We start from the raw sequence: 144,179 nt of genomic DNA, 5'->3' as shown, positions 1-144,179 counted from the left end.
TTGGTCTCACTAGGAGCTGCAGACCAGAGCTGTTCCTATTTGGCCATCTTGCCTGAACTCTGATGATTTTATTCTTAAGTACACAAAATACCATCATTACAATCACTGGGATAATACTGTAATTACTGTATCAATAATCTTGCATATTAAATTTTTATATTTATAATTTAGAATACAATAGTCAATAAATAAATTTTTGAAAACGTTATTATCATTCATTGTTCCAAAAGGATATGTGTTAAGAATTCCTAATGATAGCATCCTTTGAAACCTTAAGATCTGCTACAGTCTATAAAGCCAGGGATGTGAGAACCTAGGACTCTTCTGACATTTTCATAGTGCTTTCAGTTTTTGTAAGTAGTCATTTATGACAAAAGGTAATAAACCATAAAAGCTGTGCTGTGGTGGCAGTGGTTTCATAAAACTGCCTCAACAATGAAATTAGTAATATACTGCACTGTTTGATAGCATGTCTTTTTCAGATGTTATCTAAATGCAACTTTCAAAACCCTGGGGAAAAAGACATTACATTTTAATTTTATGGGTGAACTACAGTAGGTTCAGTGTACATTAATTGAAATTCCTTTGTGCTTGGTCAACATGATAGCCAATGATTATCCAAACTTAAATTTTTTTAAGCTTGTCTTTTTTTTTCTTTGTAAACCAAGGGAAGAAAAAATGAAAATATTATGTGAACAAAAACTTAGTTTTAAGGATGATCATCAGATATTGCTTACACAGGAAAAAATGGAAAATATCATACATGCCTCATAACGGGACATGAGTTACATGAACTATGGTACAGCCATATATAGAAATATACTATGCATCCATAAAACAAATGCTATAAAATATGTTTATCATCTCAAAAGGATGTAATTATTTACTGCTCAGTTTTAAAGGCCAGGTTAAGAAAATATTTGTGCTTATATATATAATAGGTTTATACGTTATAAGCCTTAAAAATATTTAAAAAAATTAATATGACTAACAAAAATAGTACAAAGGTGGTTCATAGGAATTGGGAAAATATATATGCACCGACTTCCTAATCTTTCATAGCAGTATTTAACAGATACTTTTCAGAGTTAAAGTTTTCTGACTCGCACTGTTTTAAAAATATTTCACTTTTATTTTAGAAGCTTTTGGCAAAATTTGCTGAAATAAATTGCATAAAAACTCTTTTTATTAATCCCTCTCTGAAATATTGCTTACTTTTATACTCAAATCTTTTAAATTCATGTTTTCTTCTGATGTTTGTAATTCAACTCAAGGTAGTACTGTACTGATATGCTGACATACAATCCCTGCTAAAGCATTGGTCATAAAGCAATGAAAAAGACCAAAGACAAAAGATAAATAAATGGACTGTAACTACATGCAGAAGTAGAGCTTCAAACTAGCATGAATGTACAGTTTAACAAGGAGATGATGGCTGAAGTCCTGAAAGGTGTATAGACTGAGGACAGAGAAGATTGAAGGTTGCTTAGTTAATAGGTGGAGGAACCCAGAAATAACTCTGCTAGCAGGAGCCAAATGTTTCTGTATTTCACCGAAATGAGAAATGCCTTGATTAATTGATTATCCCCTGGTTTGGGCTAGAGGATAAAAAATAGTTTGCATAGTACCAATGAGAGAGCAGAAATAAAGGGAAGGCAAATTCAGGAAATAAACAATAAATGCTTAGAAACAAAACTCCATATCACTTGCAATTCAAGGAAAAGTGAATGAAACAGCTTGGCTAAAGCTAAGCATGACTGCAAATCTGTAGGGAAGACAGGGGGTCTATTATGGAAGAAACTGAAAGCTAAGTAGAGTAGTAGACTTTAACAAATATGAATAATCATGGCTGATTTCTAAGTTAGATTTTGAAAATATTTAAATGGTATAAAATAAATCGGAAGTCTAAAAGAGGAAGTGAAGAAACAACCTTTCCAAACAGCCTACTATAGTCCAGGCACAGTGCTCAGTAATTTCTCATTTAATATTTATAACAACTCCATGAGGCATATATGACAATTTTCATTTTACAGATGAGGAAATTAGAGCTCAGAGATGTTATTAAAAAATAACATACCTGCTCCAAGTCGGGAAGAATAGACACTATTAAGGGACTGTTTAGGATGCAGGCTTTTAGAATGATAGTGTAAGGAGATCCAAAAATTTGCTTCTCCATAACAGTAATTAAAACATTGACAAAATTGTCAAAATCAACTTTGTCAGAACCCTGGAAATGAACTAAAGGCTTGTAAGAATTTAAGGAGTGTTTACTCAAGGAAAATGCCTAAATTTTGGTAAGGACAGCAAGCTTCTGTGGTGTTTTAGCTTCCCCTATTTCCATTCCTTACTTCCCAATTCTATAAGAGTCATGAAAATCAGCAGCATTATAACCATGGCAACTGTGAAAACCATCAGCCTAGCAGCAACTTGAGGAAGCCGACTAGGTTTGGAGCTCCTTAAAAAGCACTATCCTTTGAGAATTGCTTCTAGTTTCTCTGTCTGCCAGCTCTCTGGAAAATCTCCATTCACAGGGCTTTTCATTATTTGACTTGACTCAAAACTCCTTCAGTAGGAAAATCCCTATTCATGGAATCTTTGTCAAAAATAATTAGCCACAATTGCTAGCAGTGCAACTGCCTTAACTAGTGATACCAGTTGAAGAAAAGAAGAGGCAGACCAAAAACACTTAAAAAGAGTATCTGAGTAATTAAATGTCCATAAGGGTCTTGGAAGACCTCCAACATATTTCTGGGAATCTAGAAGGCCATATTTATGTACGGGGATTGATACATATCAAGGAAAAACACAGGTTCACCCCTGGCTGAACCTGAGATCCTGAACAAAAAGGAAATGAAGACTAAGGCAGAGTTGTAAACTGCCAAGGCACAGATAGCCCCTCAGCAGAGAGGAAACTTATTGGATAAAGGCATTTAAGGAAATAACTGTGTAATCATTAGCTGATCATTAAGCTAACTTATCAATGACTTCAGTGGCTTATGATAGAGAATAGAGAGTAAGTCCAAGAAGGACATTCAACAAAAAAATAAGAACAACGATGATAAGAAACAGCAACAATGATCCAGCAAATGACCAATGACAGCAACAATAATTGTGTACAGTAATTTAGTTTCCAAAGATATCAAAGTATATTATTTAAAATATTTATTTTCCAACAAAAATTACAGGACACACAAAGAAACAGAAAAGTTTGGGTGTAGTAGTACACTTCTGTAGTCTCAGCTACGTGACAGGCTGAAGCAGCAGGATTGTTTGAACTCAGGAGTTGAAGGCTGCAGAGAGCCATGATCATGCCACTACACTCTGGCCTGGGTGGCAAAGTGAGACCCTGTCAAAAAAAGAAAGAAGGAAGGAAGGAAAGAAAGGAAGGAAGGAAGGAAGGAAAGAAAGGAAGGAAGGAAGAAAAGGAAGGAAGAAAGAGGAAAGTATGCCTATAAATAGAGAAAAAGCAGTCAGTAGAAACTATCCATAACAAAGCATAGATGTTAGACTTATTAGACAAAGCTTTTAAATAAGCTATTATAAAAATGCATAAAATCTAAAGGAAGCCATATCTAAGGAACTGAAAAAAAAGAACTGTAAACAATGTATCACCAAACAGAGAATATCAATAAAGAGATAGTAATTATTAAAAAGAACCAAAGATAAATTCTAGAGTTGAATAATACAACAACTAAAATTAAAAAATCATTAAAGGGACTTAACATTAGATTTGAGTTGGCAGAAGGAAGAATCAATGAACTGAAGATATGTCAATTGAGATTATTTAGTCAGAGGAACAGAAAAAAAAATGAAGAAAAATTAGTAGAGCCTCAGAGAACTGTGAAACATCATCTACCATAACCACATTTTAAGAATGGGAGTTCAAAAGAAAAAGAGAGAGAGAGAAAGGGGCAAAAGGAATATTTGAAGAAATAATGGCCAAATATTTTATGGTCATATGTTAGATTGTAAAACAAATTTGATGAGAAACGTTAATCAAAATGTCCAGGAAGTTCGGCAAACTCTAGTAGGATAAACTCAAAAATGGCCATGATAATAGTCAAACTATCAAAAAACCAAAGATAAGAGAATATTTAGAGCAACTAAAGGAAAATTAATTGTCACCTACTAGGGATTTAAAATAAGTTTAACAACTGAATTCTCATCAGGAACCACAGAGATGAGAAGTAAGATGACATAGTCAAAGGGCTGAAAGAAAAAAAACGGTCAGCCAACAATCCCATATCCCTTAAAACTGACAAGGAAATTAGGATGTCCCTAGACAAACCAGAACTGAGAGAACTGTCACCAACATTCATGTCCTGTAAGAAATAATATGCTGGGCGCAGTGCCTCACGCCTGTAATCCCAAAACTTTGGGAGGCTGAGGCGAGTGGATCACTTGAGGTCAAGAGTTCGAGACCATCCTGGCCAACATTGTGAAACCCCAACTCTACTAAAAATACAAAAAATTAGTTGGGCGTGGTGGCAGACACCTCTAATCCCAGCTACTTGGGAGGCTGAGGCAGCACTGGAAGTTGCAATGAGCCGAAATCATGCCACTGCACTCCAGCCTGAGCAACAAGAGAGAGACTCTGTCTCAAAACAAAAAAAGAAAGAAAGAAAGAAAGAAATAATAAAGGGAGTCCTTCACATAACAATGACAGGATACCAGATGGAAATTCAAATCCACATAAAAAAATAAAAAGATTAAGTAAAGGTAACTACATAAGTAAATATAAAGATAATGTGAATGTATTTTTGTTTTTAACTCTCTCCTCCTATATGAGTTAAAAGATAACTGAATAAAGCAATAATCATAAAGCTATGTTGATAAGCTTATAATTCATAAAGATGCAATTTGTATAACGTAGCGAAAAGGATTGGAGAGAGTGAATCTATTTTGGAGCAAAGTTTTTTATACTATCCAAATTAATTTGACAGGGATCTAAACTAGATTGTTTTCAGTAAAGGTGTTAATTTGTAACTCTCTAGGCAAACATTAAGGAAATAACTAAAATGACATAAAGACTCAACAAGGAAAAGAAAATGGTACACTAGAAAACATCTATTTAAAACAAAGGAAGGAAGAAATAAAAGGGTAGAGAAACAAAACTAAGACACATAGAATGCAAATAACAAAAATGGCCAGCATAAATCCTACCTTATCAGTAATTGTATTATGCACAAATAGGTTAAACACCCCAATCAAAAGGTAGAAATTAGAAGGATAGATAAATGGCCTACCTATATGGAATACCTACAGAAGCACACTTTATATTTAAATATACAAATAGATTGAAGTGAATTGATGTAAAAAATATATATACCATGCAAATGGTAACTAAAAGAGAACTGATGTGGCTATGCCAATATCAGACAAAATAGATTTTAAAACAAAATTTGTTACTAGAGAACAGGAGGGACATTTTATAATGTCAAAGAGTCAATTGATAAGAAACACATAACAATTATAAATTTATAAGCACCTAAAAACTGTGTCCCAAAATAAATGAAGCAAAACTGACAAAATTAGAGGGAGAAACAGACAATTCAACAATAAAACAGATGCAGACTTCAAGATATTACTTTCAAAGCATAGAATATCTAGCAGAAGTTCAACAAGGAAATAGAAAACTTTAATAACCATAAGCTAACCAGACCTAACAGACATCTATAAAACACTCCCCTAAGCAACGCATTCTTTTCAAATGCACATTCTCCAGAATAGACCATATGCTGGACCATGAAACAAACCCCAGAACATTTGCTGGAATTAAAATTTTAAAATCATATTTTTTTAGGCATAATAGAATTAAATTAGAAATCAATAATAATGAAATTTAAGATATTCAAAAATGTGAAAATTCAACAACACAGTACTAAATAAGCAATGGGTCACAGATGAAATCACAAGGAAAATTTCATTGAAGAGGCATAAAGAAAAACACCTACACTACAGCTTATGTGATTCAGCTAATGCAGTGCTTAGAGAGAAATTCTATGCTGTGAACACGTGTTAAAAAAATAAATCATGGGAGGCCGAGACGGGCGGATCACGAGGTCAGGAGATCGAGACCATCCCGGCTAAAACGGTGAAACCCCGTCTCTACTAAAAAATACAAAAAATTAGCCGGGCGACGTGGCGGGCGCCTGTAGTCCCAGCTACTCGGGAGGCTGAACGGCGTGAACCCAGGGGGCGGGGTCTGCAGTGAGCCGAGATCACGTCACTGCACTCCAGCTTGGGTGACAGGGAGACTCCGTCTCAAAAATAAATAAATAAATAACTAAATAACCAAGCTTTCACCTTAAGAAATTACAAAATGACTTTCCCAAGCGGCTGCCGAAGATGGCAGAGGTGCAGGTCCTGGTGCTTGATGGTTGAGGCCATCTCCTGGGCCGCCCGGCGGCCATCGTGGCTCAACAGGTACTGCTGGGCCGGAAGGCGTTGGTCGTAAGCTGCGAAGGCATCAACATTTCTGGCAGTTTCTACAGAAACAAGTTGAAGTATCTGGCTTTCCTCCACAAGCGGATGAACACCAACCCTTCCCGAGGCCCCTGCCACTTCCGGGCCCCCGCCACTTCCGGGCCCCCAGCCGCATCTTCTGGCGGACTGTGCAAGGCATGCTGCCCCACAAGACCAAGTGAGGCCAGGCTGCTCTGGACCACCTCAAGGTGTTTGACGGCATCCCACCGCCCTAGGACAAGAAAAAGCGGATGGTGGTTCTTGCTGCCCTCAAGGTCGTGCGTCTGAAGCCTACAAGAAAGTTTGCCTATCTGGGGCGCCTGGCTCACGAGGTTGGCTGGAAGTACCAGGCAGTGACAGCCACCCTGGAGGAGAAGACGAAAGAGAAAGCCGAGATCCACTACCGGAAGAAGGAACAGCTCATGAGGCTACAGAAACAGGCCGAGAAGAACGTGGAGAAGAAAACTGACAAATACACAGTGGTCCTCAAGACCCAGGGGCTCCTGGTCTGAGCCCAATAAAGACTGTTAATTCTTTGGGAGATATACCTAATGCTAGATGACGAGTTGGTGGGTGCAGCGCACCAGCATGGCACATGTATACATATGTAACTTACCTGCACGTTGCGCACATGTACCATAGAGCCTAAAGTATAATAATAATAATAATAATAATAAAAAGAAAAAAACATAAAAAAACAATAAATAAATAAATAAATAAAAGGGTTAGCTATATGGAAAACTAGAAGAACTGAATCGAGTTTCTTAGGAAACATTTATAAAATAGTCACTGCTCACCTTTTAAAATGTAATCAGGTTATTTCATAATGGTTATCTATTAGACATTGCTTCACATTATAGAACTGTAATAGTCTTTAGGCTAAGAATTCACATAATAGTTTAAAATGAACCATCAAATTCTTTCCTTTTATTAGAATAACAATGTCTACATCCTGAAGGTCATATTAAAATAGTGTTATTAGTAAAAAAAAAAAAAAAAAAAAAAAAAAAAAGACTGTTAATTCCTCAAAAAAAAAAAAAATTACAAAAAGAACTGTAAACTCGAACTAAACAAAATAAAGAAAATAATAGAGGATAAAAATAAATGAAATAAATGATAGAAAACATTAAAGAAAATCTAGATAATCAAAAGTTATTTGAAAAGATCAACAAAATTGATCAACTTTTAGCTAGAATGACTAGTATGAAAAGGAAGAAGATTCAAACGATTAAATTCAGTATGAGAGAATATAATTACTAGCCTTACAGAAATAAAAGGAATTATGAAAGAATACTGACTAATATGGCAACAACTTAGATAATTTAAGTGGATAAATTCCTGGTAAGACAAAAATTACTGAAACTTATTCAAGAAGTAGGAGATCAGACTCAATCTATAAGTAAAGAATTTAAATGACTAATTTTAACACTTTCCACAAAGAAAATCATAAGCCTGGATGGCCTCACTGGCAAATTCCTCCAAACATGTAAAGAAGAATTAATAAAAATCAAACCCTCTTCCAAAAAATAGAAGAGGAGGAAACACTTTCAAATTCATTCTAAGGCCTGTATTATTATCATACTGAAACCACATAAAGACCTCATAAGAAAAGAAACTACATGACAATGCCTGTTATAAAGATAGGCATAAAAATTCTCAACATAATACACGCAAACTGAATCCAACAACATATAAAACGGATCTTGCACTGTGATCAAGTGGGATTTATCCTAGGAATGAAAGGTAGCCTTAACACCAAAAAGCAATTAATGTAACCTAACATATCAATAGATTAAACAAAGAAACTATATGATCATTTCAATCAATTCAGAAAAATCATTTGACAAATTCCAATGCCCTTTTTCTATAAAACAAACTCTCAACATGATAAAAGAAACACTCAAAAAACTAGGAATAGAAGGGAACTTCCTCAATCCGATAAAGAGCATCTACAGAAATCCCAAAGCTAACCTCAGATTTAATGGTGAAAGACTAAAAAATTTCCCCTTAAGTTCAGGAAGAAGACAAGTATGTCCACTCTTGTCACCTCTACTCAACATTGTACTAGAGGGTCTAGTCAGGGAAATTAGGCAAGGAAAAGAAATAAGACACATTCAAATTGGAAAGGAAAAAGTATAACTATCTCGACTAGCAGATGGCATAATATTGTATTTAAAGAACAGTTGCCAAGCTCATTCTTGTTGTTGGCATAATATAGTTCCTGGCAGTTGTAGAGAGGTTCCTGTTTTCTTGCAGGATTTCATCCAGAGGCTGTTTTTACCTTCTAGAGGCCTCCCTCATTTCTTGCCGTGGGGCCCCTTCCGTTTTCAAGGCAACAACAGCACATCAGATCTTTTTCATGCTTTGAATTTCTTGACTTCCTCTTCCATGACAAGCTGGGAGAAACCTTCTGCTTCAAAAAAGGCTCATGTGATTAGGTCAGGCCTAACAAGATAATTTCTCAATTTTAAGGTCAACTGATTTGGAACTGTAATAACATCTGCAAAATTCCTTCACAGCATGGAAGGAATTTTAGACCATGAGACAAACCCCAGTACATTTGCTGGAACTGAAATGTATGGCAGTACCTAGATTCATGGTTGCTTGACTAACTGGGAGAAGGTATGTGTACGCCAAGGACCAGGAATCTGAGGAGGTGACCATCTTAAAATTCTTCCTGGCACATTACACTTTCAACAAACTGTCTAAAGTGTTAGAGCATTTGTAAATGTGTGTTTGAAAAATTTATCAGTACAAGAACAGAGAAAATGAATGCCAAGCTGCATCGTGGATATGCAAAGATGATCATTGCTATAGTACAGTACATAATGTGTAATGTTAGAGTATGGTACAAACAGAAGGTGGCTAGAATATAGTGTGAAGTGGAAAACAAGTGAAGGAGCACAGAAAGGTAAAGACCAGACTTTTATGCCATATTAAAGAGAGTAAGCTTTATTCTGCTGGCAATGGGCAGCCGAGAAACAACACAGATCATTTCCTTGTACACAGATTACTCTGATAAGAAGAATCCACCTGGTGCGGCGGCTCACACCTGTAATCCCAGCACTTTAGGAAGCCTGGGGGGGGGGGATCACGAGGTCAGGAGTTCGAGACCAGCCTGGCCAATATGGTGAAACCCCATCTCACTAAAAATACAAAATTAGCTGGGTGTGGTGGTGTATGCCTGTAGTTCCAGCTACTCAGGAGGCTGATGTGGAAGAATTGCTTGAACCCGGGAGGCAGAGTTTGTAGTGAGCCAAGATCGTACCACTGCACTCCAGCCTGGGCCACAGAGTGAGACTCCGTCTCAAAAAAAAAAAAAAAAAAGAGTAAGGAAGAATGGATGCTGAAGCCTGGCTGCCTGGGTTTACATCATGCCTCTGTTCATTACTAGCTCTGTGATCTTAAGTAACGAGTAGTTACTTAACCTCTCTGTACCACAAAGTCTTATCTATAAAAAGCATATAATAAGATTACCTACTTTATGGGGTTGTCTTGGGGATTAAATGAGTTTATAAGTAAAGCGCTTAGAACAGAGGCCCATATAGAAATGCTACTTAAGGGTCTGCTATCATCATCATCATTGAAAGAGTAAGACTGGAAAATTGAGAGCATTTAGAAAGCTTTTGAAATAATAAATACATGATGAAGGCAACAGCAGTAAAGACTGTAGCACCTAGCACAGATTGAGAAATACTAGGAAATAAATTTGACTGGACTTCGATATGGGGATGATGCAACAGCAGTTGAAAATGATTCTTAGGCTTTCTGGTTGAAGTGAGTGGGCAGATGGTGATTTCATAAGCCAAAGCAGAAAAAAAGAAGAGCACATTTGTGATGGCGGTGGTTTGGGTGAAGATGTCCTCCTTGGACATATGGTCAGATAGATGTCTGAAAATATGGCTGAAATCTGGAGATCCAGCTTTAGGAGTGATTGACATATAGATGGTAGATAAATGAGATCATCCAAAAAGAGTATGGAAAAAGCAAAGAGAAACAGACCAAGGATCAAACCTTAGAAAGCATTAAAGGGATGGCAGAAGAGGGAAAACCTGCAAAAGAGACGAAGAAACAGCAGTCAGAGATTTATAACAAGGAGAGAATATCCTCATGAAAGCAAATAGAATAAATAATTTTAAAAACATATAATGTGATCCTTAGTACCAAAGGCTACAAATATGGACTGAAGAGTACCCATTGGTTTAGAGTTGACACTATAGACGCCATTAATATCCCCCATGAGAACAGTAAAGTGGATGAGGCAGCAGCCAGGCTGCAGTGGCTGAACATTAAAAGGGTACTGCTGAATGAAAGAAGCTACTGTAAGATTCTAGAGCAATATCTGGGAACGGTGATAGAGTTTGGACCAAAAAACATAAAAAGAAAGAGGTCTGTCTTAATGTGCAAGAAGGAAGCTCAAACGCTGGGTATTTAGTTCTGCCCAGCATAGCTTGTCTGTTAAGTAAATTATCTGGCATGTAGTACTTAAAATTCTCCACAATTATAGTTCAAAGAATTTCTCTAATAACTTAGCGTTAACTTCATGTGAAACATAAACTACTTATGATTCAAATCTTCTAGGAGAGAAATAGCCTCAATAAAATGTCACTTTTGTTATAGATCAAAGGTTTCCTTTTATAACATATTTGTGCCAGTGAGACAGATATCTCTTACTGCAATTGGGAGCCCTCAGGGATTTTGCTTTTGTATAATTACCCATAGTTTAACACCTAGAAGGGTGTTAAACTGGTGTCTCCAAAGACATCTTAAGAATTTCTGGGTCATCATTAACTCTAAGATCATTCCTGCTTGATCAAGCTTTTGGGGAGGAAAGGGGTGTTTCCCTGATGAATAACGGCTGACATTTATTGAGCAGTTTGTCAACATGGTATGGGTTATGCTCTCTTCATGCATTAGTTCATTTAACCCTCACATAACCCAGCAGTCAGGAGCCATTATTGACTTCATTTTTATAACGGATTACATTTCAATTTAGAGAGGTTAAATAACCTGCCTGAGGATACAACTAGGGATGGGGAGTGCCCAGGTTTGAATAGAAATAGCCACAATCTGTACACTATGGTTTGTTCACCCTGGATTCTCCTCCACATGCACACCATTTATCCATTCAGTGGAGGAAATGTTTGGTTAAGAAAACAAACAGATGGTGATGGTCAAAGGGTACAAAGTTTCAGTTACACTGGATAAATAAGTTCTGGAGAACTACAATAGAGCAAATGCCTATAGCTAACAATATTGCATTGTAAGTACTTAAAAGTTGCTAAGGGGGTAAATCTTAATAAAAATAACAGAAATTGACTCAAGTTCTAAATGACTCAAGAGCCTGAATACTTATTATGGGAATAACTCAAGTCTATTATTTTATTTTCTTCTTTCCTGGTTGTGCCTTCTAGCCACTGCAGAACACATTTTCACCTTTGCCAAAGAGGAAACGGAAAATAGAAAAGGTGAACTCAAAATAAGGAAGTCAACTGTAAGTAAAATTATGAAACAAGTGAAATCTGTGCCACTCCCAGCTCCATTTTCCTTTGCTTCCTGGCTTAGGTAAATGAGCAGATGGTGATCCCATAAGCCAAAGCATCTCTTCTGATAAGGTCTCACTGCTTTGGCGGCCTTTGGGTTGCTAAGCAACTCTCCTTCCTCAACCGTATGTCTGTCCCACACATCACTGCTCATCAAATTCTAGCCCTGTCATCATATTCATTCTATAATCAAAAAACATAGAATATATTAATTTTCCATGTTCCGTGGGATCTTCTGTATTTCAGGGATGTTTCCTTTTTTCTTTTCTTTTTCTTAAACTTTGCACATTTATTCTAATCACTGATACTGTTTATTACCCTACTCTCTTACTCTCCCTAAAAAAGTACCTCCTAATCCTTACCTGAAGCTAAACAAATCTTCTTACAGGTTTATAAGTTTTTTCTCTTTCAAATAGACCATCCTGGCTAACATGGTGAAACCCCTTCTCTAGTAAAAATACAAAAAATTAGCCGGGAATGGTGGCAGGCGCCTGTAATCCCAGCTACTTGGGAGGCTGAGGCAGGAGAATTGCTTGAACCCGAGAGGCGGAGGTTGCAGTGAGCCGAGATCGCGCCACGGCACTCTAGCCTGGGCAACAGAGTGAGACTCCGTCTCAGTAAAACAAAACAAAACACACACAAAAAAAACTCTGCCTATTCAACAAAAATAATAGCACATTGTACGTTATTTTACTAATGAAAAGGTTATCTTTCATATGGTAACCCCTAATTGCAAGTACTGCCCCATAAAGGGTAAGTCATTTTCTTTTTACAACTACCAAAATAAGTACACTTAAAATGCTCCCCTACCCCCGAGTCACATTTAACAACAACAACAACAAAACAGCTCCAGTGATGGGCATTTAAAATACTGTGGTAGCTAGGTGGGAGCTATTTTTGAACAGGCGGATCTCTTTCGGTTCCTCAAATTATACACTAATGTTGCCTCCTATTCTGTTTATAAGTAGGATCATCCCAGTACAAACTAACTGAATACAATTTCTTATTGATAGATTTGAAAGGATATTTGTGAGAAGTGTGGAGAAAATGAAAACTCTTCTTTCTCAAGTTTCAATGCCATTCAAAGTTTCAATTAAGGATATTCTGGACAGAAATTCAATTTTAATGATGGAGTTTTACCTTTTAGATTATTTTTGGACTTTTAAAGTAAAACTTTATTTTTTAAACAATTGCCAAATATCGTCAACAACTTATCATGCCTCAAGCACCAAAGACAAAGCAGTGAATTAAAATGGATTTACTAGCTTAAGCTCTACCAGAGAAGACAAATATCAAAGCAACAGTAAAAATATGCCATGCACAGTGGCTCACGCCTGTAATCTCAACACTTTGGGAAGCTGAGGTGGGCAGATCACTTGAGGCCAGGAGTTCTATACCAGCCTTGCCAACATGGCAAAACGCCATCTCTACTAAAAATACAAAAATTAGCCAGGTGTAGTGGCGCACGCCTGTAATCCCAGCTACTGGGAAGCTGAGGTACAAGAATCATTTGAACCTGGGAGGCGGAGGTTGCAGTGAGCTGAGATCGTGCCACTGCACTCCAGCCTGGGCAACAGAGCAAGACTCTGTCTCAAAAAAAAAAAAAGAAAGAAATATATCTTCAGTTTTTCTGTCATATACTCCCTAAACATTTTGAACTTCTTGACATTGTATTTGTATTCATTCCTTTTTTCTTTTTTTTTTTTTTTTTTTTTTTGAGATAGAGTCTTGCTCTGTTGCCCAGGCTGGAGTGCAGTGGTGCGATCTTGGCTCACTGCAACCTCCACCTCCCAGGTTCAAGCGATTCTTCTGCCTCAGCCTCCCAAGTAGCTGGGACTACAGGCGTACACCACCACACCCAGCTAATTTTTTTTATTTTTAGTAGAGATAGGGTTTCACCATATTCATCAGGCTGGTCTCGAACTCCTGACCTGGTGATCCACCCACTTCGTCCTCCCAAAGTGCTGGGATTACAGGCATGAGCCATCACGCCAGGCCAAAGCTATATTTCTTAAGAGGAAAAATTTAGTTATCATTACCTCAAAATCTATTACAGTTTCCACAGTGTATTATTTCTCATATGAAAAATACTATAAGAAAATAACGGAGTAAAAGATAATTGAGGATCTTTTCTGGTTCCTGTTTATCCCTAACTGTACTCCTAATTATAAAAAAAGTGACTAGAATGAGGTAGGTAGTGATCTTATATATTACAAATATAATAGCTTAATTCAGTTTAAAATATAATTTTGTAGAGACTGAAATTCAGAGACAGCATAAGCAAAAGTTTTTTACTATCTTGATAGGTTAAGTGGATGATTTTTCCCAAAAGCTAGTTCTTTAGTGCAAATAAAACCAGAAATGATTACACTTCTTTTTGCCTATGTGCTGGTAAGCACTTCTTAGGAGGACAGAATCAAATGATGTCTGAGAAAAATAAAAAGAAAAATTTATCTGGCAAGGCAATTAGGATTCTAAAATTACTGCCGCATTGTAACTTTTCCTAGCATCTATGATTCATGGATATAAAACTTTCCTTGAAAGGACATGTGTTGTATTGAAAAGGAAGATATAAAGACTTCTATAGTGAATGATTTTACCAATATATAAAAGAATACACACACACACACGTTTCAAGTTTAATTATTAACTTTGTCTCCAATGCATGACAAAGAATGAATAAAGCAAATAAGCCCATATTTTTTTATGAATATTTTGATACAGGAATATAAGCTAAATTGACTTAAAACATTAAGAGATTATTGTTTATTTTATTGATCCATTAATTGTGGCTACCCAATTCATGGTTTGAGGTAAAATTAACTTTCATTTTGGAATGGAAACAACAAAAACCTTACCCAAAACAGTCCTCTCATCAAAACATTAAACAGAAACAAAGCTTTAGTCTATCAAAGGATCAGGTATATACTCCTAATGCACCAAATTATTTTACTTCAAAACTTTTATTTATACCCTCTCTTTCTGCTGGCTATATAGAAGCTAGGGAATATATTAAAATATATTTTTAATGAAATAGCATGTATTAAAAGCTCAAAATTTGTGCTTTTCTGTGTTTTCTTAGTGGTTGTTAAGACTATGAATGTTCGTTTGGGATGAGATATCATGGAAGCTTACTACTAGCTTCTTAAATTATCCGGTGGCATTAAAAGTGAAAACTCCGTAAGGCAATGGACACATTTAGGGTTTTTTTAATATAAGATACTCCAGTTGAGGGAAGGGGCTTCTAATTTCTCTGTACACTAATAATAATATCCAAATGATAAAAAATACTCAAATAACACTAAACCTAATAGCTGCAAGAAGATCCACAGTCATCAAACCATAATACAGAAGTTTCGAGTATATTTTATACTCTGCAAATATTTGTCTATCATTTTATAATTTTAGATATACAGAAATGAAGCAGAGTGACTGTCTGTGAAATTGGAGTACAACATTCCATTCAGCAGAGGCCTATTTACTTAAGAAAGTTTTATGCGTAGTAATTTAGGTAATCAAAAAATGTATTTTAGGAGTTGCCAGAGCCTGATGAACAACTATATTCAATCAAGTTGATCTAAAGGTAGTTTCTCCTGCCTCCAAACAACTTAATTAATTCAAAGAGCAAAGAATGCTATTCTCAGATCAAATATAGTAAAGCAGTGTAGATTTTAATATCTAGGTCACAAAATCAAATACACATCTTGGGTTTTTTGAGCTCAGCTCTCCAGAAAGCCTTGTCAAAAAAGTTTTTGATAAAGGAAATGCTATATTCAGAGCTAAGACAGAATGAAATAGTCTTATGGGCATGTGGAAGTAGACCCCCGCAAAGGGGAGGAAGGGTCAGGGAAGGCAACCAAGATGCTACTACAAAAGAGTGAGATTCAAGTAAGAACAGAATATTTAAAATGAAAAAAAAAAAAGAAGACACAGGTGTGAGAAACATTCTAGATATCCTTCTGGAGACAGGATTCTGGCACAGCAATTCCTAAGTAATAGGATAGGTTAAGCATTTGCATGGTGAAGCATGAAGATGTTGAAAGGAGAAATTAAGAGGAAAGAAGGAAGGACTAAAGGTCATAAAATGAGTCAAGTTGAGTCCCAAATCAAAACATATAGCGATTTCTTATAGAAGATAAACCTGACTTTTTAATGATCGCCATTCTCGGGTTGCTGGAGAGGATATGGAGAAATAGGAACAGTTTTACACTATTGGTGGGACTGTAAACTACTTCAACCATTGTGGAAGACAGTGTGGCGATTTCTCAGGGATCTAGAACTAGAAATACCATTTGACCCAGCCATCCCATTACTGGGTATATACCCAAAGGAATATAAATCATGCTGCTATAAAGACACATGCACACGTATGTTAATTGTGGCACTACTCACAATAGCAAAAACTTGGAACCAACCCAAATGTCCAACAATGATAGACTGGATTAAGAAAATATGGCACATATACACCATGGAATACTAGGCAGCCATAGAAAATGATGAGTTCATGTCCTTTGTAGGGACATAGATGAAGCTGGAAACCATCATTCTCAGCAAACTATCGCAAGGACAAAAAACCAAACACCACATGTTCTCACTCATAGGTGGGGATTGAACAATGAGAACACATGGACACAGGAAGGGGAACATCACACACTGGGGCCCATTGTGGGGTGGGGGGTTGGGGGAGGGGGGAGGGATAGCATTAGGAGACATACCTAATGTAAATGACAAGTTAATGGGTGCAGCACACCAACATGGCACATGTATACATATGTAACAAACCTGCATGTTGTGCACATGTACCCTAGAACTTAAAGTATTTATATATATATATATATATATATATATATATATATATATATATGATAAACCTGGACATCTGACTTGAAGTCACTTCCCAATTTTTTCATGCTAACATATATACTCTATGGTTTTAACATGATTCAGCTCGACAAATTTGTTTCTACCCCTACTTGAATAAAGCACTGTGCTTGGGATGAGTTGGGAAGCAGTGTTGGAAGATCTAAGAATGAATTAGATATGAACAAGCAATATGCTCCTAGTATAATGAAAGAGACCAATAAATACCTAGCTAATCAATTGAACTATACTAAGTTCCATAATCTAGATATAATGATCGCTTAGGTAAAAGAATTAACTCCTAGCTACATTCTAGAAGACACACATCAACTGAAACTGCATTCTAAGTTTTCCAACATGAAGAAATGGGTGGCTGGGAAACTTCATAGACCTGTCAGGATACCAGAGTGACTTTGGAACAATTCTTTAATCTCACTAGACTCAGTTACTTTATTAATCCTTTCTCATGCTGCTAATAAAGACATACCCAAGACTGGGTAATTTATAAAGGAATAAGGTTTGTTTGACTCACAGTTTCACATGGCTGGGGAGGCCTCACAATCATGGTGGAAGGAGAATGAGAAGCAAAGTGACATCTTACATTGTGGCAGGCAAGAGAGCATATGCAGGGGACTTCCCCCTCATAAAACCATCAGATCTCATGAGACTTATTCACTACTGCAAGAACAGTATGGGGGAAACCACTCCCTTGATTCAATTATCTCTACCTGGTCCTACCCTTGACACATGGGAATTATTACAATTCAAGGTGAGATTTGGATGGGGACAGAGCCAAACCATATCATTCCTCCCCTGGCCCTTTTCAAATCTCATGTCCTCACATTTCAAAAGAAATCATGCTGTCTCAACAGTCCCCCAAAGTCTTAACTCATTTCAGCATTAGCTCAAAAGTCCACAGTCCAAAGTCTCATCTGAGACAAGCAAATCCCTTCCACCAAGAAGCCTGTAAAATCAAAAGCAAGTTAGTTACTTCCTAGATACAACACGGGTACAGGCATTGGGTAAATACACCCATTCCAAATGGGAGAAATTGCCCAAAATGAAGGAGTTACAGGCCTCATGCAAGTCTGAAATCCAGGGGGGCAGCCAAATCTTAAAGCTCTGAAATGATCTCCTTTGACTCCATGTCCCACATGAAGGTCACACTGATGCAAGAGGTGGGATCCCATGGCCTTGGGCAGCTCTGTCCCTATGGCTTTGCAGGGTACAGCCTCTGTCCTGGCTGCTTTCATGGGCTAATGTTGAATGTCTGCGGGTTTTCTAGGTCCACAGTGAAAGCCATCAGTAGATCTACCATTCTGGGGTCTGGAGGTCAGAAGCCATCTTCTCACAGCTCCACTAGGCAGTGCACCAGTGGTGACTCTGTGGGGGTGCTCCAATTCCACATTTCCCTTCTGCACTGCCTTAGCAGAGGTTCTCCATGAGGGCCCCGCCCCTGCAGCAAAATACTACCTGGACATCCAGGTGTTTCCATACGTTCTCTGAAATCTAGGTGGAGGTTCCCAAACCTGAATTATTGACTTCCGTGCACCCACAGGCTCAATACCACATGGTAGCTGCCAAGACTTGGGGCTTGCACCCTCTGAAGCCAAAGCCTGAGCTGTACCTTGGCCCCTTTTAGCCACAGTTGGAGCTGCTGGAAAGCAGGGAACCAAGTCCCTAGGCTGCACACAGAAGGGGCGGCCTAGATCTGGCCCAGGAAACTATTTTTTTCCCTCCTAGGCCTGTGATACAAGGGGCTGCCTTGAAGGTCTCTGACGTGCTCTGGAGACATTTTCCCCATTGTCTTGGAGATCAACATTAGGCTCCTTGTTATCTATGCAAATTTCTTCAGCAGGCATGAATTTCTCCCCAGAAAATGGGTTTTTCTTTTCTATTGCATCAACAGGCTGCAAATTTCCCAAACTTTTATGTTCTGCTTCCTCTTCAATACTTTGCCACTTAGAAATATTTTCCGCTAGATACCCTGAATTATCTCTCTCAAGTTCAAAGTTCCACAGATCTCTCAGTTCCACAGACTGGGGCAAAATGCTGCCGGTCTCTTTGCATAGCAAGAGTGACCTTTACTCCAGTTCCCAACAAGTTCCTCATCTCCATCTGAGACCACCTCAGCCTGGACTTCATCATTCATTTCACTATCAGCATTTTGGTCAAAGTCATTCAATAAGTCTCTAGGAAGTTCCAAACTTTCCCACATCTTCCTGTCTTCCAAGTCCTCCAAGTCTCTAGGAAGTCCCAAACTTTCCCACATTTTCCTTCTTCTAAGCCCTCCAAACTCTTCCAACCTCTGCCTGCTACCCAGTTCCAAAGTCACTTCTACATTTTCAGGTATCTTTAGAGCACTGTCCCACTCTACTGGTACCAATTTACTGTATTAGTCTGTTCTCATGCTGCTCATAAAGACATACCTGAGACTGGGTAATTTATAAAGGAAAGAGGTTTAATTGACTCACAGTTCCATATGGCTGGAGAGGCCTCACACTCATGGCAGAAGGAGAATAACAAGGAAAGTCACATCTTACATGGTGGCAGGCAAGAGAGCTTGTGCAGGGGAACTCCCATTTATATAACCATCAGATTGGGGGTGGGGCCAAGATGGCTGACTATAAGCCGCAGTGATGGCAGGCTCCCATTGAAGAAAACCATAATAAGCATGTGAATCCTTCACCGGCAACCAAGGTATCCAGGTTCTTTCATCAAAATTGACTAGGAGGCTGGCATGATCCACGGAGAGAAGGAAGAGCAGTGTGGTGTAGCGGCCCACCTGAGAGCCACACGGGGGAGGGGAACCCCCTATGCCAGCCAAGGGAGGTGGTGAGTGAGCACACTACCCAACCAGGGAAACTGTGCTTTTTCCACAGAACTGTGCAACCCACAGATCAGAAGATCCCACTCGTGAACCTACACCACTGGGGCCTAGTGTCCCAACCCCAGAATGCACAGATTCTTACAGCCTCTCCTTAAGCCTACTGAACACTCTGGGGAGGCGCCACCAGCACAGGCTGCGGCTAGCTGCTGTCTAAGCCCTTTGAGCTCCTTGTGGGAGGGGCACCAGCCAGCACTGGGACTCACAGCTACCTAACATGCTAAGCTCCCTGGGCAGGGGAAGGGTGGCACCCATTTCTATAGCTCCAGGCTGTGCTTTTCCCCTGCTTGGAGCCAGGGAGACTGAATGGCTTGGTCCTAAGTCTTGTCCCCACAGCCCAATACACCAGCAGTGGCAGTCTGCAGCCACAGTGCCTCTTCAGGCCCAACACCAGCCCATCCCTCCTCAGTGGATGGGGCTTCCCTGCAGGATCTCCAATAACTCCAGCCAGAGGCTCAGGGACAGAATTCGGATCTCCCTGGGCCTGAGCCCCTAGGGGGAGGAGAGGCCACAGTCTCTACAGACCAGCAGACTTAGCCACTCTTCATAGTTCTGAGGAATCTGGGAAGCCCAGATGAGTGGGTTTCCTCCAGCAAAACACACCTTCTCCACCAAGGGACAAAGTGCTTTTTTAAATGGGTCCTGCTCCGTGTGCCACCCATCTGGGTGAGACCCTCCAACTGGGGTTGTCAGACACCTTATACAGAAGCAATCCTACTGGCATCACGTTGGTGCCCCTCGAGGTCAGAGGTCCCATAAGAAGGAGCAGACACCCATCTTTGCTGCTCTCCAGCCTCCCTGAGTAACATCTCCAGGCACAGAGCGAGGTCAGTCAGAATGGCAATTATTAAAAAGTCAGGAAACAATAAATGCTAGCAATGCTGTGGAGAAATAAGAACACTTTTACATTGTTGGTGGGAGTGTAAATTAGTTCAACCATTGTGGAAGACAGTGTGGCAATTCCTCAAGGATCTAGAACCAGAAATACCATTTGACCCAGCAATCCCATTACTAGGTATATAACCAAAGGAGTATAAATCATTCTACTATAAAGACACATGCACAGGCATGTTTATTGCAGCACTATTTACATATTTTTTGCAGCAAAGACATGGAACCAACCCAAATGCCAATCAATGATAGACTGGATGAAGAAAATGTGGTACATATACAGCGTGGAATACTATGCAGCCATAAAAAGGAATGAGATCATGTCCTTTGCAGAGTCATGGATGAAGCTGGAAGCCATCATCCTCAGCAAATTAACACAGGAACAGAAAACCAAACACCACATGTTCTCACTCATAAGTGGGAGCTGAACATGAAGAACACATGAACACAGAGAGGGGAACAACACACACCAGGGCCTGTTGGGGGTAGGGGGTGAGGGGAGGGAACTTAGAGGACAGGTCAGTGGGGGCAGCAGACCACCATGGCACACGTATACCTGTGTAGCAAACCTGCGTGTTCTGCACATATATCCCGTTTTTATTTTTAGAAGAAATAAAGAAAAAAATAAAAAATAAAACCATCAGATCTCATGAGACTTATTCACTACCACAAGAATAGCTATTTATCAAAATACTAAGCATTTACTTAGATCATTTTAACTTTTTTTAAATTTTTGTTTATTCATTTATTTATTTTTGATACAGAGTCTCACTCTGTCACCAGGCAGGAGTGCAGTGGCATGCTCAGCTCACTGCAACCTCCGCCTCCTAGGTTCAAGCGATTCTCCTGCCTTAGCCCCTCAAGTAGCTGGGATTACAGGCTCCTGCCACCACACCCAGCTAATTTTTGTATTTTAGTGGAGATGAGGTTTCACCATGTTGGCTAGGCCAATCGCCAACTTCTGACCTCAAGTGATTTGCCCACCTCGGCCTCCCAAATTGCTGGGATTACGGGTGTGAGCCACTGGGCCCGGCAATTTATTTTTGATTCTAAAAAAATTATCCTTCTTTTTATTTGTTAGGAAAGAGATGAGGGGAGATAAGGAGAGCTTAGAGTAGAGGACATCAATAGGGAAAAACTTCATAAAGGTCACAGATTCTAAAGTTACCAACAATTGTTTTCCTGAATGAGCTGAGAGACAGTCACTCCAACTTTGCATCATTTCAGTAGTTTTCATGTACCCAAATTACCTGCTTTAAACTTACAAGAGATTCAGCATTCTCTAGCTGACATTTAGGTCAGTGTTAGGGAAGAATTACTGTGTATTCAGCCATGAGGGTAGCGGTCATTAGGCACGAATGGAGAAATACTTCCTCTTCTTTTCTTCTGTTGCTCTTAGAGTCTTCCTTCCAGCTCAGCCTTTCATGTCTTAATTTAGCTATATGTTGGAACAGCTAGATCGTGGGAAAAAAAAAAGAAAAAAAAGAAAAACACACAGATTTCCAATTTACAGTATAAGCAATTGGCTGGACAAGTCTGTGAAACGAACTGTTCAAGATAAATGTGTGTAAGGCTATTTCTACATCCACTATTGAAAGGCTCCTTCCAAAGTCCTTCTACTTTGTCAGTACTTAAAATAAACCAAAAGTGAGCCTTCTGGTGACCTCAATGCAAGAAAGATACGCATATATGTACGTATATAGAGATGTAGATATGTACCTTAGCTATTCTTTTAAAAAAAACTACGTAGCCGCTGCCTAAAACTTGGATATAAAGAGAGAATTGTGTATTTATGGAGATCTTCAGAAAAATTAGATATTACCTATAAAGTTTAGCATAGATTTATATGTGAAATGTCAAAACCTTCTAGATATTTATTCCAAACCACTTAATTCAAAGTTTACTAAGAGGTATGTTCTTTTAAGTATTTATGTTAATATTTTCTTCTAGTAGAACTGTTCATAAACTTGGAACTTTACTAATGTCTCCCTTTCAAAATTCTTCGTCACAGACTTCTGATACATATATTTCTGTCTTTCTCTCTGCCTTTCTAACAACTCTGGACTATTTTCTATTACTTCCAAATAATCAAAGCCCTATCCTTCAGGCTTTCTGAGCAGTCTTGCCCTATGTCAACCTTGATGCATTAGCTAATTCGCCCATTTTACCGTAAGAAGATCTATATATAAATCACTCTAGCCCAATTAGACTTGGTAAACTTTTCTCTGAAGTAAATAAGAAAAAAGAGCAAAAAGAAAATGCAATGAGGACTAAATTTACTGATAGTTAGAACTAGTTTAAATTTAGAAGAACTTTATAAATATAAGTGAAAAAAGTCAATATTCAAGTGGCTGATATTGTAATCCTAAGACAATAACCCAATTTTGTTGCTAACCTCAACCTAGCTTTTTAAAAGAATAAACATTTTACTTTTGTTGATTAACATTTATACAATCATATTTATCAGCCAAGCATGGAAGAAAAATATGCATTATATTTCTTTTAATTCTATGTGATCAATAACAATAATAAAATTATTAATCACCTTTTGATGATTTATTATTTATGCCTTTGGCTGTTAGATGCAAAACACTCTGAACTAGTTTGTTCAATAACTAGCTTTCTTCATTTATTTTTCTTTTCTCTCCTGAATATAAAGAATCTTATTATCATCTTCAAAGATAGGAATAAACATTTTTTGATCAGCTTTTAACCACAAGGCTGTGTGCTACAAACTGCAGATGTAAAGACATAATATCTGCCCTCAGAGACTTTATGGTGCACCCGATAAAATAACTAAATACATGAAAATACAAGGCAGTATAAAAGTAGCAAATGGTGTTCTAGATAGTAATGTGAAATTGTGAGGGAGAAAGAAGTTTCTTTTCTTTTTTTTTTTTTTTTTTGAGACAGAGTCTCACACTGTTGCCTGGGCTGGAGTGCAATGGTGCGATCTCGGCTTACTGCAACCTCCACCTCCCAGGTTCAAGCGATTCTCCTGCCTCAGCCTCCCAAGTAGCTGGGATTACAGGCACCTGCCACCATGCCCAGCTAATTTATTTTTATTTTTATTTCTAGTAGAGACAGGGTTTCACTATGTTGGTCAGGCTGTTCTCGAATGCTTGACTTTGTGATCCACCCACCTTGGCCTCCCAAAGTGCTGGGATTACAGGCTTGAGCCACCATGCCCAGCCAAGAAGTTTCTTAATATTAGGACAATCAAAGACAGCATGACATAAGCAAGTGGATTAGAAAAAAGATGCTTCTGTGAGATAACCTGTGTATTCACTGGCTCAATTTAGCCCTTCTACATTGTAGACATATGTGAGGACATCATATTGTACACTACAAATAAGTACAATTTTTATCCACTAAAAAATAGATGTTTAAAATAAAAAACCTTTAGAAAGCAATGCACAATTAATATAGATTCAAATATTTAATACTCTATCTTATTCAAAGGTTGAATCTCCTGCAACATGAAGTGGGTTTCATGGCAATCTTATAGGTGCTTAATACTTGTAAAGACAATAGTTCTTTCCTATCCAAAGGTCTCACTGGTGAAAGTAATCAGGAAGAGCAATAAACCAGCAATGGCTGAATGGAAAATAACTTATGAAACACTAGTTCAGAAATCACAGAAAGTCATTTCACAAAACACAAAAATGCATAGACCAAAGCCACCATTAGCTCTTCTAAATCAGCCAGTAACTGACTCTATGACACAATCCAACCAAGGGAGGATACAAGATAAAGACTCAGGCTGCGCACAGTGGCTCACGCCTGTAATCCCAGCACTTTGGGAGGCTGAGGCAGGAGTTCAAGACCAGCCTGACTAACATGGTGAAACTCTGTCTCTACTAAAAATACAAAAATTAACTGGGCATGGTGATGCACAACTGTAATCCCAGCTGCTTAGGAGGGTGAGGCAGGAGAATTACTTGAACCGGGAGGCAGAGGTTGCAGTGAGCCGAGATTGCGCCACTGCATTCCAGCCTGGGCGACAGAGCGAGACTCCTTCTCAAAAAAAAAAATAAATAAATAAGATAAGATAAGATAAAGACTTGGGCAGGAATGGGGAAAGATAGGTAAACGTGTTTTTAAAAAAACTACATGAGTTTTCAGGAATGAATACATATGGTGATGAAGGAAAAACGTTTATGTAAATTTTAGAAATTCCTTCAGTTAAATTGTATACTTCTTAAAATAGAAATAGTACTAAGCAAGACCAAGAGATTGAAGATTACTGTGGCATCACTAAGAACAAGGAGACTGTCCAAAGGAAGACAGTTATGCCCAACATTTACTAAAAGTGGGCCATTTCTAATTCTGAATCCTCAAAATGCAAGAGCCAAAGAGGTTGCCAAATTCTCAGGATTCTTCCTAACACAAATATAATTTGCCCCACTGACAGCATGAATTTTAAAATTTAGATCCTAAGACATTTCAAATTTCATCGAAGTTTAAAATGTGCCAGTCTGAATAGTCACCACTGAGAAAGCTCTTCAGATTCAGTGACTACAGTTTATCCTAAGCACTTTTTTGGCATATCTCATTTTTTGTTCTGGCTGCTCCTATGCATTAATCTGTATGAGTGTGTCAATAAGAAACACTGGATTTTATTGAATGAAACACCAAAAGTAACAGGAATAAGTCTGTGAAAATAATTTGGAGTCCCTCCCTAATGAGTAGACATTTGCCCCAGATCTTCCCATAATAGTCCCAATTTTGTTAAGGGTTTCTTTTTTTCTTTTTATTATTATACTTTAAGTTCCGGGATACATGTGCAGAATGTGCAGGTTTGTTACATAGGTATACACGTACCATGGTGGTTTGCTGCACCCACCAACCCATCATCTACATTAGGCATTTCTCCTAATGTTATCCCTCCCCTAAACCCCCACCCCCTGACAGGCCCCGGTGTGTGATGCTTCCCTCCCTGTGTCCATGTGTTCTCATTGTTCAGCTGCCACTTATGAGTGAGAACACGCGGTGTTTGGTTTTCTATTCCTGTGTTAGTTTGCTAAGAATGATGGTTTCCAGCTTCATCCATGTCCCTGCAAAGGACTGTAACTCATCCTTTTTTATGGCTGCGTAGTATTCCATGGTGTATATGTGCCACATTTTCTTTATCCAGTCTGTCATTTATAGGCATTTGGGTTGGTTTCAAGTCTTTGCTATTGTGAACAGTGCTGCAATAAACATATGTGTGCATGTGTCTTTAAAGTAGAATGATTTATAATCCTTTGGGTATATACCCAGCAATGGGATTGCTGGGTCAAATGATATTTCTGGTTCTAGATCTTTGAGGAATTGCTATACTGTCTTCCACAACAGTTGAACTAATTTACACGCCCGCCAATGGTGTAAAAGCCTTCTTATTTCTCCACAGCCTTGCCAGTATCTGTTGTTTCCTGACTTTTTAATGATTGCCGTTCTAACTGGCATGAGATGGTATCTCATTGCAATTTTGATTTGCATTGCTCTAATGACCAGTGATGGTGAGCTTTTTTTCATATGTTTGTTGACCCCATTAATGTCTTCTTTAGAGCAGTGTCTGTTCATATCCTTCGCCCACATTTTCATGGGGTTTTTTCTCATAAATTTGTTTCAGTTCTTTGTAGATTCTGGGTATTAGCCCTTTGTCAGATAGATAGATTGCAAAAATTTTCTCACATTCTGTAGGTTGCCTGTTTACTCTGATGTTAGTTTCTTTTGCTGTGTAGAAGCTCTTTAGTTTAATTAGATCCCATTTATCAATTTTGGCTTTTGTTGCCATTGCTTTTGGTTTCTTATCAATCTGCTCCCAAACAGACAGAAATGCATGTAAGGATCACTTACTTGGATTGATTGTCATCAATAAGGGAACCAATATTTGATGTTGTGAAAGAAAGATATTCATCTCCAGTGATGATTCACATTCCTAGAACCACTTTAAAAACTCTAAGTTAAGCAGAATTGGATTATTCTGCAAACACACAGGAGAAGGGTTAATCATTTGACAAATCACTCAAACTCTGCTACAGATGGCCACAAAAATGAGGACAGTTCACTTTGCGCACTAAACTGTGCTGGGCACTAGAAACGAGATAAGTAGGGAATTGAACATTGAGAACACATGGACACAGAAAGGGGAACAACACACACCAGGGCCTGTTGTGGGGTGGAAGATGAGGGTGATGGGAGGGAACTTAGAGGATGGATCAATAGGTGCAGCAAACCACCTTGGCACATGCATACCTGTGTAACAAACCTGCACATTCTGCACATGTGTCTTGTTTTCATTTTTAGAAGAAAGAACTAAAAAAAAGTAAGAAATGAGGTAAGTATTAAAAGTTTGGCCCTTGAGAAGTTCATACACACAGAGGAAGTTTTACCTTCAAATCTCTACCATTTCTGAGATTTGGAAGAATTTACGTAGTATTTGGTATATATAAGTTTTCATTGTCAACAATGCAAAGAAGCATGGATAGATCTATGTTTTAAAAATACCAAAGGAATCGCTGGTCACGGTGGCTCATGCCTGTAATCCCAGCACTTTGGAAGGCCAAGGTGGGCAGATCACGAGGTCAAGAGATCAAGACCATCTGACAAATATGGTGAAACCCGGTCTCTACTAAAAATACAAACATTAGCTGGGCGTGGTGGCATGCGCCTGTAGTTCCAGCTACTGGGGAGGCTGAGGCAGGAGAATCGCTTGAACCCGGGAGGTGGAAGTCGTGGTGAGCCGAGATTGCACCACTGCACTCTAGCCTGGTGACACAGCAAGACTCCGTCTCAAAAAAAAAAAAAAACACTGAAGGATCTAGACTTTCTAGGCAACATGGGACAAGGAAAGTATTCCAGACTTTAGGTTTGATCGCAGCTTTTTCACTCCCTACTTGTGTGACCTTGCATCTCAACTTCTAAATAGTGACATGAGTGCCATAAGCCTTCAAATCATATCTATGGGAGTACCTACTGAGTGCCAGGTACTGTTCTCAGTGCTTGTGATAGACCAGTAAAACCAAACCAACCAAAGATGTCTGCCCTATAGAGCTGACATTCTGGTGACCCTTACTTATTTTTTTCTTCTTTTTTCCTATATCTTTTTGATTTATATATTTTTTCAGTTGTAATTCAAACAGAAAATAGAAAAAAAAACTGAGACCAATGTTTTCAATCCTCAGATTTGAAAAATGTAAATATTTTATCATTGTGTCAGATATTTTAAAAGAAATAAAGTATTACAAAGTTATGTTTTAAAATTCATTGTAGCTACAAACAGAAACAAAAAGCTGACAAAGGAGATGGGACTGAATCTGGGTCCTATTGCAAAATTATTAAAATCAGGACAATAATGAAATACTCATCAATTCATTGAAGAAATGAAGGAAGAGTTTGGATGTTCTGGACAAAAGAAACACGCTGAGAGAACAATAAATTACAAGAAAGATAATGGATGATGCTGTGAACCCAGAACCAATTCAATAGACAAACATAGGGACAAGCAGGCGCTTACTTCTTAGGAGCCAAGGATATTTATTACTTGGTATGGTACTCATTTGGCCTCAGTAGCTTCTGGAACAGCTCTGCTCTTAACATTTGAACAATTTATTGCCTAATTATTTAGCGTGCCCTTTTGAAGAGTCTGTCTGCTGGACACTTTCTGAGAGTGAGCACAAAAAGTGGGCTCTTGGAAAGTCATCCCTCCCCCTCACTGCATTTAAAGCAAAATAACCTTTTATCAAATGCTTTGTGACCATTTAGAATATTGAATTTGTATTTTAATCATCGAGTTCAACAGCAATATAGCCAGTGGGAAGGACTTAATTACAAATGATGTCTTTCTCATGGCTATGCCCACAATCCCAGGAGGTGCTTTAATGAAGTTCTGAGCCCTCAGACAGGAAAGGTCAAATGGCTTTCCTCCCCCCAGTACCTCCAAAGTGCACAAAGCTGAACCTTTATCCTAGCAGATGTTCAATCAGGTATAATATTAGCCTGAGGCAAAAATTCCAGGAAACAAGTGCTCAGAGGGAAGCAATTCTCTGGAATTTAGTGGATAACAGCAGCCTCTTTTGGAGTTTGAAGAGGAGATGAATTTAGATAATCTCCTTTTGAATATAAATGTATATTTTGTTACGAGTGTAATATGCCAGCAGGGATACCATTCTGCTTGGGAATTTATTACATATTAAATATTTATGATATTGCAGATCAATATTTTTTTAAATGTTGAAAATGTTCCTGCTACACTTATGCTATGCAGATATTCAAATTTGTATAAGGTGAAACCAGCTGAAATTGCTTTTTGGTAGGTCAAAAAAGGTTGAATATTCCATTTTATCTGGTTCAACCTAATTGCACAAATTGTCTTACAATTAGCAAAAGAATGCAAAGTTACATTTTATAACACTATTTTTAACCTGTTTTTCATTCTTATAAAATACTCTTGTATTGTGTTAAACAACATCATTTCAAAATATGCTGTATATATTATATATAGAATATTTTGATATATAATTATATATAATATAAATATATCAGCATATTTTGAAATAATATTGTTTAACATGAGATTATTTAATAAGAATGAGAAATAGTTCAAAATATATTATTGAAAAATCAAAAAAAGTTTGGTTTTTCTTGAAACTTAAAAAAAATGGCTTATTTGCCTTCTCCAAATCAAAAAAGCAAATAAAACAAAACAAACCTCAATACACTATGTGTTAGGGAAAAAAAAAAAAACTTTAGCTAAACTAAATTTAAAAGAGTTTGATTAAGCAAAGAACAATTCCAAAAGTCTCCAGAGGTAGAGTAGGCTCAGAGACTCCAGCACAGCCACGTGGTAGAAGGTTTATGGGCAGAAAAAGGAAAGTGAGGTACAGAAACCCCCAGACTGGTTATAGCTTCACCTTTGCCTTATTTGAACAGGGTTTGAACAGTTGGCCACATGTGATTGGCCAAAGCTCAGTGTTGGCACAAGAGTAGGCTACAGTCTGTTTACAATTCCATTTAGGTTATAGTTCACAATGTACAGACAAATCTTTAGGCCAAACTTAAAATATGTAAGAAGACAGCTTTAGGCTAAACTTGATTTAACAAAGGAAAGATTTGAATTTCTACATGACTTACTAATGTTAATAAATACAGGAAATCTTCAAATACAGAATACTTTTTTGATACGGTTTTCTTTGAGAAGATATTTTGGTCTTCAAAAATTATTTTTACAATTTATGTCTTTGTAAAATATTTAGTCATGAAAATAGAGTTGTATTTATTGCTGCATTTACTTGATTTGATTTTTTACTATGGCTTCTTATAATGCCTGTGCCCTGATGAAAAATTATAAGGGCTAATCAAAGTAATGTATGCCTCCATAAAGCACAATTTGGCTGAACATTAATTAACTGAACATAAAAATCTTTTTTAAAGACTCTTAAAGCTAATTCCAATGTAAATTTTAAATAACTGGAAAACCATGTGAACCCCAAAACAAATGGAAAAATGTATATAACGTCAATTAAATTAAGCCTGAATAACACTTCAAACACACACTATTGATAGGTTAAATATTTGTGATTAAAAAGACTGGGGATCTTTAACAAAGACTAGTAAGGAGGCAATGGGGAAGGGAAGGCTGGAAATAGGGGAGGACCAGGAGGCACAGGATGACTCAGAGGTAAGTACCTGTCATTATTTCTGGAAGTCTATCTCAATGGTTGTGGCTATACCTGAAATTGAAAAAAAATCTAGTGCAGCTCACCATGGTGTGACTAAGTTGCAAAATAGATTGTCTTGGGTTGTTAATAAACAATTTTAGAAGAGAATACATTAAATTCTCTTAATGCTGTGCCGGAATAAGTGTATAGAGCAGACCACAAAATAGGGGAACAAGTGCCAGCCATGAGCCAGCTGATTTGATTTACGCTCCAGGCAATCGCCAGAAATTAGGTTGTTAAGCTGAGGGAACAAGATCGGTATTTAAACTGTCTTTATATGATATCATAGCCACACACCACCAGCCTCACTACCTTTATGGTGCTTTAATATAAAAATTGGATATTTGTTTATAAGTCTAATTCGTTTATGTTCTTTAAAATACACACCACCCTGAACGTTTACAAGAAATATGAATAGCATAAAAACCCTTCGCATAGTTGAAAAGTCGAGATGTATCTTATTTTTATTGGCAGTTAATGTAGAGGCCTATATAATGCTGCCTCAATAGCCACTAGATTAGGGACATAAAACTGCAAAACCTGTTCTCTGTGCGGGAGGGGAAACAGAAAAATAAGAGAAGCGCCCTCACCCAGGTTTTGGAATTCCAAGAAAGGTGTTGAACGCCTGATGAAGAATTCATTTTGAATATAACTATCTTCATTTAGGGAGGGTGTGTGAGTGTTCGGTTTGTCTTTGAAATGAAACCTTTCCAAGAGGCACGTGTTGATTTACCAAAGACAGAATGGCAAGGGGGAGCCCAGAGGCAAGAACTGGTGAAATCTCTCAGAAGACGCAAGAAGCAGCCTTTTTTTCCCCTGCAATCTCTCCCGCCTCTCTCCAGAGTCCAGGAGGAGGCAGTCTCCGTGGCTTAGGCTTTATCTTTAAGACAATAGCGCCGCTCGCCGCCACCCGCGCGACTCGGATCCGGCATCCCGGCGGCCGCACCCCGCGCGCTGGCTCATCTGCCCACCGGCCACCTGCACTGCCGGCCAGAGCCCCTGTCCCGGCGGCTTCCGCAGCAGCTTGGCTGCCTCTCAGGTCCTCCCGTCCCACCGGCACCTCCAGGACGCCCTGGACCCGCCCATCCTCCTGCCCCACTAGCTCATCGACTAACGACTCCCTCAGTCCCTACGGCCCACGGAACCCTCTCCCCTACCGGCGCCACAGCCCGAGCGGCGGCGGCGGCCCTGAGAAGCCCGCAGTCCCGCCCGCGCCGCGCCGCCGGGGCCGGAGGTTGGAGCGGGGAGCACGGCCGCGAATCCCCGCACGTCCCCAGCGCCCCGCGCCACCGGGCCCAGCTCGCTGCAACTCGGGGACGGCCTGCGTCTCGCCTCCACCCTGGCCGCGGGCCCCTCGGGCTTGTTTGCTTGTCCTCAGTCCCAGGGCCAGCCCTGCTCCCTCCTCCCGGCTGCTCCAACAGCCGTTTGCTTCCTGCGGTGTGTTTCTTTTTTCCCCTTCCTAGACTCCATCAAAAGTGGCTCTGTTATTGAAATATGAAGCCATTTCCTCTCCAAAACCCTTGGTTACTCAAGGCGGGAATCAATGGACCTATATACTCTCCCAGAAGTTATAAATAAATGTCTATTTGTTCAGGAGGCGTTTTCCCGCGTGTCCCAGCATCTTCCCCAGTGGTTATTTCAGGGGTGTGTGTGTGTGTGTGTGTGCGCGCGCGCGCGCCCTGTGCCCATCTGGTTCTAATCCTGGGTATGGATCCACAACCCAACCCCACCCATCCCGTCTCCCCCTCGCATTCCTCATTCTATAAATAAATCCAGGTTCTTTGAGCTCTGTCATCCAAGGATACAATAGCAGTTGTTTGTTAAGAGAAATTTAAACTCAACACCAATACTGAGTCCAGTAAACCAGAAAATATGCTTCTGGTGATTTGGGTGGAAGGCCATCTCCAGTTTAGGAAGCTTTATGTACCGCTATCATCATTGTCTGTTATCTTGATCTTCTTTGGGGAGGGGAAGGCGGGAAAGAGAGGACCTCTCTGACCCTTGGATTTTTCTTTTAAGGAGAGGGTAATGAAACAAAGCGCAAACTGACTGTCCTGAGGAGTCTGCTCACACCGCTGCCCCGCAGATCATTCCACAGACCCCTTGTCCCATCCCCTCTGGACATACCCAGGAGTGATGAGGGTTCGGGTTCGGGAGGTGTGGTGTGGTGGGGGCTTGTGTGCTGTAGCGGCCGGCTTTCCTAAACCCCAGAGCGGGATACTCGGGATCTGAGCAGAGGGGAAAGTCATCTAAGAGGCTGCTGCTTTACAAGGTCTGGGCACAGAGCTGCCCCTCCCTTCCTCCCTGAAGTTTGCATGAAGTGCACGTTAGGCTGTAATTAGGGGATTTGGGAGGAGAACTTTCCTGGTGACGCTTTGCTTTTCTTCTGCTCTTGGTGAGAAAGTGCCTCCTTCTTCCCAGGATCAGGACCTCTGCCATCCAGCGCCACAAAGAGACATTCTGCACACACACTCACACACACACACACACACTTTCACACTCGCCCAGAGACAAACTTAAGGTGAGGAGAAAGAGCGCTAGCTTCACTTCATCTCCAGCTTCCAGCTTAAGCAGAACTTGAGAGCGTCCGAACTCCTGGATTTCAGGACAAGGTAAAACTTGCACACTGTTTCCCCCTCTTTTGGTTATACCTTTGTGCCTTTAAGATTTCAGAGGGCAATACACATGTAATGTATATATACATTAAACAAATTTTATTCTTTTCTTTTGAATTTAGTTTTCATTTGAATTTAACATGACACCTCAACTTTTAAAAAAGTTTCATATTGTCGGATAAAATATTTCACTACAATAAACAGGCTCAGTCTAGAATTGGAGGAAGAATTAACTCTAGTATCCTAGCTTCTGCTAGTGCTACTGTAAATCTGGTAGGGTCACGGTTTCCAAGTGGTGACTTTTCTATCTGTATTTCAACAACCATTTTTATAGCACCTGAGATGAAAAAAGGATAGTATAGGCTGAAGGGAAAGGTGAGGAATGGGAATGTCCAGCCAGGCTTATGAATTTTGTTTTAGAGAATATATAGGGTTATGTGAAAAAGAAAGTTACTTTAGGCATAGGTAATACCTGTTAGATTAATAATCTTAGACATGTTGCCATTGTTGGCCCAGGCTTCCTTCTCCAGCTAATTATGAAATTAAGATCATAGAATGATGATGCATTTCATATACACAATGATGTTGATGGATAATTTGAATGCACTGAAGAGAATTTATAGTCATAATTAAGATTACTGTTAAAAGTTGCTTAAAGAAATTATTTGTATGTTGAGACTGTTCACCACCAAAAACAAACCTAAACTTGTTTGGGCTTCGATTAAGTAGTTTTCTTCCATTGAATGTGACTATTGTGTTCAAAATAAGATGGCTTATTAATTTGAGAATAAGTTGCTTTATTTTCATTTATCACTGGAAAAATACACACAGTGGCCAGTACATTTGGGAATTTTTAGGGTGGAAAGTGTTCCTGTACATGTTCCAGTGTGATGTCATAAAATCAAACATACTGGCTGGCTTCTTGGAAGCTAATAGTTCTTAAGAAATTAAGGCTGTGGATTAATTTCTAAATGAATGTAATATTTATTCATTACAATTGTAGTTTCTGTTAACTATTTCTATGTGATTATTTCTGTGTACTAAATTTGCAGAGATTTTATACACATTTCAGTCATTTCAGTATTTTAATGGAATGGGAATATTTTTCTATCAAAAGTATATCATAGTAGTTATCTTTGGAGAATTTTTAATGTGATATGATTCATAATTCTTATATCAGTTAACAAATTCCATTTACTTACAAAAATGAAAGTTTCCCTTCCATTCAGTAAAATATAATGTATACCAAAGGACTCTTCAGATATTAGCTTTAGTCTTTAGTCACTCTTATACCACCCATTTTAAAAAATTTAATTGTTTCAGCTAAGAAATGAATTTATATTTTTGTTGATGACCTCTTCCACTAAATTGGAAACAGCTTAAAAACAGAACTAGATAAGAAGTAATTTTGCTTAAGGCTAATTAAATGAACAAGAGATAACCAACAACCTCAACACACCACTGGTCTACAGGAGGAATGTACCCAGAGGCCAGTATTCTCGACAGGAATGCCTGATGGGCCTGGGCTTTCTATGAGAAACAAGAAGGTGGGGAAACATTATGTTCTTATTTATAAAATGAGCCATTTATTTTCAGCAAGGCCCTGTCTCTCAGAGGAATGACTGACACTGTAATTTAGAAGTACTGAAGAGACTTTCACAGAGAAGAATCAATTCATTATATCCCTAGTGGTTTCACTTCCTTTTCCTTCCTTTGGGAGCAAGTAACACATCCAGGATAAATACATTCAGAGTACGCAGAAAGATACTTTATGAGTAAACGGTCTACTAAACAATCCTGCCTTTTTAGCATCTTAGGTGTGGAATATTGATATTTTCTGAACAGTTGAAGAAGTCCTTTGAATCTTAAGGTAGCAATGCACTTCATCTTTGTAAAGACGAACAAAAGTTTTATTCAGAAAATGACTCTCTTCCTTAGAAAATACTAGTTTTCTTTTTGACTTCTTTTTGCCCCATGCACATTTTATTTTTCAGATTGCATTTTTAAGATAATGATATCTCACCAGTTAAAATTCTGACGAAATACCAGGCAAATTTGAAAATAATTTTGATAGTGCTTCAAATTAATTTTCTGACATCCTGCAGCCATGATTAGTAACCATAGTACTTAGTCTATGTCATTTAAGTGTACTTAGCCTGTCATTTAAAGGTAACAAAATGCTGTTGGAAGAAGTAGGAAAGGATGGAAACCTGAATATACTTAGGATTTTAATCAATAGTGTTTAAGGAGGATTAGAGGAAACAGCTGGTTAAACAATTATTAGGAGTAGAGAGGACGAGGCGGTATAAATTAATAATGCATCTCTTTATTTACACTATGAATGGGAGGGTCTGTGGCGGTTAACTGTGTGAAGCATGGTCCCTGTGTGCCACCTAGTGGATAAGTCAAAGAAGGCTTTCTTACCGGCTTCTTAAAATACTCTGACTCCCTTGGTTGACGTTTGTTGAACATTAACTACACGCCAGACATTGGGATAGGTGCTCAGGGTAGAAAATAAAGCAAGTGATGTTTATATAAGTTAAAAATTAAGGTACAACTAAACAGTTTATGAAATCCCTAGTGGTTGTATATAAGATCACTTTACTCTTTATTGGATACTTTACCATTAACTTTCTGCCTCCACAAGGGTATAGCTTAATAACTGCAACTCACTTCTAATATAGGATTTGTTTTAGACAGACAGATCATGAAATTGTTCAAGGACTGTTGGAAAGAGTTTGACCATCTTAAATCACTGTTCCTCAAATAGAAATAAATTTCTGTAAGGTTTAATGTTACTGAATTTAGTTGGGTAAATAACTACTAGCTTAAAAGGTTACCACACAGCTGCACATTTTGTTTCATATTCTTTGATTTTTTTATTAAATTGGAAAGGATAGTAGTACAAGTTGTTTTTGAGTAATGAGGTCTATTTTATAAAATATTGCTCTCAAACACTAATAATTAGCATGTAAAACAGCTTCATCTATACTTGTTGTTCACTTGGAGTTTTGAAGCGGGAACCTGGCTTCCATGAAGTTGATCTAATAGAAAAAAAATTCTAGACAAAAACAATTACATGGAAAACCACCACTTGAAGGAAGCATTAAGATACCATAGAAGATTAGTCCATTTGAGTATTGCACTGAGAGCTTTAAAAACCTTTTCTTTAAAAGATATACGAATTATTACCCCAATTGGCTCTTTGCAAGTTATGTGACAATTACAACAGTGATCAGGACAGTCAGCATTAATCAATACAAGTTGTGAAATTCATCTAGGAAGGCAAAATGCCTCAGTAGAAAAATGATGAATTTGTTACTTGGGGAACTTTGTAGGTGTAATCCAAAAATAGAGTTAGGCCTGCTGTTGTAGAATGGAAGTTTCCTCTTTAGAAGAGTTTGGTTTTTGTATGGCAGGGAAACCTACACAGTGAAAGAAGGAGACCCGCTCATTAAGTTGTTTTTCATTAATATCACAAAATTATAACCTGTGTTGATTGGAGGTACTGTTTGGAATTAGCACCATCAATTATATAAAATAAAGCAGATTATCTTAATTTTTATTTCCAATAGATCATTATCTACCAGGAAAAAAACACATTCTGTTAATAATTTCATTGGATCATCCTTGTGATTTAGAATGAATTGCATACTCATTCTAGTGAGAGAGCTAGTGAGAGACTGCCTAAAAGTCAGAGGTCCTTAAAGTAGAAGTTTAATCATAACTTTTCTAGTATTTTTTTTTTTTCTTGAGATGGAGTCTTGCTGTCACCCAGGCTGGAGTACAATGGTGTGATCTTGGCTCACTGCAACCACCACTCCCCAGGTTCAAGCGATTCCCCTGCCTCAGCCTCTCGAGTAGCTGGGACTACAAGCATGTGTCACCATGCCCGGCTAATTTCTGTATTTTTAGTAGAGACAAGGTTTCACCATGTTGGCCAGGTTGGTCTCGAACTCCTGACCTCAAGTGATCCACCCGCCTCGGCCTTCCAAAGTACTGGGATTACAAGCATGAGCCACCATGCTTAGCCTTCTTTTAAAGTTTTCTGCCATGTTACAAGAAGTTTTAATGATTTCGGATGACTTAAGGATACTAGACAAGAACAAACTCTACAAGAGAAAACCAGCCAGGCTCTCTGAAATGGTCTGATGCTTATAGTTATATTGCCTTTGCTCCACATAATAACTTCTCCCACTGATAGAGACAGGGAAGGAGATAGCTGGTATTAATAGTTTTTAGCTATATGTCTCAGAGATAGCCAGAATTTAAGTATCAAATGTTGCTGACTATTTTGAGACTTCACTGATTGTTTTACGGCTTAACAAGGGTGACACCTGAGATCAGGGTATTGCTACAAGACCAGGAGACTATTTACAAAACAAAAAGAAAAATTCAGAGTAAAACTAACTTGCAAAACTTACTAAAGTTAAAGGGCTGGTTCTCAATCTGTTCAAGACAACAGAAATTTTCCCTTCTGTCCAATCTAACATCCAAAAAGAACACAATTTACTCTATTGGTTACTACGTTCCAATTACTATAATATCCAATTAAATTAAATAATATTCAAATTATGTTTATGGTAAGTCTAGATTTCCCTAAGCCTTTCACAAAGTCTTATGGATAATCCTTGGTTTTGTCTTCATTCATACTCTGTGAATTTTTTTTTTCAATTTTACTCTGCTTTGAATTTGGAGGATCACCTCATTTGATCATTCATTTGTTCATTTGTTTATTCAACAAAAATGTATTGAGCACTGGCTATTTACCAGGCACTGTGCTAGTCCCATGTGATCCCCCTCACTTTACACTATGAAAATCCATTCTAAAATAATCAGAAAGTCAAAACTGTTGTCATAAACCCAAAATGTTACAAGGTCCTGAAGTGTACTTTGAGTAACAAAAATAACCAAAAAGTTCTGGCCTCATAGTTTTGGTATTAAGAAAATTTTGAGCATGCATTTTTAAAAATTATTTTTCCTTGTGTGCAAATGCTGAGCTGAGTGGATAACAGCTTTGTTTCTTGGCTGTGTGGACACAGATGGGCCTGGAATGGCAGCTCTGACACTCCAAAACCCCAGGAGGCCTAGGGATCCAATAATATGTCTGCTTGGATGGACAGGAAACACAAAAATGCATTTGCACAGAATTGTTGTCCACCAGTTTGAAACTAAAATTCAGATTAAGCAAGAATGATTTAGTGCTTACCATTTGCACCAGGCAGGCACCACTCTAGGTGTTGCACAGTAATTGGCTCAAAGAGTTCACAAACCAGTGGAGGAGACAGATGGATACGCATCATGAATCACTAGTAAAATTTGCCAAGTAGGTGAAATTTGCCTTCCTAATTTCCTGGCTCCCTTTCTTTGCATTTACCCAAGCCTTCTAACCCCTCTATCTCATACACCGAGACTCCTGCTCTCTACCCCTGCATCCCAGAGGATCTGATAGTTCTCTGGTTTATTGATTTCTTGACTACACTTAATTGTGAATGAGGTTCACTCATGCATTACACTTAAGTGTGAATGAGTTTCACTCATGCATTTACAATTTAAGTCCTTTATTTCTTTAAAGTAAACGTTTTGTTTTCTGTGAAAAGAATTTAAAACATCTGGGAGCCTTCCCATCCTTACACCAAAGGGTGTAATTAAGCCTGATTCAATCCCCCAAGGTCTTCAATCTCTCAGTTATCCCCACTCCCTGTGTGAGAACAGACGGATTCCCTCAAGGCCTGTTTCCAGAAATTTGAAGGACCATGTTAACTACTGGCTCCTTTCAGCTGAGCCTGATCAACCTGTTCTTCCACCTCCCCTAGCACTTTAGCAAGACAGATCTTTCTTCCCTTTGCCCCAAGGGGCATCCAACATCCATCCTGTTTTAACATTCCTGTTCACTTTGCCTTAATATCTGCTCTAGATCCCCTCAGCCCTTCATGACAGTGCTTCAACTGTGGCCCATGGACAGGTAGCGCATCCATAGCTTCTTAAGTTCTACAGTTTCGAGCCCTTATTCCACCCCAAATATCCAGGTTTAGTCGGGGGGAGCAGTGAGAATCCACATACTTGGTCCAAAAATTCCTCAAAGTCATGGAGATGAAAAAGGAATATGCATAGGAGAAGCATAGGAATCAGCCATCACGTTGAAAGTATGGGTCAAAGCCAACATCTTCTAAATATATTTGCTCAGGTATCTAAGTACAGCAAAATTGGTTTCAGAGACATTTCAGCGTTGATGCCGTTCATAGCTTCTGGAAAGCTATGAAAAAAAGAAAATAGTGAAAATCTGATTTGGCTTTATAAAAGTGACATGAATCAGAGTCATTTGTTTAAATATCTTCTCAGTGTATGTTTAATTAGCATACAGCATAATCATAGCCATATTTTGTTAAGTATTTCATTAATTCATGTAGGTTTTTTTTATTATACCCCATTAGATTATGCTACCATCGTTTGGTGCTCTTGTAAGCTATTCTTCTGGTCTTACAACATAAAGATGTGCTCACAGCTTATTAAATTTCTAGGACTGATGACCCCGATTTAGAGAGGTGATTTCCTTTACTGTCTTTCCAGTAGCCTAGAGGAGAGGGGTCATTAGCCTGCATTATTCACCTGGCTTGGAGATACGAATGCCTGACATCCTGTTGCCGCTGTTGGTGTCCAGCACAGTGCTGAACATGGGGCTTCAGCGGTGTCCTGACTTTCTATCCCAAGTGCCTATATTTCAGATGTCTGAATATCTCCAAACCCAAACCATTCCCCAGCTCTGTTTCTGTTTCCTTATCTCTTCTTACCCATCAATGTTGTTAAATTTATAAACTCTTTTAAGATGTAAATGATAATCACTACAGTATAAAATTAATCATGTAAATAAAATTAATTGTTAATCTCAGTAAATCTCTAAGGAAAGCAAGACTGGAGGTGGAAAACCCATTTAGAGGTCATCGAAACAGTGTAGGCATGACTGAATGGGATGCATTGACTGGATGTGGACGAGAAGTCTGAGATAGTGTGACTGTTTTAAGGATGGATGATTACATGAGGAGGGATGCAATTGACTAAGATTAGGAATATAGGAAGAATAGAAGTTTCTGGGAGAAAATGATTAGTCTAATTTAGGAAGAAGTGCCAACAGGACAGCCAAAAACTCATAGGAGTTGAATGCACATTTCTTAAGTACATGGGAGAAGTCATGGCTGGAAATGGAGATTTGGAAGACTCTGGCATTAAAATGGTAGTTGAAAATCATCTGGAAGAGAGAAGGGATTGATCATCCCAGGGATATACTAAGGGAGAAGCAGTTAACCAAGAACTGAAACCCAGGGAAGAATTAGTAAGAATGAGTTTTGACATGATTTATGCATGAATTTAACTTTTTATTTTATTAACTATAAATATCCACTGAGTTGGATAACAGCAATGCTTATTAATCCTTACATCTCACAGTCCTAGTCAGTCCTCTGCATATAGAAGGTGCCAGACATGTTTGTTGAATTAAAGGAAATTAAAATGGTATTTCCGTGCCTTGATGCTCTAATGACAGATTTTCATAATGATAACCCTGAGTAAGACCCCAAAATGTCTAGATTATAGTTGTTTATTACATTTTGTCCAATACGGAACTAACTTTAAATATATGTTGCTGCATTTTGTTGTTTAAAAATCAGTAATCAATGTGTGGTGTAGATGGTAATTCACCAGAGTACTTGATTAACCGTAGCCCATGTTGTTTAGCTTACCATATAAATGAGCTTGCAACAGAATGCAGACTAATTCAAGTCTATTTATAGTTCGTTTTCTAGTTCCTTGATTCTGAGACTTCTAAATCTTAGGTCAGATTTGTAGTCCATAATCCTGGATTTCTCTGGACTTCTCAGCAACTTCCTTTTTTTTTTTTTTTTGGTCCAGCTTCTTCTCCCACCCCTTATAGGACTGCTAGATAAAATACAAAAAAAAAAAAGAAAAAAAAAAATTCAATCATTGAATAACTTTAAGTATGCCCCCAATATTTCATGGGACATATTTAAACCAAAAAAAATTCTTGTTTTTCTAAAGTTCAATTTTAACTGGGTATTCTGTATTTTTTTTTAAACTAAACCTGGCAACCCTATCCCCTACTTAAAGTTACTGTAACTAGAATATGCCAAATAAAAATTTTTTCATGAAATTTCTGAACATTCTCCTTCTACAGGTCAATGAAAAAAGTCACAGATTTTATTTTACTAGCGAGATAAATATATTAAAAAGATGATCTAAATAAAATTTTTGATCTAAAATATACTAATCAAGATGCAAACTTACAAAGCATTTATAACTATGACATTATATACATTATGTGCTAATAATTATCCTGAGAATGCCATCAATGTGTATTCATGATCATGTTTTTTATTCTAGCTAAAATATTTTAAAATAATGTACATATTAGAAAATTAAACTTTTTATATGCTCCATTTTCAAGTCAGCAATAACAATAAAACAGAATAATCATTTTTAAATTAAGGACCATACATTCAGAAAAATATATATATAATGTACAACAGGTATAAATTCTAACTGCAGAATACCTGAAAGGATCTTGACCCTTGTTAATTACGTGTTATATTGTGCTTGTGCTGCCACCTTGTGACACTTTGAGGTATTACCCAATGTAAAAGTCCAGCTTGTCATTTGGCCAATGTTAACATGATTCCTCATCCTTACATGACTAATATTTTCACTTTACCTAAATTGCTGTATAATTTAATACAGAGAAAGTAACTTCAAGTATGTAATGCAAATATTTTCTGAGTCTGTATGCAAATTAGTATATCATTCTTGAGTCAATCACTAAATTATAATTTATTCAGTACTGTCTGAATTTATGTTTTATGGATAAATTTAGTTGTGTCTGTATGTATGTTCAGTTTACTTGACCTTTCAATCTGAATTTCCCATAGCTTCATGAACTTAACATTTCCAGAATTGAACTCATTATTTTCCTTTCACCAAGCCTAGTTCGTGTCATCTCTCTTTATATATATCAATACAATAAAATGTGTTAGTCAAACCAGAACACTTTTAAGAGTCAAAGGGGATGGCTTACTAATCATGATAACAAAAAAGGCATAAACAAAGACCGTCCCAAGGAAACTAGTCACTTACGTATAATTTCAAAATAATTATAGTACCAATCACCCAAACTAGAAAATTTGTTGTTCTCAACTACAGGTCCAGGGCAGTGAACTGGAATCTGTATCTCAGATTTTCTTCATTCCTCCTACCTATTCATTCCCTTTCATCTTCACTTCTTTCTTTGTTGTCCATCATGCTTGCCAGCATTCTCCATGTCCTTGTTCTGTTGTTTGCAAAGGGATCCAAAAAACAAAATCTTTTTTCATGATGAATCTAACTGCCGCCGTCCTCCACACTTGCTGCAATTTTCTGGGAACTGCTAAGAAAAGTAAATATCACCCTGCATAATGGGACAACTTTAGAACTTTATGGTATTTGATGTCAGCTGTATCTTTCATGCTTTATGGCAGTTCTACCATATTTCTTAAAAGTCCATTGTTTCTTGAGCTCCCTGTAGCAGATGCGCAAGCCTGTCTAATTCACATGGAAAATAGAAGCCACCTGTCTTGCCTAAAACTAGCCTCTGGTCTGTACCCCCAATACATTATCTCTTTTTTCCTTTTTGTAGAATAATATTTTTTTAAATCTCCTTTACCTCGAAGAGCCCAGTGTGGATGTTGCCCCCGAGCTCTGGATCTCATTTCCTCCAGTTTTCTTGGATACATCTCTGTTTATTAGATCTATTCTCTCGTATTATCAACCTCTCCCACTCTGGTTATTTTTCTTTCTTTTCTTTTTTGAGACGCAACCTCTCTCTGTCGCCCAGGCTGGAGTGCCATGGCATGATCAAGGTTCATTGAAACCTCTGCCTCGTGGGCTCGAGCAGTTTTCCTGTCTCACCCTCCAGAGTAGCTGGGACTACAGGCGCCTGCCACCACACCTGGCTAATTTTTGTATTTTTAGTAGAGACAGGGTTTTGCCATGTTGGTCAGGCTGGTCTCGAAATCCTGACCTCAGGCCATCCACCCGCCTCTGCTTCCCGAAATGCTGGGATTACAGACATGAGGCACCGCCCTCAGCCTATTTTTCTTATTGGCATTTCATCACAGTCAAATCTTCTTTGTCTTAAAAACATAAACCTTTTCTAATGTCACGTATCTTCTATCAATCTTTCTCCTTTTCATGAGAGCCACTTTTTTTTCCTGAACTACCTATGTTCACTGTCTATCCCCTCACCCCCATCCTCTCCTCAACTTACTGTAATGAGCTTTCTCCCACAGCTACTCCATTGAAATGCTCCTCAGCAGGGTCAACAATTACTTTTTTTCAGTGCTTTCTTCGTGGCATTTTAATACTGGTGACCATGTTCCTTTCACAACAATACCCCGGGCTTTGTGATGTCATTCTTTCCTAGATTTCAGGCTTCTATGGTTAATCTATCTCAGTCTCCATTTCAGGCTTCTAAAGAGAAGTCTACCGGCCTCTTGGCTGTTTGTATTCCAATGACTTCTGCCCAAGATGCTTGTCCCCACCCTACATATTCTCCTTATACATTTCCATCTACGTCCATGCATCACGCTGCACTCAGCTATGTGCTGGCGACTCCCACATCTTTAGATCTATCCAGTGAGTGTCTAAACCACCTCCACTAGCACATCTCACAAACATGTCAAATTCCACAAGTCCATAATGAACTCTTTTTCTTTCTCCTGAATTTGAACCACCCCAATTTTATCTAGTTCAGTAAATAGCACCATTTTCTCTCCACTCAGTTTTCAAAAACAGGAACATAGGAGTCATCCTATGGATTCTGTCTCATAAATATCTATCTCCATTAGTATAAATCCTGCCCTTCATTATCATCCTCTCTTACTGAATTCTTGCAAACCTCACCTATCAGTCTCTATGTCTCCCATCTTGTTAGTTTTTAATTTATTCCCTCACACTGAAGCTAGAGTCACTGTTCTAAAGTGTAAATATGAAAATATTTCCCCACTTAAAGCACTTCAATGTCTTTTCATTGCTGTGACAATTAGGTCCAAATTATTTTAAGTGATTTGCAAGGTTCTTAGTGACCTGGCTTGAGCTCTTAGCTGGAAAGCAGCCTCATCTAAACTTACCCAATACAGTATGTTCACTATCTGGGCGATGGGATCAATGGAAGCCCAAACCTCAGCATCATGCAGCGTACCCTTGCAACAAACCTGCACATGCACTCCCTGAATCTAAAATAAAAATGAAAATTTTGTAAAATAAATAAATTAATTAAATAAAATTACCCAATATACTAGCTGACAGGATTCAATGACCGAAAAAGCCAAGATAGTAAAACAGAAAATAGAAATAGACCAATAGGAGATGTAAATATTAGACTTCTCAGACACAGGCTTTATGTGATTAATATGCTTAAGAAATTAGATTGTTTTTAGGAAAGCATTTTGTCTTTTATTTACTGTGTAAAAAGAACATTTGCCCAATATGAAAATAAGTTAGGCAATACAGAAAAATACAAGCACACTACTTACACATTTAGTTAGTTGAATTCCAGATATCTCTGTGAGTTTAGAGAAATACATGGCTAGAAAAATAAACTGGGCTGAGCACGGTGGCTCACACCTATAATCCCAGCACTTTGGGAGGTCTGGAGTTCAAGACCAGCCTGACCAACATGGTGAAAACCCGTCTCTGCTAAAAATACAAAATAAAAAATTATCAGGGCATGGTGGCACATGCCTGTAGTCCCAGCTACTCAGGAGACTGAGGCAGGAAAACAGCTTGAACCTTGGAGGGAAGGTTGCAGTGAGCTGAGATCACGCCACTGCACTCCAGCCTGGGTGACAGAGACTGTGTCTCAAAAAAAAAGAAAACAAAAAGAAAAGAAAAGACAAAAGATAAACTGATAATTTTAGATATTTTATAGAAATATTTTCATACTCCTCCTGCTGTTTCAAAGTATAAATATTTTTAATGTAGCAGAAGGAAGAGTATCTACTATGTAAGTAAAATACTTATTCTAATTTAGAATTCTTTTTTTTTTAACTTTTAGGTTAGGGGATACATGCAAAAGTTTGTGATATAGGTACTGGTGTCATGGGGGTTAGTTGTACAGATTATTTCATCATCCACATATTAAGCCTAGTACCTAATAGTTACTTTTTCTGCTCTTTTCCCTCTTCCCAACCTCTACCCTCAACTAGACACCATTGTCTATTGTTCCCTTCTTATAGTTCATGAGTTCTCACCATTTAGCTCCTACTTATAAGTGAGAACATATAGTATTTGGTTTTCTTTTCCTGTGTTAGTTTGCTAAGGATGATGGCCTCCAGCTCCATCCATATTCCCACAGAAGACATGATCTTGTTCTTTTTTATGGCTGCATAGTATTCCATGGTGTATATGTATCCCATTTTCTTTATTTAGTCTGTCATTAATGGACATTTAGGTTGATTTCATGTCTTTGCTATTGTCAATAGAGCTGCAATGAATATACGTGTGCATGTATCTTTATGGTAGAATGATTTATATTCCTCTGAGTATATACCCAGTACTGGGATTGCTGGATGGAATGGTAGTTCTTCTTTAGCTCTCTGAGGAGTCATCATACTGCTTTCCACAATGTTTGAACTAACTTACATTCCCGCCAACAGTGTATAAGTGTTCCCTTTCCTCCACAACCACACCAGCATCTGTTATTTTCTGACTTCTTAATTATAGACATTCTGACTGTGTGAGATGGTGTCTCATCGTAGTTTTGATTTGCATTTCTGTAATGACCAGTGATATTAAGCTTTTATAACATGTGTTTGTTGGCCACATGTATGACTTCTTCGGAAAAGTCTGTTGACGTCCTTTGCCCACTTTTAAATGGGATTGTTTTTCTCTTTTTTCTCTTGTAAATTTGCTTAAGTTCTTACAGATGTATAGTTTGCAAACATTTTCTCCCATTCTGTAGGTTGTTTACTCTGTTGACAGTTTATTTTGCTGTGCAGAAGCTCTTAAGTTTAATTGGATCCCATTTGTCAAATTTTGCTTTTGTTGTGATTGCTTTTGGTGTCTTTGTCATGATATCTTTGCCCGTTCCTGTTTCCAGGATGATATTGCCTCGATTATCTTCCAGGGTTTTTACAGTTTTTAGTTTTACATTAAAGTCTTTAATTAATCTTGAGTTGATTTTTGTATATGGCTTAAGGAAGAGATCCAGCTTCAATCTTCTGCATATCGCTAGCCAGTAATCCCAGCACCACTTATTGTATAGGGAGTCTTTTCCCCATTGCTTGTTTTTATCAGTTTTGTCAAAGATCAGATGGTCATAGGTGAGTGGTCTTGTTTGGGGACTTTCTATTCTGTTCCACTGGGCTATGTGCCTGTTTTTGTACCAATACTATGCTGTTTTGGTTACTGCAGCCCTGTAGTATAGTTTGAAGGTGGGCAGTGTGATGCTTCCAGCTTTCTTCCTTTTCCTTAGGACTGCCTTGGCTATTTGGGCTCTTTTGTGGTTCCATATGAATTTTAAAATAGTTTTTTCTAGTTCTGTGAAGAATGTCACTGGTAGTTTGATAGGAATAGCACTGAATTTATAAATTGCTTTGGGCAGTATGGTCATTTTAATGATACTGATCCTTCGTATCCATAAGCATGTGAGGGATATTTTTCCATTTGTTTGTGTATTCTCTGATTTCTTTGAGCAGTGTCTTGTAATTCTCACTGTAGAAATCTTTCACCTCCCTGGTTAGCCATATTCCTAGGTACTTTATTCTTTCTGTTGCAATTTTGAATGGGATTGTGTTCCTGATTTGGCTCTTGGCTTGGCTCCTTGTGGTGTATAGGAATGCTAGTGATTTTTGTATGTTTACTTTGCATCCCGAAACTTTGCTGAAGTTATCAGCTCAAGGAGCTTTTGAGCCAGGATTATAGGGTTTTCTAGATATAGAATCATGTCGTCTGCAAACAGAGATAATTTGACTTCCTCTCTTCCTATTTGGATTCCCTGTATTTCTTTCTCCTGCCTGATTGCTATGGCTAGGACGTCCAATACTATGTTAAATAAAAGTGGTGAGAGAGGGCATCCTTGTTTTGTGCTGGTTTTCAAAGGGAATGCTTCCAGCTTTTGCCCATTCAATATAATGTTGGCTGTGGGTTTGTTATAGATGATTCTTACTATTTTGAGGTATGTTCCCTCAATACCTAGTTTATTGAGAGTTTTTAACATGAAGCGATGTTGACATTTATTGAAAGCCTTTTCTGCATCTATTGAGATGCAGATGTCTTTAGTTCTGTTTATATGATGAATCACATTTATTGATTTGTGTATGTTGAACCAACCTTAAATGGTGGGGATAAAGCCTACTTGAACATGATGGATTAGCTTTTCATGTGCTGCTAGATTCAGTTTTCAAGTATTTTGTTAGGGATTATTGCATCAATGTTCACCGAGGATATTGGCTTGAAGTTTTTTGATGTTGTTGTTGTGTCTGTCATGTTTTGATATCAGGATGATGCTGGCATCATAGAATGAGTTGGGGAGGAGTCCCTCCTTCTTGATTTTTTGGAATGGTACAAGCTCTTTCTTGTACATCTGGTGGAATTTTGCTGTGAATCCATTTGGCCCTGGGCTTTTTTTTTTTTTTTTCTTTCTGGTTGGTAGGCTATTTATTACTGATTCAATTTCAGTGCTTATTTTTGGTCTTTTTCAGGGAATCAGTTTCTTCCAGGTTTAGTTCTAGCAGGGTGCATGTTTCCAGAAATTTATCCATCTTTTCTAGGTTTCCTAGTTTGTGTGCATAGAGGTGTTCACAGTAATTTCTGATGGTTGTTTTTATTAATATTTCTATGGGGTCAGTGGTAACATCCTCTTTGTCATTTCTAATTATGTTTATTTGGATATTCTCTCCTTTCTTTTTTATTACCCTAGCTAGCAGTCTATCTATCTTATTAATTTTTTCGAAAAACCAACTCCTGGATTTGTTGATCTTTTGAGTGTTTTTCTGTGTTTCAGTTTCCTTCCATTTAGCTCTCATTTTGATTGTTTTTTGCCTTCTGCTAGCTTTGGGGTTAATTTATTCTTGCTTCCCTAATTCTTTCAGTTGTGATGTTAGTCATTAATCTGGAATCTTTCTGACTTTTTGATGTGAGAAATTAGTACTATGACTTTCCCCCTTAACACTGCCTTAGCTGTGTCCCAGAAATTCTGGTATGTTATGTCTTTGTTGTCATTAGTTTCAAAGAACTTAATGATTTCTGCCTTTTATGCATTATTTACCCAAAAGTCATTCAGGAGCATGTTGTTTAATTTCCATGTAATTGCATGGTTTTGAGCAATTTTCTTTCTTTCTTTCTTTCTTTTTTCTTTTTTTGTGACATTTCACTCTTGTCACCCAGGCTGGAGTGTAATGGTGCGATCTTGGCTCACTGCAATCTCCACCTCCCAGGTTCAAGTGATTCTCCTGCTTCAGCCTCTCGAGTAGCTGGGATTACAGGCACGTGCCACCATGCCCAGCTAATTTTTGTATTTTTAGCAGAGACAGGGTTTTACCATGTTGGCCAGGCTGGTCTCAAACTCCTGACCTCACGTAATCCACCTGCCTCAGCCTCCCAAAGTGCTGGGATTACAGACGTGAGCCACTGTGCCTGGCCAAACAATTTTCTTAGTCTTGACTTCTTTATTTATTACAGTATTGTCTGAGAGTGTGTTTGGTATGATTTTGGTTCTTTTGCATTTGCTGAGCATTGTTTTATGTCTAATTATTGGCTGAGTTTTAGAATGTGCCATCTGTTGATGAGAAAAAAATGTATATTCTGTTGTTTTTGGATGGACAGTTCTGTAGAGGTCTGTCAGATCCATTTGGTCCAATGTTGAGTTCAGGTCCAAAATATCTTTGTTAATTTTCTGCCTTGATGATCTGTCTAACACTGTCAGTGGAATGTTGAACTGTCCCACTATTACTATGTTGGTGTCTTATGTCTCTTTGCAGGTCTCTAAGAATTTGCTTTATGAATCTGGGTGCTCCTATGTTGGGTGCATATAAATTTAGGATAGTCAGGTCTTCTTGGTGAATTGAACACCTTATTATTATGTAATGCCCTTCTTTTTTAGTTTCTGATCTTTGTTAGTTTAAAGTCTGTTGGTCCGAAATTACGATTGCAGCTCCTGCTTTTTTCTGTTTTCCATTTGCTTGGTAGATTTTCTTCCATCCCCTTATTTTGAGCTTATGGGTGTCATTACGTGTGAGGTATCTCTCTTGAAGGCAGCATACCACTGGGTCTTGCTTTTTAATCTAGTTTGCCACTCTGTGCATTTTAAGTGAGAAATTTATCCCATTTACATTCAAGGTTTGTATTGACACATGTGGATTTGATCCTGTCATGTTGTTAGCTGGTTATTATCCTGACTTGTTTGTGTGGTTGCTTTATAGTGTCACTTGCCTGTGACACTATATTTAAGTGTGCTTTTGTATTAGCTAGCAGCAGTCTTTCCTTGCCATACTTAGTGCTCCATTCAAGATCTCTTGTAAGACAGGTCTGGTGGTAATGAACTCCCTAAACATTTGCATATCTGAAAAGGATCTTATTTCTTCTTCACTTAGGAAGCTTAGTTCGGCTGGACATAAAATTCTTGGTTGAAGATTTTTTTTTGAGACTGTTGAATATAGGCCCCCAATCTCTTCTGGCTTGTAAGGTTTCTGCTGAGAGGTCTGCTGTTAGTATGATGGGCTTCCCTTTTCTAGGTGACCTGCCGTTTCTCTCTAGTTGCCTTTAACATTCTTTTTTTTATTTTAATCTTCCAAAATCTGATGATTATGTGTCTTTAGGATGTTCTTTTTGTGTAGAAACTTGCTGGTGTTCTCTGTATTTCCTGAAGTCAACTATGGCCTCTCTGGGCCTTTCCCAAAACTTGCCAGAGAGGCCAACAGTCAACTTCAGGAAATACAGAGAACCCCTGCTAGATTCTAGGAAGATATCCTGAAATCTGCTTTCCAAGTTGTTGGCTTTCTCCCTGTCCCTTTCAGGAATGCCAATGATTTGTAGATTTAGTTTTTTTACATAATCTCATACTTCTTGGAAGTTTTCTTCATTCTTCTTCATTCTTTTTTCTTTTTAAGTCCTTATAAGTCTGACTGTCTTATTTCAGAGAGCCAGTATTCAAGTTCTAAGATTTTTCCCTCAGCTTGGTCTATCATGCTGATAATACTTATGAAAAATATGGAACACTTTACTAATTTGTGTGTCATCCTTGTGCAGGGGCCATGCTAATCATTCCAATTTTAGTGTGTGTGCTACTTAAGCAAGCACAGAAATTAGACATTAAAGTAGAGAATTTTAAAAAAGAACTGGAAACTACAAAAAATTCATTCAAATGGAAATCCTAGAACTAAAAACAATGTAATAACTAAAATTAAAAACTCAATACATGAGTTTAGGACAGTTTAGAAACATTGAGGAGATGTTTAGTAAACTGGAAAATAGGTCTGACAAAAGTAACCAGGCTAAAATCGGAGAGAAAAATGAAACTTCCAGGAGCAGGGAGCAGTGGTCGTAAATGGCATGTGAGATATAGAAATAGACATCTCAGAAGGAGTAAACGCAAATGGGGCAGAAAAAATATTTTAGAAATAATGTCTGTGGCTGTCCAACAAGTCACAAATTCAGGAAGCACTATAATGCCCCAACAGGATAAACACCAAAAAGTAAAACACCCACACCCAGGCATGGCATAAGAAAATTGCTGGAGGCCAGATATGGTGGCTCACACCTGTAATCCCAGCACTTTGAAAGGCTGAAGCAGGCATATCTCTTGAGGTCAAGAGTTCAAGACCAGCCTGGCCAACATGGCAAAACCCCATCTCTACTAAAAATGCAAAAATTAGCCAAGTGTGGTGCATGCCTGTAGTCCCAGCTATTTGGGAGGCTGAGGTGGAGTCTTCAGTGAGTTGAAATTTCTCCACTGCACTCCAGCCTGGGCAACAGGGTGAGATTGTCTCAAAAAAAAAAAAAAAAGAAAACTGTTGGGGAAAAAAAAAGAGGGCATATTGAAAGCTTCCAGAAACAAAAGGCTAACGAGTAAGAAAATCAGCTAGTTGGAAAATTTCCTTTTCTTTCCACTTTAAGAAATGCCAAAAATCAGTGGGTTGGCTTGACTATGTTCTGGGTAACCCTTATCTTCATGGCCTGCTTTCTCTGAGAGACCAAACCCTTCAAGCCTAGAGGGATTATCAGCGTGCCTACCTCCCTGAAGATGCTGCGCTGAGATAAATTTTGGTGGGGACTCAGTTCCTGCAGTCTTTTGTAGATGCTCTACAGTCTTATTGCTAACAAGACAAAATTCTGGAAGCAGTTTGAGATGTTCATATCCATCTTTATCACTATCTAATGTAATTTTAAATTATAAAAAGAAAAATGATGACTGAAAAGTTTATAATTTATACAGGATATTTGACAATGTTATATCTATTTTTTTAAGCCATGAAAGGCAGGCCAAAGTAAAAGCCAAATTTATCACAAAGATTCCAGTCATTAAAATCTCTCAGGATATCTAACTTCTCTTCCCAAACATTTATGCAGTTCTACTCCTCTAATTCTGAGCTCACACAGTTCTCTCAAGCAGGAATCCCTTATCATTTCATCCCACCCACCTGAAACATGGCTCATGCTCGCATCATTCATGTAACACTTCCTCCCGGTAACCTTGCATTGTGCCACTAGCTGGAATTAGTCACTCCTTTCTCATTTCTCTCTTAATATTTTATTTGTACCTCAATTACTTCATATAGGTGTTTTGTTTTGTTTTGTTTTGTTTTGTCGAAGTTTCACTCTGTCCGCCCAAGGTGGAGAGCAGTGGAGCGATCTCGGCTCACCGCAACCTCTGTCTCCCGGGTTCAAGCAATTCTCCTGCCTCAGCCTCCCAAGCAGCTGGGACCACTGCATCTGGCTAATTTTTTGTATTTTTAGTAGAGACGGGGTTTCATCGTGTTGGCCAGGCTGGTCTTGATCTCCCGACCTCGAGTGCTCCACCCGCCTCCCAAAGTGCTGGAATTACTGGCGTGAGCCACCGTGCCCCGCCTCATATACTTTTTCATGTGTTGAATATAATCAACTGTTGAAATGTCTTTTATTTATTTGTAGTCTCTTTGTTAATGGGTTGTTTTATCCATCTTTACATCCTTCAAAATTCTGAGCTGAAAGGTCAGATTTAAAACTGTAGAGATCAAAGGACCAAATGTGTTCCAAATACCCCACCTACTCTCAAATCCCCTGTGTAATACAATAGGCAGATGTTTGTTGATCTGCCTAAACACCTGCGGTAGAGAAAGCACTGTGTATTTCACAGGGCAATTCATTTCACTTTTAGATGACTTATTAGGAAATTCTTCCTGACAGTGTGAAAAATTTGATTTCTAAACTTCCACCCACTTGGTCCAGTTTTGCCTTGTGAAGCTACACGAAATAAGTTTAATAGCTTTTCCATATTTGGGCCGTTTATTTCTAAATGCAAAGCATTATGTTTTTCCTGCAAAATTTTGTTATTTTGGTCACATCGTTCCAAATTTTGCAGATGGTTCTATTCTAGCTCTCAAGTCACATTGCAATTAGTCTAGTATTAGCTTTACAACCCATATACAGGCTTTGAGCCTTGAAACTATAAGACTAAAAGGAAAACTTTCATTTATATTAACATCACTTGAAAGTAAACCTCTTGACTGATAGTGTAACAGAATTACAGAAATTAATAAGATAATGTCTGGAAAGGTCTCCTTTTATTAAACTAATAGCTAGTGCACCAGAGATATGGAAAATAAATGTTAATGCAGAGTTGAAAAACTTTATTTTGAAAATAGAAGGCATTAATCATCTGCACTCTTTTATTGTGTCCTTATTTCATTACATATGGTTACTCTTTCAAATTAATTTTCAGAGAGCAGAATGAGAGGAGCTTTGCACCGTCATTGACTATCTGCACCCTTAAACTGATAGATCATAGCAAAAATTGAAACCTAGTTTAGTCTAATAGTCATTATGAATGGTAGTGCATTAGCTGCCCAAAAGTTAAAAAAAAAAATAGTTTGAAAAGAGAGTTTGAGACATAAACATTTAAAGGAAAATACCAATTTACTGTAATTGGTATAAAGCAAAATGTGACCTTAATTTATATTACTATATATTCTTGGCAAATTTTTCTCCTCGTTTGCAAAATTTTCTCCTTTCTCTATTCCTCCTTGCCTGCACCAGGATGACAGTGTCCATGGTGAGGATGAGAGGTGAACAGTATGTGACTTCTGCATAATAATATTCTAAATTTTGAATGGTGATGGATATTGCTATATGTCAGTAACTGTCACCTCGAACTGATGGGTGGGAAAAGGGTCCTTCAGGCATGACACGTTGGCAATAATTGGAAATCCATGCTTTTCTCTTTAAAAAAAAAATCTTTATTTGTATGCAGTATCAGAGTAGATACATGTAATTTTTGCTGTGGTGGTGGTGGTGGTTGTCTTTTTTTTTTTTTTTTTTTTTGAGACGGAGTCTCACTCTGTCACCCAGGCTGGAGTGCAGTGGTGCAATCTCAGCTCACTGCAACCTCCACCTCCCGGGTTAAAGCGATTCTCTTGCCTCAGTCTCCTGAGTAACTGGGACTACAGGCATGAGCCACCATGCCCAGCTGATTTTTGTATTTTTAGTAGAGACGGGTTTTCACCATGTTGGCCAGGATGGTCTCCATCTCCCGACCTCGTGATCTGCCCGCCTCGGCCTCCCACAGTGCTGAGATTACAGGTGTGAAGGTGTAGTTTTTAAATAAAACAATTGTTTCAGTTTACCAGCAGGAAGCATTTTGGTACTCTGCTTTTAATGTTAAAGTAGAAGTGTAGTTTGCTTCATGCTCCTATTGTTATCAATAGTATAATTGGTTGTTAAGCTTATTATCAGAAACTATGGAACAGGATTGATTTAATATTCAATATATCAGAAATCAGGTATTTATTTGTTTACACATTTCATTTATGTAGCAGAATGCTTCCATGAATCACAAATCTGAATTTTTGGCATATTGGTGAACAGGACAGGAAAATTAGATCTGAATGGGTGGTAAAACATTTTTTATCATCTGGGCTCTGATACACAATTGGAAAAACATGTAAGCATACATAAAATGCCTTATAGTATATTGACTATGGAGCTTAGATCTTAACATAATTATATTCATGCTCTGGGGAACATTTACACCTTTTGATTAAAGACCTCTCAATAGCAGAGCAGCTTTCTAACTAGCCTGCAAGATTTCTGCTAGAAGCAAAACAGTAGCATCCTGGGCCTTGGTGATTTACAATCTGAACTGTACATTTCCTTCTTAAGGACACCTTTGCTGGAAGGCGTCATTCAGAGTGAGCAGCCACTATGTACATTGCCCTAACAAAGTAGAGTCACTGTATAGTTTTAACAAACATTTTGGACACATTTGAGAAAAATAATCTCCTTCAATAGTTGTTTGATGGTAAAGTACACTGAATTTAATATTTTATGTTTGGCTATTTACATTTTCAAATCCTCTTCATTTCATGTACCCTTTGAATGACAAAGCTCACTTTTTATGGCCTTAGCACCTTTTTTTCACCAGTGGTTAATAATTTATACACAACAGTGAATTTGATGTTAAATATCTTATATACTAAATGGGAATTAAAAACATATTTAACAAGTTTTATAAAAATTTAAAATAGCATAGTCTCTGCTAAAAATATTGTATTTCTACCTAATCGAGAGATGCTGCTCTTTAAATAGAATTGAGTATCATGTATAAGATACTATATCAGAAAAATTTTGGAGAAACCAAATTTTGAACTGCTGATGAAGTTCAAATTCATTTCACTTATTTTAGAGATTGTACTATGGGGTCAAGTAGACCTGAATTTAAATTCCAATTAAGATTTTTACTGTGTATCAGTTCTGCACCTTGTGCAAATTACTTAAGCCCTGAGTTTTATTATCCATTATAAAATAGAATTTTTGATAATATTTGCCTCATAGTGTTTGTAGTCAAGATACTACCAAGATAATATATGTAAAGCACCATAGAAAGTAATGAACAATTGGTAGCTACTTACATTATTTTCATAAACTACTACTAGGGGAACTATAGGTGGATTTCTTATAATAATAATGGCAGAAGAGTTCATTAAAGAAAACACTGATAGATTTAGTTCCATAAATGCTCATTAATTCTAGACATAAAAACTATAAATCAAAATACAGGGAAATGTTTTAACATATGCCACAGAAAAAGAAGCAGTATCTTTAATATGCAAAAGAATTTTTAAAAATCGATAGCAGATTTTTTACAAGAGTACCAAGAAAATTCAAAGAGGAAAGTATACTCCTTACAAAGCAGGAAAAGAAAAGAAACAAATAACATACAATGGAGCTCCAGTATGTCTGGCAGCAGACTTCTCAGTGGAAACCTGAGATGCTGCGAGAAGTAGATAGCCACAGACATAGAATGAAGTTGGACCCTCCCTCACATCATAAACAAAAATTCATTCAAAATAGATTGAAGACTAAATATAAGAACTAAAACTACAAAACTTTTGAAGACAACACAGGTGTAAATATTAATGACCTTTGATTAAGCAGTGGTTTCCTAGATGTGATACCAAAAGCCAAGCAACCAAAGTGATATTAATGAATGAGGCCTCATTAATACTTTAAAGGACAATATCAAGAAAATAAAAAGACATCCCAAAAGATTGGAAGAAAAATATTTGCAAATCATATGCTAGTATATATCCAGAATATATAAAAAATTCTAATTCAACAATTAAAAAATAAACAGCCCAATTAAAAAATGGACAAAAGATCGGAATAGACATTTCTCCCAAAGAGATGTACAAATGGCCAATTAGCACATCAAAAGACAGTCAACATCATTAATCGTTACGGAAATACAAGTCATACCCCAAATGAGATATCACTTCATACCCACTAGGATGGCTATAATGAAAAAGGCAGACAATAATAAGTGTCAATGAGGACGTGGAGAGTGGAGAAATTGGAACCCTCATGCATGGTTGCATGAACGTAAAACAGTGCAGTGCTTTGGAAAACAGTTTAGGAGTTTCTCAAAGAGTTCAACATATAGTTACCATATTCCATTGCTAGGTAGATAATGCCCAGAATTCAAAAAATATGTTCATACAAAAACTTGTGCATGGATGTTAATAGCAGCACTATTCATTAAAGCCCAAAAGTGGAAATAACCCAATTGTCCATCAACTAATGAATGGATAAATAAAACATGGTACCTATATAGATGAAATGGAATAGTATTCACTCATAAAAAGAATGAAGTACTGATACTGGCTACAGAATGAACACTGAAAACATTATGCTAAGTGAAAGAAGCCAGGCATAAAAGGACTGCAAATTATATGATCTCGGGAGGCTGATGCGGAAGAATCGCTTGAACCCGGGAGGCAGAGGTTGCAGTGAGCCGAGATCGCGCCATTGCACTCCAGCCTGGGTGACAAGAGTGAGACTCCATCTCAAAAATATATATATAATGAATTACATTGATTTTCTAATGTAAAGAAAACCTTAAATTTCTGGGATAAACCCCATTTTGTATTAATCCATTTTATATCTTTTTGGATTAGATTTGCAATTTTGTTAAATTTTTTAAAATTTATGTTTGTGAAGGGTAATTGATTTGTAATCTACTTTTCTTGAAATGTTTTTGTCAGATTTTGGTACTGAAATAATGCTAGCCTCAAAATAAATTGGGAAATATTCTCTCCTCTTCAATTTAATCTAAGAGTTTGTATAAAGTTGATATTATTTCTTCTTTAAATGTTTGGCGAAATTCCCTGGTGAAGTCACCCAGGCCTGGAATTGGTTCTGTTTATTTGTTTGTTCATTTTTGTTGTTTTTCATGGGAATTTTTTAACTAAAAATTTGACTTTTTTAAAATAGATATAGGGCATTTGGTCTATTTGTTTCTTGTGTGAGTATTGGCAATTTTTATCTTTCAAAGAATTTCACCATTTCATTTAATTCACTGAATTTATTAAAACAAAGTTTCATAATATTTTCTTATTTATTTCTATAGAATTGATAGAGATATTATCTCTTTCATTCATTATATTGATAATTCATGTCTTTTATATTTTATCGGATCAGCTTGTATAGAGATTTATGAATTATATTGATCTTTTCAAAGAACCATCTTTTGTTTTTACTTATTTTACTCTGATATTATTATTTTTTTCTTCTGCTTACATTGGGTTTCATATGCTCTTCTTTTTCTAGTTTCTTAATGTGGAATCTGAAGTCATTGATTTGAAACTTTTCTTCTCTAATGTGCTTAGGGGAATACTTTTTAAACTAAGTACTGCTTCACTGCATCCCAGAGATTTTGATATGCTGTTTTAATTTTTATTCAGTTTAAAATAATTTTAATAGCCCTTTTGATTTTTTCACTGACCCTTGGGTTATTTAAAATTTTTGTGCTTTAGTTTCCAAATAGACAGAAGTATTCTGCATATCTTTTTGTTATTGATTTCTACCTTAATTCTATACTTAGGGAATATATTTTGCCTCACGTAAATCCTTTTACATTTATTGAAAATTGTCTTATGACCCAGAATATAGTTTATCTTAGTAAGTGGTTGGTATGCATTTGAAAAGAATGTGTATTTGCTCTTGTTGAGTAGAACATTCTATAAATATCTATTAGGTGAGGTTGGTTTACAGTATTCAAGTCTTCTATGTATTTTCTGATTTTTCTGCCTACTTGTTCCATCAATTGTTGATAAAGAGATGCTCTAATCTTTTACAATTCTATCTTATTTTGCTTCAAGTATTTTGAACCTCTGTTATTAGAAGAATACATTTTTAATGTTGTAATGTTCTCCTGATAATTGGACACTTTATCATTATGAAATTGCTCTCATTTCCCCTGCTGATATTTTTTATTCTGAAATCTATTTTGTCTGATTTTAATACAGTGTCTCTATCTCCCTTTTGGTTAGTGTTAGCATATTATGTATTTTCCCATCCTTTTACTTGTCATATATTCTTGTCTTTCTTATTTAGATTGAGTATCTTAAAAACATATAGTGGTTCTTTTAAATCCAATCTGACAATCTCTGCCTTTCAATGGAGGTTTATAGATGATTTACCCTTAATTAAAATATTGATACGCTTGGCTCCGAATCCACTATCTTGTTAATTTTTCTATTTGTCTCTTCTGTTCTTCATTCTCTTCTCTCCTCCTATCTTCTTTTGAAATAATTTGAATATTTTCCAAAAATTCCACTCTGTCTCCTTTGTTGGTTTATTAGCTATGAGTCTTTGTTTACATTTTTACTGGCTGCTTTAGGTTTTACAGTATATACCTTAACTTTTCACAGTCTACTTTCAGGTGATATTTTACTACAGTAGTCCTGCTCATATCTGCAATTTTATTTTCTTTGGCTTCAGTTACCAACAGTCAATGACAGTCAGAAAAGAGGTGAGTATAGTAAAACAAAATATTTTGAGAGAGAGAGGCCATACTCATATAACTTTTATGATAGTATATAGTTATAATTGTTCTATTTTATTATTGTTAATTTCTTACTGTGCCTAATTTATAAATTAAATTTTATCATAGATATGTGTGTAAAGGAAAAAACACAGTATATGTAAGATTTGGTACTATCCACAGTTTCAAACATCCACTGGGTGTCTTAGAATGTATCCCTTGAAGATAAGGGGGACTACTATACTTCATGTAAAGTATTAATATAAGAACCTTACAATGACATATTTCTATACCCCTAGACATGGTCTTTGTACAAATGTTGTCATGCATTTTTCTTCTAAATATAAAACCCCACCATACATTCATATCATTTTTACCTTAAGGTTTCAATTATCTTTGAAAAACATTTACATAATGAGAAAAATGTGCTTACTTATAGTTAGTATAGTCAGTGCTCTTCATTCTTTGCATAAATGCAGTTTACCAACTGTTACCATTTTTCTTCTGCATGAAGAAGTTTCTTAAATATTTATTGCTGTGTAGGCCATTGATGAATTATTTTTAGCTTTGTATGTCTAACAAAGTCTTTATTTGCCTTTGTTTATGAGACATATTTTTGCAGAGTAAAGAATTCTAGGTGGACAGTTTTCTTTCAGTACTTTAAAGATCTCATTCCACAGTCTTCTTGCTTGCTTTGTCTCAGACAAGAAATCAGCCTTCATCTTTACTTTTATTCATCTGTGAATAATGGGTCTTTTTCTTCCTTTCTTTCAGATTTTCTCTTTACCACTGGTTTTAAGCAGTTTCATTATTGAGGGTTTTGGTTTAATTTTCTGCATGTTTCTTGTGCTAGAATATTTGCTGAAATTCTTAGGTCTATAAATTTGTAATTTTTATCAAATTTGAAATTTTTCAGTCATTACTTCTTCAAATTTTTTTCTGCCCCTTCTGTGTTTTGGAGACTCCAATTACATAAGTTTTGGCCACTTAAGTTGTCCCACAGTTTAGTGATGCCCTTTTCCTTTTTAGTTTTCAGTCATTTTTCCTCTCCCTGCTTCATTTTGGACAGTTTTGATTATTGCAACATCTTCAACTTCACTCATCTTTTATTCTGAATTGTTTAACCTGCCATTAATCCCATTCAATTTTTTTTTATCTTAGACAATGTCATTTTCATCTCTAAATGTTTTATATAGGCTGGTTGTAAATGTCTTTTTCATGCCTCTATGTAACATATTCAATAATTCTTCTAGCTTCTTGAACATTTGAAATATAGATATAATAGCATTTTAATGTTCTCATCTACTGTTTCTATCATCTGTATCTACTATCATTTTTATAATTTCTGGATCTGCCCATTGACTAAGTTTTCTCTTTATTATTATTATTATTATTATTGGTATGCCCTGCTTCTTTGCAAGCCCAGTAGCTTTCTGTTGGATTCCATATGTTTTAAATTTTACCTTGTTTAATTACGGCTGGATACTACTTATTCCTACAAATATTACTATACATTGTTCAGAGATATGGTTAAGGTACTTAGAAACAGTTTGATTCTTTCAGGTCACTCTTTTAAATTTTGTTAGGTAGTCCTAGAGCTGTCTTAAGTTTGGTATTACTTTTCCCTCCACTAGTGAGTAAAGATTCTTCTTAAGATTTTAAATCTTCTCCAAGAATTATGAGCCTTTTTAGACTGCCTGTTGGAAACAGGTGCTATTGCCAGTGCTGGGTGAAGACTAATCCTTTAGGATCATTTTTTCCTTAGACTTGGACAGATTTCTCACACATATGCACTGGTCAGTCCTCAACTGAATATTCCAGGAGAAAACTCTAAACATCCCAAGTTAACTCTGTGTCACTCTCTCCTTTCCTCTCATTTCTATTATTCTGCCTTGCAACCTCTAGGAACTGTCAATTTTCAGAACTCTTGGCTCTCATCGCCTCAGGTCAAGTTTTTGAACAGGCTCCAGGTAGGTTCCTTTTTCCTGTACTGTATGAAAACTTTCTTTAGGCAATAAACTGGGACAATTATATGACTCACCTCATTTGTTTTCTATTAATCAGAAGTTACTGTTGTTTGCCCGATGTCCAATATCTTGAGTGTCTGTTTTTTTTCTGTATTTTGTCCATTATCTTTTTAGTTGTTTGAGACAGAAGGGTAAATACTGCTCCTCTTACTTCATCTTGATCAGAAACAGAAGTCCTAGGTGGTTTTATTTTCATAGTTTTGCTTTTCTTCATTTTTCTAGTTTCTCTAAAACAATACATGCATGCATATAAAACTTAATAAAAATATGCGACATATTAATAAAATACTCAGGATAGTATTAAAGGACTAGATTTGGTAATTGATCATAATAATATTCCTGAATATATAATAGTTACATAAATAGTTTTCAATGTCTTTAACAATATTGAAATTATGTCAGATTTTTTTTCCCTAAGGAAGAGAAAATCAGGGGTGCACCAATTCATAAATTAGCAGATAAAAATGGAAATGCCTTATCTGAAAAGAAAAACATGTGACTCTTTAAATATATAAAACCCATTTAATAAACCACAGCATGTTACAATGAAATCTGTGAAAATAGAATTAACATATCTCCACATATAAATTACCCCAAATCTTACTTATTCTAGATTCCAACATATTTCTCAAAGAATTGTTCATAAAACCTTTTAGTTCCCATTTACAGATGTTTCTCCCATGACCAAACAGCTAATTCTGTGCCACTTCAAATAACATCTTACACTTTCCCCAATCTCAGAAATTCATCACACTACTAAAAAACCTGTTTCTACATCTGTAACTTTGGCTTTTATGATCGCCTTGGGTGGCTCATTTTTCCTGGAATTTTCAAAGCCCAGATTATAAAACAATCTTTCTGAAAAAGGTATCAGAAATTAACTATTTTTTGCTTTGGTTGTTTGATGGGGGGAAACAGTCTAGGGTATTTTCAGAATTTAACATTGTCCTTTGCATTATATCCAGCACAAACAGATATGACAGAGGAGTACTGATGCCAGGAATGTGTCCCACGTAGCCTTCCTATTTAAGTAAACTGAAGATTGCTTCCTCAATTAGTTGAAACTTCTGGGTGGTCTTCTAGAAAATAGCTCTTTGAAGAAAGCAGTGCACTAATAATACTGTAAATGTAAAATAACATTAGTTCTTTAGCTTTGAAGCTAAGAAAGAATGAATAGCAATTAGATATTTTGTTTATTCATATACAATTTCCTGTCTCTGACCTTTCAGAAGGAAAAATTCTATATAAATCCAGTGAAAAAATTTTAAGTTTATATATTTGGGTTTAGAATTAGCCATTAATTTGGGGCATGTGTGTGTAAGCTATCTGATTTGTTTACTTTTATAGGTGCATGCACACACACACAACCTTCTATAGTAAAATCACTGTATAATAAATTTTAAATATCTGGGGGTACGTAGTAAATAAAAAAACTCTCCCTTTCTGAGAAAATTGGCCATTATTTAGCCTGTTCTGCACATTTGATTTCACTTTCAAGTCTAAAATCACCCCATATGTGCCCTTGATACTATCATTCCACTGCAGCCTGCCCTAGGCAAAATAGTAAAGTTGTTGAAGTTGGTTTTGTGGGCACCCTAATTCCCTTCCATCCCTTCCTTTTTCCCTTGTATTCTTCTTGTCTGGGGAGTGAAAAAAAAATTGTAGTTCAGTTATAAGGCCTTTTATTAATGAAAATGTTCATTTAGGTAGCTACCTATATTTCCAGGGAAACATAGGACAAGCCAGTAATATTAGTAATCTTCATTATGCAAATGTCCATAACTTTGATTTTCATTAATACACGAGCTATGTGTATGTAGCAGTTTGGCAAAGAGAACAGTCATTATTTAGGTGCTCAGCATATTCAACTTTGATCTTAGCTAAATCCACAGATCCCTAACCCTCCTTGCCCCACTCTTCCAAATAGGAAGAATAGTCAAAATAATTTTATCATGAAAAATGGAAATTTCCTACAAACAGGAGCCTAATACTTGGGATTGATTGGTCAATGGACTGAGTAAATTTAAATAAGGTAGACTATGCACCTATTGTAGGCTTTGCAAATTCTCCAGACAAGTTCATTCTAAATGGAATTTTGCCTGTGCAAATACAATGCATGTACTAAGAATTGTACTTAAGCCTCAACACGGAGCATTGAGTTTAAGTTCCCGTGGTTCTGCTCAGCCTCATCAAATATGGACCAAATGGGCATTGTTGACAAATGCATATTGACATGGTCTTCAGTTTAGCTTTCTTTGTTTATGGCTTTATTAGAGGAATTTTTAGTAGCTCTTTCTCACTGTACATAGCAGAGGGTGATAGAAGAGTTCGTTTTCTGTCCACCGTTGCCCTGAATGCATCATTTTCTAGAGTTATTGTCTCTTCTCTCTTCAGTCTGTATTAATGTCTTCCATTTAAATAAGCTTTCCTCAAATACTCATTCTCCAAAGTAAAAAAAAAAAAAAAAAAAAAAAAAAAGAATCAAAAGCTGCATTTGGCAAATACTAGCACAGGAAATTTTCCAAAATCGTGAATGCCCACAAAAGAGGTCAACATCCATTTGCTTTTCATGTGCATTTAATTATTGGAAAGAATTTGATTTGGCAATTACGCTAGTGTTTTGAAGCAACTTCATTTGACGATTGAGAATGAGGACTTCTTAAAGTGGGGACTGTGCCAGTCAGCTCATGCCAGATCTATTGTGGGTACTGAAAAGTTTAACATGTGAAGAGAACTAAATAGAGAATGGCAGGAGCTCTGCTGCTACATTGGGATATGTGGAGCCTGGTGCCTCATGAGAGGCAGCCAAAGTGGATGGTGTGTCAGTGATCACTGGGATGACTCCTTGGACAAAATAGTTCTCCCATGCCTAAAATGTACACTATAGAAAATAAACCTTTAAGTCAAAGGCATTAGTGGAGAAGCAAGAGAGTATCAGAAGACTAAAGGCAAAGAAAATGATGGTTTCAATGGGAGAGGGTCAAGAAGGAGCTAACGCTTGGGTCGACAAGAAATCCTGGAAGTGTAGATGCATGAGTAGCTAGAATGTCCTGGATACCAGAGTGTTCCAAACAGAGAAAAGACAAAAAGGTTGAGACAAAGGAAGGAATGGGCAGATATGAAAGCAAATTTACCTCATCCCACTTGGCCTATTTTGTGTCATAGAAATTCTTGTCTATCCAATGCTTGTATCTTAAGAAAACCAAGAGAGTAAAAACAGCCTTTTGATGTTTCAGTACAAGAACAATAACTCAGAATGTTCTACATAAATGCATTTCCAGAATTTAAATATTCTAACACCAAAGAGCAAAAATCAAAGGGATATTCCATCCTTCGGACACTCTCATTTTGCCCCCAATATGTAAATGAAGGAATAGGATATGTTAAAACATTACAATTAACAGATATAACTTGCAAAACAGTTATGAAGAAATTTTTTCAGCATATATGCTGGAGATACAAGGATTAATAATATAATGCGGACATTGCTCTCGTCAAGTCAGTTGCATTTTAATTAGCAAAGCTGAGTATCTCATCACATTAGTGTGACACCAAATGCTGAGATTCAGATTTAAAGAGGTCATTCCTTGTTTAGATGCTATAATGGTGAGAGATATTCAGGGACACAGATTGCATCTTATGTGCTTGCTCCTAAAACATTGTTGAATGAATGTTTTGAATATGATGCCAGCAAGTAGCTATTTATATTGTTTATGCATATGCCTGAACAGAAATTTATGCTCTTGCTGAGAGGCTTATTTTGAAAAGACCTTCCTAAACTATCACTAGAAAATGCAAATTGTGGTCAAGAGGTTCCTAACTGAAGACTACTTTATTCTCCTCCATGAGAGGAATGGCAGATGTGTCCTTAGGCCATTCACTATATACTGAGAGAAAATTTGCCATTTTTTGCCGTTTTTAAAAATTGATTTTGACTATACCAGCATTGAAATTAAATGAATCATTTTCTTTTCTTTATTTCCTGTGGATTTTGAGGAGAGGTTTGCTTTATAAATACCACTTGCTCTTCCTTATATCAGTTTTGTTTTACATATTTCGTAATTTTTGAGTGCATTTCCTTTTGTTTTATACTCCAAAATACCTGGCACCTTCACCAGTTCCACCTATTAACTTCTGTTATTGTTGTTTATTTTTAGCAATGGTATTTTTACAGAATAAAAATTGTTTCCTTGAAATTCAGGAATGGAAAAACAACACACCCTTTCAGATGTAGAGGAAATAAACCTTATCCTGCTCCTGAACTCCCTGAAATTTAAGTGACCTTCTTTTGTTTTCTGTCACTTTGCACCCCACCTGCTGTACTGTCTACTCCCACCCATTGGCCCAGCAGTGCAGATTTAGAGAACTTTGCTAAATTCACTTGTTGCCTCTAAAATGGCAGGTGGGCAGCAGGTGCTGGGGGCTATACAGTGAAGGGAATGAGATATGTGTGTGTGTTTGTGTTGAATTTGATGTATTACAATTTTAGTCAGCATTAGCAGAATGAAGAGGTGGCATGGCTGTCTCTGAATTAATTCATCACTAGAACATACTATTTGAAGTCTAGCGACATTGATCCTTCTTACTTTATTGTTGCTATCACTATTGTCAACTAAGATAAGAATGAACATATGTGGATTTCACTATCTTTGTCTCTCAGCCAAACCAAAGGAAGTTTCCATAAGCCTGGCAAGAAAGGACAAGCAGAATTCAGAAAGCCTCACTAGAACTGATTCTATTTGACAGGCTGGTCTTGTTCCCTTTTCTACCTTTTCACCTCTAGCAACAGCTGTTTTGTTGTTTTACCTGTCATAATTTTCTCTTTTTAAGACAGGTAGTTTAATTCTGCCAGGAGTGGATCAAAGGGCACAATTCTTAGGCAAATTTTAAATTAGCAAGTAGGAAGAAATGAGATCGGTAATTTGACCTCAAGTCTTGACCTTTCCTTTCCTTTCTTTTTTTTTTTTTTTTTTTTTTTGGCTACATTTTATATCTCTAATTGTTGTTTTGGCTCTGTCATTGGTGATAGTACAATTTCAAATAATCTCCAGTGTGCCAGCGTAGAGAAATGGAGTAGGAAATTATGTTGAAAATCAAAAGCGCATATGCTTTATGTTCTCCTACAAATGGACTTCAAGAACTTGTATGGAAATATACAAGATAGTCATATGCTCTTGGCCAAAAATGGACCTTTTCTATCAGAGTACATTATTCTCTTCAAATAAGCAGCACATATTTGGAAGATTTGCCCTTGACAAGTTCAGATTGAGGCACCGACAAGAGAGAAAAGGTCACACCAATCAACTCCAATAATGGAGTAACTGAGTTCCCTTAGTAACTACTTCAGACAACTCCAGTTACCTCTAGTTCGCCCTCTTATACAGCTATGTTTAGAACTACAGAAATGCCAATCTCCTTATTCATTCATTGAACACTCATGAAAACTCAAGATTAGAAGGACCAATAAATCCAGGAGTATAAAGACTAATAAAATATGGTCCTTGTCCTCAGGAAGTTTACACTTTTGTAACATTAGCACGGGGTCAAAATGTTTTAGGTGCTTCATTAATAGTTTGAGAATCAAATGTTTTTTTACAGTTGTATGAAATGTGATGATTTATTCAATAAGTTGTGTGTGTGCGTGTGATGTCTAATATCTAGAAGTCTGCAGCATATAGTTTTACAGGTTGTGTACCGAACAATATCTAGAAGTCTGCAGCATGTGGTTGTGTAGGTTGTATACTGTACAATTCTGGGGGCTTCCATTTATCCTGCAGTGTGCAGTGCAAAGCCACAGAGGCATACATAGCATCCCTGAGCTTCTACTGTGTGTCAGAGGACACAGTGGTAAACATAGTTTCTACCCTCCTGGAGCTTGCATTCTAGTAGTTACCCATGCAGACAATGAGATGGATTCTGCTATCAAATCCCATACCATTTTTCCAGTACCATTTTAAAGTATGTGGCTTGACAATCTTTTGATATAACCAATTATGAAAATGTATTAATATTAAATGTATAAATGATTACACTGATCATTGAATTTACAACAATAGCTGTGTTAATCTGCCCTTACTAAAGAATGAGTGAGAATCCAATAGCTAAAGGCTAACCCATTGTATTTTGAAATCTTTACATTTTATTTCTATAAAAAATTGGAAGTCTTTAAAAGTGTGTTCTACATGCATCTTCCCTAGTAAACAGAGTATGCATGTCAGATTGAGAAGATCCCTCTTTGTACTATGTACTTTGTACACAGTTATATCTTCTTATGAGGTATGTAAAGATAAAGTAAGTAACCTGCAGTGGTGTGGCACTGGTTAGAATGCCTGATTGCACTAGGGAAAGTTCTCATTAATTTTATGTTCAAGGCCTTTTTGTCTTGCCCCTGACTCCCTGTCCAATCTCACCTCCAGCCACTCTACTATGATCACCCCACTCTCCAATTACACGAGCTCCATGCAGTCACACAAGCAGGCCAAGCTCCCTCACAGTTCATATGATTAAGCAGCAATATCCTTTCCCCTCTTCGCTATCCCCTCTTTGTCTTTCAGCCCAGCTGAACGATCACCTTGCTGAAACTATTTCTATATCCTGCCAGCCAGGCTGGGTTAGGTGCCTGCCAAGGCTGTCACTCTGCACAGTTTTAGTGGGCACCATTCCGACTGCATGCTGGAGAGCCCCTCTTCTTTTTCCAATAGTATCCTGAGTATGCCTATATGCACTTGCCACCTTGTTCTTTTATATTGCTTCCCAGCCTCTCTTGAGGGTACCTGCTTTTGGATCTGAAGCTGAGCCTTATTTCTACTTGCCTGGTATAAGGTGGATTCTCAATGGATAATTGTTTGAATGACAGCTTCATTTGGCACAGTACGTAATTTAGGTGCCCCTGAGATATGTGAGGCTGGAATTTCTCTCTTTGGATATGCTCAGATTGTTCACTTAGCCTATCTGGTGTTTTTTTCCCCTATTGTAATGCTTATCCTTCAAGTCATTGCTCCCATTCTCAGGGGCCATGCTGCTGGTCTCTTCGCAGATGTTCATTACCACTAAAGAACACTACTCCTTGGCCTCTTTTCAGTTGCTATCTTCCTCCTCCTTCTGCCCCCTCCTCCTCCCCGCAGTCTGCTTCTCCCTCTTTGTATTGCTCTTGTTCTTTTCTGTTTGCTTCTCAGCAGTAGGGGCCCTGTTTTTTAAACAATTGCCTACTGAGAATGCACACTTTTAGAAGTCCATCTCAGATCTACGTTCTATTTCCCATGACATTTATATGGTCAGTATTCTCTCAGTATTTGCAGTACTGTGCTCACTAAGACTTACTTTGAGGTGTGCAGTTATTACTAACCTCTGAGAGTGATGACTGGCAGCTGTGTATGTGAGGTTTTTCTACCATTTTTAGATAGCAGCTCCTTTTTGAAGAAGTGCACAATGTCACCACTTCCCTTGATTTCCAGGTTCTGTATTTTTAGGATTACACTTCATCATCCAGATCGTAATATATCTGTGTACCTGCTAAAGTTAACAAAGTATAAGAGATTATTCAAAGGTCACATTATCCTCAACTGTAGGCACATTATCCTCAACTGTCATTTGCCCAACACTGATGAGAATTTGAGTCTTTTATGTAATTGCTCATGGCACTACCATTGCTTTCTGTGGAAATTATGGAAGAGAGAAGCTTAGTTCTTTGTAGCTGCTCGTTTCCTCTTAACTTTGTTAGTACTCACCCAGGAACTCTGCCACCTCTACGCTGCCCTCACTACGATAATACTTCACAAAAACATGATCACGTTTGAAATGGAAACAACCTTGGGGAACTTTGTACTGGTAACTGTAATGATGGGAATTTGCAGCCCAGGTTGAAAGGGAGGATCTGTGAGAGAGATGTGGAGCTGGTAATTTTGTAGTATTTAGAATAATGTAAAACCTGAGACTTTTTATACCCAGCTTCCCTCATTCTTAGGACAATAGTGCCCATATTGTTATGTATTTTACTCATGTATATTTATTTAGTTCTGAGTCAATGGCAAGCTTTGATACTTATATAAAAGTTTTAAATGCCTTTGTTCTTCATAAAAGAAAGCTACAAATTATGTAGATATTTTTGAAGTCTAGAGCAGTAGTTTCTAGCTAAGATTCCATGCCTATAAAGAAAGTTGATTAAATGATTTTATGTGTTTTCAGGATGAACAAATTCCTGAGCCAAAGAAGTTATAAATGAGAATTATTTAGTTTTAAAAGCTTAAAAAACACCTTCAAAGATCATTATAATTTAAAAACCTATTAGGATGAATTATTGGGGTATATCCTGCATCACAAAACCAATTTGGAAACTCAATTTAATGAGCTTAGCTGTCAATATTTGCTAAATTAATTGGAAGATATTGTATTTTCCCTTTTCTGAGCTGTATAGACACAGCCCTTTCGGCTGGAACACACTTTGTTACTTATATACCAATGAACTGAATTCTGATGAGGTCATGTTTTGATGTAGGATGGGGACAAATAGTAAACTTTCTTAAGGATCTTGGAAGATACCTGAAAAGAGTCAGCCAACAGAGATGAGGACTGACTGCTGCATGAAGTGCATTGGAGAGAACAGAAGTTTCTGCTGCTAAAAACCATTAATATATTATTTTTATTTTTATTATGACTTAGTATAACTAGGTACCACAGTAAATCAATGATCATAAAACTTCTCATTGTATGTAGTACAAAATCAGAATTGACACATATTTAAAAATCTTTCTATGCCTTCTCAGAGTCTGGTGACTTTTTAAAATATCTGTGAATTGCCTAATTCTTGTTGTTCATTAACTACTTTAGAATGACACATGGGATGCAGTGGTGAGCTTAGTGTTTTTGCAACATGTAGAAAACTTTTTACATATTTGTGATGGCACCAAAGCTGTCATGTAGATGTTTTGCAGTTGTATTTTTAGATCCAATGTTAATGAAATGTTTAACTGACAGATGTTGAAATTTTGAACTTTTAAAGAGATTTAAAATTTTAATGAAATGGAGTCTTAAAATATTGTTTTGCTGGCTCAGTTAGAAACACTTTCAAATGCATTTAGTTGAAACTGATGTAATGATCAACTTCCTACCCATATAAACCCTAGTGCTAGAAATCTTATTTTAAAAACTCTTGTTTCAAATTATAAAACCTGTAACTAGGAGGTTTGTATTCATTTAGTTTTGTGCATATGAGCACAAGAGTCTAAACTCATTTTTATATAACCTACATTTAAAAGCAGTCCTAAAAATTCTAAATTCTAAATTTCCTCCACCATGCCTGACCAATTCTGAATTTCCTAAAAATTCTTAATTTTATTTGTACATTATAATATGAAGAGGAGAGTTATTCTATATATTTCAAATGATGTATAGTGTGGGCAAATAGGGAGACCTCCTCTCTACAAAAAGTCAAAAAATTATCCTTGTGTGGTGGCACGTGCCTGTGATCCCAGCTACTTGGCGAGCCGAGGTGGAAGAATCACTTGATCCTGGGAGGTCGAGGTTGCAGTGAGACGTGATCTCACCACTGCACTCCAGCCTTGGTGACAGACAGACCTTGTCTCAAAAAAATTAATTAATTAACTAATTAAAATAAAATGATGTAAAAAAGTAATTTTAAATGAGAGTTGTTTTATTTGTTTTTGTCCATTTTTTATTTGTGCTTGATAAGAAACAATGAGATAGCAATCTAAGCTGTTGATAATTCCCAGAACAGTCCTTTAGAATGTTTCAGGCAAAATTATACATAATTGGTTACAAGGGGCCTTCTGATCTCTTTAAAATGCCTCCGTTTAGGTTCCTTCTATTTAAATTCCAATTCACTAGGGAATAAGTCATGTATACCTTTGTAGAGTCCTTAATTTAGTGCCAAATTCCTTGTCAATATTCAAAATTCATTTACTATTACTGATCATAATAATGAGTCATTCGATTTTATACATTAAGACAATATTTTAAAGGTCTAATTTTATATTATTTAATACAATGTTTTGTTATTGGTGCTACTCAGATTTTTGATCATAGAATCAAGAATGAGTGAATCTATAAAATGTCTTTCCTATATGAGTATGTCTAACAAGCATACCCATTAAAGAGTATTTCTCATAAAGCCAATATACCATGGCAGCATTTAGCATATTAAACCACAAAGAAATTATGAGTTAGCCTGGGAAGTGGCAGTATTGCTTATTTATATTCTGACAGATTTAATTGTCTTTTAATAATTGTTCATGAGGTGATTTTATTTTTGATGATCTTTATGTATAATGATAGAATATAGATGTTTTCTTCTGCAGCCTATGAAGGATGCATTTTTAATAGCATCACAACATAATATTAATATTGGTTGTCTAGTTTTTAGTGTTCTATGGTAAAATTATGATTTTAGGGCATAAAAAATAGGATCAGTTTTCCAGAGATAAACACAGGGGAAGATAAGAGGTTTATTTCCTTTTAATGTCACCATCATCATCAAAATATATTGCTTAATATTTATTTATTGACTTCCTCTACTATCTGGTCCGGAAACAGACTGTTAATTACGGAACACATGCCCGTAAAAACCTGTATGAAATCTCACGTAACTGAAAAATTTTTTAGTAGATACCGAGAATAACTACGGAAACATGCTAAATACTATCTTTAGGTATTCCAGACTTTTAGCTGCTCAGAGGCAAGAAATATGTGGTCCCTGCATTTATTAGTATATATATGTACTGCTTTCCCCAGATACCCTAAATATTTGATTAAAGGCTGTGGACGTGAACATTATAAACACAAAATATGACATGTGCTTTTGCTCAGATAGGCCTTTTATATTTGTTTTAGAAAATCAATAAATAAACAAAACTACTGCAGAATCCACTTAAAAAGCTGGTTTTGGAGAAGTCTAACCCCCATCTCAAGCATTATCTAAAGCAGGTTTTAAGGGGCCAGTGAGCAGCCCGAGCAAATGCACTTCTATTAGGTGAAAGGTTGCTGAGTTTGTCTCAAACCCTGTCAATATTGTCTGAGAGACAGCTAGCAAAGAGCAACAGCCAAAAACAGTAAGTAAATTGAATTTCTGCTTAAACAAGCATTATCGATATTATCCCTTTAAAAATCCATGAATTTATTTGCTGATGAGGACAGTCCTGGAATGCAGCATAAGTAGAATAGATGATCTGATATCTCCAGTAAGAAAAAATTAAATCATAATAATAACAACTAACATGAAGCTTGGACATTTGACATCAACTGTTTTAATTGACAGATAAAAAATACTTGACCCTAAATCAGTTAAATCACTTCTTCAAGGGTCACACAGCTAAAAAGCGGTAGATAAAGAAATGAAACTAAATTCTACCTTTCCTCCATTGTACCCATTGCCATATTTTCCCATCTATCCAGGATAGCTCCAATTTACATGTTACTGTTTTCCTAGTATAGTTCTAAGTAGTTATCCTGCTTCCTCTGTGCCTGGTTCAATGATAAATAATCCTATGACCACGTCAAATATCATATAATGTAATAAATATGAAATATAGGGAAAAGAGAAAAGAATAAATTATGTAAGAGTGGGTGAGAAAGATTTGGAGGTGATGAATGGAATAAAAGCAAGAAAGTAAAACAGAGAAAGGTTAGAAAGAGAATAGAAAATTTAGGGGAAAGACAGGGTAGAAATAGGCTGATTTCAAAACATCAAGGAGAAAAAGGAATATAAATTATTTGTAAATTTAAGAATGCAGATTTCTGAGTCATGAGGATCCTAGGTTCAGCCTCCCATGTTTTATACGCATGGTACAAATTCATGATTGAGATTTCTGAGATCTTTAATTAGAAAAGAAACCACAAGTAAATTGTGGAAACATCTACAGCTAAGTGATACTCCAAAAAGCAGTCATTTTAAACGATTTGCTCTAAATCTAAGCAGTTTATATGTAAGTGGCTAAGGTATTCTTAGAGATTCCTTTAGCAGTAACTGCAGGCATTGGCAAGCCTAATGAATATTAAACTGAAATATATGTCCTTATATCACTCAAATATGGTGGTAGATTGCTCCCATAAAAAACTGGGAAGTCTATGGCTGACTTGCTCATTTCTGTTTCTGCCACTGAATCTTTTTCTCCATACCCTGCCAAATCTTTGCAAGAAAAACTTGATATTAAACTCCATAACAAACATTGTTCTTAGAGAAGCCATCTTAAGAAATTCTTGGATCTGAGAATTGTAGTTCAGTATTCATTTTGTTGTGACATTTTATTTCTTCAAACTTAGAGGCAGTGTGCCAAATGTTCACCATTTATTATTCATTTGCTACTTTTTTATTGCCCTTCCTCTTATTTTTGAGTGGCCTTTTCTTCCTCTTTATTTCTCCTCTCTTACAATCCCCTTATATCTTCTTCCTGTTTTCTACTGCATTTCTACCCACTTTCCACCCTTTGATAATTGAGCCCATAAGGGCAGTCGTATTGGCTTCAGAGAAGAGCAGTGGGCCCAGAGTGATGCTTTGAGGGACCTGCACTGCCAGTCCTGCTGAAATCATCCAAAGTCCACAGCCAGTGTTAGATATTTCCGAGACTGTCAGTAAAATGACAACTATCCTAACCTTACAGAAAATAAACCATGGCAAATAATCTTTTATAATGACAAATATATTGTTTAAATTGTTAACCATTTGTGGATGAGAATCTTTCTGATTATACATTTTTCGCCTTAATTCTTATAAATGTAGCCACAATATAAAGAGTTTGTAAAATAAAAGGAAAATACCCATCTGCCTATTATTTTTAGAAAATAACTAATATGTTATATGCATTCATTTCCAGTGTTTAAAAGTAATATTTTTAATTAAAACACACACACACACACACACACACACACACACAGTAGATAAAAAGGAAAATGAGGAAAAGTAAAGAGAGGAAAAATGAACATAAGGATGGTGTTATTTCCAAGAATTGGGAAGTCTCAGAAGCTCAAACCCAAACCCAGAAGAACGCCCAGTAATCTTAAAAACTTAGCCCAGTGGGTCTCAAATTTGAGCGTGCATCAGGATCACTGAAGGGGAAGGAGACTGCTAAATACTGATGGCTGGACCCCATCCCCCAGAGTTTCTGATTCAGCGTATCAGGGGCCCAAGAATTTCCATTCTCTAACAGTTTCCAAATGCTGCTGCTGCTGGGAAGTGACTCCTGAACTTATTCCAAATAGCAGATTTATGGGAGGATTTCATCTGTCTCTGAAATGGAGATGTCCTTGATTCACTATTTTTCTTACATTTATCCATAACGATCAATCAAGTTTGAGGCAGTCCTTCCCAATTTAATAACAATGCCTTAGTGTTTGTGATTTGTATACTTGTTCAAGAATACTTTCAAACCAGGGAGACATTGTCATTACTTCTATTTTGTAGGTGAAGAAATTGAGACCTGATGTACTGGTTGTGAGAACTGGAATAGAGCTCACTTTTCTTCCTTCTGGTCTATGATTTTTCTCAGTTTGTCAGGTTGCCAAAGGATCAGGCCCAGGCTAAGGGAACAATAGGCTGCCTATGTCCAGACTGAAAGCTCACCACAATGAAAAGGTCTTGGCTGGACATCCAGTCCATGGCATCAGAAAAGCTTTTTAGCTGACTTGGTAGCTCGAACTTTCACAGAACTATGCAATATGACAAGGAAAATTCCAGCTTGCATGAAGCATTAAAGGAGTTGCAAGACCGGCTAGGAGAGAGCTGACAGCACTCATCAGGGGACCCAGGACAATGATAATGGTAGTTGGGAATGCGTCTCTGGGGTCACACTGGCCAGACTACCAGCTCCTTGTTGTACATGCTGGGTACCTCACCCCCCTAAGACTCCACTTCTAGAGCTGTAAAATGTGTCTAACAACATACTTACCTCAATTGAGTTGTTCTGAGAAATAGCAGTTCAGGAAATATGTAGTGTTAGCTCTCAAGGCACATGAAGTAGCACACATGCCGTTCACTTGGTTTGATCTCCCCATTACCTCATATGATAATGATAATGTAGTAGACACTTAAGAAATAGAAGTTGACCATCTTGGTATTAGACTGTTGATATTAGTATATCTGCATTTCTATCAAACTATTACTCTTTCACATTGGATAAGGTATATTGCTTCCAAATTGTGGTTCACTTATCAACAAAGCAGGACTGTAAAATTACATTCCTATCATCTGTCTTTGACTATGAACACAGACATTTCAGTTTGGATTCATCTTGAAGCTGGCTGCTCGAGCATCAAGATTTGTAAGGCTGTGAAAAGAGACCTTCAATGTGTGAATTGCAGGTGAACTGAGAGCACTAATTCAGGAGTTGATAATAGCTGGTTGTGGAAAAGTCTCCACGATTGTCTAAATTTTAGCTCATATCAAAAACTGCAAATTTTTACCTAACATACCCAGACATTGAGAGGAGGCATGATTACAAAATGCAAATAAGCAGGACTCAGATTTATTTACTCACATGACCACCTACTATGTCTGAGGTGTCCTTTTCTACTGGGACCAGCACTTAGACCCGTGGCATAGTCCTTGACCTCAATGACCTCAGTCTGGTGTGCAGCACCTTGTTTTATATAGCTTATTGCTCAGACACCTGAAGACTGTGACCCTAAAGTATACTTTTCTAGTTTCATGTCTACCAGTGAGATGGTTGTTGTGCTTACCAGAGTAACAAAGATAATTTCCATTCTCACCTCCCTGGATTGCATTGAATCCAGCACAGGGTACTCAAAAGTATTCACTGATAGAGGCCTCTAATCACAAATTACTGCAGATGTCCAATATACTTGAATTTTTCAAAGATGGTATGTATCTATCTTTCTGTGTGTGCGTATCTCTGTGTATGTGTGAACACATGTGAGCCACCAAGACTTTGTTCATGGTACCAGAGTGATATAATTAATGAGGCAGGGCAAATCATGTTAAGAAAAATACCACCTGACTGCCTTCTCAATATGTAAGTCTCGGGAAAAATGTTTATATTCATATATAACACAAGTAAAAGTTTTAAGATCATAGTAGTTGTAAGTTAAAGAGCTTGAATTTAAAAAGGCAACAAAAGAAATAACAAATTAAATTTGCTTGAAGGCAAATACAGACTTTGCCACTTACTAGATGTGTACCTTCCAGCAAGATTACTGTCTGTATCCCAAGAAATGGAAATATTTGTCTCACATTATTGTTCTAAGGAATCCATGAGCGATTGCAGACAAAATGCTGCTTGTAGTGCTGGCGAACAGTAGACATTCCATGAAAGGTGTTTTTATCATTGTTTATTCCCCATACTCCCTCACAAGCACTCAAGATGTTTGCACTTTTAAATTAGGTTGTTGGATAGTCAGTACTTTAACACATTGGAATGAACCCTTAGTAGTATAATTTTAAATACTATGGTATGGAATTAAAGGAGATATATAAATAGATGTGTCATATATTTTTAATACGAATGAAATTCAAGATGGCTGCAGTGGTAGGATGCACAACTCTAACCTAGTGTGTGTATCATATACAGCTCCCTATAAATTACACTATACATGACCACACTAATGTGAACATTAATGTAGCAAACTCTCCACTTTTGCTCATCTTGACTCATCTAGAATGTCTCCTGTGTTTGATTGTTAAATTATACACCTTCTTTATACTCTCTCCTCCACAGCGCCCCTTCTCTGATTCCTGTAAACAAGCAGAGAGCACATCACAACTCTGGTACTGTTTGTCTGTTGTTTCATATTTGTGTTTACAGTTATCTCAATTATATTCCAAATTCCAAAAGGCCACCTTTGTATTTGTTCACCCAAAGCACAATCCTGGGTTGAAAATAGGTAGTATTTTAAACTGTAATTTTGTAGACAAAAGTCAGTGACTACAAACAACCAACAACAACGAAAAAAATAATCATTTCAAAAAAGTTCTTAGAGGAACAAAGAAGTGAACTTCTGAAAATAAGACTAGTAAATCAGGTAGAATTTTGAAGCTAACATTCTTGGTTTCCTTGACAAATAAATTTCGCAATTTGTTTGCTTATCTACCATCTTCTTTATGTGATATAATGAAGAAAAAGAAAAGCTTTAAAGCAAACGTGAAAGACTAAAGCCATCAGCATCACCGTAGTGCAAATCTTCGCAGGGGAAAATGCAGAGACGTGTTTCAGTCTCAGAAGAGACTTGGGGACCTTCTGTGAATAAGTGAATTAAGTTCTGGAGTAGAGGCTCTCCTACAAGGACCTCCAGGAACAGATTCAGAGCTCTTTAATAAGTGTCCCAGGGAGTCAGGCTTTCTTGGAAAAAACAAATTAGTGTGAGAAGCCAGTACTGTGCAATTTCAGTTTTAAAAATAGCCGGTATTGTCAAGGCTGTTGTGTGCATGAGAGAAAAAAAGGTCCTTTTTAATTTTCGTGTCAGCTTCCACATTAAAACCGAGAAGCTCCACTGAAATCCTTGCCTGGCAAATACTGCAAAGGTTATAAGGTTCGTATCACTTAGAATCACTTCTGGTTCTTCCAGTGATAAACTTTTGGGAGGGAAGAGGTTATGTCCTCTTTTATCACATCAGTCTTTCAATAAAGGACAGGCAAGTGATGGCTCTGCCTTTTTCACTTAGGACCAGATCTGTGCCTCCCTGTCTGTTTCAGCTTTTCATTTGCCTAATTGCCCTGGGAGGCTGGCAGGGACGTTCCCTGCAGCCGTGGCTCCGCCGACTGCAGAGACCCTACCTGGCACTCTAAGTTGGTGCGTCAGCATTTTAGGTTGAAATGAATGAAAAATCAATCAGGATGACTGCAGTGGTAGCGTGCACAACTCTAACCTAGTTTGTTCATAATTTTCAACTATTCACCCTAGACCCAAGCAGTATTTATGATGGCAAGTGAATCTGTAACAAATGTGCTGCTTCTGCTTAATCGGGCACTTTTTTTTTGTCCTCTTTTCTATTTGGAACAAGCAAGTCTAACCTTCTTAGGAAGCCACATGTAAAATGAATGATGATGTCAAGTTTCTTGCAAATATTATTTGCCCTGGCTTTAGATTCAGTTTCTAATTAGACCAAGTGATAAATACTCATATAGAGACATAACACATTGCTGTTTTATTAACTTATGTTGCAAATTCAGAGGCTTACATTTTTTTAAGAGTGTTTATATTTTTGCCACATCTCTTTGTTATTTGCTGTAATTCTCTGTATCAAAACTACGGTGTTTTAAATTTCTAGATTTACAATTCTGCAAAGATAGAGTTAAACACTATTTGGATTCTGGCTACATGATGGTAGCAGGAATTGTTCAAAGCTGCCGTCTTCAGCTCTTAAAGGCAGCTACAGTAACTTTCTGAACAGATTGGGTTAAATATTTTTACAGACCCATTCTATGATGATAAGGCGGTAATAAGTTGTGCAGTGCAACACTCCAAAGGGTTCCAAATCTCACAAGCCTCTTTGTATGTGATGCTCTCGCAGTGAAGAAGATTCTTTGGGCTATAAAGATGAAGAGTCTACTTCTTCTGGTGCTGATTTCAATCTGCTGGGCTGATCATCTTTCAGACAACTATACTCTGGATCATGACAGAGTTATTCACATCCAAGGTAAGGAAACACAGCTTCTCTTATCAAAGCCTAATTAATTTTAAGTTAGAGTTGAGATGCTGGGCTAGTGTTTCTTAATTTTAGTTCTGCTGCATTGACTTTTTCTTTCCCTTTCTGCTAATTGGTGAACGTGTTCCCTGGCTTTTGAACACTATTGCATTACAGCAGAGTTAAGAATTGGTGACAATTAAAGTTGAGTAGCTTAAGAATGTCCAGCTGCAGTGAGTTGGTGTAATCATTCAAGGCTGTTAAGTGCAGTTGCTATCTTCAAGTAAAATGGAGGGCATAAAGTTCATTTAAATGCAAGTCAGAGAGAGAAAATAGGAAGTAAAACTTACGGTATAAGGTCATTCTGTTAGAGTAACTGTTTAATCATTAAGAGAAACAATATAAATAAAATGAAAATTAGACAAGTTATTGTCCAGGAAAAAGTAGTTTACCCTATTATAATCTGCTTCAGTTAAGCTTTAGCTCCTATAGACCAGTGCATTGCCCCTGCACATTTCTGTTCAGCTCAGCTGAATCCTAAGCCTGAGAGCTGTAGCAAGATTTGAGGCTGCAGTACAATGCAGCTATTTCCTCAGTCCCAGCTTCAGATGAGGGACATCCTGCATTAAGAAAGCTGAGACTTATGCAATAAGAGGAACAGTTCTCTCCTTGCCCTTGGATGCTGAATAATTAAAAAAGGAATTATAGAACTTAACAGTTTAAGCAGACGATGATAATTTTAGATAAACTCCATTGGGGTACCAGAGGCATGATAAGTTTGCTAAGAGACATAAAACTCTAAGTTACATCTTCAAGGTCAAAAGTGTAGCCTCAATAAACTGCATTCACTGTGAAAAGTATGACTTGCGAAGGTCAAATGATAGTGTAAATCTGTCTAGAAGTATTTTCCTGTACGTATTATGACTACGTACAGGAAATAGAATTCTGAATTTGTCTATGTCTAGCTATTTTAGACACATCTCTTTTAGTTTTGTTTGCTTCCAACAGCTTTATTTTTTTCTCTGTTGAACTGAGAAAAGAAATTGTAATCATACATTTTACTCTGCAAGCAGCTGACTCAGCTGTTTCTGTAATATATAGTAGAATCAGAGCTGTTTCCCAAAGACCATATGATATTTACACATAGAGATTTCTAATGAGGAATAATACCCTTTTACCTTCTAGTGACAGAATTCTAGTGACAGAATTCAATTCAGCCAAAATAGTAATACCTAGTCGTTATTAATAATACCAGTTTTATATCCAATGCAATAGAAACTTAAGCCATGGTTTCAAGTTATTAGATGACAGATACCAAAGTTGTATTATGAATTGTGTACAAACCATTTAATGAAAATTGCACTCAGATATGAGAATAGTATTTTAAAAATGTACTAACATTTGAAAAATTACTCCTATAAGTCAGACTCAAGTCATCTCAGGAAGGAAAACTTCTGTTACTCCAGCCTTTCCATTCCCATCTCCTCTGTTGAAACTTAGTGCAAGGGGATTTCTGACCCAGAGTATCAGGATTATCCAGATTATTTGCATACACTGTCCACATTTTTAAAAAGGCTTGATAGTCCACTTCATTTTAATTGTAAATTCATATTCTTAGAAAGTGCAGGCTTGCCTCAAAGAGTTGCTAAAGAGCTTTCAAGTAATAGAACTATATTTGGCTTGCGGAAATTTAATGCTGAAATGTGATTTAGGTCACGGGATTATGATGTTATGCCCATAAACCAAATACCTGTTCTCATTACTTTTTTCCCAACAATGTTTTTGTGATAGCATTCAGATTGAATTTTCAAATCCCATAGTCCTTCAGAGAAACTGCTTCCAAGTGACCTTCCATAATTCCAGTTGTTTTTTACAATGCAAAAATACATCAGATAGCACAAGAATCAATAAAGCAGATTACTTACTTGCTTTGTTACTTCCTTGAAATACTGCATATTTTATGTTTAAAACTTTTATTTATCAAACATAGCCCAGAAGGAATTTTAGGGGGCCAAAATCCTCACAAATTTTTTGAAGAATTTGGTCAGATGATTAAATTAGCTATCTCAATCTCAGATTCTTGAATGGTACTGATAAGCAGTATGAGCTTCTGTTAGTGATGGAAAATAGTTGAAAATTCACGTTGCTGTAAAAATATCATTACTCTCTCCCATTTTTTATTAAATTTCTATTTTTGTACTCCAAGTTCCCAAGGTCTGAACAATATTGGGAAAATTGTGCAAATCAGTCTCAAATTTTTGTTGGCTGCCTTGATGCAGATGCTCAACATTTTAATGATATATTTTCGAGTTCCATGTATATGGGTTAGCTAATTGTTTTTCTGAAGGCCTCCTTATAATTTTATTGTGGGAGGTTTTATAGAGATATAGACAGACACAAAAAAGTTTAATCTGGATATTAAAAAAAAAAAAAAAAAAAAAGAAAGCCAGGCACGGTGGCTCACACCTGTAATCCCAGCACTTTGGGAGGCCGAGGCGGGTGGATCACGAGGTCAGGGGTTTGAGACCAGCCTGACCAACATGGTGAAACCCCGTCTCTACTAAAAATACAAAAATTAGCTGGGCGTGGTGGCAGGCGCCTGTAATCCAGCTACTCAGGAGGCTGAGGCAGGAGAATTGCCTGAACCCGGGAAGCGGAGGTTGCAGTGAGCCGAGATTGTGCCACTGCACTCCAGCCTGGGCAACAGAGCGAGACTCCATCACAAAAAAAAAAAAAAAAAAAAAAAAGGGTAAAAAGGCAGATGGCCAGGAAAGAAAATAGCAAGTGTAGACCCCTATGCAAGGTGTTTCTAGTGAAAAACATTTCTCTGTTAATGAAAAAGAAATCTCTCCCAGCTTCCCATGGAAAAAGACTTAGCTTTAGATAAAAATTTCACACGTACTAATCCATTTCCTTTAATTTTTCATTGAAATGACTTGGTCATACAGGAACGCAAACTTCATTTGTCCACAAAGTCTACTAAAAATATGCAATCAAGATATTAGCTTGGATATAACATACTGTCCTCAATGTAGGCAATAGTTATTTTCTCAAATACTTCTACAGGAAGAGGGGCCACTGTTAATATCCTCTCTATACACTAAACTAATGGATTTTGTTCCTCATGTCACAATGTGGCTACTTTACTTTTAAATCCTTTGAAACTTGAGACCATTAGGAAGAGTTTTATATGGAGTATCAAATCACACAGAAAGAATAATATTTATAATATTTGTATCAGGTCCAAAAACTTTTGTGTAGCCTTTCAACTACCAGTAGAATTTTAGAGATGATGAATACACTCTTTAAAATACAACTTTTTAGAAGACATTTACAGATAACAGAGAAATTTTATGACCATTTGCCTATTAACCAATATACAAAGCAAAATAGATGAACATGTAACTGCCTGACCTTATCAAGGTCAGAGTCAGTGCTTCCTGCGTTTGGTGTTCAAGCAGAGGTCTTCTGATGACAAGTTTCAGTCTTTCCTGTAATGCTACTAACTAGCTTAGACCTTGGAAAATTTACTTAATCTCTCCAAATCCCAGTTACCCCATCTGTAAAATCAGGCCTAATGCCTGCTTATTCCATAGAGCTTTGTGAGAATTAAATGAGATAATATGTGGAAAGTGCTTAGTACAGTGCCTGGTTCCCAAGAGCCGATACTTATCCAGGTGGTTGTTATCATTATGTTTATTGCTTCCTCCCTGTTATGGAAAATTGATTTTTAAATAGAAAACAGACTACAAATACTGGTCAAAAAAATTCATGCTTTTCAAAGTACATTTGTTAACAGAACATATCATCACCTTAGTTCTAATAAAGTAAGCATTTTATAAGTTTTCTTTGCCTTCTTTAATTTCACAATTTAAAATGTCACCATTCATATTATCATTTTAATTTTAATTTTTTTTTTTTTTTGAGACAGAGTCTTGCTCTGTCGCCCAGGCTGGAAGTACAATGGCTCAATCTTGGCTCACTGCAACCTCTGCCTCCCAGGTTCAAGCGATTCTCCTACCTCAGCCTCCTAAGTAGCTGGGATTACAGGTGCCTGCCACTGTGCCCTGCTACTTTTTGTATTTTTAGTAGCAACAGGTTTTTGCAATGTTGGCCAGGCTGGTAACTCCTGACCTCAGGTGATCAGCCCATATCAGCCCCACAAAGTGTTAGAATTACAGGTGTGAGCCACCACGCCCAGCCTCCCCAGGCACATTAAATATTATCTGACCATTTTTACTTTCCTGGTAGAAACTAACGTTTTCCAATCATAAGTAATATTTTCCCTTAATGTATTTACTATGTGAGCACAGATCCACTAACTTTAAATTTTTGTAAGGCAGAACAAGAGGAAATCCCAGAAATGAAAACTGTGTCCTTCTATTTAATAAGTAAAAGTAATTGTCACTTTTGTCAACAAATAAAACAAGTAGATTTGCTTAAATAAGGAATTGCTAGAAGTTTATGTCTGTAAGTAGAAAAAAATAAAGTCTATCCAGAACCACTGGCAGAAGTGCGCACTCCTCTCTTCACTGTTCCTCCTCCTGCTGTGTGTCCTGAACCCGCCTCCCCTTCTTCAAATCTGGTTCAGTCCTCACATGGACTTCCTGCTAACATGCCTCCCTCCCTCATCAGATTGTCTCTCAGCTTTGTAACTAACTCCAACTATAGAGCAGTGCCAGGCACATAGTAAGTGCTTAATATATGTTTGTTGAATAAGTGAGTGAACAAATGAATGATGAATGTAACGAGATACTTCTAAATTGTCACTACCATAATGAGCATTTGTTAAATGCTGTGACATCGCTGGCATTTAGCAGCATGTGACACATTGTGTGCACTTAATGAACATTAGCTAGATGACTGCTTTCACTCCTTAATGTTGGCATCAGCTAAATCATAGTTCACACAATTTAAGAACTTAAAAGGACTTTGGTAGCGATTGTCTAGACCAATCTTCCAATTCACGAATGAAGAAATCAAGACTCAGAGCTTTGCATTGCTTGTCCCAGGCTACCTGGCTGATAAAAAGTCCGTTTATCTGGTTAACCCCTTCCTTTTCTTCAAATCTGGGCTCATTTCTCACCTTTTTAATGAAGTCATCCTGACTACCGCAATCTGTCCCCCTCTGGTATCCTAATCTCTCTCACCCTTCTTTTCTTTCTCTCTGTAGCACTGGCTGTGTACTCTACTTATTTTTATGTAATTGTTTGTCATCTGTCTCTACCACAAGAATATTGAACAGCTTCACAAAGGCAGGAATCTTTGTGTGATGCATCCCAGTCACATAAACCCAACAACTGGCACATAGTAGGTGATCAATACATGTTTGCTAAATAAATCCAGGACCAAAATCCAGTTAGTTATTTTTTCTAATCAAGTTTTGGTTCAGCCTTTCCAAATCCCAGGGAAATATTTTCAATTCATGGAATGAGAAGCAGCAGATGAACAAGAGAATTATGCATTTGGGTTGCAAATTTTGTTTGGTCTTGTGCATGGCTCCCACATAACATGCAGCATCTGATACTCCACGAGAGTCTGCCAAAGACAGGTTGCAGCAATCTTCCTCATGCATGTATGCAGCTTTGAAGAGTATTGGATTTACATTTGGTCACTGCAATGCTATCCTGTTCCTTATGTAATAACTGCAGAGTTGGGATTTGGTGGTACAGAATATATCACAAGGAGTGGGTGAATCTAATAATGTATGATCACAAACCATCTACAGAGCCAAAGTTTAATGGGAGAACTGGATACATGTTACTCTGTCTTAATTTTCTCTCTCCCATATAAAACTTATTTAAACTATCTGAGTCTGTTTGGAAAAGTTAAATCAATTCATTTTTGTCTTTTTGAGGCAGAATATCTTATTTGCAGCCACCAATGCAAAATCTACAAATACCAGGAAAAATATCTACAAATATTTTATAAATCACAGGTGGAAATATATATATAGTTAATAATTCTGTCTAAAAACTAATAGCTATAAAACATCAGAGAATTCCATCGAGGAATTATAAAAATTAGCACATCATCTGTATTAGATGACTAAATCTTAAATTTCTTATCAATTTACCAGAGGGCATGAAACCAAAAATGATAATAAGAACATACAGCATTAAACATAGGCTTGCCATTTGATCAAACTTAGAATATCACCATATTAATATAATAAATGAGCTCAAAAGTAAAGAACAAAAGTATATATGTAGGAGTATACATACATATGTAAAAATACTCATATATTGCACCCATGCATATGCACCTATAGACAACTTATTTATTCAACAAATGTGTTAGGTGCTTACGTAGAGGCATTAGGGATATGATGACAAAACATACAGTCTCTGCATTCAACAGTTTATAGTCTAGTGAGAGAGACAGTCATTACTAAGAATAAAGAGCTATTAATCATGGTAACAGAAAAATATATTTTCTTACCAACTTTGCTTCTATCAGTAAGCATAACTGCTAGCTCATGTCCTAGTCTTCTTTGTAGTTGTGTGTCCTTTTGAGAAAACAAAATTCAGCCATTTGCTGAACATTGGCCACCTCCACGCAAAACACTGGGTTATTCTCCATGGACATATAAACCATCTCCTCAGTGTGCTTACTGACAATATTATCAAGGCAACAAGCAAGCAAAAAAATAAAATAAAATAAGTGTTAAATAAAGGTGGAAATGTAGAGAAAAGAGTAAGTAGTTACCAAACTAAAAGAGCTTACTATTTAGAACTTTGAACCATATCCATTAAACTTTTAATCACTTAATAGAGCAGAACTCATAAAATACATCTTAAGAGTATTTCTAAACTTGATATTGAAAAATCTAGAATGCTGAATTCTATGCTATTCTGTGAACTAATAAAACAATACAGTTCTGTAATATTTCAAGGTATAAAAGCTTATATTGAATAATCTTTGCAGGTGGTAACAAATCCATACTAAACAGACATTGCTTTCTCTGTTTTATCCTTTGTGCTGAAATCAGCATAGTATGTGTGAAGCCAGTGATTGTTTGGAAACTCTCCCAAATACCAAGAAAACCCTATTAAATAGTGACACCTTTCTTTTTGGTTGCAGCTCTACAAGAACCTTGACTCAGCTAAAGCACTAACTATAGCTTAATGGCTTAGTGTTACAGTGATTTCAATATGATGATTCTCTGATTTTACCAAATATCAAGAAATAATAGCTTTAGATTTCTTTATTGATTATACTCTTTAAGTGGAAGGTGGAAAATTGCCATTTTAGAAAAGTCTTTTGGAATACAAACATCAAAATGCTAAGAAATTAAAATATTCAATCAAGAGGTTATCAAACTAATAGTATCTAGGGAGGAAATGAAATCTTTTTTAAAGCTATATTCTTATTTCAAAATGAAAACATTAAAAACATAGGAAATTATTGGAAATAAAATTACTTCAAAAATATTTTGTGTATTTTGTGTTGCCACAATACACTAACCCCAGACTTGTCTGCCTTCAAGAATGATTATCAAGTAGTCAGTACAAATGGTATCATTTTAATCTTGGTTTAATTCAACATGTTGGTTACTTGACTTCACTGTTAGTGACTAGTCACCATGTCTAAGGTGTGTGGAGTAATATTTACATGCTCAGGGATTGTGCTGTGGAGTATACTGAACAAAATAAGTTAAATAAGAATTCTCTCTACCTTTTCCAAACACTGTCGACTCAAAAGAAAAACAGACATTTTGGATTTAGAAAACCCAGAAAGGCCATAATCCATCATGTATAAAACGAATGAAGTATGTTAGAACAAGAAGCATTTTACTACAGTCAAGTATGGAGATTAGGTAAAAAAGTAGGAACAAAGGAGAGTCCTATCTTGTTTCTAAAGAGGGGTTGAAAGTTTAAAATAAAAGCTCCTTTGAAAACATACCCTTGAAGGGAGGAGATTTCCACTTCTAGTTGATTCTGTTTGAAATGCTGCTTCCCTCCCTGCTTTAGCTTGTTCCTGGAAAGCATTGGAAATTATGTTTGCCTTTTTGGCTCAGAGTTACTGAAGGGTAGAGAAAGAGCAGGTGAAAGGAAAGACGTAAGTCAAAGATATGTATAATATAGCCTTATACGTTACAAGATATATGACACAAATGTATTTTCTTTCTAGATGACTATATTTGTTCGGAATGATTTCACGATTATCTATGACTAATAATATTGCTAGCAAAAAATAATGAACACTTTTATACAAGGCTTTTTATTCTCTTTTTTTTTCTTTTTGGTTTCTTCAGCACAGAAAGGTAAATTACAAAGTTTTAAATTTTCAAATTTTCTTCTTCAGTATTATATGGGTTATGAACAATTACGTCTTACTTTCTCTTGAAAAATGTTGTCAATTATGCTGTCAGGCTTTAAATCTCCAAAAATCTGCATATGATTATTTTTATATCCTCATTTTGCTTTGTCTTTTATCACAGTCATTAACAAAGGGTCTTAATTAAGAGCTTAAAGTACCAAAGTACTGAAAAGCTGATTAGATAGTTAATGCTTCATTTAAATGTTTCCGTATAAACAGAATACCTTATTCTAAAAGATGCATATAGTAACAGCATTTTATAGACCTCCCACAATATATTAAAATCAAAGTGTGTTCCAAAATAAAGCTTCTTGAACTTCGGCCTTTTTTCTTATAACTCATTATTTGGCTTATGTACATAATTGAATAAATAAATGAAAGCAAATGTACATATAAATAATAAATATAAAAGTTTTTTTTGGAAGACACGGTGGGTCACATCTATAATCCCAGCACTTTGGGAGGCCAAGGGGAGCAGATCATTTGAGGTCAGGAGTTTAAGACCAGCCTGGCCGACATGGTGAAACCCTGTCTCTACTAAAAATACAAAAATTAGCCAGACCTGGTGTCTCATGCCTGTAGTCCCAGCTGCTTGGAAGGCTGAAGCAGGAAAATCGCTTGAACCCAAGAGGAGGAGATTGCAGTGAGCCGATATTACGCCACTACACTCCAGCCTGGGTGATAGAGTGAGACTAGGGCTCAAAAAAAAAAATGTTTTTAAGGGAAAAAAGGTTGTGAGAGAGCACTGAGGGGGCAGTGGGCTCAATGGCGTTCGTTTGCCATTGAGGACGAGTATGGGAGGTGCCCTCTAAGCAAGGACATCAAGCTGAGATCTGGATAATGAGTGGGAGACAGTCACATAAAAAACCAGAGGCAGAGCATTCCAGGGAGAAAAAGTAGAAAATGCAAATTCTCTGAGATTTGAATAGGCTTGATGCTTTCAAACCGAAAGAAGCCCAAGAGACTGCAGCCTGTCAGAGGGGAGGTTGTGCTTTCAGAGAGTAGGCAGGAGGCAGACCACAGTACTTTATAAGTGGTCCAGAGTACAGAGTTCAGACTTTATTCCAAAATCATTTGAAAATGTTTAAAAGGTTTGTTTGAGTAAGGGGTGACATAATATGATTTACATTTATAAAAAACCATGTGAGTAATGGATTACAGTGGGCCAAGAGTAAAGGTGAGGCTGCCTTTTAGGAGGATCTTGAAAGTTCAGGTGAGAAATCATGGTGGCAGGGACCAGGATGGTAGCAGTAGAAAAGGATGGAGATGAACCAATTTGAAAAAATAAAGTGAAGGAAGAAATGGCAGCAATTACTGATAGATTGGATGTAGGAATTAAGGGAAACAGACACATCAAGCCGAGCTGCTAGAGTTTGGCATGAACCAAAGGATGGATGATGGAGGCATAAACTAAATTGAGAAAGACTGGGAGAACAGATTTGGGTGAGGGAGGAGGGACTCAAGTTAGTTATTTGTCATTCAATATAGGACCAATAGGAAGATGGGTTTACTAGTTTCATGCTCAGGAAGAAGTATAATGCAAGAATGTTTTGGAATCATCAGCACATAAGCGGTATTTATAACTATGGGACCAGATGAGATCACCTGGGGAGGGGAGATATGCAGATAAAGGGAAGGAGATGGACCTGGTATGAGTTTTGAAGACCCTCAATACCGACAGGTGGGATAAAGGAAAATGCAGAGGGCACATATTCACTTCCCAGAGTCTGAACCTTGATCACTGATGTGTGAAATTACTTTTATCATATGATTTTTTAAAACTTTAAATTAGTTGCAAGCATTTGGATATAGGAGATTTTTGCATTAAAAATGCATTTCTAGCCTCTGTTGAAAAATCCAAAGGCCTGCTATTTTTCAGCCTTCATCCTCATAAGACAGCATCACTGGGAACCTGTATCTGCTGCCTGTTTAGAACGGGGCCTGTGCTCCCCACAATAGGTACAGTCTTTTCCACTCTTTATCATCCTCATCATATCCAGGTGCTCTCTTCACTCCCCTCAGCCTTGCCCACCTGGGCATTTGTGTTTGACTTACCTTTTGTTTTGTTTCAGCACTAAACTTATTACCTGACCCATTGCAGGCTATTGATTCATGTTTATTAGGTAAAAAAATCAAAGTTCCTTTTTATCCTTTGTTGCCTCTAGGATTGACTCCTGTGATGGGATTATTTTGATGTCTTCTTTAATAAGTGAAGACTTTAGTCTTATCAGTATATACAACCAACAGTGTCATTCTACAAATTACAAATTACTTAACCTCACACTTCACCACAAAGTGGAAGTGGTCTGAGCGGAGACAAGTAGAGTTGAGCTCTATGCCTTTACCACATCAAGGCACATTTCCAATAATTAAGGAGTGGTAGATAATTACAGCCTAATGAAGAAGAATGACTCATGCTAATGTTTTCGTTTCCCCATATCCTTTGAAACAAACGTCTAATATAGTTAAAATCCTACAGAGTATATTTATATTAAGAATGTCACTCAATATATTACTAAAATATTCTAATTTTATTTCATTTTCTTGTGTTCTTTAATCACTCTGTAATTATGATAACCTGGTTTGTGTTTTCTAGGTCTAAAACATAAGAATTAAATGCTAGTTATTTATCCACAAATCTTTGATAACACAAATAAATTTAAATTCTGAAAATTATTAACCAGAGCAGACAACTCTAAGTTGACAAAGATACTAAGATTATTTTTACTTCTATAACAAGTTACATCAGAATTAACAATGATAATAATAGTAATAAATTAATATTAACATTTAAAATCACTTACTATGTGTACTTTTCATAAAAAGTTCATTACCCGGGTCATCTCATTTAGCACTCACCATAAGATGGTATAAAGATGGTTAACCAGCTGGGCATGGTGGTTCACGCCTGTAATCCCAGCACTTTGGGAACCCGAGGGGGGCAGATCACCTGAGGCCAGGAGTTCAAGACCAGCCTGGCCAACATGGCAAAACCCCATCTCTACTAAAAATACAAAAGTTAACCGGACGCAGTGGCGGGTGCCTATAATCCCAGCTAACTTCCGAAATTGAGAGAGGTTACATAGCTTGTCCCAGGTCACGTGGTTGTTAGGTGGTAAGGATGAGATTAAACACAGGCAGGTTGGCTTTTGTGCTCCAAACCCATACATGAACACACAGCAACATCAAAGCCTTTTCATGGCATCTTTTGCATGATGCAATAGGTAAAAATGGTCCCCATTTTATTCCATTCAATTTATATAACTACGTTTCAGAAGAAATAAAATCACTAAGAGAAATAAAGTTTGGTCTTGGGCTTTAGAGAAGCTTTTCTGGGCCGAGCGCGGTGGCTCACGCCTGTAATCCCAACACTTTGGGAGGCCAAGGCGGGCGGATCACGAGGTCAGGGATCGAGACTATCCTGGCTAACACGGTGAAACCCCGTCTCTACTAAAAATACAAAAAATTAGCCGGGCGGGGTGGCAGATGCCTGTAGTCCCAGCTACTTGGGAGGCTGAGGCAGGACAATGGCGTGAACCCGGGAAGCGGAGCTTGCAGTGAGCCGAGATCGCGCCACTGCACTCCAGCCTGTGCAACAGAGCAGGACTCCGTCTCAAAAAAAAAAAAAAGAAGAAGCTTTTCTCACAGACCACCATTGTGATTCTTAACAGGGGTAAGAGGAGCAAGGAATGGATGGCAACTGCAAATATACACATTCCACATCCACCACAAATACAAACTGTCTGAAACTCCCAAGGAAATAGAGGAAGGAGCAGACAGGAATTGAATGCTATAGATATAGGTAGATATAAATGTAGATATAGATGGATAGATATAGGCACAGGTATAGATATAGATGATATAGGTATAGATGACAAAGACATAGGCATTGGTGGAAAGATAGTGATAAGTTTGTTTAAAAAGTCTTCTAAAATAGTAGTCGTGAAATGCACTCCTGTCTTGCTAAGAACCACTAGATTAGGCGATCCTGAAGAGTTGATGAGATGTGAATTTCTCAGGAACCAATACTTTCTAGGAACCGCCTTCTGGAAGAGCACAGTAAAGAAGACAGTGTAGAAGATAGAAGCTGTTTTGTACGCCAGGCACACTTTGGACATGTAAATATTTGCTAGTAAGAGTCAACATGAGCTGGGCACTCACTATAGGCCAGGCACCAAGCTAAGTTCTCAATGTGAATTACTTCCTTTAACCCTCACAAGAACCCAGGGATGAAGATGACTTACTTCCATTTACTGATGAGGAAACTGAGGTACAGAAAGATTAAGTGACACAATGTAAGAGATATAGTCCATATGCTTAACTAATACTCTGTAACTGCTGAGAAAAGAAATGAAATAATGAATGTGGAAAGGCAGAAGCCACAAAGAACTTTATCAACAGAACAGAGCTAAACTTCCTCCTCACATTTTACTTCTTCCTGCTAGAAAAAAAAAGATTAAGAGAATTAACAGGAGACAGAATATTTATCAGGATATTATCAGAGTTTCTGGTGTACATCTCAGAACAGTGATTTTTAAACTATGTTCAGTTGACTTCCTAGAGCTCCTTGGGGCCTCGTGATGCCCATCTCAAGCAGAGAGGCTCACATTTATAAGATTACATGGAAAAGGTTTGTCTTACATATCCTTTGCAGGGACAAGGAATTCCACTGTTCTTGAAAAACTTTTTTTAAACATTGCCATAGATAAACCTCCAGGCTCCAAAACAGTGATAGAATTTGTCTTCATTTTTTTACTATGAAACATGGATATGATCATAACATAGTACACATTCATGATCAGCATCACTCAAAACAATACTATATTTTGTTATTGAGCAGTTTTCCATCACATAATCCATTTAGCTCTAAGGAAAGAAAAAATGATGGATTTCGTCAATACCTACAAGAATGCTTCATAGCATATCACATGTGATAATGCAGATCTCAACAGGAAGGCAAAACATGCCGTTTGAGAAATTATAAAAACACAATTTAGCTATAGATTGATAGGAAAGAGCAGAGCATGAGGACTATACAGTGGGTGCAGAGAAGGTAGCACCTGGCAGGGTTGGGAAGTGGGCTGGATGGAGGAGTATGATCTCGTAGCCTGTGAGACCAAAAGGCAGGTCACAGATGATGAAAAACAGCACTAATCACTTTATATCAAAGAGCGATCTCCACTTATCCTATTTTCAGCATTAGATTTTTTTCCTTTATGGTTCAAAACTAGACAATAATTACTATCTTTGGCAACAGTATCTTTAAAAAATAGGGAAATGTGATACCATGTATTTCATGTTTTAAATACATGTTTAAAGATAACATTTTTAGTAACACAGCAATAGTTATACTGAGAAAATATAATCCTTCAATTATAATAATATAGTATAATTATGGCTACCAGGTTCTTGTGTAGAGAGACTCTAGATAAAGGGTTTTTGTCTATTTGTTAAATTCCCTCAACTTCTACATTTATTTTTATAAGATTTTTATTTAGTTTATGCATGGGTGGTACATTCACATGGTTTAAAATTTTTTAAATATGGAAGTGTACATGTGAAAATCTCCCAAGCCTTCCTCTACCCACTTTTCCCCACAGCTTCTCATAGTCTACCAAGGCTGTTAGTTTCTTGTGAATCCTTTCAGATATACTTTATGTCAAACTACACTACACAAACTTTTGAATTCTCACAAATGGTAAGAAGCACACATACTCCTTCGTATCTTCAGATCAAAGTTTAAACTTCCAGGTGAAAGCAAAGATGTGCCAGAGAAAAATTCCAGATTTTTTTTTTTTTTTTAAGACGAAGTCTCGCTCTGTCACCCAGGCTGGAGTGCAGTGGTGCAATCTTGGCTCACTGCAACCTCCGCCTCCCAGATTCAAGCGATTCTCCTGCCTCGGCCTCCCAAGTAGCTGGGATTACAGGTGTGCACCACCATGCCTGGCTAATTTTGTATTTTTAGTAGAGATGGGGTTTCACCATGTTGGCCAGGCTGGTCTCAAACACCTGACCTCAGGTGATCCACCTACCTCTGCCTCCCAAAGTGCTGGGATTACAGGCGTGAGCCACTGCATCCAGCTCCAGGTTTCAAATTCGAATCAAGTAGGTGAGGGCACAAGGCAAGAATGAGATCATTTTTCTACTACCTTTCTTACTGTCTTCCCTTCTAGAGACTCAAGATCCTCTGCATTCAAGAATAGCTGGGGAAGCAAGCTAAAACTTGGTCTCTGATAAAAGTAATGAACTCTTTGAAAGAACAGTAAAGGCTGGATGCGAAGGGAGAGGGTCAGCATGGATGGGGGTGAGCGCCTGGAAAGGTTTCTAATGCGATCTGATTAGACACATTAGAATTATGACCAAAAGATAGGTTCTTCTGACTCCAGGTGAGCAGTTTCAGGAAAAATTAGATTTCTTCCAGTCTGAAGGAAACAAAATAATGATAAAGTTAAAGGTTAATAAGTAAGGCACTCTTTATTTTCTAAATTTTGTGTCCTACTCAAATGTAATGTGTAAAGTACAATGAGAGACAAATGTTTAAATTACGTATTCTACTTAAATATGGTGTCTTTAATGTGTATAACTGTTTTTATAAAGTGTTTTCATTTTAGAGAGGTAGTATGGCGTGAAGCAAGCTCAGATATCCATGTTTACTGCCATAGCTAGGCCCAAGCTGTATGCAGCACTAGTATATTTCAGTCACAGACACTTATTGCATCAGGCACTATGTTGATGCTGGAGAAACAACATAAACAAGGCAGAGTGATTGTTTGCAATAGACCATGGTAAGCACAGTGATGGACAGAAATCCATCCTGGCTGCTCATTCTCCTGCAGGCTTTGGCTACCCTAAGGAAAATAACAGTTTCCAAAGTGTTAGTATTACACATCCAAATCTACCAAAGTGTTAACAAATGTCACAAAATAAAGAACTATTTTTAAAACCTTGTGCATTTTTTTTTTCAAATAACTCATTATGGAGCTGACAATTGAGTCTATGTCTATCGGTTTGGAATGTCAGAAAGAAATTAACTTTCTGTTTGGGATGATGAAAAAGTTTTGAAAACGGGTAATGGTGATGGTTGCACAACAAGGTGAAAGAAAGTAATGGCACTGAATTATACACGTAAACATGGTTAAAATGCAATTTTTTAAATATATATTTTACCACAATGGACAAAATTAAATGATGGTGGTAGAGTATTTTCTTGGAGAGATCATTTTTAATGTTCTTATTTAGCCATCTTAAATACATTTGCCAGTTGGGTTTTTTTTTTTAATTATTATTGATCTAGGAAATCCAAAAGTCTCGAATTTACTTCATCCATACACCGGTGGAGAAAGTAACCAACATCAAGACTGGCTAGCTTGCACCAAGACAAACTTGTTTTTTAGCATGGAAATTTTGATTTGTATCAGGGCGGTTCCCAAGGGCTTCACTTTCAAAATGAGTGGTGTAAGGACCATGAGAATGGAGGGATGAAAAAGTCTTTCTAGTGGGAAAGGCTTTCTAGAGAGGAGCGAGGAAGCCCCTGACAACCAATCATCCCTGTCTTTCTCCAGGAGGGCTCCCAATTTCATGTAATGTCATTGTTTCCCATGATGATTCACAAAATGTATAACTACAAATGACCTAAGTTTAAGGTATGACTTTGTATGGATTAAAAACATAAACTTTGTGGCTCATGCCTGTAATCTCAGCACTTTGGGAGGCTGAGGCAGGTGGATCATCTGAGGTCAGGAGTTCTAGACCAGCCTGGCTAACATGGTGAAACCCCATCTCTACTAAAAAATACAAAAAATTAGCAGGGCGTGGTGGTGTGCACCTGTAATCCCAGCTACTCGGGAGGCTGAGGCAGGAGAACGGCTTGAACCCAGGAGGCAGAGGTTGCAGTGAGCCGAGATGTTGCCATTGCACTCCAGCCTGGGCAACAAGAGTGAAACTCTGTCTCAAAAAAAAAAAAAAAAAAAAAAAAACACACACAAAATTTGATTCATAGCACCCTTTCCTTTTTTCTATCATCTAGATTTCTGTGAGTATAAACTGCCAAATAAATTTTTATGCTTTTAATAGGACTAAGAACAATAGGCAGTGGTCCAATGTCATAGTTTTAAATTGTTTTTCTCCAGTTGCGCTTGTCCTGTTGTTTAAAAGTCTTCATCTAAATTTCATAGCAAGTATAAAGATCAGTTGTTTGCTCACGCCATTGCTTTTATTATTTGGTGAAACTAAATGATGTCCTCTGGATTTCACAGCAGAATTTGTAAGATAATAACGAGGCCCCAGCGGTTCAGTGAGTCCCCATTAGTGTTCTCACCAGGCCCTACTTGTTTCCCCTGGAGACAACTCTGAGCTTTGAAGGGCATCAGATCTTTCAAGTCATTGTCACTAATGGAAATGGGGAATTTATTTACTTGTAAATTGCACTTTAAAAAATTTCAGTCCCCCACTGGACATCTTCAATTTCCCGAATTTCAACATACAGCCTCATTTATGGACAAAATTAAGCTCTTCAACAATATGCAAGTGTTTATGTGCACCTTTTCACACTGAAAGGAAAAGGGGAAATGGACACTTGTATGCTACATAGTTTTATTTATTTTCGCATGTTGTTTTTTTCTTTAAAAAAAAACAAAAAACAAGCAATACTCATTCTAATGATGAAGGTTTATTTTTATTTTTTGCATTTTTAAAAAATTGTTTGCATTTTTTTTAAAAAAAAGCAATACTCATTCTAGTGATGAAGGTTTATTTTTATCTTTTGCATTTCAATTGCTATGCAACAGCCTGCTAATCAAACAGTTCTTTTTTTTTTTTTTTTTTTTTTTTTTTTTTTTTTGAGACGTAGTCTTTCTGTGTTGCCCAGGCTAGGGTACAGCGACACAATCTCAGCTCACTGCCACCTCCACCTCCCAGGTTCGGGCAATTCTCCTGCTTCAGCTTCCCAAGTAGCTGGGACTACAGGCACGCACCACCATGCCTGTCTAATTTTTGTACTTTTAGTTGAGACGGGGTTTCACCATGTTGACCAGGCTGATCTCGAACTCCTGACCTCAAGTGATCTGCCCACCTCAGCCTCCCAAAGTGCTGGGATTATAGGCGTGAGCCACTGCACCCAGCCCCAATCAAACAGTTTTGATTTAAACATTAATTTCAAACTGATCCAGGAGTTTAAATCCAATTATCAGATTCAAGACTTTCTCTAGGCAAGAGTGTGCAAAGTTTGTAATCAACGCCTCTGGTTCCCTTTCCTGTGTCTTCACCCCTTTCATTTCCCTGTCTAATTCAGTGTGTTTCCTGGCTGGTCTCTGTGATGACAACCTGTGACATAGCACCTGATAAGAACTGAAAGCTCAAGATTCTCATGAGGTAGACTTATCAGAGTCCAACAGCTAAGGCATGGGAGAGCCTGCAATAGACCACTTCTCCAACAATGCTCAGTGCTGTATAATCTGCAGTGTAGATCTTCTAAAAGCAAACAAACAAATGAAAACATTATTCTCAAGGCCATGTTGGAGGTTTAGCCTAAGGAACCTTAATGGCCTTAGTCACTAAATATGTTATATACCTTTGCTAGGGTTCTTTCAATTTCAGCCAGAGACTTCTGGCAGCTATTACTTCAACACACACACACACACACACACACACACACACACCCCCCAAAACAAATGAGAATGGTAGAATTTTATACATTTTGATAGGCTTGTTAAAAAACTATTTTGGGTGAGGGTCAGTGGATGTTTGGTGTCTGCTTAATTTTCAACATTATACCACACAAGTCATCCTCTATTCACAATGCTGGAGTAGAAGTAAAACAAAAACAAAATCAGAAGCCTACACTTCTAAAATACTGCAAGATGGTTTACAGTTAACCACAGAAAAAAATTAGAAGTCTGAGTCCCTTATACAAGAGTTTTGATCTTTGCCTTAACCCTTTAATTTATAAAACATTTAGACCTTGTGTTCATTCTGGAACAGTTTATGATTACACTAAACCTCCCAAATTTCCAACTCCCCTATTTCCAAGTCTCACAGGTGGCATTTTATGTATTTACTTTTTACTCCACATGATTCAAAACTTTATAAATAAGTGAAATTATGGAAGACTAATATATGACAAAATTATGCTCTATATTGGGCAGTATCTTAGTTGGAAAATACTGTGTAAAATCTATGAAGTAGGAACAGTTTAGTAGTTAGTGTACACCTCGTATTGGTCAGCCATTGTCCTAAGTGCTTTATGTGTATTAGGTTAATTGTACATTGTAGGTAATAGTATCTGTAATTCACATATAAGGAAATTAGGGCTTAGAGGTTGCACAACTTGCCCAAGGCTACAGAGCTAGTAAATTGAGGAAGTGAGGTTAGACCAAGGTCTATATCACATTAGAGCCCTTGTTCACAACTGCTATGATATCCTCTATGCCAGTGCATTTGGGCATTATTTTTGATTTTGAACTAAACAACTGAAAGAATAATGAAACTGAGACCTATTTTAGCTATGTGTCATATCTAAACTATGTTTCAGTATGGGAAGGCCCAGCTCCTGGAGTGTTCCCACACACCACCCTTGCCCCCTACAAGATACTGGTGGGGAAATGTTCCCTATGACCCTCAGGCATTATTGAGAAAACTTAGTCAACAGCACTTTTTCCTCCTCCCAGAAAGAAGACACTAGAGATGTTTCAGTAGAACTTGGATGCAGGCATTGTGGATATTGTAAGGAAAAAATTATATGTAGGGTAGAATTACATAGATTTATCTTTTATATCTTGAGGTTCTATGGTCCTAAATAATGAGATCAAGAATGGAATATAAAGGAAATGCTTAATGAGCTGGATTTGTGATTCCTCTTAACTAAATAATAAATGAAGCCATTATCCTCGCACTTCATTATCTATTCAAAGTGAGGGGCATTGATGGCTTTACTAAACTTTTCAGCTTTTTGAGGCTTGGGACTCACTTATAAATGAAATTATATGCTCATTAAAAATATTAATTCTGATTGCTATAAGATAAAAATAGAGATGTTATGTCTATTTTTTGGATACTTTCTATTTTAAAATCCAAATCCTATATTTGCCATTCAATAACTGTGTGTCTCAACATGGCTACTCTTCCCAGTGATTTGGACATCTTAAATGATTCATGGCAAAGGATTATTCAACACCTATCTGCCCAAGCAGGAGGTCTGCAGAGTTGTGTGAAGGGCAGCTTTGGTAGCTGTTGAAAGCTGTGTATAGACACAAAGATATCTATATCCAGGAGCTCTTATATTGCTTTCTCATTTTCAAATCTTGCACATCCTCAAGAGACACTGTCAAGGTCAAAAGCACAATGTGCTAGCCAGGGGGAAACCCCAGAGAAAGCGAAAATCTGAAAATAACAGCTGGTATGTAGAAAACGGCAGACCTGCTGACTTGGCAGACTCAGGATATTGTGGTGCTCTTTGGACGGCAATAGAGTCCTTGGAGGAAGGACTTGGAGGAAAACAAAAGGACAAGGAAAGGAAAGGTGGAAGTAATAAGATAACTGCAAAACAAGACATAGCTGAAAGCAAAGAGAGAGAATAGAAGGATATTTAAGGGAGTAAAGAAGCAAATAATTATTTGGTTAATCAGAAAAGAAGTATAACTTTGGATACGCTTTTAACATTCCAATTTTGAGGAATACATTTCAAAATCTTCTGGAATTTGTCAAAAGCATTTATTAAAATTACCTTTGTCTAACCTTTCTGTGAAAACAAAATACATATTTCCTGAAATATTTCAGAAGAGCCTAACACAGGTGTATATTTGACTAGAAGCCATAAATTGAGGATATTCTGAGTTCTTTGGCCAGAACAGTATGAAAATGAATCATGTTGCTTCATATTTTGCCTGTAAGTACAATATAAATTTATTGTATTAGAAAGCCCAGCTGGGTTTTCCTTACCTTGAAATGTTTGGGTTTGTATTGACGAACCCGTCATGCAACTCTCGCACTTCTCTTGGTCTTGTTTCTATATTTTTGATATTTAAATGTAGAAGAAAAAATTGAAACAATAATAGATAGAATTTATTATGAAATCATTGACCTTCAGATGACTATGGAGTCTTATATCCAATATTTCTTACTGACGTTAATGTAACTTCTTCCCCTTTGGTTTAAAATACATGACTACTTTAGAGACCTTCTAGTTATTAGAGGTCCCTTTCTATATGGTTCAAAAGAGATTACATAGAGAAGCTAACCACTCAAAGCTATCCTTTGTCAGATATCCTATATATGTGATATATTTCATTTTACGAAAATGTCTGAAAGTATATTAATAGTTATTTTCTTTTTTTTTCCTTTTTAATTATAGCAGAAAATGGCCCCCGTCTACTTGTGGAAGCAGAGCAAGCCAAGGTGTTCTCACACAGAGGTGGCAATGTTACACTGCCATGTAAATTTTATCGAGACCCTACAGCATTTGGCTCAGGAATCCATAAAATCCGAATTAAGTGGACGAAGCTAACTTCGGATTACCTCAAGGAAGTGGATGTTTTTGTTTCCATGGGATACCACAAAAAAACCTATGGAGGCTACCAGGGTAGAGTGTTTCTGAAGGGAGGCAGTGATAATGATGCTTCTCTGGTCATCACAGACCTCACTCTGGAAGATTATGGGAGATATAAGTGTGAGGTGATTGAAGGATTAGAAGATGACACTGCTGTGGTAGCACTGGACTTACAAGGTGGGTATCTATAAGTCATATTCAACGTAGAAATGGTCATTAATAGTCGCTTTTTTTTCATGAGGAGTAATGTCTAGTGGTTAACACAGTAATCAAGTGAAAAACCAAAGTCCTTGCCTAGCATCTTTTTCTATTCTTTTGTATTCTACAGTCTGCCTATGATTCCAGCTTTCATGTTTGAAATGCATACACAATGCTTATGTGCAAAATTGAAGCTATTTGTAACTAGGAGAAACGTGCAGTGGAACTGAATTAACAGTTTTCAGATACTGCCTTATGCTGTTCAAAATCATCTAAATTCCATTATATGGTTATTGAGAAATTCAGACTGTGTACTTTTTTATTATGTTTCTAAAATTATCTCAGTTTCAAAATAATGGCATGTTTTGTAAAGGACATCTGTTAACTAAAATATATGTAATTGTATTCTGTAAAATGACTGCAAAACCTTAATTCAACAAAAAGGTAATCTCTAGCTTTCTTTAAATATTCTTCTAAAGAAGTGATTTTGTAATGGTTCAGAGTCTCTTAGCCATTTGGTCGAGGTATTTTGTGGGAGAATTCTATTTCTTAAATATGTAGGCCATTCAGTAGGTTCAATAACCAACATGTGTAAAAACCTGTACAATAAAAAGTGTCCTTGCCATCCTTGCCTCCCCTCTGCCCAGTGTCCACCCTGTGGAGACCCTCCTCTCCTTAGTTTCTCATGGATCACAGGACATCTTATTTTTCATAAATTTCAGCATTATTTTACACTGAAGGGTGGGTTTTGGCAGCATTGAGAGAATGATTTCCTTCCTTATCTACATAAAGCTCTAAGTGTATGCTTGCTAGAAGCTCCTTTCACCTCTGAGGACAGATTTGTGGCTTTGGGGAAAATATCTGTTTGGTCCACTAGCATATCACTGACTATTTGACCTTCTGAATCCCATACAATCCTATCACATGTATGGAGATGTATCTGCTTTATACATCTAATAAATTGCACAACATCGTAAAGTATATTTTTGTGACCTTTCGTTGTCTCTTATAGGTAGTTCTTGGCCCCTGAGTACATGCCACTTTGTGCTTTAAGATTTTATTGATTCACATTAATATCCATGAACATTGGCATTATTCAGGATGGAAGGAGTTGACTTAGAGAAGACAGTATGTCATCAAATCTTAATTGAAACTAGTTATCAAAGGGGCATTGAAGGTTGGAGAGAGCCTTGAGCTAGTAGTATTAAGAGGCTTAGGTTCACCTCAACTCTGCCAGTATCAGTTTTTTAACTGGGGCAGGTCATTTATCCATAAACGAGTTTGAATTCTATTATCTGTTGTTACTTTTTCTCCTAAAACCCTACGTTTATATAGCTAAATATTTCCTAAACTTAAGTAATTCACATGCAATATCTGCTGTCTATGTTTGTTTTACAAAATTAAACTCTAAATAAAAAGAAACCAGTATAACTTACCAGAAATAGAAGGAAATAATAAAAATAAATACAATAAAATAAGGTCACTGTTTAAAAGGAGCTTCAGCCTATGTTACAGTATAATGCATTATAGGGTCAAATCAAGGCTCCTCCAAGACACAATTAGAGACGCTGAAAGGGGACTAAGAAAATAATTTTTTTTCTCCTAGGCTCTGCACTATTGCAAATCTCCAGATTCTCCATGCTTAGGGAACATTCCTGCCCTATATCACATAGGCATATGAGCTAAGTAAATGTGGTCCAAGAAGCCAATTTAATTGATACATATTTTTACAGGTGCTGTTTTGGTGCCACGAGATGGAAAGAATTCCAATCTTTGCTCTTTTCATTCAACAATCTTATAGTCCATTAAAGATTCTCAAATAATTTAATGCAATAAGGCAGAAGTCAGTAAAATAAGTAGGCACAAACAAATTTCTATAATCATATGTTCTATTTATTTTGTTCATGTTCGGTCAATCTTCTTTATAGATGAAGCTTAAGACAAACATCTTTTCTAAGATAACATGGCTAGCTCTAGTAAGAGCTAGAGCTGGAATTTGATACCAAAGGTATTGCATGAAGCCTATGCTCTACTCCACTGTGATTTGAGGGTTTGCAAGAAGGAGAAATTTTCTGTTGGTAGAGGAGAGGCTTTAAAAAAAACAGCAGCATTCAGCAGCTTCAGGCTTTAGAAAACTCTGAAAGGCCCAAAGTTATTGGAGCGATAAGCTAGGACCTGTCCTGGGCTCGTGGTAGCTGTTAAATCTCCCTCCTCCATGATGTTCTCATAGCACCTTTTGTAGACTTCCATTATAGTTCCAATCACATTTTGTTTTGTAAATATTTGTAAACTTCTTTGTCTGTTAAGCATGAACTACTTGAGGACATTCAAGTGCCAAGAACAGAATTCATGCTCAGTAAATAGTTTACAAGTAAAAGAATGTTTGATACAAAGTGTTTAAACTTTCAAATACAAAAAAGTATGCATGCAATGTGGGAGTCATGGAAACCATTCTTAAGAAAGAGACACCTGGCCGGGCTCGGTGGCTCACGCCTGTAAACCCAGCACTTTGGGAAGCCAAGGTGGGTTGATCACTTGGAATCAGGAGTTTGCGACCAGCCTGGTCAACATGGTGAAACCCCATCTCTACTAAAAATACAAAAATTAGCCTGGCATAGTGGTGCATGCCTGTAATCCCAGCTACTCTAGAGGCTGAGGCAGGAGAATCGCTTGAATCCAGGAGGCGGAGGTTACAGTGAGCGGAGATTGGGCCATTGCACTCCAGCCTGGGTGACAGAGCAAGACTCAGTCTCAAAAAAAAAAAAAAAAAAGAGAGAGATACTTGATTTGGACCATGAATGTAAGCCCTTCAAAAGGTAATGAGCATGAAAAAGCAGGAGAGAGGGCATCATAGATAAGAGAGAGAAATTACTCAAAGCAAAAATGTGAACAACAGATACCACCGACAGCATTCCAGCTTGCCTGCATTAAGTCTCACATTGGTGACAGGGTGGGATAAAAATGTTTAACTTTTCATTGTCGCTAATTTCAAACATTTGGAAAAGTAAAAGGAATAGTGTAATGAATCCATATATCATCATCCAGCTTCAAAAAGTATCATGATATAGCCAATCTTATTTTATTTTGCTTTCTTACTCCCACTACCACAGAATAATTTTCAAGAAAAACTCGGGATATTATTTTATCTAAATATACTTCAGAGTAAGATGAGGATTGACATTTCAAAGTAAAATTACAACAAATTAAGATAGCCACAAGAATAAAATAAAAGCCATAAAAATAAAATTTGAGAAAACTTGACATAAGCTAAGGACAATCTCCATGTATTCTGGGATAGAAACTCAAGATGCAGCAGATTATATGCATAAGAGTTTGAAATCTGTGCTGAACCACACATGGCAAGAGACATACCTTCTGGTTATCATTTATTAGCTCTCATTCTCATTTTTAACCTTTTTCATTATGAATTACATTCTTACATGTGACTATCTACCAATCAGGCAGTGGTACTCAAGCTCCCTGTCAGTCTTCTAACATGCACCAAAGGGCCAGGGAAGCATCTCATTTTAAATGCCTTGATTGAGCTGCTTTTCCAACTGTAATTGCACATTATCTTTAATTGTGTTGGTCCTTTAATACCAGCTTAAATGCTATTTACACTAAAGAATTTTACCAATTAGAAAAAAAAATTCTTCATGTAGCCTAAATTATATAGCTCCTATTTGTATTACAAGCTTTTATTCTGCCTTGGATTCAAACCATATATATATATATCCTGTCAAATACAGGAAGAGGCCACATCCATACCTATATCCTAGAGTACCAAGCACAGTGCCTTGCTGTTAGTTGTTGTTTAAGAACTGTCCATATAATCACACTGACAAAAAAAAAAATTGTAAATCCTTAACAAAGACTGACCTCCATGTGAGCTGGAATTAGATATGGAAACACAGTATTTTCATACAGAATCTTGGATAGGGCAGAGCCCTCTGACTGCCACCAATTACCTACCTAGAAATAGCATGCAACAAGCAACAAGCTTTATACAGATGTAACAAAAGAATGTCACTAGGAATTTAGGAAGAAGCTTGGACTACAGAATCAGCAATTCAATTGAGCGCAGCAATCAATAAATACACAAATAATGATATGAAAAACATGACATTTATGCTTCCAAACTTCCATTGTATTTATCTTCCATTGGTGAAAATGGGGCTAAATATACAAAATTATAGTCTGAGAACTATCAGAAATAGAAACACAATTTCAGATATGTGCATAGCACTGATAAGCACTATGACAGGCACTAAGGAAGGTAATATTATTTATGCTACATGGTCTCTGCCTTTTTATGACTAGAAATATTTACTTTATGTAATTATTAAAGCTAACTTTTATGTGTCCCTTGATTATATTTTGACATATAAGTATGAAGGCTAAATTAGTCAGATATTCCTTGGACAATCATACCACCTTCTTTCCCATCCATAAAAGTTTAACTTTTTTTATTTTTGCAACATTGGATAAAAGCAACCATTTGCTCCAGAATTCAGCTGTAAGAATTGCACATTTTTTCTACAGAGCCAAGAAGGTTTCTGCAATTGGATGTTAAAATCTTAACTAGCCAGAAGTATAATAAGTAAGCAAATAAAATACTAACAATCATGAAGTTCCAAAAATGGCCCTGCTTGTAAGATACATCTTACTGTTGAAATGTGCATGTGAAATTTGTAGAATACAAGGAAAGTTTTAAAACTTTGAGTAAAGCATAGAGCTTTACCTTGATTTACTTGGAATATGTTCTTTCCAGCATATCCAACAGTAATTCAAATTTGTTAAGTAAATCTTTTGAGCTGATACAACACTTAGCTGACAATTCTTACAACTGAAAAATACTAAAATTTTAACATAAGTTTCACTTTGACTCTAAAAAATGATTGTATGAAATTATGTTAAATTTGAAAACAACTCAAATAAAAATATATAGCACTTGTTGTGGAACTAAATCATATTTAAGTAATGTTCAGTGGTTAATCAAGGACAAATTACTAGAGAAAAACTTGTCCCGATGTTTATGAGAGTCCACCAAAATACACTACAGTGAATTTAAACCTGAAAGATTTTCCAGGTCTTTAAAATTAGTATAAATTAAAATATTCTGCATTCTCCAATGTTACCATCTTCAGCCATTTTGGAAATGGAAGTCAACCCCACTGGTTTCTTTCTATCTTCAGGTTGAGATACTTTGAGATTTTCTGTCACTTAAGATCTAGCTAAAAGGAATCTCTACTGAATAAATTGAATATTTTCCTTTTCATCAGCAATCCCAAGGTTGCTGAGGAAAGAGGATAAAAGATATGAGGGACCAGGGCACCATAATAGTTATTTCCCAGCACTCACTGGGTTCCCAGCTCAGTGCCTGGGCAGAGCCCTCCTTAGATAGAACCATCTCCAGGCCTTCCCTCCCCCCTCACCACAGGAGTTAGTGGCAACCAAGAGAGGCTTTTACTCCTTCCTTTTGGCTCTGATTCAGCTTATAGATCCTTCAGCCAAGAACCTGAGAAGGCAGAATGAGATCAGGAAGCTTTCTTGGATCTCTGCCTTTCATGGATAATGCCAGCTGGATTGCCCTACAGAGACAAACGTGTCCTACAGAGGCCTTCAGTGGATGTGACTTGATTTAAGGCCATTGAAATTTCTTCTTGTAGAGTCTTCTAGGACAATTTATTAAAGAAATATTTCCTGTGTACTGGTTATGCTATTAGTGAGTTTGTACATCATCTTGAATAGCGTCTGCAGTCTCATAAAATAGCACATGTGCTATAACTCACCAAATTACTGTGTCAGTGGGACAAATGTTTGCATTCCACATGCCAAAATACTAATTATTTCTAATTATATTCAAAAATTCAAGGCAAGCCCTTGAATAATGGTTCAAAATTACTTATCTTTTAATAACCATCGGAGAAATACTTTGACACAGTAGTCCTTTTCAAAGTCCAGCAAGTGATGCAACTTTGCTTTCTTATTTGGTAATCCTTAGCCTTTAAAGAAATTGGGCGGAGTGTTGTGAGACAGCTCAGTCACCTCCCATAATTATTTGACCAAAAGAAATGTTTTGGAAAGCCATACATCTTCCTAGGCAAAATCAAATGCGAAGTCACACTGTTTACATTTGCTAAGGAACTTTTGTCCTCAAAATATTTAACTTAATTATTTGGCATTAGTCAATCAATGGATGTCTATTCTGTACCTACCTTTTATAGGACGAGCTTAGGGAAGCTTTTTTTTTTCCTGTTTATAATAAAAATGTTTCAAACCCCTTACTCTCAGTTTGCAATATATACATGTGGAAGTTGAAAAATAGTAATGGAAATACTTTTAAATGAAAGCCCTTGTTTTAGTTGTGCTATTTAAGGGCAGGAAAAAAATAAGATTAAGAGCTACATTAAAAGTAAACATACAAGAATACCATGATACTTTCTATGGAGGCATGCCTCGTACAGATCTGTCTTATTAATCTGAAATAAGGTTGTTTAATTATTTTCTTGCTAGATATGCAAAGGAGTCCACTTTAGCAGGGGTATCCAATATTTTGGCTTTCCTCAGCCACATTGGAAGAAGAAGAACTGTCTTGGGCCACACATAAAATATAATAACACTAATGATAGCTGATGAGTTAAAAAAAAAAAAAAGAAAGAAAAAAGAAAATCACAAAAAATCTCACAATGTTTTAAGAGAGTTTACACATTTTTGTTGGGCTGCATTTAGAGCTGTTCTGGGCCACATGTGGCTCACGGGCCATGGGTTGGACAAGCTTGTTTTCACATTTCTCCAAATAAGAATCCCCCCTAAGTGAAGGTTACTTATCTGTAAGTTATTAGAAGAACATGTAAAAAGTTATATATCTACGTTTGAATCATTTGTTAATATGCTTCTTTATACATTTAAAAGACTACATAAAACTAATTACTAATTATATAGGGAAAATTACTAAGAAAAACATTGTGAATTTTGATAAATACCTTCTCTTGGAGCACTACATCCCCTCTGCTCTTAGTATTCCGCAATGACTATTCTATATCTGCCACCAACTCTTAGTATTCAATACTGACTTTTTCCCTAGGTGACAGAGCTCAGTAGTAACCCATGATAGAGTTAGTAACTGGCAGCAAACGGTAAGTTCTCAGGGAGGGCTATTTGGAAACTGTAATCTGTGGACAGATCTCTTCAGAAAGGAGAATTTTAAGACTTGAGTTGAACTCTTAGCTAAAGCAGTAAATCACTGAAGTTATAAAATAGAAAAGCTGATCATGAGATGCTCAGAACTGAGAGGCTGCTTGAAAGGGAAAGGGATCATGAGAAACAGTTGCTAGTTGACAAAAAACTACTGTCTCATCTGATGGGGGGTCTGTTATGTTTTTCACCAACTAGGTGGCATTTGCTCAGAGTTGTTAGTTTTGGGGCTTCTAATGACTCCTTGCTTTCTCCTTTGGACAGGTGTGGTATTCCCTTACTTTCCACGACTGGGGCGCTACAATCTCAATTTTCACGAGGCGCAGCAGGCGTGTCTGGACCAGGATGCTGCGATTGCCTCCTTCGACCAGCTGTACGACGCCTGGCGGGGCGGGCTGGACTGGTGCAATGCCGGCTGGCTCAGTGATGGCTCTGTGCAATATCCCATCACAAAGCCCAGAGAGCCCTGTGGGGGCCAGAACACAGTGCCTGGAGTCAGGAACTACGGATTTTGGGATAAAGATAAAAGCAGATATGATGTTTTCTGTTTTACATCCAATTTCAATGGTAAGATAATAACTGTACTGCCTTCTTTCCTATCTCAGAGACTATTCCATACTATGACACTACACTTGGCTTTTAATCTTATCTTCTTAGAAAAACAAACAAAAACAAGCTTTGAAGTTTTGCTCTAGTTTAAAAAGATATAAAAATTTCTTGAGTGTCATAATTTTTAAATATCCACACAAGTCAAGCAAAAGTACATATTACCAGTACTCGTACATTTTATTTCATCCCATTTTTACATGAAACAATTGAAACTGTTATGTGGCTTGAGGTCTGTTACCTATTGTCAAAGATGATGCTGCCAGTGTGTGCCCTCCATAGGATATGGTTCTCTCAATCAAAGTAAGCGTGCCTTCATTATTACCCATGCTCTCCCTTTCTCAATCACATATACACTTATTCATAGGTGATCAACAGAGCTCAGGACAAAGTGGGGAGTAAGCAAGAAAAAGAAAGTAGAACTAACTCTCAAGGTGAAAGCAGAAGGAAAGGTTGCAGCAGTGTTGATGCTGTATAATGAATAAAATTCATATACCTCTCAGTCCTTCTCTTGCTGTCTTCAGAACCAGCCACATAATTTGTGCGGCCCACTGTAAAATGAAAATGTGGGCTGGGTGCTGTGGCTCACGCCTATAACCCCAGCACTTTGGGAGGCCTAGCTAGGCAGGGGGACTGCTTAGGCCCAGGAGTTTGAGACCAGACATGGCATCATAGTGAGACCCCACCTCTAAAAGAAAAAATAAATAAATAAAAAGAAAAAAAAAAACAAGGAAAGAAAATGTGGAGCTCCTTGTTCAAAAATGTCAAAAATTTTAAGATGGTGACAGCAGAGCATTAAACTAAATGCAGAGCCCTTCTCCATGTGGGGCCCTGTGTGGTGGCACAGGTCACACACTCATGAAGCAAGCCCTGGCCCCATTATTTATTTTTGAGGTCCCTGGTGATAAGCTTTGGGAAAAATAGAAAGAGATTATGGGTCAGGGGTCAACAATCTTTTTTTTTTTTTTTTTAAGACAGGGTATCACCCTGTCTGTCACCCAGGCTGGAGTACAGTGGCACGACCTGGGCTCACTGCAACCTCCACCTCCCTGGTTCCCAAGTGACTCTCCCTCCTCAGCCTCCTGAGTAGCTGGGACCACAGTGCATGCTACCACGCCTACTTAATTTTTGTTTTTTGGTTTTGTGGGGTTTTTTTTCTTTTTTTATGTAGACATGGGGTTTCACTATGTTGGCCAGGCTGGTCTCCAACTCCTGACCTCACATGATCAGCCTGCCTCAGCCTCCTAAAGTGCTGGGATTACAGACATGAGCCGCTGTGCCTGGCCGACAATCTTTTTCTGTAAAGGGCCATATAGTAAATATTTTTGGCTTTCCTGGCCATATGGTGTCTGCTGCAACGGCTCATTGTAAATGTGTATGTTGTAGCACAAAAACAGCCATCAAAATACTAAACCCAGATGGAGATGGCAGCATTCCAATAAAACTTCATTTACAAAAACAGGTAGGAGGCCAATTTTGACCCATGAGCTATAGTTTGCTGAACTCTGGTGTAGATGATTATACTTAACCTCTAGTTAATATTCCAGTGGCCACTACCCTTTCTCCAAATCACATCATCTCAGTCTAGAAAGAACTGGCAAGCATTAATTTACACTTCAGTAACCTATATCTAATGACGGGCAGGGGAACATCATATTACAATGTCTAATCAGGTAAGAGAGTCTGATTAGATTCAACCTAAAACTAAGATGCATAAGAAAATCTTCAGTCCGTGTGTATTTATCACTTTCAGTCAGTTGAAGTCATATTTTATACATTTTACACATATTTAATACATGTTGAAGGAATCTCAGTAATTAACACTATTCAATAAGTGATCGAGACTTATTTGTCTTTCTAGTGAAACTGAGAAATAGTTAGGTGTCAGGGTTTCAACAAATGGAAGTTGAAAAAAAATAAACAAATTTGTCTTCTTTGCTAGTGAACCAACACAGATTAGGTTTACATTCTGAGTACGTATTATCTGTGGCAAGTGACTTCCTGTATTTTATGCATTTTCATACGTAGTCTTTGAATGAGAATAATGTCTAATTGATACCTGTAATGAAAAGGACTTGAGGGCTTTTGATTTTTTTTAAAATGGACTTTTATGTCAGGAATGTGTTTTGATCCTTTCACATTCAAATTTTGCCTCTCCAGAAACTTGTGCTGGGGTTCAGTCTTGCTACAGCTAGAATTTAAATAGCCCTTGCTTTTAACATGGAATTCTGTCTTCTCTAGTGCCACAGAAGGGCTCTTTTAGTCACTAATTAGCTAACAGAAACTGCTTCTGCCATTTCCCTTTTCTTTTTAGAGCGATAAAAGGGGCATGTCTGGACACATATTAAGGGGCAAGGGAAAAAACTAATTTAATGGAAGTGACCTAGGGACACTACATTTAATTGACATTTCTATGTTCTCAACATTTTACAAACATTGCTCTATATCCCCCTTCACTGAGAAACACTTCCGTTTTTGGCTCCTTCTATCTCTGTGTGGCTCAGTTGAAGACCAGCCCATTGACTCTGTCTCCTTTTCTCTACAGGCCGTTTTTACTATCTGATCCACCCCACCAAACTGACCTATGATGAAGCGGTTCAAGCTTGTCTCAATGATGGTGCTCAGATTGCAAAAGTGGGCCAGATATTTGCTGCCTGGAAAATTCTCGGATATGACCGCTGTGATGCGGGCTGGTTGGCGGATGGCAGCGTCCGCTACCCTATCTCTAGGCCAAGAAGGCGCTGCAGTCCTACTGAGGCTGCAGTGCGCTTTGTAGGTTTCCCAGATAAAAAGCATAAGCTGTATGGTGTCTACTGCTTCAGAGCATACAACTGAATGTGCCCTTAGAGTGCATCAGTTTTAAAGTCATTAAGAACATGTGAAAGGTGTTTTTTTTTTCCAATATGAACTCATGCAAGTTACCAAAACTGTGATAACCCTTTTTTACTTACTGTAAAGAGTCATTTTCATAAAGACCAATTCATTGATTTGTTTTTTGTAAAGCTATCATTCAATATATATTATAAATTAATATAAATTTAAGGGAAGCTCTACGTAAGGAGACTTAGAGCCAAACTGTTTAAGCTGTATCATCCCAACAAAGTATCCTTTCATGAACGGGGCATGCAATAGCTTAAGAATTGCTAGGATTAAATTAAGGAAAGTAAAGCTACTCAGAGCAGCAGGTTCCACAAGCACAAACTTTACACATTTGTACAATTTTGAAATGCACTACAATAAACAAATTAGAGCAACACATTTGAAATACAGGCTTCTTTACATAAACTGAGAGGTTATACAAAACTCAGTTTCACAAGGGAACAATCTATACCTTTCTAAAAGTTAATATTTCAAGTCTCTAATAGACAGAATATTTTACTCTTTAAAATCCTGCCTTTTTGACCAAGAAAAAAAAAATTCATATGGACTCCAATCCATGGTAACAAGCACAGTTAAAACTCCTTAATAATCCCATTTATATGAAGTATGACACATAAATAAGCAGATAATATTTAACCAATGAAAGACTTCTACCTTCTTATAATTAAAATTACACATGTCTAAGAGGAATTGTTTTATCTTTTGAGTAGCTTTATCGAGTTGTATTTAAATTCTAAGGGCCATTTGCTAAGCAGCATTTAGCATCTACTCAGGGCAGTTATATAGATAAACTGCTGGACAGAAAAATTGTAAAATTTAGCAGCTTGATTTTCTGTTAGCCTATGAAATGTTATTGTCCTATAAAAATAACTTTAAACTTATTTAATATTTCATATTTACATTATATGAAAATCAATTACATTATAAAAGGAATCCCTAATGCAGAAACAAAGACGCAACTTTCAAAATTCTTATTATTCCTATTTGTATATACACTAGAGAACCCAACTAGTGCCTGTGTTTGGGGGGAAAAGTCAACAGTGTAGTTCTAAACCTTTTCCCAAATAGAAAATGTAGTTAATGATGTCACTTTCCTTGCTGGTCATCATTAGGCTTAAATTAAATGCTGAAGCTGTCATCCAAGAGTTTACACTAAAATCTTCAGGGCTTTAAATAAAAAGTTAAGTCCAGCTTCAAAACACAATTTTCCACATTAGCAGCTCCAATCTTAAATAAAGCTCTGTTTTCCTATATTTTTATGACTGCTGAGACCCCACAGGGACCAATATTTGTATTCAAATTACATTTCATGGTTTCCCATTGTTTCACAATGAGTTCTAATAAATGGGATTTACTATAATAATCCAAGTATGACATAGCTGGTATGCTTTCATGAATGTTTTTATGTAGATTTTCCTCCCATGAACATAAGTAAATAAATCTGTTTCCTGAATGGATTGTGGTTGCATTTAAAGCTCTGTAATAATTCTAATAAATTTACTCTATAGAGTTATGTGTGTGGAAGGTATAGAACAATTGGAAGTCCATGAAACCATAAGTATAATCATATATTATTCAGACAAAATATTGTAATAAAAGTAGGTCCTTTCTTTCATCAAAAACATATCTGAAAATTTTCAGATGCTTTAATATTAAAAGATGACAATGTTATGCGTGCACATTTTTAAGTTAGGTTGGATATGCAAACTGTACAAAACTATAAATCCAAAGAGTTTGTAAAGTTTAAACTCAAACACTGGTGGTATAAATAGAACTTGCACTTCTAAATTAAGGAAGATACCTAAATGGTCTAGGATGAGATGATATATTATTTAAAGAGGGGACTATCTCCCAAATAATAGCTTTAACACCTCAAATATGGGGGCTAGCTCATTGGAAGAAGTCCATACTTCAACTATTATTATGTATGTTCTGATAATTTTGTTGGAAATACAAGTGGGAACAAATTTCTATTGAAGCAAGCATCTAATTTTCAGTTATGTCCAGAACTCTACCTTTATAATGTTAAATGTGGTAGTATTTCTTAACTTTTAAATACTTACTAGTATAGGAACTGGTGCTGATCAAAATCTCTGGAGCGACTGTTAGCTGATTAAAATCCATACCACTTACACATCATTTTTCCATTCGTGTAAAAAACAAAAAATCTTAACACATTGAATATTGCTGAGCAGAATTTTTGTCTTCTCATTTTGCTCAAAGGATCAGAATTTCCATGCCCTTTATACTCCTACTTGAATGAGTCTTTTTAATGTTCTCATTTTGCTGTTTTTCCACCAAATCTCTATTTTCCTACTTCATTCCCCAAGATGTCTCACTGAGCAGGTCTGAAAAAGAAAGGTTATTCTAATACAATTCCTAACAGAAAGTTGGTACAACACTGGCTAATTCAGAAATCGCTCCTCAGACTTAGATTTCAAGAGTATCAAAGAGATTAGATGGGAGACTGGGCTAGGAACCCTTGTTTTAATGTATTTGTCCATAATTAACACTGGTGACCATATAAGGAACAAAGTATATCCGCACATTTCACTGAGACATCTACATTGGAAAACCCAAACAAAAAGAAGCAATTCAAATAAAAAAACAATATAAGAACGAAAATAATTTGGTCACATTAACACTGGAAGCCATCTTTAAGTGAGTGCTGTCATATTGTGTCACAGTAATTTTTAGCCAAATATGGCATTTGTAAATTTAAACTTTCTCTCATGGAAAGGGGGCCGGTACCTGTCAAAGTGTTATTTTATGCAATAATATAGTCACTTTTTATTTTGGCAATTAGAAGTAGACTCAAAGGAGATTCCAATTTGGTTGCTGGCAGCCATTCTGGGTTTCTTGATTTTAGTACTCCAAAGAATATGGTGGTCTCATGGAGTAGCTGACCACTAAGGAGGGGAGGATTAAAAGGGAATCACTTGTCAGTTTTTGGCATAGGATGCATTAAGAAATATCAATGGATAACTGACATCGTTTTGTTAAGAACTTAACTGTATCATAGCTCACTACTGCCAGAGTGGCAATGGATGTACAACAAGAGATGAAAAATACAAAAGTCATTAAGCCACCTGATTAAAAGAAAACCAATATTTAAAGGCATTTAATAGATATCAAGTATAACTTTGAGGAGAAGAATCAATCTGTATTACCAAAAAAAAAATGTTTTCATTTTCTGTAAGATACAATGAACTGGTACATTAAAAGTCAATTTTGTGTTACTGCAGTATCTTTTAATTCTTCTGAGTTGTAGAATCTTAGCTATTTTTCTTTGTGTCAAACTCTGTCAATACATTATTTCCAAGAAAGGCATTTAATTCATTCTTGTTCTGATACATTTGACTTCAAGTTGTAAATACGTACAATGTTCATGTCCTAGTACTCTTGCAAAGTCAAAAAAAAAGAGCATATATATGGTGTCACTAAATCAACTATAGTATTATCCCAAAATATATTGACTTTTTTCTTTGTATATGACTCAAAGCATAATTTATTTTGCCCACCAGTTCAGCAAACCCAGAAATCTATTGTGTTGTTGTTTAGATTAACACATTTTAAATTCTTTATAACTTAATCATGAGTGCTGAATTAAAAGAAAGGTTTTTCTTTTCATACTTAAGTTCTTCTCTTTAGCACTTTACACTCCCAATAACAAGGAATATATTTTGCAATATTTCCATACCTACTCTGGATTTTCAACATAAAAAATAGTTTCTGGATTTTTCTGATATACAGAAATGAATTCTTGAATGCAAGGATCTATTGCTGGTGCAATGACTTGAACAGAAACACACCTAAATGAGTTTGTCATTGATATTCAAATAAAAATGTACCTTAAAATTTTTCCCATACTTACTTGCAATACATTAATTGCCTTGGAGAAGAAAAAAGTCCAAGGATGATATGAAATTAAATCATTTACTTTTAGTGTTTCAGTTCTTACACAGATGGACGATATCTTCACCTTGCCAGCAATTTTTGTATGTTGTGGCCTGGTCATATACAAAACTTGCTTGATACTAATATTGAAGGATCTTACAGAGTTTCATAATGTTAAAATAAAACAAGTAAACTATTAAGATATGACGTCCTTACTGTCCTACAGAGTGACAGAGCTTAATATTATAATAAGACTATTCTTGTGCAGATTATAATAAGACTATTCTTGTGCAGAATGGACCCTGTCTATGATGGTAGATGTATAAGAGGAGTCATAAAAGCCAAGATTATTGGAGAATATGAGGGAGAAAATGAACTAAGAAGAAACTGACACTAGAAGTGTAAGAAGAAGATATTTCCTTTCCTATCTCTACTTCTTGGGCCCTCCATTTAGGATTATTTAGAGGCATATCTTAAGATGGTTCTGTAGTCTTTGCTTCTCAGTTGGCGGTATATTCAGGAAGATAATAGCTTCACGCCTCAGCTATTAAAAGATGGCTCTTTAATTTAGTTGGTGTCTGACAGCAGCCTGAGCTCCATTTATTCAGGAGGGTACCCCCAGGGCGGAGAGAAAGCTCTGATTTTCTATTACCTGACAATGAAGCTATTGGCTTTAACAACAAATGTAAGATTCTTGGATAGAAATAGACTTCTAAGAATATTGTATCCTTATATTTTTCTTGCAAAGCAAGGGGCCCAATTGCCAGCTCTTCATCTGTTGGAAATATCTGGGATTTTTAAAACATTATTTGAAAAAAATGTTTCTTCGATTTTAATCAATGAAAATTTGCCTGCCAAAATTCATATATATGCAGAGAGCAAAGAAAGATAAAAAACAAGTGAGTTTGAGATTTTAGAGACTATGAAAGGTCCTTCTTTGAAGATGCTGAGATTCTTGCATGTGAATCTAAAAACAAAACCATTTATTATTGTAATAAATAAACATGTTCATGTGTAATGATTGCCGCAAGCCCAGGGAAAAGATAAATAATGTCCTTCATGGTTCTTCCTGTGCTCAGAGTTCTGCCAAATTGAACGAACGTCCTTTCTCTATGGGAAGATGCTTGCTCCTGTGATGAGAGCCAAACTTCAAGTGGCTGAGAAGCAAATTCTGCTATTCTAATAGAATGCCTTTGAAGAGCCAAACTTTCAGTTCAGTGTACATGAACATTCAGTAATCTGTTAAAGCAATTGTAGTCAGCATATTGGAATCACTTCGGAATCTGCAGAAAAATGTGGTCTGAGTCCCTTCCCCACAGATTATAGTCAAGTGTGTAACGTGGACATCAGAATTTTTAACCCCCACGCCCTATTCTAACGTGATTCTAACGTGCAGCCAGGGGTGAGAACCACTGGATTGAACTATTTTAGGGGCAAAAAACAAAGCTATTCCACACATATATAATTAGATTGATATTTATGACTCACAACTTAAAATGATTTAAAAACTCTATAATTGGTTTAAATTGTATTGAACTTAGAATATTCTTCAAGCATAAATATTTAATTGCTTTGATTTAATTTCTGTTCTAGTGATAGTTCCAATTACATTAGCAAATATGTATCTAATAAATTATGTGCCTACCCTATTATTGTTACTCCTTCAATAAAAACTACTTTAAACCATTTATATTATCAAACCCTTTCCCATCTAAAGTACTGAAATGTAAAGGCTATGACAATAATCATGTAAAATATTTTGGGATAAGAATTTGAACTCCACATTGAAGTCAATGACTTCTGAGATTTCAATTATATCTCAGAGAAAAAGACTTGAATTCACTGTGAGGTTTCCATTACCAACACTGACCCTCAGACAAAAAACAAAAGCAACACAATGCTAGCTAAGTAGAAGATTGGGTGGGAGTGTGGAATGGAGAGGAAGACAGACAGAGAGGGTAGAAGGAGGAGAGAGGAGAGAGAATTCTACCCTTGTCCTCAGTAAGGATATATAATTTAATTAAATTGGTTTACCAAATACCAGAGATAACTGTTTACTTCTTAAAACTCTAATACTATACGTTACATAGATAATCACTACTGTTTTCCAAAAGCATAATTATTTTATGGCATCATGAAGACATGCATTACTTATTACTTATCAGCAACTTATTCATAATGTTAAAGATATTGGACCGTTTATAATTGGAAGACACAGTTCAATAGAGTGGTTCCAAGCATAGACACTGGCATGATGGTACCATAGTTCAAATCTAGCCCTGCCACCTACTGTCTCCAGGTAAATCATTTAACATTTCTTGGTCTTGATTTCTCCATCTAAAAGTAGAAATATTAATATTAGTGATATCATTAATGCTTGCCTGATACCGTTATAAAATTTGAATGAGTTAATATATTGTGGAAATAGCTAACACAATGCCACATTTGTGCTAAGTATTTTACGTATACCATTTATTTAATCCACTTAATACCCTGTAAGACAGATATTATTGCCTTAGTTTTCAAAATGAAGAAATGAAGGCCCAATCAGGATAAATGACTTGCCCAAGCTCTCGTGGCTTCTCTTAATAGCAAAGTGAAGACTTAAGTCAAGCAGAAGTTTCAAGGAATTACCCTCTTAATCACTGTACCATACTTAACCTCATGGAAAACCATGGAACGGTTCCTGGCACATAATAAGCACCCTGTAAATATTAGCTGTTATTATGTTGTAATCTATATACAGATTTACAAGTCAGATCAAAAAACAGTCCTCAGTTTTCTCACCCTAATGAAGATGATCAGAATACATTATAAGGTTTATTTTCTAATAATTAAATAAGGTCATTTAAAGATAGAAAATTCGTTATCACTTATCATTACACACTATCTCAAAATGTGTTGGTTTTTTTACTATTTAAATCTTTAATATATAATTACTTAAATTTTTGTTTGCATATGTCCTTGGTCAATAAACCAAATTATAAGTTTCTAAAAGCATAGACTACATAATGTTATCTTAATAATTCTTCAACCTCACTGCAAGGGCTAGCATAGTGCTGTCAATGTAGTTTGGAAATTTGTATTTTCTTAAAACTGAATACATATTTATAGAAAAAATATTGAAAAAATCAGATAAGTACAAAAAGAAAATGAAAATTTATTATAATTCATAATCCAAATATCCAGGGGACAAAATGACACAAATTTTGTTTTAAAATATCATATTTACCATTATATATGTGAATAAATCATAGTTTTTAATCAAAATTAGATCATCATACCCAAAATTTTAGGAATATCACTTATAGTTTGCTTAAAGACATAGTTTCATACATTTCATATTTTCCAGGATTGATTAATTAATTTAGCAAGTGTTTAATTAAACTGACCAGTGGATATGGTATGGCTATTGGAGTCTGCTATAACTCACCCTGATACAGGTGAAATATATGAACAGTAAAATTCAATAATAAACTTCTTTAAATGTTGGATGATCCCACTAGGAGGGATAGCCTAATAACTCCTTCAGCCATGATCTAGAGTCCTGAATTCCGTGACTCTCCTAGAGAGCACAGAGGCACAGGTTAAGGCCCAGCATTGGTGCCAGGGGACTAGGGCCTGCCTTCTTCCTACTCTAGTTTTAGAGTACACAAAGAAAAGACACGTAGCTAAAGACACAGAGGCTTCGGACAAGCACACTTCTGTGCAAAAGAAATAAAGTCCTATTTTGTATCTTTTCCACTGGGAAGACTAATTCTAAAGAAAAGGGTAATAAGCAAGTATCTTATCAAATTAAAAAGGATAAATATTAATTAGAGAGGTGCACTAAAAATATAATAACACTTAGTTGTCACCCAAAAATATAGAAAACTGATGAAGTATGACAAATTCATTGAGAGCTGACTTCATTCTAAGGGTCAGAGAAGAAATTTCAGACATCAGGGTTTTGATGTTTTGGTGGGAGAGCACTGTTCAGGATGTACTCTGGAAACCTGAAAACTCTTGGGCAGGTAAGCAGCCTAACAGTGCCTAGAGACTGCAGCCTAATGCTGTAGAAAGTCCATGGAGAAAAGCTATCTCTATGACAGCTGGTTTACGGAAATGCCTACATCGTATTAATGTAAGGGCAGAAAGGTGTAATAGCTTTCCTTATCCATCATAAGGATCACGGCTGACACTCCTATAACAAAAGACAATTTAACAAGAGAACAGCATAACAAATTTATTTCATCAAAATTTTACGTGACATGGGAGCTTTCAGAACCAAAGACCCAAGGGAAACTTATCATATGCTTAGGTTTGATAAAAAACTGATAACTGTATAGAAATGTGATTGGACAGAGGGTCCAATCTATGATCTAATGGTAATAGATCGAGGCTGGAAACCCACAAGGCCTGTCTGTTTAGATTCTTCTGGCTGTGAAGCTTTCCTTCCTCCTGGGTATGGGGCAGGACCCCGCTGGAATGAGACTGCTGAGGGAGAAGGCACAGAGTGACCTTTTGAGGTTTTATGGTTTGCTTTAGGGAAGAGGAAGACGAATTCCAGTTTCTATTAGTCACTTCAAGTGAGAAAGAGGGACAAGAGACAGAAGGGCAGGAGGTCAGAGAGAGACTTTGCTTCTGAGGCTGTTTCTGAGGGCTTCTAATCTCCTTTAGTTCAAAGTACTTAGCATACCAAAGAGTCATACTTTGGCTTATCATTTTCTGTAATATTAGCTAAAGCATTACTTCACAAGACAGTTTTGACATGTAGTATAAATAAATTCCCTCCCGTTTTGTTTGGAATAACGCCAAGATAAATAGAACACTGGAAATATAATTAAAGCTTATTCCTTTAAATATTTAAAGAGAGGTAAATATTTAATGGTGCTTTACATACAGAAGCCTTAAAGAAGTCCAGAATTTATAAATATACACTATTGATTTGAGGCTCTGAAGGACTCCATTCTAATGCAAATAATCAAAATAGCAATTTTAAAATATGTGTTGTCCCATAGAATACTATGAAGCATAAAAAAGGATGAGTTCATGTCCTTTGCAGGGACTTGGATGATGCTGGAAACCATCATTCTCAGTAGACTAACACAAGAAAAGAAAACCAAACACCCCATGTGCTCACTCACAAGTGGAAGTTGAACAATGAGAACACATGGACACAAGGAGGGGAACATCACACACTGGGGCCTGTTGCGGGGTGGGTGGCTAGGGGAGGGATAGCATTAGGAGAAATACCTAATGTAGATGATGGGTTGATGGGTGCAGCAAACCACCATGACACGTGTATACCTATGTAACAAACCTGCACGTTCTGCACATGTATCCCAGAACTTAGAGTATAATAAATAAGTAAATAGATAAATAAATAAAATATGCGTTGTGTGTATGATCTCTCCTACACACAGTCAATTAATATGCCTGAATGCCGGGCACGGTGGCTCACACCTGTAATTCTAGCACTTCGGGAGGCCATGGTGGACAGGTTGCCTGAGCTCAGGAGTTCAAGACAAGCCTAGGCAACATGGCAAAACCCCATCTCTACTAAAAATACAAAATATTAGCCAGGTGTGGTGGTGTGCGCCTATAATCCCAGCTACTCAGGAGGCTGAGTCATGAGAAATGTTTGAACCCAGGAGGTGGAGGCTGCAGTAAGCCAATATTGCGCCACTGCACTCCAGCCTGGGTGACAGAGTGAGACTCTGTCTCAAAATAATAATAATAATAATAATAATAATATGCCTGGAAGGAAATTCATTCAATATATCCATCAAATATATTTCCCTCCTACTTCTAGAGTTTCCATTGCAAAGATGTATTCTACAACAACTATTTAACAAATAAATGTACTGCAGTACTAGAACATTCTCATTGCAGCCTAACAATTTTTTAAAAACTTGGGGGGAAATATTCCCGATTTGACTCTATAATTTCTTCCCTACCATATCATTTTCTTTCTTTCTTTCCTTCTTTTTTTTTTTTTTTTTTGAGATGGAGTCTCGCTCTTTCGCCCAGGCCGGACTGCAGTGGCGCTATCTCGGCTCACTGCAAGCTCCACTTCCCAGGTTCACGCCATTCTCCTGCCTCAGGCTCCTGAGTAGCTGGGACTACAGGCGCCCGCCACCATGCCCAGCTAATTTTTTGTATTTTTAGTAGAGACGGGGTTTCACTGTATTAGCCAGGATGGTCTCGATCTCCTGACCTCGTGATCCGCCCTCCTCGGCCTCCCAAAGTGCTGGGATTATAGGCGTGAACCACCGCGCCCAGCCTTTCCCTACCGTATCATTTTCTATTCCAGTTCTACCACTGTAAAAGCCAGCCTAGATATCACTTGCTGAGGACCTGAATCATCAACACTGTTTCTCAAAGGAGAGCCATGGACATTTTGGATAAAATGATTCTTTACCATCTGAGACTATCTTAGCTTTCAAGACACTTTAACATCCCTCACTCCTCCAGTAGCTCATTGCCAGTGATAACCGAATTCCTATCATTGTGACAACTCAAAACACAGGACACACATTTCCCTACATCCCCAAGATACAAAATAGTACTTTTCTAGAGAACTGCCCGAGTTTTTTATTATAAAGGGAATGACGAAATAGAAGGGGACTAAAGAAGCTATGATGCACCCCAGTGGAGTTTATTACATCCGCTATGAGGTGGCCACAACCAAGCTCTGGCCTTAGTGTCACCAGAGCCAGATGGGCATGCTCCTTCCTAAACCAACCACCCACTGTGGGCTCCATCAAGGTTGAGCTTCTCCAGGAAGTGCCTAGGTATTTTAGCTAACCCTAATTTCTTATTTATTAGCAGTTCTTTTACCAGTGCCAGAGATTCGGAGAGAAACTAGCTCATCTCAGCATTTACCTCGTTGGTTAAGATTATTTGCTGATTAAACTCATTAGTGTGTGTAAGTGCTTCTAATAGTGCTTGGCACATAGTAAGGGTTTGATAATGTTATTTTCATCAGCAATCATGAATTATTATCATCATCATCATCATCTTCTTCATCATTATCACCTCCATTATTTGTGATTGCCTTTGCAATCACAGTACATCAGATAGCAATTTTGTACACAGTATATCACATAGCAATTTTGCCCAAGCCTGGAAGCTTATAATAAGTATATCATGCTCCGCACAAAGCAAGATATTTCTTCTTCAATAAGGTGACCAACTTAAATAGTTCCTGCTCAACAGTCAAAATTTGAGCCACAGTAAAAGTTCACAAACATTTATTGAGTTGCAAAACAAAATATAATGTAAATTTCAAGTTACACATACTCCTTTGGAAATTTTCTGTGTTGGCTAGATTACAATTTTTTAATATACAAGACCAGTAACATTTGAACTGAAAATATTTTCTTCCTAGCTTAGCAAATCCTCTTGTAGCAAGTGAAGCTTTTTTTCATTAAGATCCTCCCTCTAGGATTCAAAATTAGAGTCAATATCTCAAAATTATTCACTGTCAATTATGTACTTGAAAAGTTTGAATTATCTTTAAATGATAATCCTGGAACACAGCATGTGGCCTGTGTTGGTATAGTCTGCAGTTCCTTTGTGAAGGTAAATGCAGTTTAGATAATTAATGAGGTGGGGGGAAGGTTCTTACCAATGATTTTAACAAGATCTAAAATTGGTGTTTGCCAGACATCCTACTATAAACTGAAGGTGAGCTGTGTTCTGGCATAGGACTTGGTGACTTGCATTTTGATACATGACATCTGTGACATAGAAATGTTCCTGGAAAGCGGTCCTTATCCAGACCCCAAAAGAAGTTTTCGGATCTCTTACAAGAAAGAATTCAAGATGAATCCATAGAGTAAAGTGAAAGCAAGTAAAGGAATAAAAGAATGGCTACTCCACAGGCATGGCAGAGCAGCACTGACGGCTGCTGGTTGCCCATTTTTATGGTTATTTCTTGATTATATGCTAAACAAGGGGTGGATTATTCATGCCTCCCCTTTTTAGACCATATAGGGTAACTTCCTGATGTTGCCATGGCATTTGTATGCTGTCATGGCGCTGGTGGGAGTGTAGCCCTGAGGACCACCAGAGATCAGTCTCTTTGCCATCTTGGTTCTGGTAGGTTTTGGCCAGCTTCTTTGTTGCAACCTGTTTTATCAGCAAGGATACAAGTCTTTATGGCCTGTATCTTGTGCCGACCTCCTATCTCATCCTGTGACTAAGAATGCCTAACCATCTGGGAATGCAGCCCAGTACGTCTCAGCCTTATTTTCTCCAGCTCCTATTCAAGATGGAGTTGTTCTTGTTCAAACACCTCTGAAAGAAACATCACAAGTTTCTTGAGATGAAATATTGTACATAGTTCCCTATTTCCTTCATAGTTCCAGCAACATGTGCTCTCATTTACACTACTCACTGTAGACTTTCTATCAAGTTGCAGCTTGATAGCTGAAGAGGTGTGTCTGATGTAATTGTGAAAATAATTCCACAAACAAAAATTAGGTTTGTTATTTTGTCGTCTCCAGACTAATCATAAAACACCTCGAGTTTCCTTTGTAGGAGTTTCCTTTGCATAAGGAACTTAACTACTGTTTCCCTGCAAACTGGCAAATGAGAAAGATTACACACAATGCAATTCTTGCTTTTGATTTTGTTTTTGCTTCTTTCTGGCTAACCTTGGAGCAGAAGACTCTTTGGATAAATTTATAATACATTTTACAGGTGGGAGAGTTTTTATTCAATTATTAACAAATATTGGCATTCTTTTAGTTATCTCTGAAGAAAAGAAAATATCACAGAGCATAAGGCTCAAAATAAATCTATTAATTGGTCCTTTGTAAGTGTCTGTGCATAGTCTGGGTTACCACATTTTATGTCCCAATTTAAAAGTCATTCAAGTTCAAATTCTTTTTGGTTGCAAATATGTTCAGGATTCCTGGGGAGTTTGTGACTGAACCAGATGGCCGGCAAATATGCAGACTTCCACCTAATCTAACAGTTTTATCTTAAAATAATTGAGCTTCTCCTCTTCATGTAGCCTTCAATAGAAAGCAAATTGTGTAAGGAGAAAATATTATTGATGCTTGTTCAGGTTTTATTGGGTGATTTAATATGAGTTAGCCTTGGCAAATATGGAAAGAAATTGGGATCATAAGATAAATTTCCAAGAACACAACTCAACTTGTCCCTAGCATTCTAAATAAATGGTTGTTAAGTGGAAATGAGTGTAACCTGTTTTAGTGGAACCTGTGAAGGCCCACAGATTTTAAAACACACGAATACTTCAGACCAGCTTTGAATGAAATATTTTCTAATGGTTCTAGTTAAGTGATGTTATATATTTTGGCAGTTCTCAAATTATTTTCTGCCAACTCACAAGGAACAAACAATACAGCAATTCACATTGTGGTAGAATAATATTTTAATTATTAGTTTGTGTCTTTTCTACCAAATACCGATTTTGTTCACTCACATCTTAAGAGTTTCCTCCCCCAAGTTTTTATGGGCAGATACAAGTCACCCATGCAGAGCCTATGAAGGAAAGCTAAGATATTCAATTCTTCAACAGCCTTCCAGTCTAACAGGAGGTGAATAGATTCAGATGCATGCTTGCAGAGAGAATTTACTGCTCTCCAGGACTAGAAAAATGATGCGCTGAGTGAGAGGAGAGAGAACAGGGGGCTGCCGTGTGAACAGAACTGTGGATCCCCATCAGTGTTAGGGAGCGGTTTGTGTGCTGAATCAGCACAGATTTGATGCCCTATCAGGAGCACCAACTGCCAGCATTCAGCCCTCTGCCTAATCATCAGCCATCCACCATGGTTTGTACCAAAAGACTCTGCCCAGCCCCTTACCCGACATATCCAGAACAGAGGAGACTTGTATACCTTGCAGGAGAGGAGGAAAGCCCCTTCTGAACTGTGAGGGAGCACACAGCCCCTGTTTTACTCTCCTTCTCAGTATACATATGTAGTTAAAAACAAACAACAAAATACACCAAAAAGGGAGGCTCAAAATGTAACGAATACAGTTACTGGCTGCAAATGATGTGCACCCTGGCACTTATGGACTACAGCATAAATTTGGTTTTGTTTTTCTTTACAAGTTCTATGAAATCCAGTTCAATTCATTAAGCATTTTTTTAGTTTCTCCTATATGCCAAATGCTAAGGACACTGCTACAGCTGTGATACAGGGAGAAAACCACTGCCACAAATTGCAGCTGGCTCTTAATATTCATGAAAATTAGTGGCTAGAAACTGTAGCAGTGCGTAAAAGTCTCAATGTGTCCAAATGGTCCTTGCCATCAGAAAGTCAAAGAATCAGAAAAATAACTTTCTCCATACTTTCATCTTTTGAATCTTTTCAGTGGAACTTAAATTATATAGCAAAACATCACGGCAAGGAAGACTTGGAAATGCACCTGTAAAAAAAATCTTTCTAGTTTTCAATATACAGGAAGGCAACACAGGTGATTAAAATCAATATTGACTGCCAAACCACCATAGCCAAAGCAAGCCTTCCTTTTGAGTACTCAACATAGATGTACACTCTTTATGTATACTCAAGCATGTATACTTGTATACTTGTTTAGAAAAACAACAACAAATAGCATCAACAACATGCTCCCACCAATATTATGCAAACAAATATGCACTCATTATGCTGTGGCTTCTTTCTGTTTCCCTATCTCTTACTGGTCAAAATTCACCATTTGAGGTATTAACTCCCCCACACTTCCAAGTTGTGCTACTTAGCGCCTCTGGGCAGTCACTGGGGAGCCAGATACCATGCTCCAAAGCAGGTTGCTTCAATTTAGTTTGAATATGGTGGGAAAAGTAGGCTTCCCCTTTGCCCTCATTCAAGAAAGGGTGGAAAGCATGCAGGACTTGAGATGAGACAATGGTAGTGATGACCAGACCGGAGCATTCCATTGAGCAAACAAGTGGGATGGGTGGGGCCAAGAAAATGTGAGGAAGTACATAAACTGGATACAATCCAATTATCTATTCCAGTGAGGATGAGTTGCTTCCCCCTCCATAATGGAACCAGGTTGCTGGTTGGTTCTAAAAGCTTATAGTTTCTTATTAGCGGCTCAGTATTTCTCTCCACTGTTGACAGACTTAAATTCACAGTGATGATAGCTAGGATAGGATTGGTGAAAGTCCAGGTTGTTGAACCCAGCATAATCTCCACTCTTGCCACCATGATGTCTTTGTTGATAAGTCATTGATCAGGCACCAGAATAGTAAGGGGAGGAAGCTAAATAATCTGAATAGAATGGGCTATCCTATCCACCTGGTTATTAAGAGCCCCGTTTGCAGTGAGTTTACTTTGGTGACATTCCCATGAACCACTTCTGAGAGGTTTATTCATATACTGATTTCCAAGATTCAGGGGCTATCTGGCCCCTGACTATCTTGACCTATTCATAGCCACTACCCATAAAGCAGTGTATGTTCATATGTGTGCTTATATTATCTTCCAGCAAAAAGGAACACCAGAAAGATACATAGATGAACATTTGCCCACTGAAAGGGTTTCGTTTCCCTTCTCTGCTTGGGAGCCACTCTTGAATGAGACTATAATACCATGATAGTCCACTTCTGTCTATTTCTGGTACAATCACCTATAAAACAGACATAAATATTTTCTTCCTTAGTAAATGTGTCACAAACGTTGACTGAGGCAGGGGTGGTAATGCCAAACAAATGGTTGCACTGGGTGGCTGAGCCATCTACTTGTATAACTTTTTCATGCCTTCAAGACCTGTCTAAGCCCAATTTCCTATATACTCCTTTCATTTGATGATGGCTTGATCCAATTCTATCGTTTGCTGAATCAGAAACACTCAGTTCATGAAGAGTATTTCAGGCCACATAGATATTTTCTATCCATTAGTTATGAGTTCAGTCTCTACCAGGACTCTAAAACTTTATAGTTTTATGTACTTCTCATTAAGTGAATTGGAGCAATGTACCCAAATGTGGGATATATTGATCACACATGCTGTGTCCCTTTCTTAATAATAAGGAGTCTAATGTATAAGAACTCATGTTTCACTTTGGAGAGACTGTCTTTTCATGCCTTGGCCACTGGACTATCCTGAAACTTTATTTCAGTGGCAGGTATCTGAATTTTTATGGGATTATATTTCATCCTCTGCTATGTAAATGTCTTACCAAGGGGTCTAGGATGTTTGTTACTCTCTGGCTTACCATGAATGTCAATAATGTCCTAGGAAGATGTCTCATGTTATGGAGAGGTGATCAATGTCTCTGTGGACTGAAATATGACATAGACCCAGACTATTTGATGTAGCCCTGATGTAAAACAATGAAGATGCACAGTCTCTGTCAAATAAAAGAAAACTGCTCTGGCAAGCTCAGTTTAAAATAAATTGGGGGGAAGGCTTGCTAACTTGATAAGTGCTTATCAGGTGCAGGGTTCTGTTGATTATTCTAGTGAAGAAACTTGGAACATCAGCTGCATCTGAAGTCACTTATTTTATTAAGCTTACAATAATGTACTGTTATTTAACAGAATCATCTGTGAGCTTAATGAGCTAAACAGGTGAGTTAAATGGTAATGTGATAGGACTCACCATCCTGAAATCCATCATACCTGGAGTTTCCTCTGGAAAGCTCCAGCTGGTATGTTTTCTGACCTTACCTAATACATCCACATAGCATGCCCGCTTTAAGCCTTGGACCTAATCTTTTTCCACTACTTGCCTCAGCAGTTCTGACACTTATACTTTACTTAGTGTGGGCCATTATTTTTTCCAAACTTGTAAGAGCTGTCGGTAGAGAGTGTTGACAGTATCTCCCAGGTCATTGTCAGGGTGTTGAATCTTGTATCATAGGAGGCTGTTCCTGTATTGAAAAAACTGTCTCTTACCCAGCTTCACATTCTACTCTCCTTATACAGCATGCTCAAAATCCTGCCCGATTCATCAGGTCCCAACTCCTACTGGTATATGTCAGCCAAGTCCTATAGCTTCTTCCAGGTACAGAGCCTTTCCTTCCCTAGTACACCCAGCACTTTCCTAGCCAGGTTATGTTGTGACTCATCTCTGGCAATTGATCCAATTTCTGCCAGCAGATGCAGAATTGATGAAAGTACATCATTTCATCAAACTCCACTCTCAAGACCCCATGATTTCCCTGTGCTGGCCCAAACTTTGACACACAGACTTGCTGGGAGTAGAATTTCAACATATCTTCTCTGAAGCTTTACTACTCTTCGAATTAAGTCCTGAGCCTGATCCTTTTTCTGCCTTACAGTAACAGAAGTGAGAGTTTATGTGCTTCCAAGGATATCTCCTGAATTTCACAATTTACTTTTGATTGATGATTAATTACCCTTAGTTTTTCTTTGTCTTTCTCTAATTCATCAATGGCCCCCAGCAGCAGCCATCTCTTTTCATGGCCCTTATCATTACAATTTCTCCCTGAATCTGAAACACCTAGATATTGTACCCACCAGTGCATTTCTTTCACCAAAATCCATCCCAATTCACCACAAATGAAAGTCAACAATACCAGTATGACAAGAAGGTCAAGGTACCACCAGGCTTGGTGTCTGGTAACAGCCCAGTCTCTGTTTCCAGAATGGTACCTTGAACGCTGTATCCTTGGAAGGGGAGGAATGCTGTTCCTCACATAGCAGAATAGCAGAAGGGGGTGAACCCACTCCTAAATGCCTTTTTATTGTGGCATTAATACATTCATGAAGGCAGAGTCCTCATGACCTAAACACTTCCCATTAGGCCCTACCTCCCAGTGCTGTTGCATTGATGATTAAGTTTCAAGCACAGTAGTTTTGGAGGGGATGAATATTCAAGTCATAATACTGGCTTCTTTCACTTAGCATAATATCCTCAAGGTTCATTCATGTTGTAGTATATGTCAGATTTTCCTTTCTTCTTAAGGCTGAATAATATTCTATTGTGCGGCTATACCACACTTTGCTTATTCATTCATCTGTTGATGAACACTTGGGTTGCTTCTACATTTTAGCTATTGTGATTAATGTTCCTATGAATATGAGTATACACATACCTTTTTGAGACCCTGCTTTAATTCTTTTGGATAAATACTCAGAAGAGGAATGGCTGGAATAATCCAGCTGGAATGGAATGGCAATTCCTTTTTTTTTTTTTTTTTTTTTTTTTTGAGACAGAGTTTTGCTCTTGTTGCCCAGGCTGGAGTGCAATGGCGCAATCTTGGCTCACTGCAACCTCTGCCTCCTGGGTTCAAGTGACTTTCCTGCCTCAGTGTCCTGAGGAGCTGGGATCACAGGTGCCCAGCACCACACCCAGCTAATTTTTGTATTTTTAGTAGAGATGGTGTTTCACCATATTGGCCAGGCCGGTCTAGAACTCCTGACCTCACATGACCCACCTGCCTTGGCCTCCCAAAGTGCTGAGAGGCAATTGCATTTTTTAATTTTTTGAGGACCTGCCATACTGTTTTCCATGGCAGCTGTATCATTTTACATTCCCACGAACCATGCACAAGGGTTCCAATTTCTCTACTTCTTCATCAACACTTGTTATTTTCTTTCTTCTTTTTTTTTTTTTCATAGTAACCATCCTAATGAGTGGGAGGTGGTATCTACCTTTTGGTTTTTTGATTACATGAATTGTCAAAATCTTGCAAGTCTTTTTGTCATCATTCTCCTCTCAAGTCACATTTTGTATTTCTTCCTGGGTCTTGCTGGAACCTGATTCTAGATATAGATTTGTGTAGGGGAGAAAAGTAGAATCTTTTCTTACCCGTCCAGTGCAAGTTTCATGGCTGACACTCCTATAACAAAAGACAGATTAACAAGAGAATAGCATAACAAATCTATTTAATCAAAGTTTTATGTGACAAGAAATCCTATAGAAACAAAGACCCGAAGACCCAGGTAAAACTATCTTTATGCGTTAGTTTGATAAAAATCAGACATTCTTGTATAAGTATGGTTAGACAAAAAGGGGATATGATCTAATGGTAAGAAATTGGGAGACCCTAGTGACTCTTCTTTGCCTCTCTATGTAACATTCCTGTCCTCCAGGTATAGGGCAGGACACCTGTCAGGAGGGAAGGAGTAGGAGAAGGTCAGGGAAACATTTCTGCTTCTGCATTTTCTCAGTTCCTTCAGCTTAAAATTCTCAGTATGCCAAGATGCCATATTTGGGGGTAGGGCTTCCTGTACCCCATCATTTGGAAGCAATGAGAGATAGCAAGGGTAGGCCATGAGAAAAGTCAGCACTGCATTTGCAGCATAACCATTTCAGATAAGGTTGTTTCAGGTTACCAGGCAAGCAGGACCAGCTTCATGCATCAAGAAAGGAGATGCTGCTGCTGCTGCTGGCAGAGGAGGTGCTGTGGGGACTGGGTTTGGGATACTCAGTATGACCCAAGCTAATATAAATGTTTCCTTCCAATCCTATTTTCCTCCTTCTCATCCACAGAAGAGATCCAGTAAATCTGTAAATTCAACTTCTTTAATCATCAGCAACTCCCAGGTCTTATTTTAGGTACAACAGCCCTGTGGTAATCTGAGATTTTAAAAAAATGTATTTTAAGATACTCCTGATCCTCTGACCATGCCTGGAGCCAAAAATTAAAAATTCTGGTTTATAAATTTTTTTCTCTGCAGCCCTGCAGAGAAATCAGAAGCAGCCAGCCCTGTATCATCATTCCTGTTATAAGGAATACTATACAATTACTATAGTAATATCAAAAAAGCACATCTGCACCATCACTGTTCAGAAATGCAATGCCCGAATGAGGATTTTTGTGACTTCCACAGACTTAATTTACCTTCATAATTCATTTTATAGGTCAAATGACTGGTTTTTCTAGATTCTGAAACAAATAAGCCATGATAATAAAATACCTTAAATTTTAACAGCTCTTTTTTATGCATTCTCTTCAAACAAAAATATAAAACTATGCATTTACTCAAATAGCTTCATGGAATGGCTATTAACACCTTGAAGAAACAAGTATTTTAAGTAAACAATTTATCTATCAACATTGATGAGAAACTTAATTTTTTTCATGTATACACATTTTTTAAAGTGTTGGGAACAGGAATACTTCCTGCAGTTACAAATTACATTATAAACCTTTAGTATTGACATCATGATAATATAGGACTGCTGCTCCTGTGTGAAATGCTGAAAAACTGAGCTTATAAGTTTAGCAATAATAGATACAAAACAAATTTGCTCAAGCAACTCAAGATTAGGCTAAAAAGAAGAGAAAACAATTTTTAAAAACCTGATATGTGCCAAGATGCATTGATTTAATCACTTTTAAAAATGTGACTACTTGGATAATTTTTATCTATTATGTTTTACCTTTAAAACTCTTTTTTAGAGACAGGGTCTCACTCTGTTGCCTGGAATGAAATGCAGTGGCTGGAATGAAATGTTGGCTGGAATGAAATGCAGTGGCTCAATCATAACTCACTGCAGCCTCGAACTCAAACTCCTAGGCTCAAAGGATTCTTCCACCTCAGTCTCCCAAGCAGCTTGAATTACAGGTGTGAGCCACAGAGCCCAGCTTTATACCATCTTTCTGTAAAAAGTGTTTAGCATTGAATGCCACATACCAACTGTCTAATTGATCTTTTTGAACTAACACTGACCTAGTCTTTGTCTTTAGGAGAAAAACATTTCTAAACAAGCTAGTAGGGTTCTTCTACAAGGCAACAGTTTTGATTATAACTAAATTTTGTTAGGGGAGGATGGTAATATTTTGAAATGTATAATATCCTATAATTTTATGTGATGAGGTTTATTCACAATTTAAAACAACTGTATTTCTACATAAGTAGTCCCTAGGTAAAAGTATAAGTTATGATTTCATATTTAAACGAGAGAAAGCTTTGTAAAGATTTAAACTGCTAACTGGTGACGTTCATGAACAAAATGTTTTTAGCTAACAAAGTAAGGGATACAACTTAACAATATAAGGGATACATAAAGTTTTAGAAATCACAGTAGGGCACCAGCATCCAAAGTTAATTGGTTATGACAAGGTGTAACATTGAACTAATAAATTGCTTTTTAAATAGCAATCATAACTTGCTGTATAAAAGGTAGGATAAAGACACATTGAACCACTATGTAAAGTTATTTTTTTAAGTCCAGAAAGGATTTCAAATGGATTACCAAAAAAGGAAAATAAAAACCAGAAAATCACAGTTGCAAAAAACCTCTAAATAGAATTCTTTAATCCTATGAAGCCTGGCTATTATATATATAATTTCTTTATTTAACTGCTTTTAAAATGTGACTCTATATGATAAACATTCTGATTAACATTTTAACATCATAAAACTGTACTTAAAGAGATAAAGTGTTCTTTATCAGTGTCCGAACACTTACATATATTTTTATTCTTTTATCTTTTGCATACACCTCCAAGAACCAAAGAAAAGTGTTGTCTTAGCAATTACACAAAGGCTTGGAGGTACACAACAGACTCCATTAACCATCTTTGTGAGCTAGAAAGACATTCAAAGCATGACAACAAAACTTGAAAGTGAACCTTAGGAATATCTATTCTGAAATGTCTTTGCTGTGTGTCCTTCATCCATGCCACTACTTTTCTATAGTGAATCTCTTCTCCCATGAATCCCTGTTTATTCCTAATGCACAACCACTATGCCATTTTTTAAGTTGACTGACTCCAAGCTCTCATTTTTTACCCCAAGCCATTTCACAAATTATTTCCCTAAATACAGACACCTTCCTCTTTAACAGAAATTCCACTGCCAGTGGCTACAATAATTTCTTCAACCCACTACCCAAGCAAAAATCTATAAAGATCTACCTAAATCTAGTCAAGTACTCTACACTTGGACTTTAAAGATATCCCTGTCCTTCAAGGAGATAGGTTTGGAGAAAGGTTCTGCCCAGGTTTTCTTCTGCCGTGACTTTAAAGTCTGGATTGTCTGCTTCTCCTCTTCTGTGTCGCACACTAGCCTGCACTGAATGTATTACATCTTTGTGTTAAGGTTTATATACCAAAGATGGAGAAATATCTTTCAGCCATTATTAACACAGTTCAGTTTTTCTGGTAAAACTCTGTATCCAATATATCTAGAGCCCTGTGAAGGCCAGACTCTAAGAGGTTTACTCTTAGAGTAATTCTTATCTGCAAACGTACTTCCTGGGGCTTTCTGGAAGGTTTTTTCTCTCTGTGGCTCTACTGGTCACAATTTCTGCACTGTATTGTAGGCTTTGGTAGGAGAAAAGCTACTTCCAGATGGTGGTTCCCTCAAAAACCTCCCCACATTTCTAATAAATCCTACATTCTGTGATATCCTATAAAACATTAACAAATATCCTGCTTCCTGCAAGACCCTGGGGTTTCCTGATTTAAACCCATGCACCATGGGCAAGGACTTCACGTCTAAAACACCAAAAGTGATGGCAACAAAAGCCAAAATTGGAAAATGGGATCTAATTAAACTAAAGAGCTTCTGCACAGCAAAAGAAACTATCATCAGAGTCAACAGGCAACCTACAAAATGGGAGAAAATTTTCACAACCTACTCATCTGACAAAGGGCTAATATCCAGAATCTACAATGTACTCAAACAAATTTACAAGAAAAAAACAAACAACCTCATCAAAAAGTGGGCAAAGGATATGAACAGACACTTCTCAAAAGAAGACATTTATGCAGCCAAAAAACACATGAAAAAATGCTCATCATCATTGGCCATCAGAGAAATGCAAATCAAAACCACAATGAGATACCATCTCACACCAGTTAGAATGGTGATCACTAAAAAGTCAGGAAACAACAGGTGCTGGAGAGGATGTGGAGAAATAGGAACACTTTTACACTGTTGGTGGGACTGTAAACTAGTTCAACCATTGTGGAAGTCAGTGTGGCGATTCCTCAGGGATCTAGAACTAGAAATACCATTTGACCCAGCCATCCCATTACTGGGTATATACCCAAAGGATTATAAATCATGCCGCTATAAAGACACATGCACACGTATGTTCATTGTGGCACTATTCACAATAGCAAAGACTTGGAACCAACCCAAATGTCCAACAATGATAGACTGGATTAAGAAAATGTGGCACATATACACCATGGAATACTATGCAGCCACAAAAAAATGATGAGTTCATGTCCTTTGTAGGGACATGGATGAAACTGGAAACCATCATTCTCAGTAAACTATCACAAGGAGAAAAAACCAAACACCGCATATTCTCACTCATAGGTGGGAATTGAACAATGAGAACACATGGACACAGGAAGGGGAACATCACACTCTGGGGACTGTTGTGGGGTGGGGGAGGGGGGAGGGATAGCATTAGGAGAATACCTAATGCTAGATGATGAGTTGATGGGTGCAGAACACCAACATGGCACATGTATACATATGTAACTAAGCTGCACATTGTGCACAGGTACCTAAAACTTAAAGTATAATAATAATAAAATTAAATTAAAAAAAGAATAAATAAAAAAAATTTTTTAAAAATGTATCTAGGACTTCCCAGTGTTCAGAGCTATGAGAAATAAATTTTTGTTGTTTATAAACCAAAAAAAAAAAAAAAAAAAAGCCCATGCACCAGCCACATGCTCAGACAAAATCATCAAGGTAACAATGGAAGAAACAAGTGTCATCATGAAAGACAACTAGTAGATATTACTCGGCAGAGAAAAAGAAAAACAAAAACTAAAAGGCAAATAAAACATCAGCCTACAAAATTTTTAATCTTTATCATGAAAAGGGCCTTAGGTAAAACCCATTTTTAGAGCAAAAATCTTTCCACAGTTACTCTGCCCACTAAACTTAATTCAATTTTATCTGCACCTCCTTAAAAATACTTCAGTTCTGCAAATTAAAACAATGATTCAAATGTAGCCCCTTGAACAGTGATAACAGACACATTTATGTTGCTCCATTAGCCAATTTTCAGATACCTGCAACCTTATCCTAAGGTTCTGATATATACAGTAAATTAAAAGTCCACTTAGTAACTTTATTTGACAGCTAAACTACCTCTAAAAAGCCCTGGGCAAAGGCTTCTTTCACAGAGTGCTGTAACATACAAACAACTACAATGTTTAGTCTCAGAACTGGCCTGTAAGCTTTGCCCTCAGTACTGTGTTTATCAGTGAAAATAACACGAAGGCCTGTTTGTGAAAGCACTTAAGATATGCTCAGAATGAAGTGTCTACTACCATGCTACTTATTAAAATACAACGGAATTATGTGAAAGTCACCTTTTCAAAAATAGTCATTTTACGTTTGACCTTTATCAGTGCATAATAGGGTTTCATTAAGAACATAATTGCATGACCTAATCCATGTGCACTCTGCACAATGCTCTTCACAAAACTCAGGAATCTTCCTGACAAAATAAGCTGAAAGAGCCCATTTTAAATAACAAACAGAAATGTTTAAGGATCTATATTCATGATGCCTTTTTAAATGTTCATAGAATCGAATAATGTATATAACAAATTTAGCTTCATTACCCTCTGGCAGATTCCTGTCCTCCCTCATGCCTCAGGGAACTGTCTCCACCTCCAACTTGAACTTGTGTGTCCGGAATTGGTGGGTTCTTGGTCTCACTGACTGCAAGAATGAAGCCGCGGACCCTCGCGGTGAGTGTTACAGCTCTTAAGGTGGCGCGTCTGCAGTTTGTTCCTTCTGATGTTTGGATGTGTTCGGAGTTTCTTCCTTCTGGTGGGTTCGTAGTCTCGCTGGCTCAGGAATGAAGCTGCAGACCTTTGCGGTGAGTGTTACAGCTCTTAAGGCAGCACGTCTGGAGTTGTTCCTTCCTCCTGGTGGGCTCGTGGTCTCGCTGGGTTCAGGAGTGAAGCTGCAGATCTTCACGGTGAGTGTTACAGCTCATAAAAGCAGCGTGGACCCAAAGAGTGAGCAGTAGCAAGATTTATTGCAAAGAGCCAAAGAACAAAGCTTGCACAGTGGGGAAGGGGACCCAGCAGGTTGCCAATGCTGGCTCGGGCAGCCTGCTTTTATTCCCTTATCTGGCCCCACCCACATCCTGCTGATTGGTAGAGCCAAGTGGCCTGTTTTGACAGGGCGCTGATTGGTGTGTTTATAATCCCTGAGCTAGATACAGAGGTTCTCCATGTCCCCATCAGATTAGTTAGATACAGAGTTTCCACACACAGGTTCTCCAAGGCCCCACCAGAGCAGCTAGATACAGAGTGTCAATTGGTGCATTCACAAACCCTGAGCTAAACACGGGGTGCTGATTGGTGTGTTTACAAACCTTGAGCTACATACAGAGACTCTCCACGTCCTCACCAGACTCAGGAGCCCAGCTGGCTTCACCTAGTGGATCCCGCACAGGGGCTGCAGGTGGAGCTGCCTGCCAGTCCCGCGCCATGTGCTGGCACTCCTCAGCCCTTGGGTAGTCGATGGGACTGGGCGCCATGGAGCAGGGGGCGGTGCTCGTCGGGGAGGCTCGGGCTGCACAGGAACCCATGGAGGCGGGGGTAGGCTCAGGCATGGCAGGCTGCAGTCCCGAGGCCTGCCCCGCGGGAAAGCAGCTAAGGCCCGGCGAGAAATCGAGCGCAGCGCCGGTGGGCTGGCACTGCTGGGGGACCCAGTATACCCTCCACAGCCGCTGGCCCGGGTGCTAAGTCCCTCATTGCCCAGGGCCGGCAGGGCTGGCCGGCTGCTCCAAGTGCGGGGCCCGCCAAGCTCACGCCCACCTGGAACTCCAGCTGGCCCGCAAGCGCCGCACACAACCCCGGTTCCTGCTCGTGCCTCTCCCTCCACACCTCCCTGCAAGCTGAGGGAGTGGGCTCTGGCCTTGGCCAGCCCAGAAAGGGGTTCCCACAGTGCAGCGGTGGGCTGAAGGCCTCCTCAAGTGCCGCCAAAATGGAAGCCCAGGCAGAGGAGGCGCCAAGAGCGAGTGAGGGCTGTGAGGACTGCCAGCACGGTGTCACCTCTCACTTGGACCTGTATTTCTAGGCCTCAGATGCTGCACTCCTCAGTTCCCGAATGGTCTGTTTCTGCTCAGCCTCTGCCTTCCTGTCTTCCACAGCCTTGGAACTGCTAGGCAACTTAGCAGACTTCTACCCAAAGTATACTTTCTCTGCATAGGCACATAGGTAAGGATGCAACACACACACAACACACACATGTGCGCACACACACACACATGCCCATACATACGCATATATGATTTGGCTTGATGTCCCAGGTCATTCAACTGGGATCATTCACGTGACTCCAGTGTGACCTTCCAGTCCCAGGTCCCACCACACCTACATTCACCTCAGGCCTCAGAGATACCAAAACTGTTTGTATTAGTCCACTTTTACACTGCCATAAAGAAATACCTAAGACTGGATAATTTATAAGAGAACGAGGTTTAATTGACTCACAGTTCCACATGAATGGGGAGGCCTCAGGAAACTTACAATCATGGCAGAAGGTGAAGGGGAAGCAAGGCACATCATACATGGCGGCAGGAGAGAGAGAGAGTAAAGGAGGAAGTGCCACTTTTAAGCCATCAGATTTCATGAGGACTCACTATCACAAGAACAGCACAGGGGAAACTGCCCCCACGATCTAATCACCTCCAGCTAGGTCCCTCCCTCAACACATGGGGATTACAATTCGAGATGAGATTTGGATGGGGACACAGAACAAAACTGTGTCACTGTTGTTTCCATTTCTGCCAGGAATGTTCTTTCCTACTTGTTTTCCCTATAAAACTCACCAAGGCCTTTCCAGACACATTTGAATGTCACCTATTTCAACAGGTTTATCCTAACTTTCCTGGGCACATTTAGAACCTCCTCATCTATCCTTCTTATAGCTCTCCATGTTTAATTCTTCATTGCTGCTACTGTAGTTGTTTTTCTTTAACATTATCTGCCTTCCTGTTATATTATAAGCTCCTGGACAGCAGGAGTCATGCCTAATTCTCTCTTATATCACCAGGCATCTGCACTGTTTGAAAATGTCATTTGAATTGAAATGCCTACTATATAGTCATTGAACTAAAAGATAATCCTCTCAAGACAGTAGTGAAAAAGAAATAAATATTTCTGCTTTGAAATCTAAAATGCTTACATAGAACCATTAGTGTGTGAAAATAGTATAAGTGCAATGAGAAAAGCAGGAAGAAAACAAGTAAATGGAATTAAGAGTTGGATAAACCATCTAAGTCCTGCAAAGTATGACTTACTTTGGAGGGGCATCTGGCATTTTGCTGATAGATAGGATCCTTTTCCCAGAAAATATCTGCCTGTGCACACGAATACACACACACACACACACACACACATTGTTAAAAGTTTTGAAATTCATGGACTCCAGGAAGAAAGCTTTTGTGCTACTGTCCTCAGACCATTGATTAAGAACAATGCACCTATGGAAATGGTGTGAGAGGACAGAACTCTGCAATACAACAAGCAAAGAGCGAGCTGTAGGAGAAAGTGAAAGGAAAGCATCCCCTTGGACCACAATGACTCAAAGAGCTTTTGTCCCAGTGTTTTGTTTATTAGTTTGAATTTTATTTTAAGTTGTGTCTGGCTTCTAATTACAACTAGCTGTTGAGGCAGTGTGGTTTTGTTGTTATTGCTATTGCTTCCTTATGAGACAAGATTCAACTGATTAAAGGCCTCTCCCTCTTTTATCTCTGAAGGTGAAAGAGCTGAGATCTTGAGGAGCAAGTCGTTCTCAGGTGAAATATCTAAGGTGTAAGGTAAGGAGCAGGAGAGAAAGGGCAATGACTGTGAGAGAAAAGAGGTGGGATGTTAAGCTTATTTTCATCACTGAATTCGAATTTGGAGGAGTTTTACAATCTTTATATTATTTTGATGGAAGGAAGATTGAGTAGAAGCAAGCAAACAAGATGGAATATGGAAGAAAAAACTTAAGCTAATGAGATACAGAATAATGTTAAAATTATATGAAATGCTTAACATAAGAAACTACTATTTAGGGAAAATATGACATGCTTGCAGTTAGAAATAAAAATATGTTGCATCTGCAGATGACAGGAACCACTGCAAGGAGTAGAATGTTTTGATTCCAGTCACTGTAATTCAGTTAGCCCCAGGGGTTCTTCTTGGCCCCATCTAGTTTGCTAGGACACACAATTTTTCTTTGAGACTGCCAAGAATTCTGCTTGGTTTTCACTATTCTAACAACATAAACAAGAACAGGTCATTATCATTTATTTAGCACTCCCTCTTTGACAAAGGCTGAGCTGAGGGCTTCATTCATACGTGATTTCACTTAATCCTCACAATCACTTCATGGGAGAGGTGCCATTATTACCTTAGTTTGCAGATGAAAAAAGTAGACGTTTCAAAAATTGTTAACTTTCTCAAGGTCAAATAGTTGGTGAATTCAAAGATGAATGGATTCCTTCATTGTCCCAGACACACTGATCTGGAAGGCAGTTACAGATTTTAACTGATGGTTTACCTACTTAAATTGAGACATAGAGTCTGAAATGTAAAGTGATTTTGCTAACACTATGGCAGACAAAGAAAACATAGCCTAGCAATCAAAAGAAATTTCAAAGTAGCTTAGGTTCTATATTTGAGCAATGCTTCTTAAAAATCCCATTTCTCCCCTAGCCCTTCCTTCCCAACCTGCAGCTGCTTTGGTCCTTTCTCACCCTAACTCTCCTAAAAGACTCCTTTCTCAGTCCTAGCCATCTGCTCCTCTAGCCCCTTCCCTTCTCTTCTCTCATTCAGACTTTTCACCATTCTCTTGATTGTGAATCAAAAAAGCCAACCCTGCAGGACATCTGTGAGAAGATAGATATATCACCTTGAGATAGAACATCACCTCCTGGCACCAGACACACTGCTTCATAGGCTGAGCACATGCTGATACTCAGGACCACTTCCCCCTTACACCAGGTGCCTTTGGTAAGGATTTTTGGACAGATTTAAGTTGATACCTTTTCCATTGATTAAGAATCTCTAGTGATTTACTCATCCTACTTTTCTTGGTGCAGAAAGGGAGACACTCTTATACATGGAGATTTCCTAATAGATGTAAATTTCTCTAACCAAAGGATAACCTTTTGGAACTACTCCTTAGTCAGCAATTTCTCAAAATAACTAGCTCAAAATAATCCATATGCCAAAGAGGCTTTTTGGGGTGGCATATCAAAACTGGCTCAATTGTCCCATGGAACTAATGTTTATGTTTTTTTTAATAAACATAGAAATTGACTCTCCCTGGTTTTAAAACTTGAAACTTAAATTTGTCTTGCTCTAGTTCCTTCCTCAGGAAACCATCCCTCAGGCAAAAACTGTAACTCCTCAAATCCAGACAATGAGAAGCCAGGCCTCTCATCCACTTGATTGCTTTCTTACTTGTTTCTGATTCCTGTTTTCCCTGAACACAGCTATATTCCTTCCCTACCATATAAACCCCAAATTTAGTCAAGTGGGAGAGACAAATTTGAGGTTTGGCTCTCACTTCTTCAGCTGAAGTCCCCCAAATAAAAAGCCTTCTTCCCTGGCAATACTTGTTGCGTTGGTGATTGGCTTTCTGCGGGACAAGCAATGGGACCTAAACTAAACCCCTGGCTTTTTAGTAAAAATATTCTGGTCTGTTACAGTCATATTTTGGGTTAGTGTATCCTGAACCACATCACCAGAAAAAGTGAAGTTTTGACTTAATAACTATGTGGAAAACTAAGAGAAACACATTTGAGGGAATCATAATGGCATTGATTTGGGACATTGGTTGAGCTTTGGGGATGGAAGACTTTATTATTTCTGTGCTAATCAGCTACTCCCACACGTGGATGAAGAACTGAATTACAGTCCTTTATTTCTTCAACTAAAAATTATCGGTGTCTACTCTGGATCGGCTACTTTAATAAGGATCATACAGAGATGAAAAGGAGGGGGCAAAGATCAGCCGTAGTTAAGTTTGACATGAAGAACTCATAGTCTGGGAGTTAATACTATAATGCAAGGTGGCTGATGTATGCCATAACTAAGGTATACACTGAGTCATAGTATAACAAGGTGTAAGGGAGTATATGTGTGTAAGTGTTGTGAGGGTAGAAAGGGGGAACAACTTTCCATGGATGGAAGGAGTATTTTGTTACTGACATCATTTGAAATTGTACAAGCACAGTGATAATACAAAGCAGGCTGACTTCTAGTCAGTTTTATTACAGTTTTTAAATTCTCCACAGACAATGTACCCCTTTGTTACCTGCCCAGGACTGACTGCTCTTCTCCAAACCCCCTTCCATCTCCCATACCCTTGGTAAGACACTGGTATTAAGTGCTCTATGAGCAAAATAAAAGAAGAGATTGATTTTTTTTCTGAGAAATCTACAGATCAAATAACAGGGTCATGGACATTTAAACTGGATTTTGAAAAGAACTGAGTTCACCAAGTTATCTGGAATTAGAATATAATAAAACATTATTCCCTACTTTTTTTTAATCTACTGTTTTATGTACAGTAGCACTGTTTGTTTATAATTGTAACCAGTATTTCCTCCAGCTACATCAGCTAGAAGGTGTCCCAGTTTTGCTTCAAGAGAAGAAATACCTTGAATGTTACTCAAGTGCAGGTTGGTTTCTCCAAGAAGCTGACTTTGAGGGAGAGGTTAGCACGTGGAATGTTTATTAGGGAGTGCCCTTGTAGGAGAGGAAAAGGAAAGAATTAGCAGAGGAGGAAGGCAGGCTATCATACAGGACTGGTAAGCAGCCTGTCTTTGTCTTTTTGGGCTGCTATAACAAAATACCTTAGACTGGGTAATTTATAAACAACAAAAAATTATCTCTTACAGTTCTGTAGATTGAGAAGCCCAAAATCAAGGCACCAGCAGATTTGGTATCTGGTAAGGGCTCCCTGCTTCGTAGATGCTGTTCATAGATTCTTGCAGTGTCTTCACAAGGTATAAGGCCAAATGAGCTCTCTTGGGCCTCTTTTATAAAGGCACTAATCCCATTTGTAAGAGTGGAGCCCTCATGACCTAAGCGCTTTTCAAAGACACCCACCTCTTAATTATTACATTGGGAATTAAATCTCAGCACATGAATTTGAGGGGATATATTCAGACCTTAATATTCTGCCCCTGCACCTCCAAGTTCATGTCTTTCTCACATGAAAAATACATTCATTCCAACAGCCCCAAAGTCTTAACTCATTCCAGCATGAACTCAAAAGTCTGAAGTTCAGAATTTCACCTAAATATCAGCTAAATCAAATATAGGTGAGACTCAAGGTACAATTCACCCTGAGGTAAATTTCCCTCCATCAGTGAGCCTGGGAAATCAAACAAATTATGTGCTTCCAAAATACATACATGGTAGGACAGACATAGAATAGACATTTCCATTTCAAAAGGAAGAAATTAGAAAAAAGGAGAAAAGGTTAATGGGTATCAAGTAAGTCCGAATCTCAATAGAGCAAACATTAAATCTTAAGGCTGGAGAATAATGTTCTTTGACTTGATGTTCTATCTTTTGGACACACTAGGGCAGGAATTGGAACCTCAAGGCTCTAGGTGGCCCTGCTCCCATGGCTTTGCTGGGTGTGGCCAATGCCACAACTCTCATGGGTTGAGTTTTGTGCTTGTATCTCTCCCAGAGTGGAGTTGCACCCAGCTAGCTCTACTGAGCTGGATTCTTGAGGGTGAGTCCACTTTCACAGCTCCACTAGGTATTGCCCTAGTAAGGAGTCTCTGCAGCGCCTCTGCCTCCACAGCTTCACTAGTCATTGCCCTAGTGGGGGCTTTCTGTGGTGACCCCATTCCTGTGTGCAGTTCTCCACCAGGCCCCCAAGACTCAACAGGGCATCATTTGAAATCTAAATGGAGGTAGTAATGGTGAACAGCTTGTGCATTCCTCACGTTTTTGGAGACGGCATTGAACATATGCAGCTAAGGTTTACCATCTCTGCCCTCTAGAGAGGTGGCCTGAGCTACACTTAAATCAGCTTGAACCACATGGTATGGTTAAGGAGTGCTGGGCCAGAATGAGGGGAGCAGAGACTTTAGGCAGCACAGGGTGAGCACCAAAGCCCTACAGGCACCGAAGACTCCTTTTTTGACATAATTCTGTCCACAAGGCCTTGGCACTCTGGGCCTGTGATGAAAGTGGCAAGCCCAGTGATCTCTGAAATGCATTCAGGGTTATTCTTCCATCGTCCTGATAAGTAGCATCTGACTTCCTTCTATCTATACTAATCTCCTTATCAAAGGTTAGGTTGACTACACCCTTGGTATTCTGTCCTGAACATGTTTTTTGTTCTTTACAACATGGCCAGGCATAAGTTCTGCTTCATTTTTTATTATAAATTTAATCTTCTCAAATTTTACGATAAGCAGTCAAGAGAAGCCATATCGTACCTCAACAATTTGCTTAGGTAGTTGTTCCACCAAATATCTTCTTTCATCAGTTAGTTCTACTTTCTACAAAGCACTAGGACATGAACACAATTCAGCTAACTTCTTTGCCACTTTATAACAAGAATCACCTTTCCTCCAGTTTCTAATAACATATTTCTCATTTCCATCTTAGACCTCATCCAAATGGCTTTTACCATCCATAATTCCACCAACATCCCGCCTGCCATCTTTCAGGTAATCTCTAAAAAGATTGAGGCTTTCTCTATGTCTCCCCTCTTCTTCTGAGCCCTCACCAGAATCCACCTTAATGTTCCATGTATAACAATGCAGGCTTTTTGTAGTATGCAGCTCCAAATTCTTCCAGCCTGTATCCATTACCCTTCCCAAGATGCTTCCACATTTTTAGACATTTGTTACATCAGCACCCCACTCTTGATACCCCTTTTCTTCTTAGTCCATGTGGGCTGCTATAACAAAATACCTAGACTGGGTAATTTATAAACAATAAAAATTTGTTGCTCACAGTTCTGGAGGCTGGAAATTTAAAGATCAAGGCACCAGCAAATGTAATGTTTGGTGAGGGTTCTCTGCTGCATAGATAGCACCTTCTTGTTGTGTCCTCACATAACAGAGGCTAAACAAGTTCTCTGAGGCCCCTTTTATAAGGGCATTAATCCCATTTATGAGGGTGGAGTCCTCATGATCTAATCACCTTCTAAAGGCTCCATCTCTTAATACTATTACATTGGGAATTAAGTTTCAAAATATAAATTTTGAAGGGACAAAAAGATTCAGACTAGCACAGCTTCAGCTGAGGAGTCCTGGAGTTCAAATGGCCCTTCAGAGTAGTCCCACATTGTGGTGAAAATGAGTCTGAGCCTTTATATAGCAGTCAGTCATTGGATGTGGGCTGTCCTAGGAAGGATGTGTCTTTGGGCAAGATGTGAACACCTGGAGCACAGTCACTTCCTCAAGGGATGACAGCTAAAGACCATCTTCTGAACACTTCCAATAAGCCTTCCTTAAAGAGCCATTTCATGTCAATCACGTATGTCTCCTTGTCTTGGGGAAATTGCTCTGTTCTTTTGGACACTTGTCCAGGTACACAGTGCTGTGCCTGTACTCGAATAATCTGTGCACCACCACCTTGACAGCCCATGCTAACTCTGCTTCCTTTAGAATTCTCCAGTCAAGGAGAGCCCTGCTCTTCATCCAGCATTTTTCATGTTTGTAGGCACCAAGAAGATGCTTATCATGAAGTATTGTTTATCCTGGAGTATATCATAGCTGTCCTGAAGGGCTTAATTCTTTTCACTTTTTGTCCTGCTCACCATTCTAGAGAAAAGAGCTATTTCCTCTCATTCATTCATATTCTTGATTTCTTCAACATTTGTTCCCAGTATAAAAGCAAGTTCTCTACTTGAGGGCTATTGGTACATACACTAATATGGTCACATTTAGTTTTTGGATATTCATAGTTTTTTTTGTTTTTTGTTTTTTGTTTTTTTGAGATGGAGTCACACACTGTTGCCCAGGATGGAGTGCAGTGGCATGATCTCGGCTCACTGCAACTCCACCTCCCAGGTTTCAAGCGATTCTCCTGCCTCAGCCTCCTGAGTAGCTGGGACTAGAGGCACGCACCACCACGCCCGGCTAATTTTTGTGTCTTTAGTGGAGACAGGGTTTCACCATATTGGCCAGGCTGGTCTAGAACTCCTGACCTCAGCTGATCCACCCACCTTGTCCTCCCAAAGTGCTGGGATTATAGGCACGAACCACCTGGCCTGGCTTGTAGATCATTTTTTGATTCTCTTGGGCACTAACCAAACATCCTTTTGCAACAGGTTTGTCTATAGATTCTCAAATGATCTGAGCCAAATGGACTATTATGGGGAAGGAGAACCTTGTGTTCATTTGATAGGGTCAGTTATTTTAGGTAAAGAGTTATCCAATCTGATATCACTCCACATCCTGGAACTGTTTACCAGAAAAATACTGGATAGGTTAAATTCCACTGGAGACCGTATAAAAAATAAAGTATGTTCTATAAAGCAATTTTAGAG

General features: G+C 37.5%; 1 protein-coding gene, 1 long non-coding RNA gene and 2 pseudogenes across 3 annotated transcripts; 2 read left to right on the top strand and 2 right to left on the bottom strand.

Annotated features, from left to right (window-relative positions):
* Window positions 1-6,348: 6,348 nt before the first annotated feature.
* LOC100443372 (large ribosomal subunit protein uL13-like) lies at window positions 6,349-6,992 on the top strand (annotated as a pseudogene).
* A 25,197-nt stretch (window positions 6,993-32,189) lies between these two features.
* On the top strand, window positions 32,190-111,394 carry HAPLN1 (hyaluronan and proteoglycan link protein 1). Of its 2 annotated transcripts, XM_054555721.2 has the most exons (6): window positions 32,190-32,962; window positions 76,231-76,280; window positions 78,024-78,149; window positions 98,806-99,177; window positions 106,660-106,962; window positions 109,547-111,394. In XM_054555721.2, the coding sequence occupies exons 3-6, from the start codon at window positions 78,050-78,052 to the stop codon at window positions 109,834-109,836; spliced, it is 1,065 nt and encodes a 354-aa protein (XP_054411696.1). In that variant the 5' UTR covers window positions 32,190-32,962; window positions 76,231-76,280; window positions 78,024-78,049; the 3' UTR covers window positions 109,837-111,394. The 2 variants fall into 2 exon arrangements, with proteins under 2 accessions (XP_054411696.1, XP_002815765.2); XM_002815719.6 differs by lacking the exon at window positions 76,231-76,280 and having other exon boundaries at window positions 32,192-32,962.
* LOC129059448 (uncharacterized) lies at window positions 38,493-43,424 on the bottom strand. The gene is made up of 4 exons (XR_008525351.2): window positions 43,275-43,424; window positions 42,226-42,395; window positions 40,702-40,897; window positions 38,493-39,221 (listed from the first exon to the last, which is right to left on the bottom strand). It is a non-coding gene; the product is annotated as an uncharacterized LOC129059448 (long non-coding RNA).
* On the bottom strand, window positions 50,210-50,305 carry LOC112133563 (U6 spliceosomal RNA; annotated as a pseudogene).
* Window positions 111,395-144,179: the final 32,785 nt, after the last annotated feature.

Source organism: Pongo abelii, chromosome 4 (genome assembly GCF_028885655.2).
Source record: "Pongo abelii isolate AG06213 chromosome 4, NHGRI_mPonAbe1-v2.0_pri, whole genome shotgun sequence".
Classification (NCBI taxonomy): Eukaryota; Metazoa; Chordata; class Mammalia; order Primates; family Hominidae; genus Pongo; species Pongo abelii.
The sequence above is the reverse complement of the archived record's forward strand: the minus strand, read 5'-3'. Positions and strand labels throughout refer to the sequence as shown.

Excerpts from the sequence above, each read along its gene's own strand:
- HAPLN1 (XM_054555721.2), top strand. The coding sequence starts at position 78,050 with ATGAAGAGTCTACTTCTTCTGGTGCTGATTTCAATCTGCTGGGCTGAT. Across the intron at positions 99,178-106,659 it reads GGTAGCACTGGACTTACAAG|GTGTGGTATTCCCTTACTTT; the intron begins GTGGGTATCTAT and ends TCCTTTGGACAG. Across the intron at positions 106,963-109,546 it reads TTTTACATCCAATTTCAATG|GCCGTTTTTACTATCTGATC; the intron begins GTAAGATAATAA and ends TTTTCTCTACAG.